Source organism: Melanotaenia boesemani, chromosome 23 (assembly GCF_017639745.1).
Source record: "Melanotaenia boesemani isolate fMelBoe1 chromosome 23, fMelBoe1.pri, whole genome shotgun sequence".
Classification (NCBI taxonomy): Eukaryota; Metazoa; Chordata; class Actinopteri; order Atheriniformes; family Melanotaeniidae; genus Melanotaenia; species Melanotaenia boesemani.
The window spans coordinates 16,543,822-16,688,000 of record NC_055704.1 but is presented as its reverse complement, the minus strand read 5'-3'; the positions used below and the strand labels follow the sequence as shown (position 1 = coordinate 16,688,000).

The following is a 144,179-nucleotide window of genomic DNA, read 5'->3' as shown; positions in this document are numbered from 1 at the left end:
GTCTCTCCACGTTTCGACTTCATAACAGAGAAATGGCGGATGTATGGGGCTTATCATGCCACGTATGCGTTAACTGCATTAAAAAATATTAACACAAATAATTACATAAATTAGTTACTGCCATTAGTGCGTTATTTTTGACAGCTCTAATTCTTATATAATCCATCTCCAGGCCCAGAATGTCTCTGAAGAAAAACAAAGAAGCAGCTCACTCAAGGGTTATGTTGCAGCAGTAAAAACAGTCCTACTTCCCTCTTATTTCAACTGAGTAAATATTTCTACATGGTAGAGTGACAGTTTATATAAGCAGGGTTTTGATAAGCTGTGAGAATGGTAGTGCATCCATCCTCCCACCCAACACTGTCACAAAATCTGGCACAGCTTCTTGATGACTATGATTAAAGGGCATGTGTTCGCCACAGGTATGTAACAACCACTTCAGGCTTAGGTTAGCTCCCTTCAGTTGACCAGGAATGTATGGGAGCTGCTCTGAGAGGGGAGAAAACTACCACAGTCCCTTAATTTCTGCCTCGCTTCCAAGCTTCTCGCCTAAACCACATACAGTAGGTAGACCATCAGCTTAGACATTTTACTCTCGCTGAGCCTGAAAGTATATGGGTGGACCGTGGGAATGAGTGGAAACAGAAAAGGGAAAATTAAAGTATCTGAAATATTTTAATTTTCAAAAACCAAGCATGCAAAAAAATAAATTTTGAGGTTTTGATGATTCTAGAAATGGATTATTTGAAAAAGAGATCTTTCTTTTATTCATTTATTTATTTTTTTGTGGGTGGTGCATCCTGGCTTTCCCCCTAGAATAGAATGCTTTAACAATTACTCAGTGTTTTTTTATTTAAGGCAATACTGCATAAGTTTCCTAACCTTAAAATTCTGTGCTTTTAACTTGTTTTGATATTGTTCATAATGCCATTAAGAATAATGTAGTCATAATACACTTGGGCTGTCATTACCTGCAGCATCCCAAAGCTGAGAAACCGAACTTCACAACCCAGTGCATCATATGACAGCTGCAGTTTGCTTTAAAGTAACATGTCACATACCAGCAACTGGATATCAACACACAGGTGTTGTGGAATTTTATTATCAAAGATCACACACTAAGTGAAAATCAAACAAAGTATTTTTATTAAGAGCTGATCAACAATGAGAGTCACACAGTCAAACAGGTTTGGCTGAGCAAATCCGCAGAGACATACATGGGCTTGGTTAATATAGACTCGCATGACGTGATGGCATCAAGGTCGTTGGTTGCAAATCTTCAGTACATTGTCTGCAAACCCTGCACAGCCTGGTACAATGTTTTCTAAAGACTGTTATCAGCATCTGTGCTGGGGAGGAGAGCTCACTAAATATTATCTGGGTACAACTCGCTCTCTTCCTCAGTGAAGCATAAGTCAAGGTTGTTAATAATGGCCTGCCATTTGCTATGTGCACCATGGTTGATTCAGCAAGGAAACCCTGCAGGATAGTAGCCTCGGGGGGCAGGGTTGATGAGCCCTGATGTACTATACATTGTCTGTCTGGGGGTGTTGTAGTAACAGTAAAAAAAAAGGAAAATATTTTTTTTGCACAAAAAGTAGAAGGAAACATTTTTCAAAAGCTTCGAGAATAAAGTTGTAATATTACGACAATAAAGTCATAATATTACGAAAATAAAGTATAAATAATAATTACAACTTTTTTCTTACAATATTACGAGAATAAAGTCCTAATTTTATCCGTTCCAGGCATTTTCCTCTCCAAAAAAGCAGTGATTTCCACCAAGTCCACCTGCTTTTTTCTGTGGAAAAGATCCATTTTCTTGAAATTTCTTTTCAGAGTCCTGATACTAATGATAATGTGGTGCTGATGTGCCAAAAGATTAAGTATCTCCTGGTTTGAAACCTGTGCTGAAGTAAAACTTCACAAAATGCTCCACCACCCTCATTTTAGTACCGTTTCCCTTCAAAAAGGACTGTTTAAAATTCTACTTTATTCTAGTAAACTTATAACTTTATTCTTCTGATATTATTACTTTATTCTTGAAAAAAATATTTTCTTAATGTGACCCTAATACTCTGTTGTAAAATAAGTCCATAAAACTTTTTTTTCTTCTATTTGAACTATTTTAAGTTATATTTGGTTTGATTTTAGCATTTTTCACTGTGTTTTCTGTGTGGCCTTTCTGGTCCCTTGATCCACAAAATGTATAGCTAGCCACAAAGAAGTTGCTGCCTATACAAAGAAGTCAAACAAAAAAGGTTCAAGTTTATTCGTGACACACCTTACTGATAGTGTAAGCAAATTGCAATGTTTTTATTTTCTTCTTCTTTCATCTTAGTAAGAAAATGTATATGACAGGCTTCATTAGAAGCTGTTTTACCAGCACATTAGCCAGCCTTTTATTCCCCCTGTGTGAATCACCAGCTTAATGTTGAGTACCTCCATGATGCTGAGGGCTGTGTTGTCTGGAGTATAAGTCCATGGTGGAATCTCCCAGAATAAAGCTGTCTCAGTGAAGGGTCAGAGAGATATTCAAAAACCTCTATGGATAAGCACCAATATAGATTAGATACCTCATCCAGAAGAGGGAAACCAGGGCACCTTCCTTGAACCAGGTCTGAAAGAGGAGCTCATTGGTGATCATCTACTGGTCAAGTGTTGGCACCTGGGGTTTGGCCAGGCCCAGTCCAAAAACGCCACAGGTTTCCACCTCTATTTGGGCTCACCATCTGCGTAGAAGAAAATAAAGGTTGGATCCAATGTGAAATGGGTGGTAGCCAAAGGCGGGGGCATTGGCAGCCTGATCCTAAGCTACATAGGCTGGCTGTAAGCTTTGTGTACCAATAAAATATATTAAAATCAACTGATAGTTGGAAAATCATTCAAGTACAGTGGTTCATAGAAAACTACTGTGGTTTTGTTTTCCCTGAGAAAACTGCACATTTCGAATAGTAAATTTCTTGGTTGAATCAAAACTCTTTTCCCCAACAGGCTATTCAACAGACTATTTCTTCCTCTGCTCTGTTCAAGGTGACTGTTTACCTGAGCATCAGAGCTCATGGTGTGACTCAGCACTGACTGTCAGCATCAGCCCTGCTTCCTCTTATGAAAAAAAAAAAGATCCATCATGTCCATCATGGAACATCTCTGGAACAGTGTGACCCCGATGCCAGTGCGTCACGGATAAAATCCCCAAGGAGCCGGATCAGTGACAAACACTGCTGCTTCCTTTGGCCTCTATTTCTCTCTGTCGTCACTGGGGTTCATTCACATTATGCCTCCTTTTTTTTTCTTTTCTTACTTCACTCGCAGCTAAAGTTGTTCCATGTTTACTTAAAAGTGATTAAAAAGAGAAAGCCGAGAAATGCTGTTTGTTCTGTAATCCTTATTGTGCTCAGCAAAATGCCTGAGGTAGTTTCAAATTCATGTCATTGACAGAAATATGAGTATGTTCTCACTCTTATGTTATCAATGCGATCAATTGTTCAGCTTTTTTCCTCAGAAGTTTCTCACTGATGCCAGAGGTGGTTTATGCAGGAGACTAACAAAAACTTAAGATCTCACATTACATTTGAACAGGAGTGAGCTAACAGGGTTTGGGGAATAAAATTTATAAACCATTTCTTTCTGAAATTATTTATTTATTTTTCTTTTTTTGGTCAGGTGCTTTTACCTCCACTTCTATTCTGTTTTCCAAACCTTGCTTCTGCACTGCTTTCTCTTTTGTGTCACATAGGCTCCTCTACTTCCACTTCCTTTACCTGCTTTTTCCCCTTCACTCCTCCCCTTTGTTTACCTGTAACCCTGTAGCCATGGCGATTGCTACTGTTGTCACAGTGATCATGTTACAACTAGGACAGTTAGTTCCGAGAAAGGGGAAACAAGGGATTCCTAATAAAAAGCTGCTATTGTTCCCAAAAGGCTCTCCGTGCCACTCCCATAACACATATGAGACCACACAGATACTCCAGGAAAAGGACACCAGATAAACACTTGCACATTAAGACACAAATACACACACACTCAAACAAATGCACAAACAACCTGGCACATATTGTTGACTGCATACATACCACACACTTACAGTACTGCAAATAAACAAGGCAAATGAAAATTAACCTTAAATTAACTATCATGCACTTTATTTTATTTTAGATGAATTTTAGTTTGTAAAGCAGCATGACCTATTGGAAATGTTTATATAAATAAACCTGACCTGACCTGACCTGGCCTGACCTGACCTGACCTGACCTGACCTGACCTGGCTGCTCATGCACCATAACTTTTACTATAAGACAAGGTTTTGATAATACAGTATGTTTCCAAAAAGTACCTTATGGCACCATCAGCTGTAAGCTGTGTCCTAATTCCAAACTACGTCACAATTTTCAACAGGTTTTAAAGAAGCAGTAGTGAGACGCCCCCTAACGACAGCTAATCCAGTCTTTATCTTGTATCTTACCTGTACTCTGATCTTTCCCCAGTCATTCCTATGTTGACTCTAGTTTTATCTCTTTCTTTGTCCGTTTCTCTTTCTTTTCCTTTCTTCCTTTGATGATGTCCTCTTGCGTTTCTTGCATTCAAACCAGCCAGAGCATTGATATCCAGTTGCTAGCATGTGAAACAGTACTTAAAAGGAAACTCAGCTGTAAAGTGTTGCAGTGTCCCAGGAGAGAGTGTGCAGTTTTTCAGTCTTGGGACGCTGATGGATGACAATAAAGCTAGGAATGTACTGTACATACTGTACATGTACTGCCATCAAAACTAGTCAGAAACAACTATTTTCAAAGTAAGAAAATAACGTAAATTCACTCTCAAAACCATTGCACCTACAGGCAGCGGGAGGAAAATACAGCTCTTATGAGCACTTCTATTTTAAAGCAAATGCCATTCTCCACTTTTACATTATATACATTTGTGAAAATATTTTTATTATAGTGTCTCTGAATGGACAAACAAATCTGTGTGTGAAGTGAGAATGCTTTGAGGTTTAAACTGCTTTGTTTGATAGGTACTAGAGCACCATTTGGGATAGGTAGCACCTTAAAAGGCATTTAGCAGAAGACAGTTCACATGTACACAATTTCAAAATAGATGCCTGGAGTGTATCACTGCACGTGAGGCCACTGGATCCACTAACAGATGGAAATGTGTTTGTGTCTGGAAGAATGTTTGTTAGTCACTGATGGCCACCGTCCATTCACGACTGTGCTTGGCCTTTTAAGTAAACTATGTCCATATTTTTACACTAGATGTCAGAAATTCTTACACACTTTACCTTAAACAAATCACAAAGTGCTCTTAGTGAGGAAGAATTGGGGGATGGGGGGGAATGACATTTCACATGCAGTTACTTTCTCACCCTCCAGAAATTGCATTTCCTTTAAACATTGTTGAAAGTAGTACTTTACATTTCCATGGAACGCTTTCAACCTTGGGGCAAAAGTTTGACACCCAAATGTGACAACTGTTTTTTTTTTTTTTTTTTTTCACTTTTGGGCTTGGTAACTTACACAAAACAAGGAAATAACAGAAACGTCCAGGTTTATTTTAGGTTATACCATTACTTGTTGAAAGTTCAAAAACAATCAAGGTCAGGGCTAAAATACATTATTTTTACAACACCACTCTCACCACAATGGACTAATTTTTGCTCTTTGCCTTGACATATTACCTTGAATACTGCCGTGAATATTCATAGTTTAGGATTAGAAAAAACACAACTCCTTGATTAAGATGAAAAAGCTCCATGGCTGGAACCAAAATACATACCTTGTACTATGCCACTGTCTGAGACGATCTTCCTGAATACAAAGTCATAATTTGTTTGCTCATGCAACATAATCAGCCTGAAAATACATTTGTTACATTATTATATGACTTGCAGTGGTTGGGTTACGGAAGTGGTCCTCAAACTTTTTCTACCCCCCTTGTCCTTACATACAGATTGAGGGGACTAGGTGTATATATATATATATATATATATATATATATATATTGTTGCAAATATTTTATAAGCATTTTGATTCATTTACTCATTTATTATTCATTTACTCATTTAAGCATTCTTATTCATTTATTCATTTACATTTTATCCTTAGATTTTAGTAACATGCATTAGGCTCTGCTTTTAATTAATAGAACTACAGCTTAATTGTTATCATTGCTTTGCAGGTTACAGACTCATATAGGGTTACTGAGTTCAATACTGAGAAAAGAGCTAAGAACTAGCGGCCTTGACAATGTTCTGGATGGCCAGTAGGGAGTAAATCGTAAATATTGTTGCATCTCTTTGCTTATCTATTCACTCCTAGCAGAACGGAATTTCCCAGTAACTCAGAAATCATTAAAAGTACAGCCTTTTGTGTAAAATGATGGGAACAGGTAAAAGGAGGTCAGCACAGAGAGGCAGACAGATAACAGGGCAGAGCATAGTATCTCTTTCCTTTCAGCTCTGACATACCCCAAAAGGAGGACCTGGAGGAATCAAATTCCCAGAAGAAGGAAGGACCACCTTGCAAAATACACATTCACATGAAGGCTCACCACATGCACGCACATAGCCACAATGCTTTGTATCACTATAAATGAGGAGGATAATTTAGTTAGGCGGGTCTTTTGGCTGAACCGAAGGGTCCCGACACTTTGTGTATTAGTTGATCAGAAGCTAAGCTAACAGGCCTCCTTCTCGAGAAGATATGTATTGTTTTCTTATTACTGGCTTAACAAAGAATTGTCAATTCTACTCAAACTCTGGTGTTTTTGCCTTCTTTTAAAAATGTGGATTTTTGAACACTCTTCCTTCTGATGATTGATTTACAGGTGGTGAACAAATCTTTTAAAGCCAACAAAGAATATTTTAAAAACTTCAATATATATATATATATATATATATATTTATATAAACTTACTATAATTGTATAACGTATAACTATGTAACTTATTATACTCACTTAACATCACAGACATGAGGAAGATGTAAACACATTTACTGTTAAAACAAGAGCAAGGTATCTGCTCTCTTTCATCCCAGTTAGTTTGTCTGCTACATCTTCCCAATCAAATTGAGCCCTGAGGTATTATTTATAAAAAGAAAAAAAAAAGAAATTAAACATTTCATTGATAGTTGTGAATTAGGACACAGCCTTGTGGAGATTTTTTTACAACATAATTTGTGCTACCCTTACCACTGGGTTCAGTATCAATTTACTGTACTATTAAGTGGAGTTATAATCCCATATATCTTTCCCAGACATTTTCCAACCACTTTTACACTCAAAATTTTATACACAGAAGAGCAAATGTAAATATTTGGTCTCTAAAAATAAAGAAAGCATGCTGCCACTTTTCATGACAGTGTATCACCTTGCTACCTGGAAAATTGCCCTGTTAATCCCTATTACTGTGAACAAAATGGTACTTTCTGTGTTTTTGTTTTTACTTAGACTCAATCACAATATGTTGAAATGATTTCTGTATAAAAATGTTGCTTTCATCTCCTACTGATAGTTAACAGCTCACTGGCATCAGGCATTCTTCCAAAGTCACTAAAGATAGCTGCTATTAAGCCACTTCGAAAGAAAATGACTTTATACGCTTCTATAATGAACGACTATAGACCGTCTCTAACCTCTATTTTATTTCCAAGATTATTGAGAAAGTTGTGTTTCACCACCTTAATGACCTTTTAAAAGAAACTGGAAATCTTGATAAATTTCAGTCCAACTGCCGACCTCACCACAGCACTGAAACAGCTCTGGTCAAAGTGTTAAATGACATTAGGTTAAATACTGATTCTGGTCAAGTATCAGTCCTGGTCCTGCTGGATCTCTGTGCTGCGTTTGATACTGTAGATCACAGAATCCTGTTGCACAGACTGGAAAACTGGGTTGGACTTTCTGGAGTGGTCCTTAACTGGTTCAAGTCCTATTTAGAAGGCCGGAGTTATTTTGTTATGATCGGCAGCTATGAATCAGTGGCCATGACTTGTGGAGTCCTTGGACCTCTTCTGTTCAACTTGTATATGCTCCCTCTGGGTCAAATATTACAGAACTTTAGAATTAATTATAAAAGTTATGCAGATGATACACAACTTTATGTCTCTGTCACCAGATGACTGTGTCTGGAGCAAATAAAAACCTGGATGAGGGAGAATTTTCTACAAATAAATGAACACAAAACTGAGATTATTCTGTTTGGTAGAAAGAGAAGAGGGTCAGCATTGGTAAACACCTGGAGACTCGGGCTCTTAAAATCACTGACCAAGTTTGTAACCTGGGAGTGTTGATAGACTCAGACCTGATTTCAGCAGCCACATCAAAGCTGTAACTAAGACAGCTTTTTACCAGCTCAGAAACGTCAACAGAATTAGAAGTTTAGTCTCCCAGAAAGACCAGGAGAAACTCATCCATGCATTCATCTCCAGTAGGCTGGATTACTGTAATGGTCTTTTAACAGGACTTCCTAAAAAAGAGCATTAAACATCTGCAGCTCATCCAGAACGCTGCTGCTAGAGTTTTACCAAGAAACCAAGAAATCTGAATACATCACATCAGTTTTGAAATCTTTATACTAGCTTCTAGTCAGTCACAGAATAGATTTTAAAACTCTTCTGATCGTTTACAAATCCCAGAATGGTTTAGGCCCAGAATACATCTGTGATATGTTCAGAGAATATAAACCTAGCAGAGCTCTTAGATCCAAAGACTCTGGTCAACTAGTCCAGACCAGAGTCCAGACTAAACATGGAGAAGAAGCATTTAGCTGTTATGCTGCAAACAAGTGGAACAAACTGCCAGTGGAGATTAAACTTTCACCATATGTAGACATTTTTAAATCCAGGTTAAAAACATTTCTTTTCTCATGCGCCTATGCATGAATGCTGCACAGTAGCTTTTTTTAACTTATCTTGCTTTTAATAATTTTAATGTAATTTGTGATTTTGTTGTTTACTACTTTTACTATTTGTTTTATGTAAAGCCCTTTGAATTGTCCTGTACATGAAATGTGCTATACAAATAAACTGCCTTGCCTTTTAAAAGCTTCAGGAGGCTCGTACAATATTCATTGTTTTATACAAACCTTCCTTCTACAGCAGAGGTTACAAAGTTAGCATGGGCCACATTTATGGGACATGCTTGGCATGTAAATAAACAGACATTATTCTTAAGTATATCATTATGACAAAGAGGAACAGGCAACCAAGCTAATGCCAATGCTGAGTGGTAGATTTTCAATCTCTAACTGCTCCTCTAGCTGCGCTGCAACTGAGCCCAAATTCCCACAGGCTTTTTCTGCATCGCAGCCTACCACAAGAAGCAGAGCTGGATGCTTTAGTTTTAGAGGAAACAAATGAGTGCTATGCAGTATACCCTTTAGCAGGGAGCCCAGATGCTGGCCAAACAGAAGTAGGTCACATCCACCATCACAACAGCAAAGTAGAAACATGGTTGAGCAGCTAGTCAACTGATTTTGGCCTACTTTTTGCCTCTTTCTGCAATCTTGCTGTTTTTCCTGAGGTATATGATTAACAGAAAGAGGTTACATGAACATGGCCCTTTTTTCCATTTCATACAATTTTTAAAAAAATTTTTAAATAGAAAAAATATGTTTAAAATCTTTCATTGAGAGACAGACCCATTTTGAGACCACAGCCTTATAATTTAATCATGAAATGTGTATTCATAAAATGGATGTTCTCCTGTTGAGTTTAGAGGTAAATCATACAGGGTGTCCAAGAATCAATGTAGCCCACTTGAATGCAAGGATGGCTCCTGATATTCTCTTTGGAGGTTGAGGGAGAGCACATAAACTGAAAATAACTCTGAAAACCACCTCGCACCATGTTTTCTGCCAAATATGAGAGGAAAACAAGACGGAGAGGACCAGAACAAACCAGAGTAACAGGAACAACTCTGAAAGACAACCAAAGAAAGATACAGACGTGGGTGTATCTATGTTCAGGTGGAAGGCAAAGGTCTCATGAGGCATTGTTATCCAACAAGCAATGGCACTGCCAAGACAGTAAACCTTTCAGACCTTTCTTTTAAGAGTTTTTTTGGTTAGTTAAAAGAATGGTGAGAAACTTGTTGCAGAGCAGTTTTATCTTTACAAGCTCTGTCCAGTGTACTGTAGTTACAACCTCCCTGCATCATCACCACTTGGTTGAGAGTAGTTTATCTACTGTGTTCATGGTAAATGCATCTAAAAATCTAAATCCCCAGTCTACTGTACCTAAATATCAACGTAGATGGGTAGCAGCATCATTTAATTCTTGTATGGGTTTATGTCACACAAATGGATCACCCACGAAGCGTACCAGCTTTAAAGGTTATTAGTAAAGCAAGGCAAGGCATGTTTAGTTGTATAGCACATTTCATGTACAAGACAATCCAATCCAACTTTCTTTATAAAGCACTTTAAAACAGCCACAGTGGATCAAAGTGCTGTACAGAAGACTAAACAAAGTGCTTTACTCACAACACTAAAAGCATTACAGATGGTGCATGCAGATAGTATCAGGCATTTCATCTGTTAAGGTGCTCCATTGTGCATAGTAAGTGAAGTTAATCTGTGTTGCCAGACATGAGATACAGGTGAAATTGATTTAATAATTTTATCTTTCAGTGATTTCACTGAAACACAGACATTGATAAACTCCAAATTGTTTAAAAATACCATTTATTTCTGTCTCACCTAAGTTGGAGTGGAAATATCTTTTATATCCCCCTAATTTCAACATCAAATTTTGATGTTCATCTGGCTCATAAGTGAGAAGTCAAACGTCTTTTTCTCTTGTTTTTCTTTGCTTTTAACAGACTCTCATTGGCAGTGATATAGTTCACTCATCATAAGAAATTGAACAGTCTATCAGTAGCCTACATAATGTTTTTACTATTAAATCATAGTTCTGATCTGTGTTCTTTATCTTTGTCAAAGCTCCATCAAATGCTATATGAACGGCTCTGCCATAACAAAAAGAAATTTATCAACTGGTTAAAAGCAGTGGAGCTTGTTTCTTTTGAATAAAATAGTCCACATAAGCAATGGTAGCCTCTAAAAACCTACAACATGAAAGAAAACACTGATGTAAAGCCCAAAGTTTATGGAGCTTACATGTGATGGAGGACTTAGAATCTAAACCTGCCAGCTGTCTGCGAGGTATAGTGGTGTCGTCTTTTAACAATGTGGGTCAGTTCCATACATGGCTCACGACAAGGTTGTGCCTAAATAAAGGGATAAATACCAACTGTTCACAGCCAAACTAAAATTATTTAAGGATAAAGTTGGCAGTCAGCTGTTTTTCTGTTTGTTTGTAGTCTGATCTGGAATCCCTCTTGGTGAATTAACTGTATAAATTGTCACAAGTTATTTGTGTACTTCAAGGATCACCAAGTATAAGGCAGACTATGAAAGTGTAAAGCAGGTTAATGTGAATAAGAGGTGGAAATTCATGGTGGAAAAATAAGCTTTTGTACCTGATTTATATGGTATTTTGACCAATGTATGTCAATCTGGGATGAAAGTGTAAAGCAGGTTAATGTGAATAAGAGGTGGAAATTCATGGTGGAAAAATAAGCTTTTGTACCTGATTTATATGGTATTTTGACCAATGCATGTCAATCTGGGGTTTTAGTCCTATGTTGCTTCCTTTTGTGTCAAATACAATCAACTTGCTGAGAGAAGCTAAAAACAAAAACGGAAAATAAATCAACATCTTTATGCAAAAGAAATCCATGATGCATCTCTCAGTTTGCATCCTTAGAGTGAACTAGTTAAGAACCTGCTGACTATGACCAGATTTTAGTTTTTTATTTGCTCTGTGGTTCAGAATGACATCATTCTCAGTCAACCGTTGATGACTTTGGTATGCAAAGAGCCACCTGTCAGACTGAGAGTCACGGAGCATGCCGATGACATCATGGAGAGGCAAATTTCGCGTGTGCATTTAACATGGGTGAGCGTGTGTGTGTCAACATTCCCTAAATCACATTTTCCTTCATTCCCCTGTCACCCTGAAGCATGTATATATACACACGCACTTTTCAGTAGCCACACTATATGCATGTAAAAGATTGCATGCTTTCATCCAAACTCTTCTCCCATTTGATATTCCACGTGAACTCTTGGAGGAGGGGGGGGGACCTTCAAAGCAGGAGGATGATAAAACTAGATATGACAGCATGGGTCATGCTGGTTACTGAAGTACAGAGGACAAATGTGGGGCATGGCTGAATAGCCAAATAATAATAGAAAACCCAATGGTCAGCACTTTACTGTAGAGAAGGAACTTTATGAAACACATACTTATATATTTAGTGTAAAGCCTACATATAACCAATCCATTAAATAAAAGGATTCCTACCCTCAAGGCTTTGGGGGTTGATTGGTGGGACAGAGTACAAATCCAGGTCACTACAGGCTTGAGGGAAAAGCCTATCTACTTTGCCCTACACACATGCATATTATATTTATGACATGGTGATTTGTAACCAGCTATGCTTTAATGTGTTGAATAATGTCTACCCAAGCATGAATTTAAGCCAGGGATATAGTATGGCCCAATATTTGTGATGAAAAGGAGAAGATTTAAAGTGCATAGTGAGAAAAAAAAGATACTGTGTTCTGATGGGTAATTTTTCATTGTGACCATGTCGTGGTATGAATTTAGGTGTGCATGCAGTTCACGTGACTTAATGGCAAAATGTTAGTGTAAGTTATCCTTAAACATGTTTCCTGCATAAACTAGAAATACTAAATGAGAAAACCCAAGATAAACATCAATAAAATGAGGGAATTAATACAAATTTAATGTCAAATTCAATATAGAATTGAAAAATAAAATAGTTTTTTATCAAATATATAATACTGAAAATATCCTAACACATATAATGTCAACAAGCATTCATTTTTGGATAGGAAACGTCAGCACACACCTACTTCTAGGACTTATAATAAGGTAATAAAATAATAACTTTTTATTTCTAGATTGTCTCAGTGTTTTTTGTCAGTTTCTCTGTTGTTTCAAAAATACAAAATTTTATTTGTACAAAGGACAAAGTCTTGGTTACCACATTAACAACAGACAACAATGTTTAAAAATGATGGCTTTGTTCTTCTTTGATATTGGACTTACAGTTATTTATCCAGAGTTATGGAGTTATCATCACATGAGTCTGTTTTCGTGAGGTTGTCTCTGCACATCATGTAATGTGGGAGAAAATGTGTGTGTATAGACGGGAAGAGGATTAGGTTTCCGTGTGTATGTATATGCTCAAATATAAGCATCCATATGTTTGCATGTTTGCCTGCCAGTTTGCGTGATATAAGGAGTCATGACTAGTCAGTGTTGCTCATGTTGACTAAAAATAGAGTTTTAGTTATCGGCTCAGTGAACCGCTCAGCTCTGCTTAATTATTCAAGACCTGGAAAAGGCTGATGACTGCCATTTTCTCTCTGCCTTCCGCTTGCTGAGCTCTGTTTCCAGTAGCGTGTATAAAGTGGTGGACTGATGTAAGCCCCTGCGTCACAGCTAAGAGCGTGTCACTGTGCCAGCCACTTGCAGCTGGATAACAATAATATTCTTGGCTTTTCCCCTAATCATGCTCCATGTGCATTTATGACTGCGAATAACATGCAACGTCAAAGGAGTGGTGTGTGGTTACATGCTCACAGGAACCCTCATAATTATTCACATTTGCATCTCAAATGCATAGAACTGACTCTCAAGCACAATTTAGTATCAGACTCTATTTATTTATTACTGAAAATTGAATTAAATTTTGGGTGGAATTGTCCTGTTTAATCTTAAATATGCTTGTTCAAGCCTAAATATAGTCTATCAGATAAAATATATGTTTATTGCCTTAATTTTCATGGAATCATGAGCTCTGTGAAAAGTTGTGAAAAGGGAGTGAAGGAGCAACACTTGCCAACTTATAAGAGCACAGAGCAGCAAATCTCACCAGCATGTTCACTCGCAGTAAACACTCTGGAAGATTTGCTACTGCTTTCACACATCGCTCAACCTCTCAGCATTTTCCAGTGAAAATATTTGTCCGCAAGAAGTCTAGAGCCAGTGCTGTGGATGTTAGCATTCTCATATGCCACCTATCCAAAAATTAACTAATGCGTGACTATTGTTTTCACTAGAAAGGGCACAATTTGCTAATCTATTAAAATAACACGCTAATTTCTTTTTACAGGGCAATTCTAAAATCATGAAGATAAAGTGTCGTCTCTGATGATGAATTACTTCACTTTTATCATGTCCGCAACAAATTCCATCTTTCTTCATTTTAGCACCACTCAAATATAATTTACTTTGTGCTGAATTTAAAGAAACTGAAGTAAGAGATAGAAAATAACGTCTAAGTGATCTTGTCTAAGTGTCCCTAGCGTTTCCTAAATGATGTTTTCCAGCGTGTACATGAAATGGCAAGCAGGAGTCACCTCTTTCTGTGGGTTGAATGTGCATCAGTCCAAATCAGCTTGACTAATATTAAGCAGACTTCACACAGCTAGCACAAAATCAAGAAACTGACTGAGACTAGAACAGGTGCATGTGAACTGGAGTGTTGATGACAATGCTGTCATGGGACTAAACTGGACAAATTTAAACATCAAACACTGAAAAATGTGGGTCATTTATAAGAAAACACTCTTGAAAAAATCTAAATGAAGGGAAGAATAGATTTGGACTCTTACGTAACTTAGGGGTCTCATTCGCCATACTGATGTCATGAACCAGCAGCAGCGAAAAAAGCCCTCTGGGCCTCCTCATATGGCATCTGGCCAAACAATGGCATTCAAACACTCGACAAAGACAACTTTAAGTCTTCCACTTGGACGTCCCTTCTATGACTACACCAGAGTACGTATCTCTCCAGTGTAGAAGCTGGAGAACAACAAAAAGACCAAATAACCAGATGTTAACTTCAGGTGTTCCAGAGGCTCCTAATGGCCAGATGTCAGCTTAGTGTGTAAGAGCCTTAAGGCTGTTTCCAAAAATTGTCATGCAAAGTTATAGTTTTACTAGCCTGCTATTTGTGTTTTTACACATAAACATATCAATCTGCTCAGTCATATTATTACATGTTTGCAACCATATAACATCATCAGTCAACCTGTCAGCCAAGTCTTTCAATCTAAAAGTTCACAAAGGTGAGAATGAGGCAGTTTTTCTCAACTTATTATTAGTTTCTCATCCTAGTTTGATCTTAAAAATGGACTAGAAGCCCTCAACTTGTACTAATTTAAAGGCTATAGATAATTCTTTTAAGACAGAATAGCCATTTTTTTCAAACCATTATTTTCTGATCAGATCAGCCCAGTAAAATGTTGTTTTCCCTGCACTCCTGGTTTGTCAGCGCACCCACAAAATTTACTTATATTTGTGCAAGTAGGAGTTTTTTATTTATTTATTTAAAATTTCTATACTTAATCCAAGAAATCAATTGAAATGAAAATGGAGTAAATTTATTAAGACCCAACAGATCCTCCCCAGGATTCACAGAACTTTTCAGGTTTGCTCCATCATTTTAACATAAACAAATACTTCAAGTGGATAGAAATGGATGGAAAACGTAATTTCTCTCATTACTGCAATTTACAAACCGTTGTGTCATGGTCTACGTGCTCAAATGCCACCACTTGCTTCAAATAAATGTTTATTTTTTCAGTGTTTTCACAAGTGAAAATATGTTTCTGATCACAATTTCCTGTTATCTGTTGCTTTCATCTGACTCACTGACTTAAAAGAATACAAAATTACACCAGCCTTTTGTTTTGAAAGCATAAAAAGGTACATACCAGCATCTGCACTGTAGACCAGTGTCATGGTTACATAAGGAAACAGAGTCACACACTCCACATAGTTACAAAAGAATACTGAAGGACTCTTGAATGACGGAGATTGATGTCAGCTGTCATGTCTTATTTAGATGCTTCTTCATCTGTAGCATCAAGGCTAAAAGTCTTTGTTTGGGGAAAAGGTTTTCTGTATTTGTCATGCCCACCTCAGCTTTAAGATCTTTTATCCCCTGCAGCTTCTTATAAATCTCCTTCTTTCTCAATAACTACGTACTTTCACTTTCTTGCACTGTTTTTCCATCTTACCTCAGAAACATCATCTTTCTCTTGTTTGCGTGGCATCACACGTGGTGTGACATGAGTTCTTTTAAACTGTTAATGTGCAGTAGTTGAATTTGGAAGTGCAGATAAATGTAGCCTATTTTTTTAAGAAAAGAAAAAGAAAAAAGAAAAATATTACAGAAAGACATTTATCTTAATTTCACATTCCAAGTCCTTTTTCCTGGATTGGACATATTTAATGCATTAGAAACAATGTTTTGTTTTGTTTTGTTTGTTTTACAGTGTTTTACAAATAAGAGCTTTCTCTTTGGATAGTTGTTGCTCAGACAGTCTCATCAGGGATTTGTGGTGTTAATGTTCATGTCATATACAAGCCTGATTCTATATAATGTAAATACAAATAATATGGAATAATTTGCAAACTTAGGAGACCAAGACACATTAAAAACATAAAATGGTGAAAGTGGAACATTTTACTATTTTATGAAAAGTATTGAATTTTGATTTGACAGTAGTTATACATCTCAAACAGGGACAGGGCCATGTTTATCCCTGTGTATCATCCCCTCTTTTTTAAACAGCCGTCTGTAAATATCTGAGAATTGAAACCAGTTGCTGGACTTTTGGGAGAATGTTGTTCCACGCTGGCTGCTATAAAGGCTTAGGTAAACTTGATCATATTGATTTGTTTGCTTGTCTTTGGTTTTTTTCTTCTCAAATTGTTGAAAGGTTTGGACTGCAGGCAGAGCAGTCTAGCACGCTGAGATCATTGTAATAGTCTTGGAGACGGTATGATTAAGAAGTCAGTTTAGTTCAGTTCTGCAACATTCAGCCTGTCCAAGTTTGCTTCACTCTGCACTTAGTCAAACTATCCAAATCTTTTGAATAACATATTCCTGTCCTTACTTGAAGTAGCATTGCATCAAGAAATTCTAAAGGAGAGACAAGCAAGACAAACAACAAACAAGAAAGCTCACTCATCTCTTGGTTAGTGCAAGGTGACTTATGTTTCTGCCACTAGTTGTAGTCCATTTCTTGCATTTGGTTCCCTTGTGAACTGAAACCTACATGTTTTTGGAGGACCAGAGTAAATTTTTTTATGCATTCAGTTGCACATTTGATTGAGAAGGGCTAGTGTAAATGCAACCTGAGTCTTTCAGTTTGAAGCTATGCTGTTGTAATAGATGTAGTGCGTAGCTTAAGTATTGTCTTGATGAAATATGTAAGTCATTCTCTAAGACTGTCTGGATAGGCACATGTGCTACTCTAAAACTTGTATAGTATAGTATAGTATAGTACAGTATAGTATAGTTGCTAATGCAAGCCTATATCATTGCAATAATATTTCACAATTTATGGTCACACTTTTTTGCAGATTGTTGAACCCCTATGTCTGAGATTCGACTACTCTAAAGTGCTCTTTTTATACCAAATCATGTCACTGACTTGTTGCCAATTAATCTGAGTTGCAAAGTGTTCTATTCAGTTACCAACTAATCACAGAATCCTTCATATATATGCTACAAATGCAACTGGTGCCATTACAAGTCAAAAGAGAAGCACAGTTCAGTCACAGAGTTCATTCAGGCCATTCATTAGCAGCGTCCATACAGCACATTTGCCCTCAGTCTCCCTCTCTCATACACACAAATGCATGAACCCCTCTGAACCTTCTGCCATATAAACAGGCAAGCATTTTAGGAATGCCCACGTGCATTTACAGACATGTTTTGTGCCAATGGTGGCATTTGTTTGGTTAATCGGTTTGGAGCAGGCAGCAGTCTTTTGTCATTAGCTGGGGCGCAGGGCGGGGCCTGATGGTTGAAAGAACCTATGAGCATCAGCAACATCCTGGTTCTTTCATCAGGTTATACAGGACAAATTCTTGTAACGTGGAAGCATTGTCATCTGAAATAATGCTAGTGAGAGCAAGGCATACAAGGAGGAGAGACCCCTCATTTTTCACCATTATAACATTTCTTTTCCATCCAGACTGCTGCAGACCATCTTAAGGGACATAAAAATTGGTCAATTTATTTAATATTTAGAAAGATAAGAAAAAAGATGTCATCTATTATCTATACTTGCTTTTCCCAATACAGGATTGCGGGGGAGGTCACTTGTATTTATTTCTTAGGTTTGATTTCAGTATAATTTTATCATAGTCACAAAAATCTGTGCTTAAAGCATCGTCCAGTGACTCTACTCTTTTTTTCTATCTCTCTTTATTATCTTAAGTCATCTTAACTGTGGATCTATTGTTACTGAGACCTGGCCAGGGACCTACTCAGCTTGGCTTAAAGGATGCAAGTTTTCTTTTCTTTATCATCTACTTTCATTTTTTTTTTTTTATCTTACTCTTAACAGACTGCTGTGGTCCAGGAAAAAGGTACTTGGTTAGAGCACTTGACAGCATTGAAGGCCATGTCAGTGCCATGCATCCCTTCACTAGGCTGCTTCTTGACTCACACTGCTCCCACTTCATGCCTCTATTTCAATAAGTGGTGCAGGAGCCAACATGCCCCCATTTTTAGTTTTCAAGTTCCAGGTACTCTTTTAGTAAAGAGGTTTCCCCTTTAGAATTCTGTTGCAAATGCAGGTTGCATCTAGTTGCCAATTTCTGCAGTCTTGTCCTAATGCTTTTTAATCACTCTTTCATGACTTCAGCAGACTCCTGAATGTCAGTTATTTTCCTTACTATCCTTATTTTTATTCCTCTGATCACATTTCTGTTTCTAGTATACCAGTTTTGCTGTATATGCTCAGTAATTTACTTCATTCCTATTGTGGTTTTCCATTATAGCAACCACCTTAAGTTCAAGTTGACAATTTTGTAACATATTTCGCAAACTTGTTTCTCTCTGTGGCACTGATGAAGGCCCGTTTATTCTCCCTTACATACGTAAACGAGGATGTCTGTTTCAAATGTTTTTATACTTTGCTGTCTTCATACTTACATTGACATGGTTGTTAAGTCAATTCCTCCACTAGTGAGCAGTGCCGGGTTCAGAATTCACTCCTGCGAGCCAACATCAGTATCAGACACCGTTTGGTGTTGGTAATGCATCGTTATAAAGTTGTTTCCTACTGCCCAACACACCCTAAACACTCCTAGTCTTTCTTCAAAAGCTTGCACAATTTCTAAAGTTGTTGTCCTGCCTTTGTTCTTCTTCTGCTTTTTTTCCATTTCTGATCCTCTTCTTTTCTGGTTTGTTTCTTATTTTGGTTGCATGTCAGCTATTCTGTTTAGTGCTTCCCCCATGATTTCCGGTGGTATTGCTCCTTCTTATGCGTCATGAAAATGGACCAAATTCTGGGCGTAATCAACACAGGAGATGGACAAAAGTATCAGTTTTTTGTGTTGAGTATAAATGGGCCTTTAGACAACAATTTACAAACCATATTCTTGTGTTCATTGTAACTCTCCTACATTCTCTGCAATAATTTGACTAATTTTAGTTTTACAAAAATAATTTTTAATTAGAAAAAAAAAAAAAACTACTACATCATCAGAATTTCCTTCAGGTGATTAATAAAGTATTTTTTCATTCATCTCATAGTAATCATTCGTTTGCAAACAACTGGTTTGAAACCTTGAGTTTAAGGGGGAATTTCAAAGCTTTTATGTTGGTGTAGCTGAGCCAAAACTCCCAACCAACTGATTAGATCTGAAGAAGCCTGTCAGCTGAGAGGTGAAACAGAAGTTTAGGTAAAGCAGAGGTGAAATAGAAGTCCAGTTACTATAGAGAAACACTATTTCAAAGCTTCAAATTTAAGATAATGTTTGGAACATGCTCCTGTCCACCCTTTAAACCTGTCTAAAATCAACATTGAGAGGGGGTTAATCCACCTATCACAACCCTAACTACAACCGGCTAACATTTAGTGACCTAGCACTCATTGAGACAAGTTAATGTTATTTTAAGGTAAATCTACAAGAACTCGAGATGTCTTTGATCAGTACCAAGCACCTATTGGTGGTATTGTGCTTTAAACCATTTTTGCATCAGCTTCACACTTGACAGTGATGTATTTGTCCATCACTTATGCAGTCTGTGATCTTGACCTGTGATTTCAGGGTGCTATGTTTGGAATATCTTCTTTTCCTCTGTTTTCTGCATACAATCTTCTGTTCTCTTAAGCTTATGGTTTGACCATCTCTGGCTCTGTCTTTTCAGGGCTAAAAGAAGAAAAGAGTTTAAGAGACTTCAGCTTCCAAGCATTCATCAGTTCACAATGCTCTATTCTTAAGGGGACCTCTTTGGTGGTCTATCAGCTTGATAGATATTGGCCATCAAGGAAGCCTTTCACAACCTGCAGCTATGTACCCTACTTCTCGTTAATGTGCAGTTTATTTTAATTTAATACACACTCATATGCAGCTCATTGATGCTGTCAACCTTGTTTGCTTTTTTCCCCATGTCTGTTCCAATGTTCCCAATCCTCAGCTGACTGATGGTGTGGTCCTTGCTCGGGCATGCATCCAATTGCAGCAGTCAGTTAATTTGCATATCGTATTGGTGGGGTAACTAAGAAAAATATTGCCATAAATGTAAAATAAAATGTACCGTTTCAAGAGGATTTGACTATTTTTGGGTTTCTGTTGGTCAACTTACACTAAAATCTTCTTTGTCGGAGCTTATTATGAACACAATAACAAGGTGATGTTTTCATTCCTGATCAGACACAGTATTGATGTCTTGCTTGTACTAGGCCATTGCCATCAGCTGTTCAGTTCAAGCTTCACTATCTTAGGCTCATTCACAGCTGTCTAGGGTATCAGCTGACTACTAATATCTGATCATAGTCTTGCAGGTGTACTGCTGATGCATTCAGCACTGTTTTCAACCGCAGCTCTGCTGCCACTCAAACCTCCACCTTTACAGCTTGCTTCATTGTAATAAGATGATTTTCTCCTCACTCACGGCTAACATGATTCAGTTAATTCAAAACAGAATACTGGACAAGTACAGCTGGGTTTACAGTTTGGCTCTCATCTCCCTCAGCCAACTGTAAATAAAAACCCAGGCATTTTTAACCTCCATGGCTCACCACTTTGAAGTCACATGAGAGTCAATGAGGTCAGATGTGAGTTGTTAAGGTCAGCTGGTGCTCATGTGAGATGCATCAGTCATCAGAGTGGCAAAATGTCTCCAAAGCCACACAATGATCAGAGAGTCTAACAGGATGCATTTAATTTAGTCCAGAGACCAAATGTATCCCCCATGATCTGCAGTCAGGGGTCTGACTCCTGCACCTAACTGTGAACAGTAAAGAATTAGACTCACAGGAGGAGAGCAAACAACATGGGGGAAGGGGATGACAACAAAACCTTGTATTTACCTCTTGAGCAATATTGCCAACACAACAAGGCTATTGTGTTGCTTTTTGTCTGATGTGGCTTAATGGGGGAATGAAAGGGGGGAGACAAAGAGGGAAAATCCACTTCAAACATCTTCTTAGAGTGTTATGTGTTTGACAACATTCACATTGTTCAACCTGTAGACACGTGTTTAAAGAGAGTTACATGGGACAGACAGAAACTAAGACAAATTTGGCATTTAAAACTTACCTATGTCTCCCCAGGTTGTTGTAGTGCTGTGAGTGGAAAATCATGTAAACCCCCCTCTTTGGTTCCCTTGCACCCAGACAGAGTGGCCTGTGTCCAGTGGAGGAGCAAGGAGACGCCAGTGGGCCACAGTGACTCTGTTGTTAATACGAACACATGAGGAGCGGGAATAGAGCCTGAGAAGAGGCATTGAAGGGGAAAAATCACAACGCAAATGTAAGAGAACTAGAGGATTTTTTTTATTTTTTTTTTCATGGCAGGGAAGATGTCAACAATATAGTGTGACAGCAGGACGAGTCAGGATTAAGAGACGTTTATGTGTACGTGGCAGAAGTTACATCTGTTCTCAGTTACCCAACCTCCAGCCTCCTTCCTTGCTACCTTGTAAATGGTAGCATTCTGCCATCCATGTGGAGCTGTGAGGGACAAGCTGGTGTTTGGCAGGACATACGATGAGATGAACCTGATTAACAGTCCAAACTTGTTCTCTTGAAACCTCTAGTTACATAACCCTCTCCTTCACTGGGGTGACAATCCATACCATTACAAATCCTGTTTGCTTCATTCATAGTGAATTCCAGTTCAGATTTGACCACTTTTGTGCAAGCAGAATTTTGTGCTTTTTATTGAGAGGAGTTCTCAAAATAAATACACTTCAATATGACATGCTAGTACCATTAGCATGTAGATGATTACCCTGATGATGGTTTTAGGTGATGGGTTTATGCAGTTTTAGCAATTATTTTTGCTGTAATACCCTTTTTGTTGCTTGATGTGGAAACACAAACTTTGCTGGAAAGAGGCTAGCAAATCGTATTGTTTGTTTATTGAATGTTGCCATGGCGCCACATCTGTGTGTCAACATAACTGGTTTCAGGGTGCAAACATCCTCTTCTCTGCTTTCCCTTTTTTTCTGCTTTGAAGTAATTTAAGAAAAAATTGAGTAAAAGTGACAATTGCTTGGCATTAAATGTCTCCAACATGGGATATCCATATATCATAAAATTTGAGCTGCATTCAGTGACTCTCACTGACAATCTGAACAACACAAATCAGATTTTTTTCAAATCAGACCCAGGCCACTTTCATATATAGTACTAAATTAAATATATATAAGGTTTTCTAATTCTCTTTAAAACTTCTATTTGATCATTTTGGGAGCGTTTAAGTAAAAGGAAAGTCACTGTTAGCAGTTCCAGTATGTTATATACCTCTAAATGTGCATCAGCAGTACATACGTTGGCATGTGCAGTGTTATAATAACTGACAAAAACCATTGCCAAAAGCATTAAAATAAGCTGATTAAGTCACACAAATTAGCCTTTAATATAAACCTCAGTGTTAATGAGCCTTTACAATGTCAATGATTTTCTTTTAGCCAGGCAAAGTATCTGTGTGTAAATGCTGACAAAAATCTTTTAAGTTTGCTTCATCATATAAGATTAAAGTTTGTAGTTTGAAACAAGATTTCGTTATGTAATTCCTACTCTGGTAGTAGTCCATCTGGGACTTCTGTATTGGCACATACAATCACATGTGAGAGAATGTCAGTGTGTGGGCGACAGCAAGATGGAAAGAGTCAAGTGAGGGAACTTGTGTGTTTGCATTTTATGGGAGTCTACGCTTGTGTCTGTTAGCCTTTTATACTTTAGTAATTTAAAGCTAATTTATTTAAGAATTTAAGTTTGTAATTTCCAGTTTTTCACCTCATGGTTTGAATGGTTGTGCAACAGTCACTCTTGCTGCCAACACTTTTTTATATGTGAGTGTATTTGTATGTCTGTGTGCGGGGGCTGCAGCAAGCTGGTGAGTGGGCAGTTCACTGCCTTCCATTCTCTTCAATCAGACACTTCCATGCTGTTTGCTACCGAAGCCATTCACAGCCATCGCTAAATAGCCCCAGAAACAGGATGTAGGCCAAGCTGGAGCTGCTATTGCTTGGCCACAGGAAACCTGACCAGGTTCCAGCATTATGTAAACCTGCCAGATCACGCTGTGTAGTCATTTGTCGCATGCTTAATTTACATTTTTACTGGAGGAATGAAACACCGGAAGCTCTTCTTTTCTTCTCTCAACTGGAGCAGTGACAGAAGCTTAGAAAGGAGGAAATACCTGAAAAAAACTGCAGATCAGAGGCAGGCTGAGTGTTATGTCACCAGTTCAGAACTGCCATTGGATTCTTACACCTTCCAGAGCAGGAAACAAAAGGAAGGAGACTGAGAATACAGGCTGTACAGAGAAATATGTTCAAAAGATGTGGAGAGAAGTAACCACATTGTAAAAAATTCCTTCCCCCTCAACTATTACCCCCACCCAAAATACACTTATTCATACACAAGCATTTATTCATGACTTTTTGCATCAAAAACTTTGATTCTGAATCAGAGTACTTTAGGGGTGTCTTTGTAAACAAAATCAATCTTAGCTTATTTAAGTCATGACCATCGCTCTGAAGGCTTATAAAAACTCATGATAACATAATAGAAAGTCTTGGTGTTGGTATATAACTAAACTAAGCAGACGTGTCTTTTATCAGCTTGTCATAAACTAAAAGCTCCTGAGGTGATAATACCATGCAGGCCACAACTTAGAACAGTAAAACAAAAGAGGCTGCCTGCAGGAAAACACTCTGCTGGATCATTCCTGTCTTCAGCTGTGTCCAGCTTTTCAGTTGCACGTGTGTCCAGATGTTTCTGGCCATTAACTCGGTGCGTGTGGGCCACAGCGGGAGAGCTGACAGATCACCTCTTGCACACAGGATGCCACCTAGTGATGAAAGCTTACAGGACATTGAGGCTGAAGAGGGTGACGATCCGATAACCTGGCTTTTAGCTGCATTTCTCGGCTATTAATGGAATACAGAAACCAATATGTCAATGCACTGCTATCACTTGCAGCAATGATTAAAAAGCAATCATTAATACTGCCACACATATGTGTGTGTGTATTTATATATGTTTTTTAAAAGAAGAGGAAGTAATAAAATGTATAAACTAAAAAGATATTCAAATAAATAGATAATTTATTCTTACAAAAAAACATGCAAATTGGGCTTATTATTTGTGTAAAGCTGTAGTTCTGATTATACTATTTCATACATTCTGGTTCTGTTGCTTTATTAAATTTAAAAACAGCCAGTTGTAGGAAGTTTTAGCACTGCAGCTTCAATAGGGAATGAGTGGCATGTCACTGGACCAACAGCTCTACATGGCAGATATATGTCCAAAAGTGCTGAGCTGACGGTCAAGGCTTAGCTGACCCAGCAGTACTTCTCTCTCTCCCCCATCAGTCTGTCTGACTGCAGACTCATCAGCACAGCCTTTAATACAAAATGCACTCTCTTTCCTGGAAACCTCGCTGTCTGAGCCCCACTCTCTAATAAGAGAGAAAGTGTTCAGTTGATATTATTTTCGCTAAACTTCCCACTCTAAGCTGGTGCAACATTAAAACCTGCCTTGATAACAATCGTAATCATGAAGAAAGGATTTTGTTTTTACTCTGAGATTGTTGGACTGATCGTGAATCACCCCTTGTGCTGACCGAAAGTAGACCTGTGAGTTGCATAACTGCCATCAGTAGGGTGGTCAGCATGGCTAAGCTGCAGAGCCCTCCTGTGATCGCTGCTCTCTCTTTTCTGAAGTTCCCATCCAGAAGAAAACAGAGCCATATGAACCGATAACAGGCAGGAAATGAGTTCCACACAGAATGATACAGAAGCCCAGGCCTGTTTCATATCCAGTCTATTATAACAGAAGGAAAATAGACTTGATGCCTGTTGTTGCTGCAGTAGGCTGATTTCTGCTTTCATGTGGCCATGTGGCTTTGAAGGTTCATAAGAGACTCATGTCCTCTCTTATTATGTTGCAAAGGAACACATCCACTAAACCACCCAATAAAACAAGGATCAGACAGAGTCACGTTTAGGAAACTGGAGAAAGATGTGAGAAAGTTTTGGTGCCCCAGCTGCAGAGGGCTATATTTTGTGTGTGTGCAGCTATGTTAAAGTTAGACCATTTAGCAGATTAAGCACATTTTAAACAACAAAACAAATACCACAAATAGGACTAAATACATGCAAGATTATGCACCCATCCATCAATTAAAGTTTTCTATTCTGTATCACAGCCTATGCGTAGGTTGACTGCTGCTTGTCAAGTTAGTGAGAGCTAATAACCCGAAGTGGACAAAATGTCAAAAACAATAAAGAAGCAGGGGTAAAAACACAGCTGCACAGACAGCAGCTGCAGTGAAAAGTCTTTTATTTCAGCACAATGTTTTGCCCATAATAAACTCTGTCAAAGCAAAACTAAAGGGCCAACAACAGCACACTGAGATCACCAAGAGTAGCCCACAGTCAGATTGGTCTACATATTTCTGAGACTGCCCCCAAATGGCAGCAACATGTAAACAAGATTTTCTGAAGCACCAATGCAGAGCAACTGCAGATGCATGTTTAAGCTCTTTCTCTAAATGGGACAGTTATTTTAAAAAATTACTTTGAGGCAACAAACTGCAGGTTTATGGAGGTCATGAACTAGACAATAGGGAAAAATTTTCCCCTAATTTGTAGTTAGACTTCTTTTTGTTAACCGTAGGAGCTGCCCCCTGCCTGTTGTTAGATAAAATTTGGTTCCTTCTGCATTGGTTTTGTTTCACAGTAAGTTAATGTTTTTTTTTTTATTTAGACAGTGGATAAGATCCTAAACTGCATCTTTTATAATGTTTTACCCTATGATTGTTGATATTTCCGTTTGACACACATTGTTTTTGAAACTAAAAACTCTATTTTCTGATGATCATTATACCTTTTTTGTTGTTGAGATATCTGGTGGCTGTACAAGATGTTAATAAATACTAATCAGTGCCATAGTTACACAGTAAACGGACTATAGTTGTTTTTTACACATGAGCTATAGTCTTAAAATTATCTAGATATTTTCTGTAACAGTGAATTGTCTGCAACTTTTGCTACAGCCCTCTAGTAAAATCTATGGGACATGAGATCAGCAGCAAATAAGCTTGAGCATTTGTTGCTGCTTCTGGTGAGAGATGCATTTGCATAATTTTCCTTTCTTTTGACCTGTTTACTGCTTTCCACTTGCTCCCTTTTACTGTGTATTTTCAGATACACATGGTTTACCAACAACAGTGTCACCCACTATTTTTGGCATACTGTAAAGAAAAAATAACCACCAATTTCCATAGCGCACTTTTTACATTTTGCCTTATCTGCATTCTATACACACACCTGCAAAAAAAAAAAAAAGACCAAACTAAATTGTCTGCACATTTCTATCATCATTTTGTCAGCTATGATTGCTGACACGTGTAGCATCCCTGTTTACTTATATGAACACATTGTGTACATGTGACATCACATCTTCAGGGTCATATACTGTTCCCACTGGAATCTGATGGTGGTAACATAGAAATTATAATGTGAAGAACCATGCAAAAAAAAAAAAAAAAAAAAAAAAGAAAAATGAATGGAGCGGCATGACCTGCAGTGTGAATGTAACCTTAGGCTACATTTTAATGGGGGGAGGGGGTAAGGGAACTGGATAATAGACAGGGGGGCACTGGCTCAAAAGATGTTGAGAATCACTGATCTAGACTGTGTTGTCTGTCTGTGTGTAATCTCTTTACTCTCTTACACACCGCCACCTTGTTCCTGTTTGCCTTGTTTACACCCTCCAGTGTCAACACCACCTGAGTGCCATGGCAACAACACACTGCTATGAGAAAAGAGGAACACTGCTCTCCGCCTCCATTGGGGTTTTACAGCTGGTTTTAGAGAAAAGGTTTGGAAAACACTTTGAAGTTGGGTCCAGCAGTGTGAGAGAAATATGCTTTGATGTGGAAAGCCAGCTTGTGTTTTATATTACTAAAGGTGTTAAAATAGCTTGCTAATAAAATATACTGCTAATTCATGGCAAAACGTTTTCGCAGAGACACTGTAAAATAAGTCATCCTTTCACCAACGCAATGACTGATGCAGCTATTTTTACATTTTGAGGGTTCAATTTCTAATTCATCTAAAACAGAAGAATGAATTTAAACTCATGAGGATAAGCATGTGTTTGACTTTTGGTCCAGTGTATATCCACATACTTTGAGTTTACTCATGCATTATCTTAGGCTCTGAAAATATCCAAAGGCAATTCACATGAGTGTTTCAAATCTACCTTCTGCAAACATTCAATATCTGAGCTTCAGTAGTTTATAAGTTACGTTGTCACTGGGTTGAGATGGCGATACAAAGAAGTGGCAACATGCAGTATCCTCATAGCTGTCATAGCTATTATATATATTTTTTGTATCCTTTAGGAGTCTTAATACTGTATATTCCAGATTAATGTGGATGTTGATGTGGGTTATTTTCAAAGAAAAATGTACAAAATATAAGGCAGCGAGCCAAAGATGACTGTGGCGTGGGCCTTTATTTGCATGTGACATGTCAGGTTGTTGATATTTCACAAAAACCTTATTAGAATTGAGTGAAACTGTATTAACATCAACCCACAACAGTGAAAGTGGAAAAAAAACAGAGCTAAAGAGCAAGATTTTGGTGAAAACCATATTAACTTTATATGATTTTTTCTTATTTTTTCTGCTAGAACAGTTCATAACCTGCTGTCCTTGCCCTGTCTAAAGGTGGCGCCCATATATGGTTGGTTGGATGGATGATTTTCGGGCTTGTGGGGGACTGCTTGCCTCTGGGTGGCTGGTACTTGGCAGGGCTGGCGGCTGTTGTCCTTGGCCCTTTAGAGCCTCTGCTTCATGGCCCCAGGGGGCTCTGGATACGACCTTCCTCTGCTGTCTTCTGGGTAGGTGTGTGGTGGTCCCTGTGGTGGGCTGGCTGGGATTTGTGCTCTGGGGTGGCTGCTGGTCGTCCAGGTCTTGGGGCTCCCCAGTCTGCCTCTAATCTTTGCATCACTGAACATTTTCATTCCTTATATTTTGCACTCACATTCACTAACTTCCATACTTTTACAATCACTTTGTTATCTAGCTACAGTGATTTTTGGCATTTTGTTGCTATTGTTGTGATTGTTGTTAATTAATGTATCGCTCAATCTGTCTTTTTGCAAGTGCTCCTGATGATTATCAGCTTTGTTTTCTTGCAGAACCCATAGGATGTTTTTTGTTGTGTTTCGTTACAGGTGCACCAGCTGGTCTAGTTATTATGCTTTGTTTGAACAGCTGTTACTGTTGCTTTCTATCTGTTGTATTTTTGTTTCCTTTTTCTTTGCTTCACTCCCCCCCTTTAATTTTCCCTTGTCAGATCCAGCACATGTAACTTGGCAATAGTTAAGATAAGGACAATATACAAGTATCAAAAGGAGCTTAAAATTCACAAAGCTTTATTTACCACGATCCCTTTGACAAAACATAACACTGCAGTCAGACCATCATTGTGCTTGATATGATGCTGGGCAGTTCAAAATAAATAAATAAATAATAATAGTAACAGAAAAAAGAACTTCAGTCCATAAAAGTTGTAAAATTTTTACTTTTATATGAACAAAATTGTAATTTGTTTGCTTGAGCTGGATTATTAAATGTGTGTATGAGGAGTAAGTGCTGCTGCTGCAGACCACTTCATATTAGATTAGCAAGTGAAAAGTACCCTGATTCATCTCCAAACCCCCAAATTTAAATTGTTCTTGGTGCAAGTTTGTTTCAGTTCTGAGTAGGCTTGGCATTTTATGTCTTCCAATTGTTGGAGACACCACAACAGGAAATCATTTGCCCCATTCACATGCATTAACACTCAGACGCTCATATTACCTTCATACAAACACAGATGACTATGTGTCTCTATTGTGTAATAGTTGCTAGCATAGTTGTACATGGTATGATAGAATTAAACAGTACTATATATTAAGTACTACTGATTACTATCATTCTATTAAACATTAATAAATTCTATTGCTCTATTTTGAAAGAGATGTCTTGTGATAATAGTGTATGTATATTGTGACTGATTGTGAAGGTCAGTACTTTGGATTTATAGCCTTTATTGTCTGCTCTGTGTGTGTCATATTAGTCAAGAAATGAGACATACACACAAACCAACCTTTGAAACTGATGTTTAGCTATTAGTTTCCAAGATCCAATCTTGGTTTTGCACCATGATTAATGTTTTGCAAAAACAATTTTACTTAACCACTAATAACTAAATGAGCTCTTACCACTCCCCAACACGATATACAAATATTCAACAGCAGAGGAAAATACAATCACAGTTTGATTGTATTTAGTATTTCTAAAATGCAATGTTTTCCACTTGCATTGGAATTTTTGTGGATTTTTTAGGGTTTATAGATATACATGTATGCATGACATGTAATTCATAGATAAAATCAACTATTACATCAAACAATAAGCAGATTGTTATTTTTTATTAACTTAACAAGATGTCCTTCTGTGATCTTTCCTCTTGTAGAAAGCTGCACTGTCCACTCAGATACTCCAGACTGAAAATGAAACACCAATTTACACATGCTTAAGACTTCTATTTTCACATAGATAAGCTTGCACTTTGCTTTCAGAACTTTTCTATAGGTGTTACACCTTACTGACCACAAAACCTACTGAAATTGGGTCACTCAGAAGAAAGTGGCTTTTTAAAAAGGGTCTTAAAGAGCCAGGAGTTACATTACTTGGTTCAGATGGTCGGTGCACTTATGCACAGCTTTTTTAAGATATATGAACACATCTATTGTAAATGTGTGTGTGTGTGTGTGTGTGTCTGAACTATTCAAGTTGACTTGAGTCCATAAGTATAAATACAGAGCTTAAAATATAACATAATAGATCTCTTTTAATTGAAATCCTCAGTGGCATTATACTGTTTCAGTATATTTAACATGAACATCATCTTATGTTGGATGTAGAAAGGAGGACTCTAGTATTTCTTAAAGAAGAAAAAGAAGAAAAAAATAAAACCCTGGGAGATCAAAGTCACCTTACTGTCTCCTTTCATTCCTGATGGCTGTAAGAGATCAGAGGCCAGACGATACAGTCACATACACGTGCAAGTCTAATCTCATCATACTGTTATGCAGGCACACATACACACCTGCCCGTGCAGACAGGCACATAAAGACATGCATGCTGGCTTTGAGATCAAACAGAGGTGGGCATCATCAGTCTGTCCTACAAGCTTCCAAAATCTCTGTGCAGCTGAGGGCATGCCAGCTACCACCATGCTATTCACTGTCTCTTACTTCAACTCCTACTTATCTTCCACCAGGTCCCCTGCAAAGAAATAAAAACTCTGAAAAACTACATAGCCAGAGAATTGCACAAAAGGATGCAGATAAAAAGTATACATTATCAAAATACACCGTGTCACATTTACTCCCATACATGGCACTTATAAAGAGACAGTACTTACATTTTATCAGATAAAAGATAGCTCTGTGTCATATAGGAAAAATATAACCAAAACGGACTCATTTTCTCCATTTTTTCATTCATATTGAACCAACAGGGCCATATAACATGCTGAATAATTTAAAATGTTTGGACTTGTTCTACCTTTTTATCGAACAAAACAGTCCCAGGTAGAATCATTTTTACACTTGAAAGCAAAACACCAGTGCGATTGAATGTTTTGCTAATTTATTATTTCTGTGCAGCTTCAGATTCTGTTAAAAATAAAAAAAAACTCAACACCTAAATAATTCAAATTAAATTATGTTTTCCTGTTTGTTTCAATCAAGAGTGAACACAATATACCCCAGATAAACATTCAAGTCAGAAAAACCTTCTGGATGTGTACACTATGCACTGATGCTTGATTTTTAGTTGTAAAAACCTCTTTATTTCTACACTGAATTTTTAAAAATAAATTCTATTTTAAAGCAATAGTACTACATACGTTTCAGGCCTCTGACTCGTTTCAGTGGCACACTGACATTTATTAGGCACATTCCTGGAGCAGGATACAAGACAAATGCTGAATTAGCAGTCGTTAGAGGATGCCACAGTGAGAAAATCTGCCTAAGTTCAGTAGTGGCACTTCAACAATGAACTGAACAAATCAGTATAATTATATAAAAGGTTTAAAAGACAAAATTTTATTTGATTGGAAAATCATGCTCAGCAACCATGAGAGAGCAGGATGGACCTTTATTAACACAGATAGTACCATTGAAACACGCAGTCTCATTTACATAAGAGACCTGTTTTGGACAGACAAAACACTATTTAGTTACATTTAAAGGTATATCCAGCAATGATCGGCTTGTCTAGCAGATCATTGTTGGCTAATTTTTTATAATGCATTGAGGAAAGTAAAGAAAGTTTGGCTAAGAAACCAAAAATATCACACAGCATACATGTTATTTACAGAAACCATGGAGAATACTCTTTTACTGCTGCTGTTCTCAGCTGTGAGAGCAGCTACAGGCAAATCCAGCTAAAGTAACTATAAATTAAACCTTGGCCCCCCAAAGGCTGGTGGAGTTAGAAAGTGTGTGGATAGAAGACATTAAATTATTAGTTAGAAATGAAGTTCAAACAGCATGGTGATGTTGCAACATGTGTGCACGATATGCATTTATTGTTAATGCTGACCTCATAGGCACATATTAATTTTTAAATTGAAGCTCTCAAAAACCAGTCAGTAAGATAATTGCTCAGATACACTGACCAGTTAAATATGAGTAAGTCATCCTGCCACAAATCTGGGTAAACCTTCATTCAAATATCAAAATGCAAAGTGCTGTTTGTCTGTTTGTAGCCTCAGATGAAAACTAAATGATAAAAGAAACCACCACTCTGATGAAATCCAGCATTTAGGATTATTTGTGTTTCAGGGGTCAGACAGGCTGCAACTCAATGTGTTATATATCTTTCGCACACAACACAGATTTCCAATTTCCCTTCCTTAACCAGAGACAGGCAGCCACAGCTATGGCCCCAGCTGTTCCACTGTCCTCCATTTAATGCTCTCACTTCCCGCCAAAGTCTGCATCTTATAAAGCATCGTTGACCACAAGGGCTGGTCTCAGTTCTCACACAGCCCTTTGGAAAAGTTTGATATCTGAGTTCCAGTTCAGTCGACCTTGCAGAGTTTCCAATTTGTCTGGCTTAATCGTTGGTGACTGAGTGTCCAGCTGGGTGAAAGGAAGGCAAACTCAACCACATCAAAAAGGGCAGCAGGTTTAAGGAGTGCCTTACATCAGAGGCAGTGCAAACCGCTGACAGATAACAAAAGCACATGGTGCCACATCTGGCTTCTAGTTTAGCGTGCAGTTTCCCCTCAGTGTACTGCAGCACTGTGATTATCTCTGTCCCATTGCCTTAGAATGAAACAATGAAGATTGTCAGCTAAGGATAGGTTTGAGAAAATAGCAGTTGTGAGATTTCAGCACTGATGAATGAGGAAGAGGAAGAGAATCAGAGCCACAACTCAGTGCCATCGGATAGAAAGAAGGATGACCTGGTTAGCTAAAAGGAAGAATGTCTCTGAATGGAGAAGATTGTGGTGCTATCAGCTCAGTGTCTGTGCATTTTCCTTCTCCACATGATGCTAGGCTGTCTTGGTAACCCTGCCCAGTGTCCTCATGGTCACCCCACTACAGCTGGACCATGTGCTTCACAGCTGAGGTTTACTGGCAGAAAAAAACCACCACAAAGTGAAGGGAGAAGAGAAGGGTGACCCTCAAACCACAGAGCATGAGTGCACATGCATGTGCAGGCACACAAACACATCTTAAAGCACGTTTTGTGGGGTCAGATCAGGGATTCACTTTCCTGAATGAAAAGGCAGGCCAGCTTTGGGAATAAACAATACTCTAAATTAAACACAAAGCAAGCCTGGATGTTGAGCTGGATGAGCATGGTGCCTCGTTAAGGCTATTTAGTTTAAAAGAATTTAATGCAAATCTGCATCATTGCTGCTTAGCTCTGCTAAAGTGAATAATTCAACACTACTGAAGCAAGCAGTGTGGTACAATCAATCAGTTTTAGCAGTTAGCGATAGTAAGCTCCATCAGGAACAGCTGTTTGCTGGCAACAATACTTGAGGAAGTTGAGCCCTCTGTGGAATGAACTATTCAGATAAAAAGTCAGACAAATCCCTTTTTAGTGACTATTTTGCTATATAATTTATCTGCTCCTTGTTCTCGAGGGACTTAAGTATGAAGATTCCTGCATGAATTAGCCAGCAGTTCAAGCTAGCACTTGAACACTTATAAAAAAAAACAAGATAATCTGATTTTGGAACACATGTGACATCTGTACTGAATCAAGCATGTGTGTGTGTATGTGTGAGTGCGTCTGTGTGAAATACTTTGGCGAGTGTTGCTATTAGTATGTATTTCCAATTTGTTTTGTTTTTAATGTGTATAAATGTTTTTAATCATGTGAAGCACTTTGTGTTGCCTGTGGCATGAAAGGTGCTTTATAAACAAAGTTTGATTTGATTTGATTTAAAATGCTTGTCTCAGAATCTTAAAAAAAAGGCCAAAACTTAAATAGACCTCTGACTAAACCCTGATAGAAAACACAGGCAGGGGAAACTTTAGCCAGTGCAATGTTAGCATGAATTTTTGAACATTTACAAGCAGCTTGATTTCCTACACACTATATTTGTGTGTAGGTAGGAAATATAAAAAGCCATGTGAATCAGAAAAAAAAAGAAAAAAAGCCACATTAATCTGTTGTGAGTGTCTTTCTTAACATCATCCCTAAACTTTTCTACTTGAGCTGTTACTGAGGTAGTGCAAGTGGAGAAAATCTTGTTTCCAGGGGATAAAGCATCATATCAAATATGCATTTCATAAAGGCTAAACTCACATAGACACGTGTAGAAGCCGCAATATTGGGTATACTGACTCATGCATTAGTCAGAATGCTGACTCACACTGATGCGCTATCTTGCTCAAGACCTCATGTTACCCTTCACCTACAGAAAAACAATTTCTACCATGAGCTTCTGAAAATATTAAGAGGTTCCCTCCTTGTCTTGTGTGCTTATGTTATTGATTTTATTGAGCTAAGAAAAACAATCTGTATCTTTTGTAGGAAAAAAATGTATTTTCACAGCCATGATTGTTTTTTTTAGGATGATTTACATAATATGTTACAAATGTGGGAAAGAGCCTTTGCTCATCCTTCCTGACAATCTGTTGCCCATAACAGTTAACATCCACAGCTAAAGAGTGAAGGGGGTGGGGGTGGAGGTCTGTGGTGTGACTGCGTCTCAGCTGCATCGCTACCAGCTCAGACAGGTCTCAACTGGCTGCTTCTTCCACCGTAAGCAGGCTTGGAGAGTCAAAACAAATGACATAATCCCACAGGAAGCTAGGAAGCCTCACTACAAGGTGAGACCTGGGTTAGATAAATATGCTTTCATCCACAATAAATTTGTAGATTAATACAGGTAGATGTTTTCTAATATGGAAGATACCAAGTGTCCTGGCATGAAATGAAATAATCTTACTAAACATAACAAAATGGATATAAAAAGTGGAGTGTAAATGATTAAAACCATACATGTCATCTACTGTAGTCCTTTCTGAATCAAGCACAGTCACAATTGCTCTCGTTTACAGAGAAGAGTGTGAAGTGTTCACAGTTCAAAAGGCTGCAGTGCCATCATGTTGTCATCTGTGGTCACTGCAGCTAAATAAAACCTTGTCATTTTAATTCAACTTGCCAATTTACTACAAAACTGAGGTGATTATCTTTGGAGCCAAAGAGAAACAATTAAAGTTCACCACAGAGCTTCAGTCTCCACACCTAAAAACCACCAACCAGGCCAGAAATTTGGGTGTGTTGATGGACTCTGACCTTAACTTTGAAAAACAAATTAAGGGAATTACAAAGTCAGCCTACTATCACCTTAAGAATATATCAAAGGTAAAAGGACCTGGAAAAACTAGTCCATGTTTTAATCTTTAGTTGGTTTGATTATTTTAACAGTGTTTTTACAGGTCAACCTAAAAATTAAAATAGGCATTTGTAACTTATTCAAAACGCTGCTGCTCGAGTCTTCACCAAAACCAAGAAAGTGGATCACATCAGTCCAGCTCTGAAGTCTTTACACTGGCTGCCTGTTCTTCAGAGAATAGACTTTAAAGTTCTGCTGCTGGTCTATAAAGCTCTGAATGGTTTAGGACCAAAATACATCAGTGACCTCTTCACCCAGTATGAACCTACCAGAACCCTCAGGTCATCTGGATCCGGTTTCTTATCAGTTCCCAGAGTCAAAACCAGACATGGAGAAGCTGCATTCAGCTTCTATGCTCCACATGTCTGGAACCAACTCCCAGAAAGCCTCAGATCAGCTTAACACTCAGTTTATTTAAATCCAGGTTAAAGACATACCTGTTCTCTGCTGTATTTCAATGGTTTTTATTTAGAAGTCAAAATCTACATCTGGTTCTTTTAAGCTGGAGTCATGTTTTAATGTTTAAAGTTTTTATTTCTTGCATTTTATCCGTTTTATTTTAGCATCTTCCCTGCTTTTATTTTTACGTTTCTTTTAATCTTTGTTTTTTAATGCACTTGTTTTTCTTTCTGTACCCTGCTGTAATGTTTTATGTTAAACACTTTGAATTGTCTTGTACATGAAGTGTGCTATACAAATAAATTTGCCTTGCCAATTTACTCCACCTTTGTGACAAACTTCAACTGAACATAATTAATTCACCTTTATTGAAACAACTTTTACTTTTAAAACAACACAACAAACAACATAAAACAAATGCTGCACTTTGAGAGCATAAAATGTCAAGTTTTCCGTTCTTAAATCCACTGCTGGAAAACAGTCTTGATGGATGTTGAGAGCAGCTGGTATCTTAAGTGCATGTGGTCGACAGTTCAATAATGAGGGCCTTCACTTTGCTCCCACTGGTTCCCTGTTTGGTCATCAAAGTTCGCCATGTGGACTAGAGTTTGTCAGGGATGCCTCCATCGCCTCTGCTGTTTTATGGAAGGATGTTAATATTAACACTGATACAATCATAGCAGCTGGTTCCAGGTGCTGAAGTCAAAGAGGGAAATAACTGGCTCTAGTTTAAGTGATGTTTCTCACCTTGCTTTTGTGTCTGGACGCACTCGCCATCTTGTTCCTCATGGCCACTGGAGCAGATACACGAATAACTGCCTTCATTGTTGACACACTCCTGGTGCTCCTTCGTGCACACCGGCTCTGACTGAGAACACTCATCAATATCTGGAAAATATAAAACCTTACTGATGACACTAGCAGACCTTAATATATTACATGTTTTGTGTGCATGTATATTGTGTAACTTTGTGCCACAGAGCTGTATTTGTCAAAAAAATGTTTTACTGCCTTATTATCATCACTGATGCTGTTGATCTGTCTTAAAAAACTATTTCAGGATTTAGTGACATCTAGTGGTCAAGAAACAGATTACAGCCCACTGAACATGCCTTGCTTTACACTCCTCTGACATGTGAATTGTACAAACTAAAGTTGCTGCTAAAATGTGGCCACTGCAGGCAAAGCATAGGAGTAATGAAGAGGCATCTGTAGTTCAGTCAATAGATTTTTCTGAATTATAAACAAAAGACATTTACTGAGAACCTCTAAACAGTACCTCTACAACTTTCTTAATCTATGCTTTTCCTCCAACAAATTACTAAGAAAGACTGGCGACCTGTACAAGATAGGCTTCACCACAAGGTGCAAACCCCTGGCAACCCTTAACAAAAAATACCTGGGTCCATGAGATGTGCTGTGGAACCAGTTTCTTTGGACTTACCAGCTGGTTTCCAGATAAATGACAAAAAAAAAAAAAAAAAAAAAAAAAAAAAAAAAAAAAAAAAACCTGCATCACCACATCTGTTAAACATGTGCTCCTGTTACAACACGATGCTACTGTTGCCAACCCGGTTGAGTAACCCGTCAAGGTCAACCCTTTACTGTATATCACCAGTGCTTCTTTTCCTCGTTCCTGTTATTCCATGGGTTATCAAAGTCAAACAACGTCTTATAAATATACACAAACACACTCATACAAAAAAAACAAACCCAAGCAACAGAAAAACTAAATAAGAATAAAATAAAATAATAGTCCAGAAGAACTGGACACCTAAAACAGGAAGTTATAAAGTGACTGGTGATTTGTTCATTTCATTGATAGATTTAGTGTGTTTGCCTTTGTGTGTATTGTAGTGAAAAAATAAACACTTAGTAACTGTTGAGTCATTTCATTTATATGCAAGGCATACTCTGAAGCAGTGAAGGTCAGTGTGACCACTTTTTTCTCTATTTACTCCCGCCAGACAGGAACTTTGTATCTTGCTTATCTTTCTTTCTGGCTCCAGTTGGTTTTCTCTGTCTTAATGCCCCATTGCTTGAACTTTGACAACATAAATAACCATCTGTTCCATTTTATTGTCATGACTTGTATTTGTCCAGCTAAACTTTGGGCGCTTTGTGTTAAAAAGGCTGCATTTTCCTTGCAATGAACAGTGAATTAGTTTCTCCCACCTGTGCAGGTCCCCTCTTCGTCTTGGTACCCACTGGCACAAGTCTGGCACATATCAGGACCGGCTTCTGTGCAGCCAGTGCATGATTTGTCACAAGCTGTGAGGTAAGAATCAATGGTAATCAAAGGTAAGAAATATCATCATGCATCTAAAAAAAATTGAATGAATATATTCCCTTCAACCATACGTTTTACATTAAAGTTGACTAATTAAAATGAGCAATATTAGCAAAAAGGTGACACCCATGAATGTATTCATACCCTTGCAGGAATAGGAGCCTTCAGAGTTAAGGCAATACTGATCCTCTTGGCATGGAGAAGGCTCTTTGGCACACTCGTTCACATCTGCAACATATCAGACTGTGGTGAGATCAATCTTTTACCACATCTGAAAGAAAGACAACATGTTTGAAATATGCCTTCACCACAGTGTTTATCTTTTCTTTAGAATTTAAAATGGAAATCGGCAGATTAGAAAGGCCACGATATCATAGTACATCTGAGTTCTTAATCAGAGTAAATGTTCTCAAATTAAAATCAAGCAAGATTGTGTTTGACATGGGTATGATTAACTGGTTGGTGCTTATAAAGCACCACACAATTCTTGAGCCACCCCACATATTTGTATTATTTCTCTTTATTTTTTAGCATTATTATTATTATAACAAGATTTAATGTTTATTAACATTACTTATTGTAATTTACCACTAGTCGCTGGGATTAATTAAGTAGTTTTAATATCATTTCAACACATTTTGCTTCCAAGAAGCCAGACTTTCTTGTTATCTTTTAAAGTGGTCTTGAGAAGCGGTTCTCCAAGCTAAAGGAATGTTTTTATTAGTTTGTTAAGCTACATAACACTGACCTACATCTCATTCAAGACAAAAAAAAGCCATTCAACGGAAAGGATGAACCAGTGTTACGTTTATACTTAACAGACAACTTAGCACAGAACTAATAAACTAATTTAAAATAATGTACCAATTTTGTACCAGCAGCCTGTTGCTAAGACATAATTGTTTCACATTTCTTTAACTGTATTTACAGAAAATAGCAAAGATAAACACTGTTTGATGGGTGTAAAACAGCAAGACGATTCCAAAGGAGCTATTAACCCAAATACTCTCAGCATGGTGTTTGTCCTTAAAGAAATTAAGGGGACTGGAAAAGTGGAGGACAGAAGAAGTGTCAAGCCTACAATATACCAGGAGATATATTCCTTGAGGGCCGCTGTCCTGCAGATTTTCCAATGTTTCCTGTTTCAACACACCTGATTCAAATGAAATAGATCCAACAGCCTATTACGTTTTGCAGAATGACTCATCAATTTGAGTCAGGTGGTTTTGTAGCAGGGACACATCAAAAACCTGCAGGACTGTGGCCCCCTTAGGACCAGAGCTGAGCACCCCTGATGTATCCCATCTGTCTGTAAGAATAGGGGGGAAAAATAAATACCAGAGAACTGACACAATCTTTATGTTCAATTCACCCATCTACTATTCACTGAAGCCTCTTCAGAAGTGTTCTCCATGGAGAGGTGGCTGTCTAGAAGCCATAATCAAGGAAAATAAATGGGGAGAAAAGGCTGAGGTATGCCAACTGATACAAGAACTGGACTGAAAATTAGTGACAACAGGTTTTATGGAGTGATGAATTCTCCACAGTCTAGTTTGTTCCATTATTATTAAACAGTAAACAAAAACATCTACTATTTTGTATAATGTACCAATTAATCTATGATCTAAATAGTGCATACTATTTTTGTAGGCATTATTATGTCATTATCATCATTTTAGATAGATGCATTCGATTTAAAATGTTTGTGTAAAGTATTTTGTTTGGCCAATAAGAACATTTATCTTATTCTTGTTCCTCCTACCAACACAAGCTTCTTGGTCATCCTCCTCCCAGCCCTCCTTGCACTCATCACAGTCCTGGTTGGTTGCTCCGGTGCAGGTCTTGCAAGAAGAGTGGCATTCTGTTGTAGAAATCAAAGTCCAAACTCAGACTCGCAACAGGTTCACCTACTCCTCTCTCACCTTGGTAGTTTATAAAGATAAATTAAAGATATATCAGCAGCTGCTTCTGCAGAAGGTACAGCAGTGAGTTTTACCTGTGCACAAAGAGAAGGTGTCGTTCCTCACTTCATTGAAATAACCGTTGATGCAGTCTAAACAAAACTCCCCTTGATAACCATGGTTGCAGCTGCACTTCCCGTTCCCTCCGCGGGTTCCATCGCCATCACACATTCCATTTCCATGGCACGGTCTCTCCGAGCCCCCCACACAAGCTTTAAAGAGTAAAGTTGAGATTAAGTGAATCTGCTCTCATTAGTTTTTGAACTCTTCTTCTTACGCTAAAATAAATAAACTATGTGTCCAAATTTCTGGGCCTGTATAGTCATGCAAAGTACATACTTTAACTACTGTCCTCTGAAATAAGACGCTTTCCTTACCATTGCAATCAGGTCCAAATGTTCCCTTTGGACAGCACACTTTGATGGTGTCAACACAGAACCATTTGTGCAGATCAGGATGCTTTGTTTTCCTGGATTACAACAGGAAGAGACAAGGTTTACCATAGATCAGGGCTACTCAATTCGGTCCTACGAGGGCCGCAATCCAGCAGGTTTTCCATGTATCCCTGCACCAACACACCTGAGTCAAATTAATGAGTCACTGTGTAGAACCTGATTGGCTGTTAGAGCCACCTAATTTGACTCAGGTGTGTTGGTGCAGGGATACATGGAAAACCTGCTGGATTGCGGCCCTCGTAGGACCGAATTGAGTAGCCCTGCCATAGATGATTAAATGAAGCAAACATATTTCATAATATTAAACATCAAGGTGTAAAATCATTTGGGTTTCTTTGATTTTGTACACAAGCTTCATTACATCCAAGTCATAGATGATAAAAGCTGCATGAGATTCATGTCTGACTTTTCACCTTAACAGAGTCTCATCTGGTGCATTTTTAACTCGAGAATTTAGGTTGTTGAGCTCGTCGAATCCTTAAAAAAAATTAATCAAACAATGCATCTGTATCTGACCATGACATTCAAATTTGGACAGACACCCACCTCTTAAACCACCAGGTTTCAAAATGGTCCTCATGCTCCTCTAGCATGTGGTTGCATTCAAAGCTGCTGCTGTCACACAGACCTTCCACAATCTCCATTAGGCGGATCTCACTGTAAAACAATTAGAAACAGACATTAACTGTCAACTAGGCACAGGAAAGGGAAGCTGGTGGGCCAAACACATAAACAAGCACAAAAAACTGGTGATTAAGACTGAAGACAAGACTTTATTTGAAATATTGATATGATCCGGTGTAAAACAGCTATGTGGCAGGTTGACCTGTAGTTTAAACTTGACAGTTTGAAGTCTCTCACCTGGTCTCATACTTGGACAGTTTCCTCTCCTCCCAGGCTGTGTTGCCTCCTCCAAAGTTCTGCTTTGCTGTTCTTTCAAAGCCCTTGTAAACATAAGGAAAGAAAACACTGCATTTAGCGACACAAGTAATGAGATGCTAGAAGAACATCAGTTTTGACGAGACGTTAATTCACAGTTTAACCACTAAGGTGGAAAACAGAACAGGGATAGTGAAAAGCTCTCTAACCTTTTGGAAGTTATCAGTAATTTGCTGGCATGTGTTACATGCGCTTTTAAAATCCTTCTTGGCGTCGTTGACTTGAAAAAGTAAAACAACAATGACACAAGAAAATAGCCGCACAAGACGCAGCACTGGACCGATGGACAGCATCTCTGCAAAACTAATTCACTCACAATTTCATGTCAGGACGCACGCTTCGACCACATGCAAGCTTCCTTTGAATTAAAATTAAATGTAACGGTCGGACTCATCTAAATTAAGTGTTTTAAACATTAAATCAAAGATAGCGCTATTTATGCAAAGCGCCGCAAAGTACTATTTACATGCCGGTTATAGAGAGAGGAAAAAAAAGGTTTCAGTTCTAGTTTTCCGCGTCAGCCTCTTGTTGGATTGTGGCTTATAACAATTTGTTGAGGTGCCTGTCAATCAGCTTTTAAACCAATGCCAAGCCGCCACGCGCGGGACATACGCTTCATTCCCCACGTGGAAAATTCAAGAAACCAAATAATTATGCAAAATTGTTCTTTTTTATTTCAGAACAAATATTTATTCATGTTTATAAACAAATTTCCATGATTTTAAAAGGAATAAAGATTGTGATTTAACAAATCACATGAAACACGCGAAACATAAAGCGTAGTGTACTTCCTGTGTTGACCGGAAGTGAAAAAGAAAGCGTTCATCTGTCATGGCTGAAAAGAGGAATGTTTGGGAGCTGCCACTTTTTATTCTATTAATTTCAGTGTCAGGGTTGCATTTATTAATATGTCCATTTACTAAAGTTGAAGAAAGTTTCAATTTACAAGCGGCGCACGACATTCTGTATCACAGACTTGATTTTGAGAAGGTAAGCAGGTGTAAATGTGCAGCTTATACGTAAAGCAATACGAACCTTTAATATTAACACCAACCTTATTGTCTTGCATTGAGTTTTGCCATTTGTATTTTTATACCACTAAATATAAAATGTAATATTGCAATATTAAGTGTAAGTAACTGTGTAAACAGGATATTATTACATTTTCAAGGATTATTTGAATACAGTTTTTAGACATGACAAAAACTTTTTAGATTTTATTTAAAGGCGTACATATTCAATATTAGGTAGTGAAAATGTGCCATTGTATTTCAGTTTTAGTATCTCCTTTCAAGTCACTAGTTTTCTTCATACTAACTTGCCTATTTTCTAAATGATATATTTCTAATCTTGGAGTTTTCATTGCGTTTTGTTAACTCTAGAAATCCAAGATTAACATTTTGAACTAATAGTAATCTTGTATAACAAACTCACCACCTGTGAAGAATATATTACACTTAGTACTCTTGTAGTTTATGCCAGCAGTGTTTTTTAAAGTATAATTGAATAAACTTAAACACTAAATATGCAAATATGTTTTTTTACATCTGTTTTAAGATGTTCAGGTGAAGCTTATATTTGTACATCTCATGAGTTTGCATCTGTGGTCTTTGTTTTTTACAATAAATATTTTCAGTACTTTTTGACGTTCAAACCTGTTAAAAGCTTCTCCTGTCTTTCAGTATGACCATCATGAATTCCCTGGTGTGGTGCCTCGTACCTTCCTTGGGCCCCTCTTCCTCTCCACGCTCTGCTCCCCTGTTGTTTTTCTGTTGTCTCTGTTTGATGCACCAAAATTCTACAATCAGCTTATAGGTAAACAAACTTGGACATACCACTGATATGTTAAATCGGTTTTGCTTCAGTGGATGTTTACTGTGTTGTGTGTGTTGTGCAGTCAGAGCTTCCCTGGGTTTATGTGTCATTGGTGCACTATGGCACATGCAGCGAGAGGTGAGAAGACAGTTTGGCTCCACAGTTGCAGGTCTATTCTGTCTAACTAGTGCTTCCCAATTTCACCTGATGTTCTACAGCACAAGAACGCTCCCTAATGTGTTTGCCCTGCCAGTAGGTAGGCAACTCTGTATTAAGTTTTTACGTTTACTACCTTTTTCCTTAATTATTGGACATGATGATGGTAAAATTCTGTTCCCAGTTCTCCTGGCATTCACATCCTGGATGGCTCAGAAGCACGGCCGCTTCATTAGCCTCTCTGCGTTGGTTATCATTGTGTTCCGGTCGGAGCTCTGCATCTTCCTGGGTCTTATGCTATTGATGTCGCTGCTGAGCAGGAGGCTGGGAGTGCTACAGCTGCTTTACTACGCTGCTCTGGCTGGAATATTTTCCCTGGGTTAGTAGTGAATTTACAGTACAAACTTTAAGTAATACGTCAGTGATAATAAAGCAGAAAGATCTGTTGACATTTGGGCCTAAAGATGACTTCGGTTTTCTTTATGTGCTGCAGCTCTGACAGTAGCTGTTGACACCTTTTTTTGGAGGAAACTTCTGTGGCCTGAGGGGCAGGTGTTGTGGTACAACACTGTCCTTAATAAAAGTTCCAACTGGGGAATATCCTTTTAAAAAGAACAACACACTTTCTTATGTTTAACTTTCTGTAATAAACTTTAGAAATAAAAGTTTTTTTTTGTTTGTTTGTTTCCATCTACTCCTAAGTTTTCTTTGACTCCTCTCTCCATTAAACTTCTCCTTTTTTATGGTATTTTTACTCTGCGGTACCTCGTGCCCTGGGCTGCACGCTCCTCTTCATCCCATTTGGCCTCCTTGACAAGCGAATGAGACTTCTGCTGCTTCCCACTGTTGGCTTCATTTTTTTGTATTCACTCTTGCCCCACAAGGAGCTGCGTTTCATCATATACACTTTCCCAGTGCTCAGTTTGGTGGCTGCGCGTGGCTGCTCTTTCATGTAAGCCGAATCGTCAAATCAGTGTATTAGGAGCCAAAAAAAAAACAAACTAAATTTATTGTTTTATTAACAAATATGGAATTTAGAACAGAAAATGGGCATGAAAAGATATGAGCTAGAAATTGACCTTAAATTACTTTTTTTTCCCCCCACGATGCAACAATGGATTTCTGTTTATCATTTAATATTTTTTCCTTCCCTGTGTGCTTCAGTTTGTGTAACTACCAGAAATCTTGGATGTATAAACTTGGCTCTGCAGTTGTGATTGGCCAGCTGTTGGTCAACGCGATGTACTCAAGCTTTTGTCTGCATGTGTCTCACAACAACTACCCTGGAGGCAAAGGAATGCAGGAACTACACAGGCTGGTGCCAGCCACAGCAGGTGAGGATAATTTCCAGCTTGTTTGTATCTGCAGAGATTCCAACAGGATTAGTCTATGAGAACTTATAGCACCTTTAAATGTAAAAAGTATGGAATTTAAGTTTTAAATGTAAAGTATACTGTGCTGAGATATGCCAAGATTTCTGCTGCTAGATCTTTGGGAATTACCGTTTTGTCCAAAAACCTTAATCTGTTTCACTGCTGTCATTGTTTTCCTCAGAGGTTTTTGTCCATATTGACACCTTTGCTGCTGAGACAGGAGTGTCACGCTTTTTAGAGCAAAACCAAAACTGGAGGTTGGTGTTTTTCCATATTTTCATTTTATTCCCCAAATTTTTTTTTATGTTTTTTGACTTTCTGTTTCAACCAACAGATATGACAAACGAGAGGATTTAAGTCCCACAAGTCCTGAAATGAAAATGTACTCGCACCTTCTGATGGAGGCTAACGTCACCAAGATGCAGCAGCTCCAGGATACTCATCGGCCTCTGGCCTTCATAGAAGGTTACAGCAACATGGCCTTCAGCATGGCTCATTTTCCTCCTGTTACGGTGCGTTTAGAGAGGAAAGCTGTGCTGATGGAGAGAAAAATTGACTGACTTCTTTAAAGGAAACTGAACTGGAATGGGATGAGTTTGGGTAATTGTTTGAAAGGGGACCAAAAAAAAAAGAGAAAAGTTTGGACTGCTGTTAATACAGGACATACGTGCATAACTAAAAGAATGGGTACAAAATTTTCTCAAGGTATCACATTTTCTTAATGCTGTTGAAATGTTTTACATCATAATTTGATTTGTATTTTTGCATATTATTGAATAAAGCTAAAGGGGAACAAGAGGAAAAGCAAACCTTGTCAAACTATCTGCAGGGAAACATTTCAAGGCTGCATACAGCTAAAAACAAAAAACACATTTTTTTAAGGAAAACCTTTATTTACAAATGACCACAAAATTAGCATGTTTCCAGTTTCAATTCTAAAACATATCAAATTAGTTTGAGAAGTCATTTAATATAAAAATGTACAGTACATAATTTTAATCAATAATAAACCCATAATTTTAATCCCCTGGACATAAACTTAAAATTGTGCTTAAGAGACAAAATGTATAATCCAAACACCCCATCATTCTGAAAATACAGCAATACTATACAAGGTCTTAAAAACATTTTGTCAAGTTAAAAAAAAAAAAAAATCTAGTTCTAACTGACAGTACCTTGTACCACAAACACACAATGAAAATTAAATAACATTAACTTAAAACATCTTTCAGTCACAGCATCTATTTTTGGGCCATGTTTTCATTCAGGAAAAACTCCGCTTCTATAATCCATTCATCAACAACACCAACAAACAACAATAAAAGAAACAAAAAAGCATCCTGACAAGATCTGAATGATTCCAATATTTACAGCATTTTGACCTGAAGTAGTTTTTGGATAAGGCACAAGGAGAGAGTAGACAGAAAACAAAAGGACATCGGTTTATAAGCAGACATATAATCACCAACCCCTACAGCTAGAAAAACCCTCCCTCCCTCCCTGATACACTTCTTACTGAGACTTTTCATCACAACAGCTCCAAAGTGTTTTAACAGTAGTATACATAACAATAAAACCTCAATCTGGCCTTTGCATTGAGAATCAGTGTATAAATTGATTTTTTTACATTATGCTCACCAAAGCACCTCCCATTTCACAGCTATGCAACTTGGTCCTTGTTAGAGGGGGGGTTTCAAGTTAATGCTCAGTGATGATCAGTACTGAAAATAAATCAAAGGGAGGTTGACTTTAAGGAAGAGCAGGCCCTCAATGTTGTCCAACATAGGCCTGGGCTGATTTAGAGCACAGTTGACGCTCGCCGTGCTGAACAGTGTTTCTGCTGGGACAATGCTGGGAGGGCAGCCCACATAACGGGCAGCTACTTTGGCAAGATCCGGCCACAGGAACTTTTTCAGATTCCAATAGTCAAGGGGGTCACAGCTTTGATCCAGTATGTCTTCCTCAAGGTACTCGAGCACTGCCATCTCTGAAGACTTTGTCTTCTCCTCAAGTTTTGCATTTTGCCTGACCTCAGTCATCAAGGACCAGAGGTTGTCCTTGTTTGAAGGGGAGGTACTGGATGAATCAGGAGCCTCGCTGCAGCCGTTTGACAGCAGAGGCTTATCTGCATCTGAGGTAGAAGAGTCCAGCTCTTGGATCAGATCCTGTTTACATCGCTCAGCTTCTTCCTCTGTGAACAGTGATGTTTTGTATCTTGGGTCCAGCATGGTTGCCCAGGTGTATCGAGGGTCATGGAGAGTTGCAGACATTTTGCTCACCATGGCTTCCTTAAGAGATTTAAGCATATTATCTATGCCCACAGTCTCGTCAAACAGCATGTCTATTTTCCTGGTGAGGATGTGAATGAGTGGTATCACTTGTCCCAGAGTGGCAGTGTGGTTGCTCATCTCCCTGCAGGCGACTTCAAAAGGTTTCAGTGCATTGCAGACCGACAACATCACCTCCCACTGGTCGCAGCTGATAATTTCCCTGAAATTGCACTCGATCGACATCTCGTCGATGGCTTGCTTTTGCTCCACCAGCCGCTCCAGCATGAAAAAGGAGGTTCTCCATTTGGACGGAACATCCTGGATCAGCTGGTTCTCTGGCAGCTGGTGAGTCCTCTGGAGCTCGGCCAGCTTCTCTTTCGCCTGTGCCGAGCGGTGCACACGTTCGCAGATCTTGCGTGCAATGCTCAGAAGGTTCTGAACCATTCTCTGGCTTTTTATGGCTTCACTAACTATGAGGTCTATAGTGTGTCCAAAACACTGCATGGTGACATGGCCATGCTCCTCCAAGGTATGTTTGATGGTGTTGTTGTCTGTTACAGTGAACCCCCTTTTTAGCCCTGATGAGGTGATCCAAGAATCCCACAGATACTCAAGCTGTTTTGGGATGTCATGCATATCTTGATCACAGTCTATTTGTGAGACACTTAGGAGAGCAGAACAGTGAAAGTCTTGACCTAGTGGTCTGACACGTGATTCGTATGTTGCCCAGTGGGCAGTAAGGGTCAGGTATTCCCTCGTCTGGCTACTAACCCAAATACTTGTTGTGAAGTGGACAACACCACCTTCAGCCTCTTTTAAATGGGTCAGCACAACATCCTTAACCCTTTCATACATATCTGGTATGGCAGTGCTGGTAAAATAAGAAGATGGTGGTAGAGAGTACTGAGGCTGGAGGAACTCAAGCAGTCTGTTCAGTCCAGCATTCTCCACCAAAGCTGATGGCTGAAGATCCAGTGCGAGCATTTCTGCAATAAGTTTGGTTATTTTTTTGGCAACCGGGTGGTCTTCATCAAACCTTTCACAGTTTTGCTCCGTTTCATAAACAGAAGTGTCCACAGCTTCTTGTTTAATGTGAATTTCAGCAGACGGCACATCACCTGAGACAGTATTGTTACTTTCAAGAACATGTCCGTGAAACCTCTGCATGTGCCTGAAGAGGCAGCTTGTGCCGAGGTTCGTAGTCTTTTTGCCTCTGCTAATTGTGCGGTTACAGTGCAAACAAACCACCTTTGTAGGGTCAGTAGGCGAAATGGAGAAATGGTTCCACAGTTTTGACGTCTTTTTGCTAAAAACAGGCGGGGTTTGTGTTTTTTTCTCAGTGACAGGGCTCTCAGTTTCTTTGGCTGAAACTGTATTCACTGGGGCGACGTTGGCGTAGGGATGAGGGGATGATTCCTTTTCTTCTGTGCTTTTTTGGTTTTTGAGAACGTCCGGGTGGCGTCTCATAAGATGCCTCATCAGGCAGCTTGTACCAAAGTCGCCCCGCTTCCCCCGACTAATGACACATGGACAGTAACGGCACAGTGCTTTTAACTGATCAACTGGTGACACTATGAAATGGTGCCACACTTCAGATTTCACCCGTTTCATGATCTTCTTGTTTTGCTGGAAAACCGAATGATCCTGATTGAGGCTGGGGCCTTCGGCAAAGTCGCACGGTGAGGAAGTCAGGGGTGTATCCTCCCCTTGATCTTTGAGGGAGACATTGAGAGAGGACTCCTGCCCTGAGAAATGCATCATTTCCTCACATTCCTCCTTAATATCCATGTTTTCCTCAATGCTTTGGGGTAATTCATCTGATATGGTTTCTGGGGAGGATGGCATAAGGGGCGACTCTTTTTTCATTTCTAAAGCATCTTGTAGTTGTGTGCGGGACAGCAGCGAGGGTGGGTTTGTATAGGGTGGAGGAATTTGATTGCCCTGTCCATTTTCTTCAATTACAACTTCTTTGTGGGCCCTCCACATGTGACGAATAAGACAGCTCGTCCCTAGATCTTTCCCATTTTTACCCCTACTGAATTCATTCATGCAGTGGATACATACAGCTTTGGAATTATCAATAGGCGACAGGTAGAAATGCTTCCATACAGCTGACCTGCGACGGGAACTAGAGCTTTTGGGGGTTCCTGGAGGGCGCTCGGATGCACTGTCTGACACATCTTCGATGTGGTTTTCGCTGAAATGTGAGGATGAGGGGGTGTTGCAAGCGGTGTCTGCAATGACGTACGGTTCGAGTTTTGGCTCGGCTTTGGATAACACTTCTTTGGATGACGGGTCTGAATTTTCAGCTGAGGAGGTGGACGGCGAAGTGTTCTTTGAGGCAGAAGAAAGAATGCTATTTATTAAGTCTCCATTTTTTGGTGAGCTTGGGGAGGGAACTATCAAAGATGAGGCAAAAGAACTAGGCAGACTACTTGAAGATATGTCCCCTCCATCATGTAAAAGCACAGTGGGGTGAGCCCTTCGTACATGCCTCATTAAACAACTTGTACTGAGGTCTTTTTCGTTCTTCCCCCGACTGAACTCTTTCATGCAGTATAAACAGATTGCTTTGGTATTGTCTCGTGGCGATATGCAGAAGTGATTCCATGCAGGAGATTTTTTCCTTGGGTTGGTGTGACTTCTCATAGATGACAAAAGACTCTGAGTGACAGCGTCCATGGCAACATCATAAAGGGTGCTTGTGTATCCGCTAAATAAATTACTATAATCATCACCATCTCTAGTTACAAAAGGACCGATTGAGCTACCAAATGCTAGCCTTTCATCATCTTGTGTTTCATCTTCCATCCCATTTGCATCCTCAATTTCCTCTTGAACATGTTCACTTGATTCATTGCTATTTTCATAATTCTCAGTCTCTGCATTTCCTTCAATTTCTGTATTAGGAGAAGGTGGATCAGTGTTACATGCTGCATCTAACTCCAACTGACATTCATCCTGAGAAGATAAATCAAAAGATGGGAAAGAAGGGAAAGGAGGGAGGCAGTTATTATCCAGTGTTGAGGAGCAAGCAGGTGACTTTGCATCTACAATATCATGAGGGTTAATGCTGTAGGATTTGAAGACATAGCCATCCTGCCCCTCAATTGTCAGGCAGGTCCCTTTTGCCTCTCTTTTTTTGCTTTCTATGGAGCCATCAGGTTCACAAACCACATCCTCGCACAAGTGAGAAAGCTCTTCCTCCCCATCCATGGCAGCAGCTCAAGGGTTTTTTATGAAATAGTCAGGTCTGTGTGTTAGATGTTATCACTTTTTTTCAGGCGTAGTCATCGATACAGCAGCTCTCAAGCAGGTGTTGTGATATGCGCGTTGCAGTTTGGGACACAGAGTGCCTGCTTGCCCCTCCCCATTTATAGCTTGAAGTATTTCCACTTCTCTGCACACAACCTACAGACATGGAGAAATAATAACAATTCAGTTCCAACAGATAAGAGCCCACAAACAGGTGACATGTCCAGTGAGAAAACGTCAAACCTGGTAGATTTTACTTTCATTTTTATTATCTAAAACCAGCTTGCTCTATTATGAAGAAATATTTAAATCATTTTATAGGTGCAGAAAAATTGTTTTATTTAAATCTTTTTTTGCTGAAATACATAAATTTGAGTTTAAGGTGACGAGCACAACTTCAAGATAGTGTTTGTTTCCCTTCCAGTATGCCAAAATATTCACTTCCATGAATGCTTTTAGGATTTGTGTTGAGGGATTGCATCACAGCTTTTATGTACTAATCAGTTGGAAAATGGTAGTCTGTCAGAACCAAGCTGTTTTCAAAGACCTTCTCTTCAATCTGGTCAGCTGTCTGGATTGTAACAACTAATGCACCATCATCTGCAACCTTTTCCTGCTAACTGGAACAGTCACTCTTTCTACACAAATATTTGCAAGAGGCAATATTGAGCAATTCTGGATTAAAAACTTTTCCATGTAAGTTCGGTAAAAAAACGAAAGAACAAAATGCCAAACTTTAGAAAGCTACTGGTTGGATTCATTCATTCATTCAGTCAGGTGTGGAAAAATAAATAAATAAATAAAAAAAAGTGATATCTAATGGGTCAACATAATACAATTTAAATCATCTAGCAAACCAAATATTTACACCCATTTGGCTCTGTATAGTCCATAACATACAGACACCAAACTAAATCTGTGATACTCTGCATTAATGAATTTCAAAACATATAAATCTCTTTATTAAAGTAAGAAAAGTTTGTGTTGGGATGTAATCACTGAAATCAAATCAATATACTATCATCAAAAAATAGGCTGCAGCAGTGCTAATCTACAGAGTATTAAAATAAATTAAAACAACTAAATGAGAAAAATTATATATATACAGATAATGTTTGAAAATGCAGCTAGCATGTTGTGTGTTGGATTTTTGTTGTAGCTAATTTGCACACCTTGAGTGTGGTTAGGCTTTTAAGGTATAAAACTAAGGGGAAAAAAACAAGAACAAGCAACTTCAAAGCATAAAAATGGGACAGGGAAAGAAAAAAATACAGGCATAAGCACACCAAACAACCACAACAAACAGTAACACATTTACTGGCAGAAAGAATAGAGAAAACCACAGTTAGGAAAACACTTGACTGGTTTGAAATCTCCACCGACTGCTCTTCCTGAGAATTCCTCTCTTACATTTTTAAATCAAATCACTGGCCTGATCTTCGACACATGCATAAGAATACATACACATTTGTCTAGTGTATAAAACGTGCTACTTTATTGTACTTTGGATCAGTAGTTTTAAAGTATATATGTGTTATGTATCTTAACTGATCAAGGTAACAATTCATGCTGTAAAATCCAACATGTGACTGTCTCTGGAGTTTATGGCCCACCGTTTTAATAACCAAAACAGCACTTAATTAAACAATCATTACATTAGCCTTACTTAAAATTACATTAAAACTAACTGGAAATTTTGCTTATTACATTTCTGAGTGCCCTGACTGTAAATAAACTAATTTTAAGTCAGAAAAAATGCAATTTAAAAAAGAACAGTGCCTTATAAACAGGCTGTTTAGTCTTTGTAGGTTATCTTCATTTTTATGTCAACAAATATTGTGTTACAATGGGTTTGGGCTTTCAAGAGGGGGTCTGTTAGAATAATATCTTAACATTAACATCATATGTGTCACTTGTGTACATGCGACACGCATCAGGGTTGAGGATCCATGAGGACACATTTGAAGTACGCAAGTGTGACGCCAATGAAACTAGTTGAAGTAGTCCGGCAACACGGCAATCAATACACGAAAACAATAAAGAGTAGTTAGTCATTATAACTCATTCATTTTTATCAGTCGTAAACGTGGCCTGTATAAACAACTGGATAACAGATTAGTAATAAGTGACCTTATTTGCTAAATTAAAATGGAAGTTTCTCATGTGAGCACTGACACAGTTTTCCGGGTTTGGCTTACGTGCAATTCAGGAAGATGCGAGAGGACAGCTGAAAAAAAGCCACCCCTGACTAGCCTTCATCTTCTGTTAACGCACCCGTTTTAATTTCTGTATCTACATGCCGGCTTTTCCATTAACCACGGCGAAAGAAAGCTGTCACGGTACTGAAACATGTGCGTCCCATACCCCACCACGCACTCCATATTTTATTAAAATACCGCTGACACTGAAGCTACATGATCAGTAAACATGTCGGTGGCTATCCTAGTTGCTAACTGGGTTAGCCCTAAAAGCTAATAAACACACAAAAATCAACACGCAGGTACAAGGCTTCAGTCACGTGGATTTGTAGCAAAAATACCACCAGCGACGATACCTCTAAAACAGCTCCGAATATATTACAGTGGTATAAGAAATGTCTTAGGTAAATTTCGGACCACACCACGATTGCTAGCTGGTTAGCTGCCAGCTAGGCCACACACAGGACATACAAGCTAACCTGGCGAGGCAGAACCCAACCGTGGCAACACACGAACCACACGGGATCCGAATCTGAGAAACGCTCGCCACGACGCCCTGCCCACATTAAGCCCTTTTCAGATATTTATATGAGCTCGACATACTTACTGTTAAATAAGCCGAAGGGATCACAAGGTTTTGGCTCCTAAACGGTTAAATATGACACATTTGATTGATCCGGAGGGGGGTTCACTTTGTTGCTTTTGTCTCCTGGTTTGCTAGCAGTTCGCGTTCGGCCGAAGAAGCAGCTCCACACAGCGTCGGACGGAAGGAACATGTTTTATGACGTCACCGGACTCAGGGTCTAATGGCGAGCCAAGTAATGAATTTAGCTATTAAGTTACATAACAGCATACTTGATAATTTTCAAGTATTGACATCGGTTATGCAAGATTGATTTAAATAACATTATCAGAGTACAATGTTTAACTAATTAAAATGAATAGTTTATTTATATTGTAATACCTACATTGACAACATGATATTGACAATATTGCGTTGCGTTCATGGAATGGTATCATAAAAATGAAAAAAAAAAAAAAAAAAAAAAAAAAAAGCATGTTACAGAATGCGGGTGTTAAAATTTGTGACCATAAATAATATTGGTCCATTATGGGTCGCGGGTTAGTTGGAGCCATTCCCATATATTATTATTATTATTATAACAACAATAATAATTTTTACAAACAGAATTACAAGATCTGTAGTTCTGTTGGTAGAACATATTATTATTATTTTTCTTTCTTTCTTTCTTTCTTTCTTTCTTTCTTTCTTTCTTTCTTTCTTTCTTGCCAGCTAAATAAATAAATAAAATAATAAAAAATAAATAAAATAAAATAAAAAGTGCAAAAAAAAGTATTACAAAGAGGTAGAATATCACAAAATGTAATGGGTAACAGAAGTTGGTTTTTTCACTAAAGTCACGTTCCTGTCACACACGCAAAATAAATAAATAAATAAAATCTCGGTAGAGTCCACGAAGTCAAATCCTGTCTCAGCGTATCCCACACTGGGCAACAGTTCTAACCTACGCTTTGTTTGGAGCTTTGTCTATCTGCGTCTAGCTAGCTAGAACCGACAATAGGAAATGCATTGATTGTGTGACAGATGGGGTCTTTTGTGTGAAATCTACGACTCACTAACATGACCTCCAGCGTCACACGCAGAGTAGTGCGTACGGGTGGGAGTTGTCTGCTGGTTAAACGCATTGTTGTGTTGGGGGATGATCCATCCGTACTCCTGCCTGCTGCTGTTTCTGCGATTTGCCTCTGCTCGACTGTGGCTAGCGACTAACTAGCCTTTGTGAATGGCCCACAAAGCAAACAATTGGCCTCTCTGTGGAATTAACATCGAAACTTAACAGGCACCAAACAAGTCTATGTCCATTTTGTAACAAGTGATAAGACCCAAGTACCGCTCGTTGGATAACACTGTGCACGGAATCATAACCCTTTAGTAGGCCGTATCGCTTTGTAAGATTTCTGGCTAGCTACAGTGTCCTTCCACTAGCCAAACTGTTCGTGCAGCCGAGGTATGTGCTGTGACTTTTTTGGCCTTTCTATGTTTTGTGTTGTGTCTACGAGAAGTCATGCATTGCAGAATAGATGTTTACTGTTGGCCGCATATTGGGTACGAAACAACTAACATTGTTTAAAAAGAGCTCATGTTTTGATTAACGCCATTTGCTCCGAATATGGGGTGGTTAGCCTCTCTTGCTAGCTAGCTGGTTAGCAAATGTTATTGTTAGCACCATGGTCACTTTGAATGTGATATAGAAGCTTCTCTCCACCAAATGGACAAGTGTTAACTCCTGCGCAGTCATACTCTGAATGCCCAGCGTGACCGCCTCCCACCGCATTTAAATGCTTCAGGTCACTGACAAAACGGACAGACCAGTGCGTTACACTTTACTAACTAGTTAGTGTTTCTAGGTATTGGATTGTATCTTCCTTTTGCTACTTCAATCAACCAGGACGTCAAAGTCGTTAAAGTGCTGTATAATGCATGGAAACTATTTTGTATTTTTGTGTTTTGGATCAGAGGACATTGCTTTAAATGTGCAGGACTCATCATTTGGAAAATAGTAACTTAGCAACCAGTTATAATTGACGGTAAAATTTAGAAATATGGTATTTGCTATCTCACTGGCAGGTTACACTATACATATATATTCTTGTGCTGTGTAGGAGCTTTTATCCCTTCTTTTAGACATAAACTCAGTCAGATTAATTTATGTATGCGGCTTTGCTTTTTAAAAATAAACATGCATTATGCCCAGAGTGCTATTACTCTATTACACTTTAATTTTTTTCACAACTTCAAATAGGCTTAGATTGCAGAATGCAGCAGCATCCTCTGCCCTTGGTCTAACTTAATAATTTTTCTTCTTGCTGTCTGCCTCCACAGCAACACGGAGCATCAAGATGAAGAAGAAAGTTCGGCAGCACAGGACAGTGGTGCCGCAGAGGTCGCCTTCACCTATCAAGCCTTCCCCCAACAAGCAGATCTTGACCTATGCTCAGGCGCAGCGCATGGTGGAGTTTGAGCTTGACGGTCACATCCATCGGCTCAGCATATATGACAGGCTGGACGTGATCTCAGATGATGACCCCATGGTTCAGGTGATGATGGAGAACGCCAGCAATAAAGAGAACGCTGACAAACCACAGCAGCAGGTCCTCCTGAGGTCGGTGAGACTAAAAAACAACCAGGAGAAGAGAAATGCTGCTCTGGGCATCACTGGCCATGGAGAGGGCGGTGGGCTTCATGCCAGTGGACATGCTGGCCCAAAGATTCCAGAGCCAAAATTCCGAACTGTGGAATACAACCTTCCAGCAGTTCCCAAGCGCTCAGCAGCCTATTATAAATACACAGAGAAGACAGAGGAGGAGCTTGATGAAGAAACAGAGTATGACATGGATGAGGAAGATTATGCCTGGCTGGATTTGGTGAATGAAAAACGTCGAGGTGAAGGAGTCAGTCCCGTGTCACATAACGTCTTCGAGTTTCTCATTGATCGCTTTGAGAAGGAATCGCACCTAGAGAGTCTGGATCAAGCGAGTGAGAGGCACGTCCCCACTGATGAAGAATCTGTTTGCTGCATCTGCATGGAAGGGGAGTGTCACAACAGCAACGCAATCCTGTTTTGTGATATGTGTAATGTGGCTGTGCATCAAGAATGTTACGGTGTGCCCTATATTCCAGAGCGCCAGTGGCATTGCAGACACTGCCTCCAGTCATCAACCCAGCCAGCAGACTGCATCCTTTGTCCCAACAAGGGAGGAGCTGTGAAAAAGACAGACGATGACCGCTGGGGCCACGTAGTGTGCGCTCTCTGGGTCCCCGAGGTTGGCTTCTCCAACACCACCTTTATTGAGCCTATCGACGGAGTCTGCCACATACCTCCAGCCCGCTGGAAGCTCACATGCTACATCTGCAAGGAGAAAGGGGTTGGGGCGTGTATCCAGTGCCATAAAGCTAACTGCTACACTGCCTTCCATGTCAGCTGTGCTCAGAAGGCTGGCCTCTTCATGAAGATGGAGCCAATCAAAGATGTAACAGAAACAGGGGAGCCCACCTTCTCTGTTAAAAAGACAGCTTACTGTGGCGCTCACACACCTAATGGGTGTGTTAGGAGGCCTCTGTGTATCTATGATGATGCCAAACCCAGAAATGGACTTTGTAGGAGAGTGGATAAAGGGCTGCCTAAAGGAAAGCAGAAAAAGAAGAGTAAGGGCAAAAAGCAGGAGCCTGAAGATGAAAGTGATGAAGCTGCACCTCCTGTTACTGTTCCTTCTTTTCCTGCTCACAGGTACACTTACTAGTTGTATTATACATTGGGATGAGGTATTCAGTGAAACTTAAATTTGTACTTTTCGCATGATTGTACTGTGCTGAATGCATTGATTGAATTAGAATTTAGGGATATTAATGTTTTCCTTTATCTAGCAGTTGCTCTTCTCTTTTAAAAACGTCTTCTCCTGTCTTTTGTAGGTTACAAAGCATCCTAAACCAGGTGTCAATACAGAAGAAGAAAGCCTTTGTGGAGCTGGTACTAAATTACTGGATGCTGAAAAGGCAATTCAGGAATGGGCTGCCCTTGATCAGACGCCTTCAGACAAGCCTGCAAGCACAGAAGAACTCCCAGCCGGTGTGTTCATCTGTCAGTCAACCACTTTCTATACCTTAATATTAACTTTAAGCAAAGCAGTAAATGTATGATAGATTTCTGAACTGTCATTCATTCTCACAAGTTTAAGCCAAACACAAATTCTTTTATTAAGTATGTTTCTCGCTTGTGCTAATACTTGTGCTTTCTGACAAAGCTGCAAGTTTAAACTTAGATTTACTGCTAAATATCTGAGTTGCGTAATGTACAGGAAAAAAATGAATCTCCTCAGAAACAAGTTTCTGCTTGGGATTTTGATATTTTTCCACTCCATTCATTTCTTGTATTTAAATTTCTCCCCCAGAGGCAGAATGAGGAGGAAAGCAGAGCCTTAAAAGAACAGCTGAAGGAGTGGCACCGCCTCCGACATGACCTGGAGAGAGCCCGACTGCTGCTGGAGCTTATTCGCAAGAGAGAGAAGCTAAAGAGGGAAGAGGTAGGAGAGGGAGACTCTGTGCATGAGTGGACAGAGTCATGATTTGTTGTTATTTCAGCAGCAGCAAGAGGAATTCTGCTACCAGATTGAAAACATTTGTTTTCCTCTTGGCTTTGTTGTAGATTAAACTACAGGAGACCCTTATGGAGATGCAGTTGACACCGTTTAGTATTTTGCTCATAGCTCTCCTGGACCAGATCCAGGCAAAAGACCAGGCCAGGATCTTCACCCAGCCTGTGGATGTCAATGAGGTGATCTGCAGCAGACACATGAACACTTTTTTTTTTGTCTTTGCCCATGAACACTTTTCTTTTCTTTTCTTTTCTTTTCGAGATTATGATGCAAAATCTTGTTCCTGTTGCTATGTTGATGTATTTAAAATTTAGACTTATTTCTTTATAGCTGAAAACTACTTGTTTGCAAGTTAAGTGTAGAAAATGTGTTGAGACATGAAAAAAATTGCACATATGCCATTGTAACATGAGGTCAGCTGTTTTCAGATATTTACCAAGACAAGAAAATAACTGCTGACAAGGTCATTTTTATGTTAATAAATCCCTTTTGCTGTTGTGTTATTGCAGAATTGAAAAACAATACAGCAACCTGTTTCACCCATTTATTTTTTTCTGCCTCAAGGATAGAAATTGCAAATTGTCTTAAATTACAATGTGTTTCCCCAAACAGTTTATTTTTATTCTAATATATTTTTGTGTTATACTAAGGAAAATTGTGCAAAGGTGTCTGTGGACACCATTAAATGTCCATTATCAGCACTAAATCTGTGATATCACCCTTCTTCATCTCTAATATCCCTGACATTCTAAAAAAAAATGAAAAACTACCATTTTATAATGGAGAACTATCACATCTTCATTGCACTTAAATCTAATAAGAGTGCAGCCACTCAGGTTATAAATCACTGGCACCCACCCTGTGTAGAAAGAGTTATGTAACAGTTCCTTTTAAGTGGAATTTGTCATATGAGAGCAGGGTCTACCGGCAGATGGTGAAAGAGAAAGTGGTAAAGATGTTACCCCTCACTAAGCCCGGCTAGCTCAGTCGGTAGAGCATGAGACTCTTAATCTCAGGGTCGTGGGTTCGAGCCCCACGTTGGGCGCATCCTTTATGTTTATTTAGTTTTATTCAGTAGTCTTCAGCTGTATGAGACTTAAGTTTCAAGCTTGGAATGATATGATATACAGTCTGACAGCAATGTGCTATATAAAGTGGTGTTTGTGTCATTTTTCCTGGGGTTGGTTTAAGTATTTGGGAAGTGATATTATTATATCTGATGCCTCCTGTAGGTGCCAGATTACCTCGACCACATTAAACACCCAATGGACTTCTCCACCATGCGGCAGCGTATCGATGCACAGGCCTATAGCAACATTGACCAGTTTGAGGCCGACTTCAACCTCATTATTGACAACTGCATGAAATACAACTCGAAGGACACTTATTTTTACCGGGCTGCCATTCGACTCAGAGACCAAGGCGGAGTCTTGCTCAGAAAGGCCCGGCGAGATGTGGAGAAGATCGGCTTTGACACAGAGAGCGGCATGCATTTGGCAGAAGCTCCTGAAACCAAAGCAGTGCCGTCATTTTCTTGGGGAGACGGTAAGAAATGAAGCAAAAATACATGCCTGATAAATCAAATGTGTTTATTTATTTGGCCTTTACTGATTCATTAACTGTTTTATTTCTTTCTTTAGTCGACCGTCTGCTTGTTCCAACCAATCGGGAGCATCTATCTCTGGACAAGCAGCTGCAGCAGCTCCTGGAGAAGTTCGATCTGACATGTGGCATGAAGTCCAGTCCCTCCCGCAGCAAACGCCTCAAACTGCTCAAAAAGACCATAAACGATGTGCGGAATGAAATAAGCCTTAAGAAAGTTCTGCCCTCTCACCACCATCTTTCTTCTCCCCCGTCAACTTCAGCTTCATCAGCTCCCTGCCTTACAGAGCGAGGTAAAACAGCAGAGGAGAGGCTGAAACCCAATGGCCACTTCCCAGATGATGAGGGTATGTACACACCTGTTAAGAAGTACATCTTTGGATTGAAGTTAGCAGCACTTTTACACCTGGACCTTGTTTTGCTCCTTTGGGAAAATCGTTGGAAACAGGTTTGTTTTGAGTGACATTGGAAGCAACTGCAGCATAGTCCAAAAGGAAAAGGGAAAGCTCCTGTTTTTGACACCAACAGGCTCAATTGTTATTCTGTTTGACAACATTATGGGTGAGATGGATGAGTGTTTGTTCCAAAAACAAAATTTTTTTTATTGTCACAGAGTTGTCTCTCGTAACCTTGCTAGATCACCATGGCAACTTTGGCTGGACAAAAATCCTGCCCTGAAGCACTTAATCGGCATACTGTAGCTTTATATTATCTATTTATTTATTTAATTGATTTATGTATTTTTATTTAAATAGTCTGTAAAAAGAAATCTGTCATAATAATCTTTCCAAAAAAAAAACAAAAAAAAAACAACAATATTTTAGTGTCTGGTAGAAATTTTTAATCCATGATAACTTATGTTTGAGCATTGTCATGGTATGTATTTTCTCCAATTCATGTTTAAGGTTGTGGCGAGGTAGCCAGCATAAAGAAAGCTGCATTGAATTTTCTTTGTAGTCACCACTAATAAAGCAGAACTTTAGATAAAGAAAACAAACTAAGGCTAAAAATTCAGAATTGTAGCAATAAATATTGAGACATAACAGACATAGTGGAAGTAATTTTATTAATCAGTTTTTCTTATGGACTTTGCACAAATATATACAAAAGTATGAATGTACTGCGGAGAAAACAAGCACTGTTATTACTTACGGTTGCTCCTTGCGCCATACTATTATATCAGAGTTCAGGTGGTCCAGGTTTAGAAATACTTTAGTTTTCTTTAATGCACACAGTCACTGTGGTTGTAAGAGCTCCATGTCCTCAGTTACAGGTTATTTACTAACCTTATTACAGCCTCACAAAGCAGAAGTGACATAGTGGTTCCCCTTTTCCATTGTGTTCAAAGCATGTTATTTTAGTCAATACCATAAAATGTCTCTCACATACCAAAGAAATGGAGAATACAATTATAAAAAGGTCTAATTAACTTTTCCCAAAATGCACGTATACAAGTACGCTCTCTTAAAACATCTTCATCATCCGTCTTTAACAACCACTTAGTTTGATTTTACATGAATCGTTCATCATGATCATTTATCTTTTTTCAGGGTTAGGGTTCAGGGTTTTTAATGTTCGTTGTTTCATTGATAGCATTTGTCCTTAATTTTATACAGCACATTAAACAGATTTGCTAAATATCATTGATCAGTTTTCAATTAAAAAAAAAAAAAAGATAAAGTTTCTGTTTTGACCAGTTCATGGGAAGGGAGAAAGTGGTACAAGACAGTTTGCAAATAATGAAAGGTTTCATTGCTGGCCAGGAAAAGTGTTGCAGACTGTTTAAAAAAACTGTATAAATGGGATTATAATACAGCATATCCATCTTTATCAATATGCTAGAACAGATTGTTTAAATTTAACCTGGAGTTATTCAAATGGCTTGTTGATGCACAAAAACTTTCTCAAAAATCTGAACTGGAGAAAAACTCTGGAGATGACAGTGTCGACCACACTGAAGCATGTAGTGATGTGGCTAATTATTTAGCCAACATTCCCTAATCTACTGTTAGTTTGTGGCTTGACTTGTATAATTCTAAAGAAGAATATTATCCTGTTCGGCTCTGTCTTTAGGAAAGAGAGAAGACGCCATGAGACAGAACACATAACATGGTTTTTGTAATTTCATGACAGTTCATGAAAACAAAAAAAACTTGCTAATTTATAATGAGTGCCTGGGATTCCCTGGAGGTTTAAATGATCACAGTCTAAATTTAACTTGTCTTGCTTTTACTGAGCTGAGCGTCTAGATGTTGGCTTTGCTGCAGAAAGAACTTCCCATATCTATCCTGTCCTGTTTCTCTTTAACAAAACATGAATCTTCCACATTAACAAGCACAGTCAGAATTTTTGCAAATGGATGATGCTGAAAAGATTACATGATTTATTTATAAATAAGTGTTTCTTTTAGGGTTGTTATTTTATTTTTTTATCTCCACCTCCACAGGAGACAAGTCTCTTCCTCCTAAACTGGAGCCGTCAGACTCCATACCTCCCCTCAACCACTCAGACACAGATCCCGAGCCCCCCACCCTCAAACCAGTCGACGCTGCCCCAGACTGTGAAGACAAGTCTCCCAGCAAGCGAATCAAGTTTGACAGGGAAATGCCAGACCTCCTCTCCTCTACCCCACGCCTCAATGGCCACTCCCACGACAGCCTCCAGAGCGTTTTGTTGGAGGGAGACGTGAGCGTGGTGGCCACGTCCACCGTCGCAGAGCCCATGGGCACAGTCAGCCGTCGGACGGCCGTTCTCTTCCGCAAGTCGAAGACCGCCAGCCCACAGAAGCCCCCCAGGAGCGGAGACAAGGAGACAGATGGAGCTGACAGAAAAGAGGGTGAAGAGGAAGAAGATGAAGACGGCGCTCAGCTGGGCTCCAAATCCTTCCTGTCAGTGGTCATACCTCGGCTGGAGACGCTGCTTCACAGCAAGAAGAGGAAGCACAGTGACGGCAGAGATGAGGATGAGGAGGGAGGAGGAGAGCATGAAGAGGAGGGAGAGTCTCCTGTGAAAAGGCTTGACACGGGTAAGAGGGGTACACAGAAAAATTTAACTTTGAAATGAGCTGCAGATCCCCCATATGCTGCTCTGTCTGAAGCTTGAAATGCAAACACTGCAGTTAATTCTTTGGCTGCCTCAAAGGCTTTACAAACTAAACAGAGCACAGTCACGTCTTCATCCTTGTTCGTCTGTGTTCAGAAATCAGAATAGAGATTGACACAAGTTAGACCTACATTTCATCCTTAGTTTATTTGACATCAGTGGCTCCAGCTCAAATTGTAGCTTTTAGACGTAGCTCCTTATATTTTCGTTACTGGCTGTACATTTGTGCTCTGGCTTCTCTCAGGTCTGTCAAGAGGTTTTCTGGAGGTAGAAGAGGAGAAGGAACTACAAAAAACCGAGAGAACCAGTAGATCTGTGGAACCAAGAAGACGCTGTGCCTCTGAGTCCTCCATTTCTTCATGTTGCAGTCTGCCAGGAAGCACCAGGTCATTTAAGATATATAGGGTTTTTGTCACCTATATAGCTAAGTATGAAAAAAACAAAACAAAACATAAATATAAAGCTACGTCTCCAGGCTCAACGGGGTCAGTTCCAGCTGGTCTGTTAGTCCTCTTTAGTCTTTCTCTGGCGCTTTGTCCATGGCAAGACATCATGCTTTGGACATGGCACCAGATAGTTTGACACTGAAGTTGTGATGTGTGTGTTTTGCTTTCAGCACCATTCTTAGTCTTCCAAAATGTGGGAAGGGAAAACCCGCTTTGGTGAGGAGAAACACTGTAGATGATAAAAGTGAACTCATCGCCTGCATCGAAACGGGGAACTTTGCAAAAGCTGCACGTATCGCTGCAGGTAACATGAAAATAATAAAACTCACCAGTTGGATTTTATGAAATGATGACAATTACATTTGCAAAGTACAACTGCTTGAAGTCTGTTTTTATCAGCATTACTAAAAGCTACTAGTATTATTAACAGTAATAGTAAGTAACCGGCTTTGTACACTCCCAGATGTTTGCAGGTTTTGTAGATTTGTAAATATTTAACATTCAGTCAGCTATAAAATAAAAAAGGATACATTTCATCGAACTTGCAAACATCTGATATTCATACTTGCATAAAAAAGCAGGGTTGGAAATTAGCAGCAGCTACAAGCCAAGTCCTGGTGAGTCTTTGTACTCTGCCTGGCATGGACCCAATCAGCATCTGGAAACCTGATCCTGGTCTAAAACCAAAATTTGGCTGCTTAAATGCTGACAGTATTTTTGTAAGCTAATTTCCCACCCTGATTTGCTGTGTGATCTTGCACTTACAGCACGGCTTTTGAAACATGTTTCCGTGTGCATAATCACACATTACTTGTTTGTTGTTCCTGCTCCCATAGAGGTTGGCAACAGCAATATTTGGATGCCTGCTAGTGCTGCAACAGTTACATTGGAACCCCTAAAGCTAGTTTGGGCCAAATGTAGTGGATACCCTTCCTACCCTGCCTTGGTGAGTGTGTACAGCAGAGACAGCATGACAAACTTTTTACTAGTTTTGATGCCACTTTTTGAGTTTGGGGACACTTTAAACTCAATCAGAACAGTCGTGTTCCAGAGGTTGAAGCAATAGTCTGGTTACAGGTGTGCCTTTAACTGGCAAGTGAACAGGATTGCCAGAGTGTACAGTTTTATCCTCTAGGTGGCAGCCTTTCACTGTAAACCAGCCGTTTTATCTTTACATGAAAGGACAAAAGAGGAAATAAATCTTCTAACCACAAGCTGGTAGTAGGTATGCGTTTGTGTGTATTGACAATATAGACCTGTTTAAAATATGTATGCATGATTGCCGTGCAAGCACTCGCATGTAACTGCCATGTTTTCCTTCTCTACTGTGAGTAGATAATCGACCCTCACATGCCGCGTGTTGGCTGCCAGCACAATGGGGTATCCATCCCCATGCCCCCCATGGACGTGCTCCGCATCGGAGAACAGATGCAGTACAAGGCCGAAGAGAAACTCTACCTCGTCCTCTTCTTCGACAACAAGCGCAGCTGGTGAGTGCCGCTGCCTGCCGGAGTGATTTAAGCTGACACGCTGCTGCAAGGGTAAACCCGTCAACCCCTCCGTCAGCTGATCATTATTCTCTCGTGGCTGCGTAACATCAATTGTCAAGAGACAACAAATGGCTCTCGCCTCGAGACACTGGATATTTTCCCCTGCGCTCCCATCAAAATGATGTGAAAGGATGTCAGACAGGTTATTTATATATAGATATATCAATGAAAAACTAATACATAATCTGGGTTGGTAAAAAATTAAGCTATGAAACAGTTCAGTAGCTCAAAATGAGATTATCTGCTAATTTTCTCTCTTTTGAATGAATGAATGAATTTCATTATTTGACAAGGACATGCACAGTAATACATTGACCTCAAAGGGAAACATGTTTGGTGCCAGGCTTCAGCAAACCTGCTGTCCCTGGACAGGTAGTTGTTAAAACATGCACTAAAATTTAAAACAAAAGAGTTACCTAACGCACCATCGTATAGACAGGACTGGTTTAAGTCCAGTGTTTATGGTGGGCTGGTAGACGTAACAGAAAATTAGCTTTGGTAAAATAATACTCCAGACTGTTACTGGTTTTCAGACTGACATTTTCTAAAATTTTCTTACTTAATCATTTGGGAAAAGCATAAACAGTAGTTCCCAACTTATTTTCCTCGAAGTCCCCGTTAATGCAGCTACCAAAAAGCTGTGACACATTTTCTTATATAGTTGGTTTCGATGACCCTCATTTATTCACTTTGGGACCTGGTTTAAAAAAAATGTCTGTTTTAAGGCTCCCAAAATGCCAGTTCCATGTGAACGAAATGTCCAAATGATTAAAGGCCTAAGCCGATACACCTCAGTTCATCTCTGTGTGGACATGGCCTTAATTTTAACACACACTCACAGGTGATGTACAGTCACAGCCTTCTGGACCAGGTAATCAATCCATAAACGAGTTAAAGCATGTCTTTGAGTGTGTGCTGTTAAGAAACAGTAGTCTCGGTGTGCAATCTGGGTCTAAGATTCCTCCGACAGGGTGGGTAGAGGAGGCTATGCACCCAATAAAAAATGACATACAGCAGTGGTATTTTCTATTTTACTTTCCTTGTAACTGAACATAATTCTTGAAATGCGTCTTGATTGCAGTGAAAGATTCATTTTTCCTCAAACAGTTGAGCAATGTCATTTTAAAGTGCTTGTTAAAAATTAAAGGATAAAATGCTTATTGAAAAGAAACAAAGTTAAGCTCAAAATCTAGATGGTTTCGATGGCACTCGGAGGAAGACATTCAACCCTAGCTGCTATTCCGATGATGTGATTCTCATGTTTCACTCCTTCAGGCAGTGGCTTCCTAGATCCAAGATGGTTCCTCTGGGGATAGACAAGACCATTGACAAGATAAAAATGATGGAAGGACGCACATCCAGCATCCGCAAAGCTGTTCAAGTTGCCTTCAGCCGCGCCATGAACCACCTGAGCATAGTGCAGGACGAGGCAGTCAGCGACCTCAGTGATGTGGACTGACGACAGCCGCAACCGTCACAGATTTGCACCTCTCCTGAACCAAATAGCTCCTTACCCCCCCTTCCCTAACCCGCCTCTGCCCCCGGTTGTTTCTGCAGGAGACTTAAAACGTTTACTGGGCACCTGCTACAACAGGAATGAATGTGTCTGTATTTCCTTCCCCACCTCCAGGCTCGCAACTGTGCCGAAAGAGTCCTCTTTTATTTAGTCTCTGCTACCCGAACTCCAACCTCCATGTCTGCCATTTTTCATTTCAAGGCAAAAGTGTGAATGACTGATTTACTTTGTTTTGGTAACCTTTATTAAACCTGTCACGGGTGTGAAGACAGCGACTAATAAATTTAGATTGAGAAGTATTCTAAATCAAATCCATTATTTCAAATTAACTCGACCTCAACTGATTTTAATCAAAAAATGACATTCACATACTCAAGTTAACTCCATTTACAAATCTTTTATATTGTATTTAAACTGTATATAATCTCTATAGTTACCTGACACTAACTTATTTTGTAGTTTGGACATGAGTACTGTACAGGGTTGTTTTTTTTCTTCTTCTTCTTCTTCTTTTTTAGTATTTATACTTCTTGACAGCAATGTAAGATGTTGTTTTACCACTCCTTTGTGATCAAGAAGAATTTGGGACACACACACACACACACAAAAAAAAAAATCCAAAATCCTTAGTATTAAGGAGATTAGGGCTTAAATTTCATGTTTCTGAAATGTATGAAAGTATTCCTTTTTTATTTAAGTTATTGAAGTTTCAAGTGTAAGCTTCTATTTGGCATTAATCATTTGTATTAAGAATAGTTTTAGTATATTTTGTTTATATATATATATATATATATATATATATATATATATATTTATATGATTTGAATACATGGTATACAGTATGTACGTCTAATGTTGTAGACACAGGACGTTTTGTTCTCAAGAAACCAAAAATATTTGCTGCCCAGACGTCTTTGCTGATTGATTTTTCTGTGTGATGTGAGAAATTGTTGCCAAAAAAAGAAAATAAGTGAAGTGTATTTTTATGTGATACATTTGACTGTTACTTGGTTTTCCTGTAGTAGTGCGGGGATGTGCCTGCGTTAACTTATTGTAAAGTATTTGCATTACTTTATGTTCAAGGTGCAAATTGATTGTGGTCAAGTGGCACACTTTATGGTGGATACTTGCCTTCTTCTAAAGTAACCTTTTTTTCTAACTTTTGTAGTTGTAGACTTTAAAGTATTTCATTTTTTTTTTTAATAATAGCCTTTTTTTTTTCTGGGTAGCATTGGGCAGTTTTGTAAACTTCATTTTGTACTTAAGTGTTTTCTTTGTGTTTTTTATGAGGTCAAAAATAAATGCTGGGACTTTTTGTAGCAAAGCAAAAAATAAAACTATAAACTCTGCTTGGCACATATTCTTCTTAAGCTCAGTGTGGCTCAGGCACAATCTACATTTAAAAAAACACCTTTGTGTGATTATTCAGAATTTTTAATTGGGCTGCAATTTAAAATTCTTGGTTATGAGTAAACATACAAGTTTGGATTTAATGAGCTGTGTCAGTGACATCATTAGTCTAACCCTGCAGCTCCAAATATATTTTTCCCTTTTTGTCTCATCATGACATGTCATTTTAATGACAAACTGTAAAATCTAATAACGGTGTTTTGGTGAGCAGAGGTGGGTCTAAAAAATGTTTGCTGGTGGGGCCAGGCAGAGGCACAGACTGGAAAAGTGGTGACTCATGAATGAGATTTTTTTTGTTTTAATTTTAAAGGTTCATCAATGTTTCTTCAGTATCCTTGTCTGTTTTATCTTTGCACTGTTGTCAGATGGGTTTATGACTTTTACATCCTTTTCATAAAATGAAGAATTTCTCACATCAGTGGCAGTTGGTGAGATGTTTCTGTTAAATGCTGCATTATAATCAAGAACATGGTAGTCTTGATGTAGAAGAAGTACAGTATATGCTGCATTCACTTGACCTGGGAATCTGAAAAGAATAAGAAAAGAACAAGTACTGTTTTAAGTAAAGAATGTGTTATCGTAGGTGACTGAATGCAACATTAAACAGCATGCTTTTGGACCTTTAAAAAAAAAAAAAAGATGGAGAGCCTAAAACTATATAACTATACATAGCTGTGGTTTAAAATATTCATATGTCCCTGGGAGGTCTGTCTTGGGTCATTTGTTAGTTACTTCTTGTCTTTTAGAGTTGACATAAGTCTCAAGTCTCTTTATAGCTTTGAGTATTTAAAGTTATTTTTAAACTATTTGCTTCCAGACCTCTCACCTCTTCTCCATGGATATGACTGATATGATATGAATTTAATAGCTTAGACTGAGGCTCAGTTCTAGTGGGGTTAATGCCCAGTAAATCCATCTAATAATTATTCCTAAACGTGAACCATAACATAGATGGAACTATCAGATGGCCTCTAAAATATAAATAAGTATGTTTTTTACATAAATGTATTAATCTTTTAGGTAATTTCTACAATCCCTTTGAAGTCAAATATTGATTAGTTATTCAGGTTCAGCCTTTAAACTTATTCAAAGTAATATAGACGGACAGTAACAGAAAAAATAAGATGTCTCAAACCTCGACTGTTAAGGTATAAAAACTGGCTAAGAAAGTTCATTCGGTGCAAATGAAAGCAAACAACGTCTGAAACATAAGTGATAACTACAGTTGTAATGTTTTAAAATAAATATTTTTTAAAAAAGTTGAGTAAATTTAATATTTACTTTCACATGTAATAAAATACTCAAATAAAGTAAGAATATTAAAAAAAGTACGCAGGATTTCTTGTGCTTTCGCAGACACACAGGAATAAGCGGCCATTTTGTTTCTGTCCACGAGGAGGCGCTGTGGCTCCGTGTAAAACTTCCGTCCACTTTTGCCAAGCCACCAACAAACCCAACCCACCTGTGAGTGTCGACCTGCATTCCTCAGGCCAAGCCAATTCTCCTCTCAGGTATCAGCATTCAGTGTAAAAACCGCCGTTTTTTATCACCCCGTTAAAAAGGCAAATGCGACGATAAGAGAGAAAGAGTGACTGTCAATTAATGCTAAATCAGCTGGAAGACATGGTCATTGGTTCGGTGCCTTTCCTGAACCAAAAGTCTGCGCATGTCAGTCACTGACCATCTCTATCCTCACATTAATTTTCCTTTATTCACAGAGTTGGCAGACAATTGCTTTCTCAAGTGTTTTATTTGTTTACATGCTAATCTTCAGGTGAAATTAGCTAACAGAGAGAGAGAGAGAGAGAGAGAGAGAGAGTGAGAGTGTGTAGGGTGAAGTTAAACCTTTAGTTAGCTCCCTGGCTTTATTGATAAGTGCATCTTAACAGGCCAAAGCGGGGCTCATTTCAGATGAAAAATTGGCAGATATCCGTTGAAATATGCATTTTACTTAAGCCAATACAGTTGTTGTTATTTCAAGCTTCTGCCATTCAGTGAGGGAAAGCAGTTTTATGGGGATTAAATGAGCCAGTAATGGCCCTGTGATATAGAAAGCCACCTTCAAGCCACTTTGAAAGACATCTCCCATCTTCATAAACAATTGGAGTTAATGTAGTCACACATACACACAGCATAGTCTGACTCCATCCGTCTCTCTGCTTCGTCTGTCTGTCTGTCTTCAACAGATACTAATTGTGTGGGGAGGTAAACACAGCAGTCAAGTGGAGAGGACGGCGAGTCAAGCGTGAATATCAATCTCCCCACATCAGTGTCATCAGATGACTTTGACAGAGTTGAAGCGGGCTTGTTAGAGTGGTGGAGCAGGGTAGTAACATCCAGGTGGATGGCTCTGATGTTAAGGAAGCCTGCAGAGCAGTTAAGAGGTGAGAGTGTGTGTTTGTGTGTGCATGACAGGGCTCTGGATGTATAATCCAACTCCCCTACACAGAGGTGTCACCAGGGTTCAGGTAGGAAATGTCACGTTCCCACACAGATACTCGACTGCATTAGGCATGGGCAACCGCTCAGGTTCATAGCTGGAAATGTGTGTGCATATTCCATATTTATGTGTCTGATTATTGCCAAACTTGTGGCATGAAAGGTTCTTTCCTGTCAGGAGGTGACAGAAACTGCCTGTTGCATGCAGGAGGTGTGACTTTGGCATGTAATTCCAAATGATCTCAGTAGTCAAGTTAAAGAAATTTACACAACTAATCCACAGAAAAGAGAGTATTTGGTTGTAAAGGAGTAGTTTAAATGAAAATATACACAAAAAAATCCTTCTGCTTTTATTTATTTATTCACATTGAACATGCTTTTTATATTTTAGAAACACATGGGGATCTGAGAAATACACTCCAGAAACAACTTACTAAAATGTTAATTATGTAAAACAGCTTTTTTCTATTGTTCAAAAATACATTTTTTTCCTCTTTCTAACATCATTACAGTCTGAAAAACAATCCTGTTTTGTTGTTTATATTTAAACACTTTCCTAGAAAGGTGTGGGTAATTTCTTTTGAATGATCTCTTTGTTGCTATGAAGCCACAACTTATGTTCAAAAACATTTTCAGTGGAAGTCAAATGAGTTTAAGTTTGATGCATTGGTTTAGGCAAGAACAAACTGTGATGTTAACACAGCACTGTAATTGTTTATATCATTGCTTAAAGCATGCTGGACCTCCTGTAGTCCCTCATCCTACTGTAGGTCTTACTGCTGAGAAAATGACACAGCTTCACCACAGGAACATCCCTAGAAGAAGTTGTGCACCAAGTATATAATATAACTCATACACAAATGTATCTACACAGTTTTGGTTTTTAATTGATGCTGCAGATTTCTGTAAAGAGGTTTTCTTACACACTCCTCCCTTGCTTTTAAGGCATGCTATTTGTGCAATATGTGACTGGTCACAAAAAGCAGGAGGTGCACAACGGGCTGAAATGACACCTAAGCGCCCTTCATGCCAAGTATTATATCAATTTTAGTGCCTCATCACTGCACCCATAAACTTGGCTTTAGGCTTGTTTGGTGTATCTGAGAGAAAAATAATGCTGTGGTGAGATGAGCTTAAAAAATAAGCCAGAATGTCCACACATGATAGCAATGGTAGATGCATAATCCTTTCTCTGGCTAAGAATTGAGTAGGCACATAATTATCCAAGTCCATCAAAATAAGAGAAGGCTTCATCCAAGCAGATATAGAGGGATCACAACACAGGGCAGAAAGATCAGAAACACGTACCACAATGAAAGTAATCATCTGATACATACAACACAATATGTGAAACATACTGTAATATAAATACTTTACAAACAATATTATGCATTAGCCAATTTAGTAATTTAAGAGTTGTGTTTATCTCTGTAGAGATAAAACTGAAGGCAGAAAAATCCACAAACAAGAAGAGCTGGGACCTTCCAGACAATAACAGTGGAGGAGACTTTGTTGATTGACATGGTGCCTACAAAGAAATCTCAACAGTAGAAGTAGCATAATATTAATTAGGGAGTTCAGTTACTTTTAAACCCTTGAAAAAAAGAGTTCTACATGTTCTATATGCTGTAATTCCTTAAGCTTTCAATTTAAAAGCGAATACCTCAGAATGAAAGCTCAGAGCCGTTAATGCTTATATTCATTATACAACTGTAACTTGAATATGTTTTTGTAAATGGCTGACTTTAAGCATATAACAAGCTGTCATTGTCCAAACTTTATAAGGAATTTATTTCAGCTCGTTCCAGGTCTTTATATGCTGTTCAGACACAAGTTTTAGTTCTCACGTCTAGGGCCATTACCTTTTAATTCTCTTTTTTTTTTACATTTTCATCAAGAATTTTAGAGAAAAAAGGGCTTGCAACATAAACAAACAGTTAAAAATAGCCTTGTGACTGAAAGTTCAGAGGTGTGTGAGGTGACTCGTAAGGGAAACAAACTGAACCGATCCTCCTGCATTAAACATCTTGCAAACCGTCCACTTTCCATTTTGGAACACTCTCAAAAATATTATCCTGCACCACTCCCAGCTCCCTTCTCTTGTTTTAGTTCCCCCACCCTCCTCTTCCTCCTATCTTTTTCTTTCTCTCTCTCTCTTGTGGCGGCTCCCTGATAGGCCCAATCTCCAGTGGCTATGCTGAAAACACTGGGCTAGAATAGCACGGGCCCAAGGTAGATAAATATTTATGGGGTGCGTTTACTTCCAAACACAGAGGAGAAGTAGAAATAGTATGTTTCCAAGGTGAGCAAAACAAACGACTTCAAAGGAATTTAAATGCAGTTCATGTAAATTTTCTTCTACAGTCACATGTTTCCTGCAGAGATTATCCTTATACTGTTAATGAAGGATTCACGCCTGATGCCAGATGACCTGATTATTGTCTGTTTACAGAAACAGGAGCCCAGAGATGAGGAGTAAATGCAAATGCACACAAATATGTATAGCATGTTCCTAGTCATCATGAAGTCATGACTTTTGGGCAGCAATCAAAACAGCAGCTGCATTATTCATTGATCAGAGTGGACTTTGATCAGAAACTGCTCTGCTAATTGATGACATGAAAGATTTATTATTTTTATTTTTTTTGCTTAACATGGATGAAGCTAGTGGAGGAAAAAAAAATCTGGGATGCCATTTATTTACTCTTAATATGCTGGATTAAACCGAGGCTGCAGCTTAACTTTTGGTATCTAATAACTGCTGTTAAATCGGGGTTTGATATCTCTCTGGATCGTTTTCCGCAGCTCAACTGGCAGTCGGCTGCTCGTCACATGTTGCCCCCGTCAAACCCAGTCAGGCGAGCGTCTAATTATCCGCTAATGTCATGATTCAGCTGGCTCCGGAAATGTGATGATGATGGTGTGTGTCAGGGGCTGGCTGGTTGGTTGTGGGGGATCAGCAGGGCTCAGAGCAAGGTCCTTTGATGTGAAAGATAATTACTTGTGTAGTTAAGATAATTAGCACAAGTCCAGAATAAAAGTAAATAGGCTAACTGTCGCTTCCACTGCAGCCTGAATGAACTCAAGCTGCGAGTCAAACAGCATGTGATTTTCCTGTCTGCGGAAAGGGGAATTAGATTTTAGGATGTGCATTTTTTGGCAAATGTGGTGTATAATGTGCAGTGGTCCTTGAATGTGTGTGAGCCCATAAGTGGACCTGAAAATATGTTCACACTGGACCTTGTTTTTATGAAAGAGGATGCAGTTCTGTCCCACAAATCTTTGCTAGCAGATCTTTCAAAGCGTTAAATGTTTTGTTTTGAATCAGTTATGATATGGGTGGAAAAAATGTGAGCGAGCCTGTGACTCAAAGATCTTGAACTTTTGAGAGTTTTTCTTGATGGATTGTGGGTAATGTAGGAGGCAAGTTTTGAAAAGACAGCATTTCTGGCTCTAGCTTATGGAGTTGGTCTTACTGTTTACCCATGTGTAACATTTATACTGTAATATAATCTTATCAGAAATAAATTCTGAGCTGATATCAATGTTTAAAATAATAATTTGGCTGGTTATTAATGGCGGATGCCAGTATGTTTTATCAGTGGATAAAAAGCACCTACATATTATAAGTCTTGTGTAATATTTTGGTCACTCTATTTCTGTGTGGTGTAATGATACTTGAAATTCATTTCCACGCAGCCTGAAGGTGGGAATACACAACTATATGCGTTCAACAAAAATAAATGGACTTGAGTTGCTGATCATGCCCTACTGTTACATTTTATATCTTGTTTATGCATATGGAGTTCTGTATGGTACCTGACAGGATGATGGGAATTTTTCTATGTGTCTGAACAGGTTTAAGAGGGTTTATCCCTGCTATCTTGGAAAAGAGACTCCCTGCTGCTCTCATCACCATTCTGTCTCGTTCCAAGGACACTCTTGTGATTGACGGGGCTTAATGTGTATCTTGCCAGAATTGAATTTGATCCTGGGGGCTCTGCCACAGGGCCCGTATGTTAGATTTACACTTTTTTCTCCCCTCTACTTCTATCTTCCCCTCCCTTTTTCTCTGTTGAACAAACAGAAACAGAATTACCTCCCCTGGAGCAGCTTCAGCGGGCTTGCTCGCTGCATTGTGGCGAGATCATGCATGGATCTGTGTCACTGAGTGATTGTGCTACTTCTTTTTTTTTCTGGGATAGTGGTAAAGGAGGATTTGTGCGTTTGAGACTTTTTTTTTTTTTTTTTTTAAAGAACAGGTGTGACTGTGAGCTTTATTTTAATAATGCATGTTATGTGTTTCAATACAGGTGTGTCATTTAAGGGTATGTGCTTCTGTGTCCAAGTCTGCATTTCTGTTTGTGCCTGAAGATGGGAGGGGGTAATTTTCAATACAGCTGCTGCTGCAGAGCTGTAATTTCCCTTGCAGGATTTGGCTGAATAATCGCACTACACCCCACTAGTGCCTAATGCTTCAAAGAACTGACGAGATAAAATGCAACAATCATTTGTGGCGGGATTGTCAGGAATACCACTCCCCACTCTCTCTGTTAGTTGCATACTAATTGTTGCATAATAGGCTAAACATTTCCTACCCTTTATACATCAAGTCCTAATCGTCCTCATGATGGCAACAAGACATCTGAAATAAAATGACATTAGCTGTTAGCATCTCCACTAAGATCTGCAGCTCTGAAGACAGATGCAAAGTGCCTTTTGTCACTGTGATGCCATGCAGATCTACAGTTTTAGCATCAGTTAGCTGTTCTCTATCATGAAACTGTGGGCATACCAGCGTTGTCTCATTCTCCCTGGCTTTTAGATAGCTCATTCTTGTCTCCTGCAGATCTGTGGCAGTAACAGTCTTATCAAAAGGAAAAAGCCTGCCATCCAGGTTTATCCATTTGGCTGAAGACTGACATTACTGCAATAGTGTTCCCCTCCTTTTATCTTTATCTGTTTGTGAGGCTGAGGAAGCGCAAGCAGTCCAAGACAGATTACTATTTCAGCTGAGAGGGGAAACAATGGCTTTCTATCTCTGCTTCATGTGGAGGCACAGCTCAAGTGCCATCCTTTATCCATTCATACACTCTGTGATCTGCTGTTTTTAATCTTGTGTTTGTACGTTGTCTGCTATTTGTTAACAACCTGTTTCTTAAACAAATGTTTCAATTAGATGTAACAAAATTCACTTAAATTAAACAATGCAATAACAGAGGTTATTGTTTTTGGAGCCAAAGACATGCAAGTTAGGTTAAATGGCAGTAAATTCTCCATAGGAGTGAGTGTGAGTAGTTGTTTGTCTCTCTGAGTTTGCCCTGCAATAGACTGATGACCTGTCCAGGGTGTATCTTACTATATTATGATGCTTTGTGTGAACACAGACAGGACAGGCCTATAGCCTTGCACTTTGTGGTGACCTGATGGATTCAAGTGAGGCTACTTCACTGAGTTTGTTGAATAACGTTTGAATTAAAAAAGAACCTTTTATCTTCATGAACAAAACTGTCATTATTAAAAAGCAATGCATTTCATAGGCACTGCTTGTCCTCTGGATATGTGAAGCCTCATTATTTTTAAAGTCAACTAACCATTTTATATCTTTGATTGGCTGAAATGCTTTTGAAAGGCACAAGTCCTTTTACAAACTTCTCCAAGGCTCGGTCCGATAATCATAGTTTCGCTCAAAAGAAAATTGCAGCATAGAAAAATTTTTAACTTCTTCATAAAATCCGGTGTAGTAAAAATTTAGCTCATAGAACTTTTGAACTTGGTTTGACTATAGGAATTCGGCGTAATAGGCATCTGGTTCAAAGCTTACCTTTATCGAGTCAGATCCGCCTTACAGCTGTGATGCTATTGTTTTTGAGGAGCAGATGCAAAAATTGACTCTTCTTTGGCTCAAGCTTTACTTCTCCACTTAAGCAAATAGAGAAGGGGGGGCAGTCTGACAGGTTGGCAAGGGAAAAGCAATGTGTGTGTGTGTGTTTTTAAATTCAGACAACTTCAAAAATGTGTTTTTAGCTTACCAGTTCATAGTGAAAAGTGATGAACCTCAACACTTTGGGATAAGTTCCAATAAAACAAAAAAAGAAAAAAGCAATAAATAAAAATACAAGTCCCATAATAAATGTTTAAGGTAGCAATCATATGACATGAGCATTGTCTGCATTCAGCAGTCTCATGTCAGAAGGAATAAAAGAAATACCAGTTAGTTCTCTTATGGGATGTTATAACGTCGGCCCAAAAGCTTTATACAGAGTTCTATCGAGACTCTCATCTGGTCGGCCACATCTTGAATATCACTGGATCTGGCACTGTTCTTTTTTTTTACATATTTATCTTACAAGACGGCAACAATAAAGTCGGTGCTTTTTATTTTCCCACAGATTAATGTACTAAGTCAAAAGGATACTCTTTATCCCTTACCATCTCCTTTGGTACCCATTTCTCACAACCTTTCCCTTTGCAGATATAGCTCCTGTTACTCTTGCATGGGCCTATTAATGCCTCCAGACATTTCCCTGCTTCACCTCACTCCTTAAATATGAGTATTTGGCCATATTTTTGTGCTCCTACTTGTTCACACTTAGACTGTTAAATAATTTATGCTCAATATAAGAACTTTCTCGTTCTCTTTCTTTCCTGTGTCTCTTTTCTATCCCTTCCCCTCACTCTCACCACCTCCTTCGAGGCTATTGATCGTAGAACAGAGGGGAGGGACTGGAGCTGACCCTCCACCAGATTACAAGTATGTAGAGTATAATTACCTGGTGTGATCTCTCTTTGCATCCCTACTCTTTCCCATTTGTTTAAGTAAAACTTACAACTGAGCCAATAAGGCAAAAAAGCTCAGCTAAATTAAACATGTCAGTTTTTTTAATGGAGTTTGCTTACTTTAGTGTGTTTACCTATTAATGTCAACTATAATTTCATCTACATACCGGTCCAGTGTGTGTGTGTGTCCATGTCTGTATGCTTGTTCTATAATAGACAAAGATATTAGGCTTTTGTCAACAAACTGGTTGTAATATGCTGTGCTTGGACAGATGATAAGCTTCACTTATGATATCTATTGTTCTTTGACATTTTTTAAAAAAATAATGGAAGACGTGTGGAAATTAGTTCAGGAAAGGTCTTTAGTGGAAATATTGATTAATTGAGAAGAAAAAGGTAGCTGTTTTGCATGTTGTAGCTCATTAAGTGGAATTTCTTGCATAAAAATAATTAAGATTGATTAAACTACAGCAACCACACACACACGCACACACACAAAAAAACTCTTGCTTCAGGGTATCTTAAGAATTCCTTTGCTTTTGTGTGGTTGTATGAATGTGTTTGCCTGTTTTTAAGTTGGCACAGAGGGGGCTGTTGTTGGATTTTATCTTGATGTCCAGTTGCTCAGCCCAAAAGAAAAGCTGTCACGCTGAATATCTAAGAAATCTGTGATCACAGCCTGCAATTTCCATTTGATTTACAAAAGCACTGATATGATCAATGTCTTTATTTTCAGATATCTGGTGCCCCTGAGGATTTCTGTTTGATTTCTGAAACGTTTGCACTAGAAAATGAAGTTTTTATGAAGCCATGAAGCACATAATTGCAATTTGTCTGCCCTGATATGTCTTACATGCATTAAAAACAGAATCTCCTGATTCGGTAATGGTGATTCACAGCCTCTTTATTTTCCAGAGGGGATGTGGAGAAACTGGAATTACCCAAAAGATGAATCCACATTTGTGCTGAGGAAGAAGTTAAGTTTATAAGTAAGATTTCAAAGTGCAAATAGGTGCTGTACTGCACTTTGATATGCTTACAATATCCACTTATCCCCCAAAATGCATAAAGTTTAAGCAAAAAAAGTGGATGTTATTTAGATAGCTTTACTGTGAGAATTAAAGGAAGACATTCACAGTGTGCAGAAGGTTGGGGACTTGTATAGATTTTAGCTCTCGGATAACATTAACCAAGATCTCCATCTTAATGAGCTTGTTAGAGCAAAGGTTTGTTTACAGTTATTAGCTAGTAAAGGTCAGATGAGGCAAATTTCAAAGTTCACAAATACTGACTCTTCAACCCTTGTCCTTGCAGTCAGCAACAGCAGCGAACACCTCCAAGCAGCTTCTTTGCACTTTGAAATTCAAATTTTTTGTTGGCCAACAGAAGAAGGCTTTTTAGAAGATAGCAAAGGCTTTTCAGGTAGCTGCCTCCCTTTTTTTCATCATCTAAAAATGACTGATAACTAGAACGATGATGTTCAAGATGAGGTTTTAATGACCAGGGAAGCTTAATTTCATTTATAGAAAGGCAAATCAAAACCGTGTTTGACTTCATAACAATCTAAGGAGGAGCTGGCAGACTCTCTGTTCTGATGTTCTACATATGTTTGCAGTAACTCCTACACATATATGATTTTTATGGTTGAGTTATCAGAGGAAATCCCTGTATTTGCATCATTGCAAATAAAAATCTTACTAAAGTTAGATGCATTTTTTTAAACAAGACTTTCGAACTGTTTAAGGTAACATTACAAACTGTGATCGATCACATTGGGTTAATGTTGCAGCCAGTGGCACAGGGAACCCTGACTCCTTTAAAAGAGGATAAAGATCCTAAACGTGTGTGAAACCCATAAGAAGGTTTTGCCATGGGCAATACAATTGAAAATCTGTATGCAACACGGCACAAGGGTCTCACAGAACTTGACGTCCTTTTAAAGGAAGAATGGATGAGAAGTTCTTAAGAAGTAATAAACTCTTAACTTGCACAAAGATTTGAACACTTATCAGAAGAAAAGCAAAGATGGGGGAAAATTCATCTTGTTGTTGGTCATCTTTTACTTGCTTAGTGGCTGAGACTTCTAAATTGTCAGTAATGCAACTGCCCGTAATGCTCAGTCAAAAATAGTTCAAATTTGAGTTTTGTGGTGAGAAAAATATGTGCTCAGGACATCTGCCTTGTGGATAATTTATTCAAATCAAAACATGAAAACAAAGACCTTTTTTCTTTGCATACCTTAACTATTTAATTCTCAATGCCTGCATGTATTTTTAAGTAAGTAAAGGAAAAGTAAAATTGCAATGCTTTATTTTTTTTTTTCCTCTTTAAATGAGAATTTTTCCTACTGTCCTTACTCCTGATTTATTATTATAAAATTACCTGCACAATTAACACTTTTTATTTAACTGTGTTGAACAGTTTTTAATTAAAAATCTACTTGTAACATCATATCTGAAACATAACAGCTGGAGTCACTAAAAGACCACAGCTGTAGTGTCAGCAGGTGTTAATAGTAGATGTCAAGAGAGTCTCTCGTTTTGAAAATCTCAGCTTGACATAAAGTGGCTTCTGGTGGCTCCAGACAGATCTGCTTTGTTGTAAGATGCAGTGAGGGGGGGAAGCATCGATCAAGCAGCTGAAAAGGCAAAATCTGAGCACTTTTAGGGAAAAAAAGCAGCAATACAGAACCTATTATTTTCCGGTATATGATGTTTTTTGGTTTTCTTGACTGTTAACAGAGTTGTTTTAAACCGTTGGCACTTGGCTTTGACATCCAGTCCAGAAAACACTCCTTTGTAATGCACTTAAAAGAAGTCACATTTTGTCACGTTGTGAAACATGAAAAAGCCGTGAAATGCATCACAGCCAGAGACGGCTTTATTGTTCAGTTTGTAATTTTGTAACTGGTTAAAAAAAGAATCCATTTAGCAGGTCCTTTTATAGCGGTCTCAGAAACTGAAATGTTTTCCCTTCTCCCTTATCGCTGCTTCTCACAAACAGCATGAAATTTAGCGCAGCAGTTAGCACAGTGTAACACCACACAAGTCACCAGTGATTAAATATATGAAGAAATACAATGAGAGCTTTGTTGTATTACGATTAGATTCTGTTATTGAGCTGTATCATCCAATTTCAGCAAATTGTCTCAGTTGTCTGAGCCTGAAAAATTTTGTTTTTCTCTTCTGTGTTGTACTTGTGCATAAAGAGATGAGGGAAAACTCTTTCACATGGATCTTATTAGTCCTTTTTCATACTTTTTTGTGGGACGATCAGCAGGCTGTACCAATCTGTTCTTTTTCTTCCATATTTATATATATATATATATATATATATACATAAACTTCTCTAGATTGCATCTTGAATTGCTTATTCTTCAGTTTATTAATGCTTATTCACGGATTGTTAATTAATAAATGACACTTAGTATTCCCAACCCTAACAAAAGTGCATTGTTTTCCCTGCTGATTTTAATCTTGCTGCGTTACTATTTCGGTTTAAGTCCTGTTTGCCCCACTTATCCTTGCTTTTGCTTCCAGTCCAATTGAGGGTAGGGTGGGTGAAGGCAAGTACGTTGTATTTGCTGCCAATGGGTCCATCCATCTGCTGTTTGACAACCCCTGGCTCTCTCCCAAACCTTTAGTGCTGTCATTACAGCACCAGCCACCAAAGTGGTGCCACATGTACACGTCCTCAAGATGCCAGGGGGAACAAAGTGCAGGCATGTACGGGTATGTGCATGTGTCTCTGTGTGGTGAGGGTACAAGCCCAACTGTAATAGCGTGATGAATCACCCACTCGCTGCAAATTAATGAACAACACATGGGAGCAAGTACGAATACACAGCCAGACTGAAACACTTGCCGCAGATTACTTTATCTAAGGCGTAAATCAATTAAAGCTTTGATTAATATCTAAAGTTACAGAGCTTGTCTTGCAAAAGAAAAAGAAAAGATGGGGATGTGCAAGAAAATAGTTTGAAGGTAGGCATAAAAGGAGGGAAAAAAATCTTTCTATTTTGTTTGTTTAACAAACAAGTTTAATCGACAAGCTGGAGTTGATAAAAAATGAATAAAACTGTCAGGGCTGCCCCAAAGGATTCAGTATTGAGCCCTGTTTTTTTTTTTTTTAAGTTTTTAGAAAATGAAAGAAAAGCCAGTAAAATGTATGAATATAAATTCATTTCTCGTTTTTTAACATCTTTAGTGGGATATAGCACTGCTCTGCTGTAAAATGGAAAGGGACAGGTAAAACGGGGGGCAGGGGGGGCAGCAACGGGATAAAGTGAAAAAGCTTAGTTAGGTGGGCAAATCACCACCTGTGATCTGCAGTAAACCTAAACCCTTTCATTCCCCATCCTCTCCTCCATCCCTCATCCCTTTGTTTTTTAACGTCCTCCGAGGATATTGCCGCCATATTCTTTCAGTGGTAAAATGTCCCGAGGCACAAGGCTATTTCAGATACTTTACCGGCAGGCCTGTAGTGATAGAAAAGGTGTAATTTGTTTTGACTTTGCCTCTCACACAAACCAATCTCCCAGTGTTATTTAAGTCGCCGCTCTTGTCTCGCTCTCAGCAGCATGTGATGGCAAACAACAAATCTCAGGTTGCCATGGATCTCTGCTATTTATAGGCTGTTTGAGTGTCTTTGCGTGATTTTGTTTCTCATACACCTGTGTGTGTTTTTTTTGTTTTTTTTTTGTCAGAATTTGATGTGTTCAGATAGCTTTTCTTCACTCTTGTTTTCTCCAATATGCACCTCAAAAACTATTGCATCTGGGATGTAGTTGCATTGTTGCGAAAAAGAAAAAAAAAGAGAGAGGGCTGGTATGAGCCAAGGATACAGACAAGAAGAAAGAGAGTCTATGTTTAGAGACAATAAGCCTTAGAAAGAAAAAAAATATCTCCAGATATAGAGAGCTTCTTTATTCCAGACAAGTGGGGATTCAGGCTCTTCCTGTTGATCAATTCCCTCCAGTGACTTCTAAACTGCGCTCTTCAGCCAAGATGCAGGGAAAGAGACGATGGCTAAAAGAAACTGTAGGGAAAGCAGCATTGAGAGATGTTGTATTTAAATACCCCCTCCCCCGAAGTTTGAATGACTGGTTAGAAACAGCAAAGTGCCATCATGTGAATAAAGTCCACTCTGGAGGGGTGACTTTTTTTGTCTTCTTTTGATATAATGGAACTATAAGTTATTCTTTCCATGCAAGTTAGCGCTGATGAGGGCAGGGGGGTGTTTTTCTATTTAAAGTTTGAGTGAATAGTCTGTGATAGAGCAGATATCAGAGAAAGCATGCAACTTTTAAAAACTCTTACTCCAGTCATAAAGTTTGGTTCATATTCAGCATTTTTCTCATTTACCGTACGCCTTTATCACTAACTACTTCCAAGGTTCAGGCTATTAAATTCTGGATATAAAAATTTAACATTTTCTTTGAGAAACCCCAGTGCCCAAAATAATTTCAACTATTTAATGTCCTTTTTTGAGCAACCATGATGCCCCCAAAAAGATTTTCATGTTTAGATCATGTCCTAATTTAGAGTTAAGTTTTGTGTTGTTTGGACATTTCATCCACATGGTGTTTTGGGAGCCCAAAATTCCGTCTTTATGTAAAACTTTGTAAAAATCAGTTCCATTTCTGTGTGGATGTTGCTTTAGACATGTTTGTCCTTTTATTTTAATGAGCTGGCTGCAGGTAACATTAGCTAAAGCAGCATCAACTTGTTAAACTCACCATTAATGAATTGTTTACCCATACAGCGACTCTAGCTAAGGTTATGTCGCTAATTCACTTGTCTGGTAACATAACATTGTTATCCATGGTCAATCCGTCCTGCTAAAATAACAATATGTTGAAATGTTTATACGGTCATGAACTTGGTGGGTGCAAAGCTAAATTGATATAAAAAATAATAATGTTTTCTTTACTACATTATTTTATTGCAAAATATGAAATACACTGTTGCATTGTATTTAATATTTGTTGCCTTGTTTTTAGATTATTTTATTTTTCTTTAAATTTCTTTTGGTATTCTGCAGTGCAGATTAGATTAGATTAGATCTGAAAGCTTCTTGGTTATTATAAATATATGAACTATTACGACTACACCTGTCTGTGATCCTGTTTGCAAGTTTATTTTAATTTTAATGCAGATGTCTTCATATATCTGTTTACCTTTAATCCGTTCCGCTGTTGTTTTTTGACGTGTTCAAGCTGTTAACTTTAGAAGTAGCCTCAGCTGTACAAGCACCCCCACTTTGAAAATCACAGGAATATTTTCAGATTTGTGGCTGCTGCTGCTGTTGCTGCCTTGTCTCAACATGCATTTTGGGAAATGAGGTGCCGCAGTGAAAAAGGGAGGTGGTGCTGTACATGAAACCCATCACATATCCGGGGCTCTAATTACTTCCATGCTCCTCCCTTGTGTCTTGGGTAGATTCTCGGGAGCCAGAAGTGGAAGATCAGCACTTTCCATCCCTCCTACCAACTCTATGTTCTTTTTCTCCTTTGTCACAGCAGGGCTTGTGTTATTAACCTTCTGTCTGCTCATGCAAATAGGACGCTATGGTCCTTTTTTCTTTTCCTCCTGCTGGAAGCTCATTTTAGACAGTCAGGCTCCCCTTTGAAATTTTCCATTTGTTGTTTCCTCTTATAGACATCCTGCAGCATTCAGATCCAGAAATCCAGAGCAGGAGGGGTTGCAAATGGTTACATGCAGGAGAGAAGAGACAGACTGACTACACAGTGCAAGTCAGTTAATGCCACGTTTCACTCTATAAAGGGAAAATGTGGAGAGAAATGCAAACTTCAGAGTTAGAGAGGACAGGTTGATAGAAGGAGCGAAACTTCATGATGAAAATCATTTTATCAGTATGTGTGCATTTGTGACTTAAAGGGGTCAGAAGCACTTAGATTTGATGGGTCGAACTTTTCACTTCCACGTTTAGTTCCCGTTCCTCCTCTAGTGCTGCTCTCTGCCTCATCGTTGGAGCTGCTAAGCACCTCTCAAGGTAGTTATTTTACCTCTCATCAGCACTCCGTACTGACTGGGCGGCGAAGGTGGACAAAAAATCACGCAGGAACAACAGCAATCGTTAGTTGGGACTCTCGCAATCTCCCGGCTGATAAATGGACAACTCCCCCTCCATCACTAGCGCTGCTGCCAGCCCAAATTCCACCTCTGTGATGACCAATGATGAGGGCTTGTGGTTGTGTACATAAAAGCTGTTTTCATTTTCTGCCATATAAGAGCACATAAAAATGACAGCTGCACTTTAAAGAGTTGCTGTGTATCTTTTTACAGTGGACACAATGAGATACATAGCAGTTAAAGGCCTCTAATCTGGCAATTATGGGAATGCAAATGCTGCATAAGTAGGGTGTAAATGAGTCTGCTGCTCCTCTGACCAAATGTCATTGCCTTTTCAGGCTGTCTGTCAGCAGACGTACTTCACTTTTCCTGTGAATTATTTAAAAATGTAATCTGTGTGCAGTTATTGCAATGCAGCCTCTGTGACAGCTCCTGTATTGCCCTTCTCCTTATAATGTGTTTGTAATGCTCATACAGTACAGTTAAATGGCCATAGGGATGGTTTAGCATGCTTCAGCAAATTTACAAAGGATCGTTTTCTAATTATATTGCTGATTATGTTGCAGAATATTTTCCATATACCTGTTTAGGTATCTGTTGTTTCATTTGTATCATCTACATCTAATAAACAGTAGAAATAAAAAGAAATAAAAAAAAATCAAGCACAGATTTAACCTTGAGGTGTCATCCATGCATGTCTACAAGGTACATTATTATTGACATATAGATTAGCTTTTCCAATCAGTTTGCTCTTCTTTAGGTTTACTGAAAAAAAAAGCTATAGTAACAGGTTTAAATGTACCAGGAGGAAGCAGCTGAGGGACATTGTTTACACACCAGCTTGGGTTTTCATGTTTGTGGAAACGGTGGCAATAACACATATCTGAGTTGTTTCATTGTATTTAACACATAGTCTTACTTATCAAATTATACACTTCTTTAAGTCATTTATTAAAAAAATTGACCATTCCAATAGAAAACTTCTTAATTGAGTCACCATAGCCCATGAAATGTGATGTCCTGTCAGTGAAAGGCGCAACACTGCCACAGTGACACAGGCTGAAGGGCTAGATGACCACTAAGTGACCACCCAAGGCAGTCTCAAGAGACCCAAAAGAAAAGGGGGGCTTTTTTACAATACAGATTTAACTGACATCAGACATTATGTGATGTTACTATTACACATTCACACTTTGTAGTATTGCATTGTTGCTGGTATCGCTTGCAGCTGCAGTTACTGGATTCCTAATTTAGCTAATATTTTTAGTGGGAGGAGGCTGATGATTCAGTATCAATTTGTGCAGCATTGAAGGAAAATTGAAGTTGGACACTTGACAGTAACTCAGTAAAAAATAGTGTGTTTGTGAGTAATTTAATTAAAGCTTAATTTATAGTTTGTCTTTACTTCTAAGGTAAACTTGATGTCAAGCAGCTCTTTACTGGTCCACTTTAGCACAGATGTGTGATCTGTTTCTGTTTTGTGGACAGCCTGTAGCTATCTAAATGAGAAAAGTAGAATCACATCAATTTTCCTCTATTTCGGAGCAGGGGTGAGTGATTCTATAATTATGCTTATATTGTTATAGGTTTCGTTTTCTTTCTTATTTAATTTTTGGACAAAACTACTTTAGGGCATTTTCCTGGGCATAAAGAAGGCAGAGTGTAATTGGACCTGACCACTGTGACAACTTTTTTGCCCTCTTTGCTATAGCATTGTTGCTATGGTTTTAACCATATCTAGTATTTTAAAATGCATGCCAGTGAATCCTGTAGCGTAGCTCTCCTAATGATATTAGCTAATATGTATTGCTTGTTGCTGTTTTTTCCCCTATTTAATGCTGGTGCATATTTTCTAAGGCATGCTGGTTATGATAATCAAACGAGGAAGATTGCAAACCGGCATGTGCAGAAGCAAGTAGGCATGTGTGCTACACACGTCTACAGACATTGTGAATTATTGTTAGCCTCATGGGGCTGAGTACAACTGTGAATCCACACAACTGGACTAGCAGAGACTGAACTTTTTTTTCACTAAATAAAATAGAATATAGTAGGATGCATAATCTTGTATACTTAAGATAATTATTTTTTTTTTTATTTAAACAGCCGATGTGTTGTCAGCTGATGGGTTGTCATGGGAACATACACTCTTGAATGTCACAGCATGTTGATTATTGTGAATGTGGCTCCTGGAGAAAAAGATGGGCAAGGAGAAAGTTAACCACTCAATGGAGTTTGTAAGGTACTTCATGGTTACTTTTATTTATTTATTTATTTTTATTTTATTTTCACCCTTCAATGCAATCAATATCCTATTTGTGGGTTTTAGGACCTCTGTGTTCCCCAGGCTTTGGACTCCTCAGTTCCACATTGCATCAATAAATAACACACAGCTTCTGTGTCCAATTTCTCTCAAGCTTGGGAAACCGTAACGGAGGATTTCACAATTTCATGTGGTCAGATGGCATTGATGCCCACATGATCTAGTTTCAAATTTAAAGGAAACAAACCTTTCTTACATTAGTTGCAGTAGTTGCTGTTGCATTTAGAAAGCAACGAATTATTTTAGAGCACTCACAAATCAGGCAAAAGAAGAGCCTGTGAAATTTGCAAACGCATTATTGGTATGAAATGATAACACTACACCAGTTTTTACTTCTGCAGTGCGCTGTAGCTGTTTTCTTGACAACTCACATTTTCAGTTTAGAAAATGTACAAAGTCAAGTAAGTGTGTTGTTACAGCTTTATACTTATGGCAGTGAATAGTTCTGCTTTTATATCCTCTCTGCACATGCTGGGGCACACCCATCAGACGTAAATGATATCCCTCTCAGTAACTCATAAAAGCACATCTATGCAGGTGGTATCTGGCGATGACGGTGAACCAGAGCTGCAGAGCTGTCATGCAGTAAAGGTGAGATTGGTTTGCTCAGCGGTAGACTGAGTAGGTCACAAATAAATGGTCAAATAAGTGTGTGTGATTGGTGGTTGATAGAGATCATACTGCAGAATGGGCTAATGGACTGCAGCCAGCTTGGGGTTCCTGCTTCTGTTTTCATTGCTCAGTGTAGGTATGCATGAGTTGCTATATTTAAGCACAAATCCAGCATTATCTTTGCTGCTTTTATGCATCGGCATTCATCTGCCAGCAGGGCAGACCACTCCTAAAACTGTCAAAATAATTGCCTTATATATATATACAAATATATATATATTTTATGTAGCCATCTGACCTGACACAGACTAACATGTCATAATTTCCCTCTTGGCTGTCTCTGTTTATTTCATCTGCTACAGTCCACATGTATTAAATTTCATTTGGATCAGATGGTGTGTATCTATTTCCTCTGTGGCCAGCGAGAACAACCAGCCTCCCTCCTCGACGCCAAACAACACTCCCACCCCCCTACTTGTGATTACCAAAAAGATGCAGCGTTGAGCTCGACCTATTATTTCCAACTTCTTCTGGAGAAAGTTAATCTAATGAGCATTATCGGCAGCTAATGGGAATTATAATTAGTCAGATGCAGCAGATTATCTGTGCATAATTAGCTGTGTCTGTCAGCTCCAATTAGCATGACAGGAATTAGGAGACTTTGGAGTTGAGCAAGCGAGGGGGCGATGAGAGAGAGGTGAGGGAAAAGAGAGGCTGAGTGGGGTGCGAGGGAGATGAGAAAAGAGGGAGGGGAAAGTGTGGGTGGTTGGAAGAGGCAGGTTTTTGGCTCTGAGCTCAGCCGTGTGCTGAGGAGAAGAGAGGCAAGTAGTCTGGGCACAAATGATTGTTGGCTACCACAAAGGACCGGTGATGATAGATTTCAATCAGAAGAGACTGTAGAGAAGGTATGAACAGCTATGGACATGTGGCGTTGTGGCCCGGTAGTAGACTCATTTAAAGCCTTCATATCCAGCATGTATTGATTAGCTTCCATAGTGTTTAGAAAATTGCTCAAGAATACTTTTAAAAAGTGCTGATCATGGTCAAAGGTTGATTGAGTAAAAATGGCCCACAGTGAGCAATATGATATTCAGCATAAAATTAGCTTATCTTCTTATCGAGTTGACCTGATTAAATTACAACCTGCTGATAAGTTTTTTTTTTAAATTACATAGTCTGCAAAAAAAGGGAAAGGGTTTAAAGGATGGACTGAGTTTTTTCCCACACCAGTTCTAGATGGATTGATGGGGAAACTTGTATTTGAAGCTGGATGCATCATCACACGAGCACACTAGTAGACTGATCCGCATACATGTTTTCACTGATTGGGATCCTTATCTAATTCAGCACAATAACTCCAGCTTTTCTCACAAACAAATGCTGCAGACTGGTCAGACTTTAATCTGCAGTTGGTCATTTACAAAAATATTGTAAAGCAGATTTTTCAGAGATGAAAATGAAAGCGCCCTGATGTGATGTCTGGATAGAGGAAACAGAAGGTAGGACCTAGTGCAAAAAAAATTTAATGTAAATTTGGCTTTTTTCTTATTATTATGCTGCACATCATGATGCTAGAACAAGCCTCTGTTCAGCACACACACTCAGTCACTATGAAGTGTCCATTAAACTATCTGCTCTGTTCACACATGGCCTTGTTCTGAGACCAATACAAAGGCTCCAACTAGATTAAGGGGATTTTGATTTACAGGTATAGAAAATGTGATATTAAATTCATAAAGCAGCATTTCTCAGTGCCACAACCATATTTCAAAATGACTATGTCTGGATTCATCAAGCACAAATTGTGAAAGAGTAATAATAATAAGGCATTATTTTTATATTACATCTAATTATCACCATATAACTTCATTATTTTTAAATTGTGACTTTGGAGATAAATTAATCTCAATACATTGCATAAACTTATACAAACTACACAATGGCAAACATGCTGTAATCAAATTTAAAGGTGGTTAAAATTGCCATTTTTTACACCAACTGGTTTCACTCATAATGATGTATGAAGATAAAAATCTGTACTTTAAAACTGAATTTACTTTTTGGCTACAGTAAGTGCAGCTGTGCATCTTTCAGGGAATACTTAGCAACATAAAGACCAGTGTTGGCTCTGTTTCTGTACTCATTAGCTCAGTTTTTCCCAGTTATGTGTAACCAAATTACACACAGTTATCTGAACCATTGTTTATATTGAAATATTGACTGAAGCACTTTTACTTCATTTTCCTCCCGACTGGAAAATGTTAATTCATAGGTACACATTCCATGTCTAACAACAACAACAGCAATGAAACAAGCTTATTACATCCTTGTGATATTGCATTCATTGCACACTAAAAGAACACAAATTTGTCTGGCGTTCTTGAAGCTAAACAAACCACTTTGCAATGTTTTTAATCAGCCTTGTATCACCAAACCAGCTCCACATGAGGCCCTGTGGGACCTGCCTCATTGAGCATACACAGAAAGATACACAGGCTGCTAAATAGCTTTTGATTGAGAAAATACTGTGTTACATTTGCATAGATTATCTCCATCTATTTGACCAGGCTGTATGTCAGTAAATCACAGTCTGTAAATAGCTGTAGTCAACAGTGAGAAGCGGGCGAAAGCCCGCAAAGTACCCAGCCTCTCCCAAAGTATGCTAAACAACAAAAACACAGTGGTGCACACAAACACAGTTAAGCTAACCTTCCTTACCTGTAAACAAACAGGTCTGTGTGCATCCTCACACAGGCGTGTTTGTGATGTAAAGCACACACCGGGGCACAGGGGAGGAGTGGGGGCAATAGATTTTGACAAGATGGAGTTAATGTTGTGAAGCCTTAAGCTGCTCTTTGCTTGAGATTATTCATCACACTCAGGTTGTTTTTACTAACGGGTCAAAAACCCGGAGATGTGTGTTCCCTCACAGATGAACATGTGCACACCACAGTCAGTCAAGAATATTTGAAGCCACGTAAGCACACACACACACGTTTCTCCAATCATCGCTCAAGGCCAGCCCCCCACTGACTCATGCTTTGTCGCTGTGCTTATTGTCGTCTTCATCTAGCTGTCGCTGTGCGGCTTCTTTGACAGGCGCGCTGAAACTGACAGCATGAGTTGTACCCCAGCACAAACATGCCTGGCAACATCAATTCCCACGTGATGACTGGGAAACACCTGGGAATGCCAGAGACTGTTATTTTTTTTTTAAATATATATATATATATATAAGTATATATATATATATATTGAGGCTGAACTGCATGGCAGCACACAGCTGGTGAGTTGCAACGAGTTCAACCCCTTTTGTTTGGTGTTTGTACAGATTATCACCAAATCTATTTCCATGTATAAACTCATTTTTCTTTTCAGGTAATATGGACGTGTATCTGTTCTGGTCAGTGTACTTGATAATGACGAATTGGGATAATTGTTTATATCCTTATCAATATATAACAATTTTCAGATGCGCTATAATCATCTGTGACATAGATTTAAAGCTTAGTTCATTTTCCCTGGATTTACAGTTTTTTTTTACCTTGAATTAGGAATGTCTGAAAATTGACACATCATAAGCATAAATTCTGCCAGCCTTTTTAACACATTTTTGTGATGAGTCTCCAGATACTGTACAGGGGGTTAGGGATTTACATTGCCAGTCACAATGTTTGGGCATTTTGATAGGGAGACGAGAGTGCTCGCTTCAAATCGATTCACGCCTGGAAGGGTGGACACGGTTCAAGCTGCACTGAGCCTCCCAGAGTTGAGTGTGTGTCTTCTGGGCAAAATCTGTGGATTAAGGGAGGCCTGAACTTGAAACAGGAAAGGACAGAGCAGTCAATAACACGCTGATTAATGATAATGGCATGCAAGCCAGGGGGATAATCTTTCTAAGCTCTTTTTATCTAAGGACCGATTGACTGAAAACTTGCAAGATGGAAAGAAAATGCAGCAATCCCCAATTATTCCAGGTGCTTCCAAACAGGGTAAATGTTTGTTTATGTCTTCAGTTTTTACAAGAGTGATTAGAAATATATCCGCTGTCAAAGTTGGCAAATAGTCAGCTTTAACGTGACTTGGATTACTTGTGTCTACTTAATAATTTTTAAAAAATATAAAATACATCTCAAAGCAAAACAAATTTGTGCATAATCTCTTCTTACAGCCACTTTTTCTTGGAATTGTTTGAATGTGAATGAATGCATTCACGTTCCTCCACTTTGAATTCCAATCTAGTTGAATATTTCCCAGCACCAATTGTCCACATTATCCCACAAATGCATAATCAATCTGTGTCCATCAGAGCAATTTTCTGTCACCTTGCTACAAAATACCATCATGAAAGCTTCACTTATCATAATAACAAATCTCTTCCTCCTGTTTTAGCTCTCATTATGAAATGTTTATTGACAGGGCTGAAATGGAAATGATGGTTTATCCTGGTCTCCTCTCATCAGTCGGGCCCATTTGAGACTCCGAGGCTCTGCTCAGAAATTCGAGAGGCGTTGATCCTCCTCATAAGGCCTCATCCACTTGCCTATGGATTTTGCCACAACTTCCTGCTTAATTTATGCAGTCTCATGGATGCAATTATTCCTTATGTCCACAGTTGCAAAGAACCGCAGGGAATGCTGACGAACTCAACGCGGAGTGGATGCTGGTTTGATTTGTGTTAATCTGAGGATCTTGTCCTCCCTGGTGGGAGAGGCCTGCAGATCGTTGTGAACTTGATTCCTGTGGGGCCTCCTTGTCTTTTATCCTACCTTTTTTTTTTCATTTTCTCCCCCTTTTATGTTCCATTTCTGATCTTGCTGAGTACCAGTTGGATGCTTTCATCTTTGCACTTGTCTTTGCCTGTCTACCCCCCCTCTCATCCCTCTGTCCTTCTCAATCTGGCATTCAAGAACTGGCTCTCCTGGCCCCTCGCTTCCCGTTCGATTGGCCCAATAGTTTATTCACTTCACCCAGACACAAAAGACATCAAGCTGACTGATCAGCGGGCAGAAGCCAGGCCATGGTTGATCAATGAGGCCTTGGGCAGGGAGGATGGATGGAAAAGGGAGCGTGGGGAGGGAAGGTGTGGGAGGGAGAGCTGGACAGGTAGGCTGACAGACGCACAATCAGCAGGCCAATCGATGGCAACTTTTGCTGAGCTCAGATAAGAAGGTGCAGCTTGTTCAGGGCCCACAACCAGATCCTCACTGACAGGAGCTTTTGTTTCCCATGCTCATGAGCTTAATGGTTCTCACAGTGACACCATCAAAAGGGGGGGAAAAAAAGAAGAAACACAAGGTACAATACATGAAACATCTGATTCATTTATTTCTTTCACCACTTACCCTGTACTCTATGGAACAGGTGAAACCATCTGGTAACACTGTAGTAAATGCCCTCCTCTATAATAAAATTGTGCCTATGAGAAAACATCAAGGGGAACCATTGATTGGACTCTATTCATGCCTTTGTATATCTGTCCATCACACTGAAAGTGCAGACACTATTGATTTGATATTGGAAAACAATGAAAGAACCTGAGTGTTTGACGTTGTCTTATTTTAATCTTTCACATGCAAATCCACTTCTTAGATGAATTTATCAAGTACTTCTGCCTGGTAATAAAACTGTTTGATTGATACAGCATCTAAACTAGGAATGAGTATCAATACTTGTTGCTACTGAATTGCTTTTGTATTGAATTTAAACTTGATAGTGTTTTGAGACTCAGTCTAGGTAAAGTTATTCAACTGAATAATTTGGTCTATCCAGCCTGTTGGAGTGTGTGCATAGAGAAATGTGTTAAATCAAAGAGAGACATTTATAGAGCCACTGTCCCCCTAATTGTGATCCTCATGGCATGATGGGGGCCATTAGCACAACCCCACTATCCTTTTTAATCAGTGGAGCTTTAACCTTCCCTCTCTTTCTTGGCTCGTCACTCATGGGCTCAGATTCACAATCTCACATGCATACATATTCTAGCAGCTGAAGAAGTGATTGTTTTAGACTGCTGAGACATTTTTAATCACTGGAAACTAGTCCTTAATGCACGTTTTCTGTTATATTCTCTTATTCTTTCTATGCTTGAACATAGCTCAGTTTTTATAGAAAACCAATCCTCATCCTATGATCAGATCAAGCTTTGGCAATTCCAGATAAAATATTTCATACCTCTAATATGTGACTTTTAAATGCATGACATTCTCTGCATTCATTGACCTCTGGAAATGATAGCTAGTTTTGCCAGCTTCCGGAGTGAAGACAAAGGGAGCCAAATTCTTTCTCTACCATTCCAGGATGCCCGGATGGTTTCCCAAGCAAGCTTGATGGTCCACTTTTACTGTGCGGTGAAATATCAACACAACCAGGACAGAGAGTGGCCTCATGCCCACTCCGTGAGAGGCACAGTGCTTCAAGAGGCTTGCTAGCTGATCGATAGTAAGCTAATTGGAAAATAGTGTCAGGAAATGTGTTAATGTGCCTGTTCGCTCTGGTCTTACTCTGCCAGCGCTCCCTGCCCACTCTCCCCATCCTTTCCTACTCTCAGAAGACAGGGCCATTCTACTTTGGACTTCATAATAAGCCCTGAGCTAGTGGTCGACTCAAATGAACATCGCAGCTGCTTTAACCAAGGTGCACAAAGACTCATGAGTTCATCTGCATGTTTACTAGTTCATCTGTTTCTACGTACATAGATAAGATGATGAAACAGTAGTTAAGCACATCTGCACCTACCGTTTGATGCATCAAGCTGCTTCTACTACAGAAGTAAAGCACAAAACCAAGAAAAGGGATAGAGAATGAGTAAATAAATTTAGAAATACAAGAAAAGAAGGGGGCATTTGGATTAATTTGAACTCTTTTTAGAGTTAATGACATACAGAAAGGTAAACATTTAACAGTGTAACACACTGGGTTACTTTAAGCTACATAAACAGGATTGTGCTTTAGACATGTATATATCGCAACAGAAGGAAGCTGAATGTTACAGAAGCCAGTAGTTTGCTTGAAATTCTGTATGAATATGAATATGACCTAAACATTCATCAGGTTATAAAGCCCTTTAAGTAGATACAGAAAACCCAATTAATACAGTGCTGCAAGAAATAAGTGGTATACTTAGTCATGTACTGAGTAAAGTGAAGATTGCATATCTATAAATGGTAATAATACACAAAACTCTAGGATTAGCTGTTAGTAAATAAAGCTGTGTTGACAAACAGGTGTAAGTGAGCAAATTGTTTTTATGACAGACGAGATCTATCATTGCCTGATCTTCACAACTCTGTGTGGTCCAATATGGACCAATTTAGACTCTTTACTTCAGCACATCAAGCATGATTTGCAATTAGATCGGGATTTGCATCAGAGTTCACCTGTGTGCAAAAACGTTGTGTAAATTGGCTTTTCTTACATAAACACATCTGTTCATAATTAGAAACCTTCTGAAATGGGCTCAGAATGATCCAAACTGCTGCTTTTCTAAATGTTGGACTGGCTGTGGAATTTGGAGGGGAGGTTTGAATGTAGGAGAATTTGAGCAGAAGGATGAAATAAATGGACTTGGAGAAATTCAAAAGAATGACTGTAAGTGGTGTGGAAGAGAGTGGAGAAAATAGAGGGTCTCTTGCTCCATCTCAGACTCAGGGGATCTCTGTGTGTCACTGGAATGTGCTGTGCTGCCAGATTTGAGTGACGGTGATGGGCATGGTGGGCCTGGGATCCAGCATTTTCCACTCATCCCAATTTCCCCAGCTGGGCCTTTCTAGCCCTGTGACAAGAGGAAGAAATGTCTTGTCAGCTCAAGTGCAATACTTGTACTTACTCATTCATTTACTCACTCATCCACTTCTCATCTGACCTTTTTGCCTCAGTTCTTCTTGTCTTTTGCTTCTTTTTAATTCATCCTTACTCTCTGTTTATTCTCTGAGTCAGAATTTTTCCTTTACCCCCTCCTCTTTGTCTTTCTGCTTACCTACTCACTCTTTTAACTGATTTTTTTTATCCTGTTCTGTACTCCTTTCTCTCATCTAGCTTGTTTTCTTCAGTCCTTGGCTTGCCTTCTCTGAATGGGGTTGGCACAAAAATGGAGCAGGTGGTCAACACCTGCCTGGTTTCCCAGATTGTGAACCAGCTCTTTGATAAGCCACCATTTGTCGGCATCAAAGACGGTGTTTTAGGACATGCTTCAGAGAAGCAAAGGATGCCCCACAGAGCAGTACTGTCACCTTTCCTTTTCAATGTCTATACTTTGGATTTCAGCATCAACTCAGGGTCGCGACAGCTCTTGTTGCTTTGAGGTGGCGCCTTTTTGTGGAATTTGTATGTAGAAGCAAAGAGTGGGGCTGGCAAAGGGTTCCTCTGCTAACGTGAGGGGATAAAAGGCACTTTTCATTGAGGAAGAAATGCTGCAAGAGCCTGACAAAATATCTATAACAATCTAGAGTGGTTATAAAAGCAGAGTTGGTAAGTAAGGAGCAGCCCATTGACCTTGGCTTACAACACCAGGTTGTGTTTTGTCATCTGACCTTTTCAGGAAATTTGTTCATGCTTAAAAGATGGACTGAGAGCTTGGCATTGTAAGCCATGGCAGCACAAAACACTTGGCGTTAGCAGTATATAAGCACAGCAGTAGCAACTCCAGTCTGCGCATCTAGAAATGAGGCGTTCATGCACAGGTCAGATTTATTTTAAGAAGTTTCAGTCATTCTGCTCATTACCTTCCTTCTTGCAACAGACTGATCTGAGTGTTCTTGAATTTATAGGCAAGGCAGTTTATTTGTATAGCACATTTCATGTACAGGACAATTCAAAGTGCTTTACATAAAACAAAGACATTACATATGTATATATATATATATATATATATATATATATATATATATACAAACTGTAAACAATATAAACTGTAAACATTAACAGTACCTGTTAAGGTTTTTGATACTGTCTATATCTTTTTTATTTATTTGGAAAATGCAAACCTTTAACACCAAAACTGTCTCATTTTTCATCATCATCAGGCTTGTTATAGATGATGCACCCAAGTGTTGTCATAGAGATGAGGAAAAGAATGAATTAAGGATAATTTATAGATCTACGAAGCACCACTAAGGCTTTGACCTGGGTACTCTTAGAATCCTCTTACACTCGTATCGGTATCTCATAAAGTCAATCTATCAGAGGGTGGGAAAGTGCCAGTGCAGCTGATTTCTGGATAAGTGCTGATTACACTTGTTTTCACACGGTAGGCATAACAGAAAATGAATGAGCAGCAGAGTTCCAGCACATTGACCATATGCCTGAATCACTTATGTTCTACTATAGGGTTTGTTTACAGTGCTGGAAAAGTTTTAGGACATGCATTTGTGAAATATGGCATTAAGAATCACTCCTAAGTCTTTAAGTGCTATTTTAGTACAGTCACAGCCAAAATACTGAACAAACCCTAAAATATGAACACTAAAAAAATTTTATTTTAAGATATTGAGATTGTGTAAAATTTTAAGGGTGTCCAAACATTTTTTTCACCGCTATACATATTCACTATATGTTACATGTTACTTACTGCTTAAGAATGGCAGAGATCTTTGTGGAAAGGCTGATTATGTGAGAGAATACCTGAACAGTACATGACAGCATCATTCTGTTGATGCCGTGGTTTTATTTGGTCCCAACTGCTCCACCAGTACCCTTTGTGCTGATCTCTCTGCTCTGACTCCATACTTGAAGTCTGTTGTCACCAATTTAGCTGTAAAAATAGAAAATAGATGCTGCCCTTCGGTTTAGTATCCATATTAATTGGGTGGTAAATCCCCCCCCCCCCCTTTTTTTTTTTTTTAAATCACAGACGTCTTTTTAAGGTTAAACCCTTCCTATGTGTGACTTTAAATCTGTAATCTATGCTTTTATAACCTCATGGTTGGATTACTGTAGCTTTCTTTTAATAGGAATTAGCCGGCCACTCTGTTGTACCTGTTATTGCAAAATGTGGTAATGCGATCTGGATATTGCGATCAAATTTTTTCTTTGGTGGCCCCGAAGCTCTGGTACGAGCTTCCTGTGCACGTAAGACGAGCTCCCTCAGTTGATGTTTTTAAATCTCATTTAAAAACAAACTTTTATTCTTTGGCTTTTAATCCAGTGTGAGGTTGACATTGCTTTTTACCATCTATTCAAACTGTATTGTATCCGCTCTGTTTTTAGTGTTTATATGAGTTGTGGGGTGTTATGTGTTTTATTCCTGTCCTGTGTTTTATATATTGTGCAGCACTTTGGTCGACCATGTGTTGTTTTATAAAGTGCTACATAAATGAAAATGGTGCGGTATGCTAAAGGAAAAGGCTTAGCATGTTCAGTTTTCCCACTTTAGCTGAACAATTTGAGTCTATTGAGAGTGGCATTGTAAAATCAAGTCATCTTAAGCCACTCAAAAGAGTCAAATTCAGTGTTGGCTTTATTTTAAAATTTGAGACCTAAGCTAACACTGATCCAGGTATCAGGACTGTGTTCATAGAAGTAGGAGTGTTTTTCTCATCAGGCTCTTTGGTAACAGTTCCTCCACTTGCTAACTAGCTGGTTCCAATTGCGTGAACATATAAGAGGGCAGAGATTGTAGGAGTGAATCACATGACATTTCTACAGTACCCTAACAGGAAAAGAAAAGGTCACCAGCTCTGCTATCTGCTTCACTGGAAAGTGCAGATTTTAAACTCTCCTTGTTTTTGTTTTACTTTGGTAGACTATATAAAACCAGAGATACTATCATTTGAATTTGATGAGACAAAAATATTTGTGTAAAAAGTGTAAGTGTGAAAGTGGGATAGACAGGTGTTGCATTTCTTCTGATATATTCCTCATTTTTTGTAATTTCACAAAACAGAATAAAGAGGCGTTTGTTGGGGCATTACTATTATAAATAGCAATTTTTTTTTTCAGATTTGACTATCTGTGTATATTTTTGGGCCCAGTATGTTTATAAAATAGGTTAAATGGAAAAAAAAAATATCCAGTTATATTCAGTTACAGAGTTAAAGATGTACAGTGGTAAATTATTTATGTTGAATATAAAGGGAAAATCAAAACTAATCAAAAAAGCAAAATAGTTTCACTCCCTAGCTTGTCAGGATTTTGGTGAGATGTTATCTATGTGTATAACAACATTTAGATGTCAGTTCTGGTGATTAAACCACTTTCACAATGAAAGCTGCCACCACTCAACAAAACATAAACTACTCGTGTCTGAAGTGGGCCTGATGGAAAAAGGTAGATCTTTTCTACTATATTTTAATGCCAGGCATAAAGGAGAGAGTCTGATATCTTCTCAGGTGGTACTTGGTGTAAAAAATTTAATTAGTATTGAGAACGACTGTTGTAAAGTTAACCAGTGTGCCCAGGTGTAGAAGTGTTCTATTTCAATTCAACATGTCTGATGTGAAAAAGGTCTGCAAGTATTGTGTCCCTCATTAAGATAAGCTAATGTTGTATTTGTGAAATTACAGAAAAAAAAAGGAAATCAGTATGCAAAGCTTTTCCAAGAACATAATCATTGTTTGGAAGAATTTTTCGACACTGAAAGGTATATTAATGCATAAAGATAAGGCCGTTTCTGGAATTTGAGTCTGTCTTACACTACAGTAAAAGCAAAACTCCAATTGCTATCTGGTCAACCAACCGTGGAAACAGAGGTACTATATTTATTATATGGATATTTAGTGTCATCTGACAGCAGCCCCTTGGTATTTTTTCTTCAGAAGAGGGTTTACAGGTGGATGCAGTGGAAATGTCTAAATATATTAGAAGAATTGTGTTTATTTCAAATCCATTTAAACTTAATTTTTTAGAAAAGTGACAGCACTAAAACCCAAAGTCATGTTTTTTTGCAAGTCCAAGTTACATTTCAAGTCACTTTTAGCTGTAATGAGTAATCGGCCACGTGACCCCTGTCATCTGGTCTGCTTAGAAAACTGCATTGTAGTAGTAACAGCACTGATCTTTAGGTTAAACTAGTGTTCTGTCCCTCTCCTCTGGCCAGTTTCTTTGCTTTACTGAATTTGAAACAACCAGTAGATGAACATGAAAATTTATATAGATTAGTAAATATTCCCGTAACACATAACTTAACCAAGAGTGTTTAATGTGTACCAAAATCCATCTGAACCCACACAGAACTTTTCTAAGCTATTGGTGCAGTTTATAGCATGTTTTTCTTTCTGGATATGGAGAAGGGGCAAAGTTGGTGATCACCAACTTTGGACCTCTTGGGCCACTGTCCTGCAGGTTTTAAGGGGTTCCCTGCTGTGGTGATTCCTGAGCAAGAGTATCAGAAAATTCTTAATAGTCCAAACAACAACAACAAAAAAGCTTGACATGACGGGATAAATACAGAAAATATGAATGTTAATTTTATTTAGATCCAGTAGGTCTAAATATTGCTGACATTAATAAAGCAGCAACAACAGTAACCTGTTTTTCTAATCAACAGACCCAGTAAAACCACGTTGGTTCCAATAGGCCTAATTATTATCTTTTATTAGCATCAGTTTAAGGTTATCTGGGGTGTGTAAGGACAGCCGGCAGTTTATATAAACATCTCACTGTGTTCAGTGAATGTTACATTCTTCCTTTGAACACATGAAGTGAATTTCAGTTTGATGGAGTTAAAATTATTTTATTACAAAGCCAGTAACAAGCTCACATTACTGCCGTGGCACTGAGCTCATTGCTAGCTAACATTAAGATTTCATAATATAGTGCCTAACCTGTCCAGGTGCATTTTAAAGTGCTGGTGGATGATGTTGGATGTGGCACAGATGTTGCAGCTTGCAGCTCCTTTATTTGTCCCTTGGATGAAGTTTTTAATATCCAAAAGTTAGAATGAAAGTTGCTGCAGCAACAGGGGCGCTCACTGGTTCTGGCATAGTTTTTGATTGCGCCTGCAGACGTGTTTTTGTGTGATGTTACGTTGCAATGGTTCTTAAAGAAGTAAGTGTGTACTTTCCACACAACAGTAAACTTCTATTTGCCCACTTCCAAAGCATACCACTTAAGAAATTTCTTGACGATCTTCCATCAGAGATAACTGCATTAAGCCCCTTCCTTTTTACCTTTTTAATCACAGTGGAGCCCTTATCAAGCAGTGGCCACCTTCAAGAAGTCTTCTCTTTTCTTCTTTGACTATCTCAGCTTCAACAACACCATTTATTTAGCTGTAAAGACAGGCCAATCTTGTGTGTGTGTGTGTGTGTGTGTGTGTGTGTGTGTGTGTGTGTGTGTGTGTGTGTGTGTGTGTGTGTTCGTTTCTTTCCTCAAAAGCTACTTGGGTTACCTGTATCTCCAGCTTCATCAGGCTCCTGATGAAACCCATACTGGCCCTTCTGCTGATAAGGTAAGCCAGGCAACAAGATATATCCATCATTCACCTACTTAACACACACACACCCTAACTTCTGAGTGTGTGGGAGGGTTTGGGAAATAGCATAACAAGATTAGGATTAGAAATGTGAATGAAATCACACCTTCTGTTGCCACACAACTAATCAAATAGCCTCAAACAAAAGAGCTTCTCATTAATTGCCACTTATTCTTGCTTGATGGCTTCACAGAATAGCACTCTAGTAATTCTATTATCCCCCACATACACACACACGCATGCACGCGCACGCGCACACACACACACACACTTTCAATCCATGCACATGCACAAGAACGCCCCCCCCCAAAAAAAAAATAAAAATAAAACACACACACAAACACACACACAGATATTCACAATACCTCATAAATTGTGTTGTGGGACTGCTGCCAAAGTGGTGTCTGGGTTCAGCTGGGTAGTTAATCATCTCCTATAGCATGTAATTCGTGTAAACACTATTTGTTTGAGTACCAATCGAGCACGGGTCCCCCTAGGCTCTAGTTAGCGTTGATGTGGCACTGTACCTGGGAGTAGTAGTTCATGTGCAAAGGGCCAAAGGTCGCAAGGTACTCATAATTGACTCTATGTGCCAAATAGGAGCAGAGGCATGCAAAATAGCATGTTGCTGTTGAATTGGTTGCCATGACAGCATTCCTTTAAGGGTTGGAGCATGAATCTGAACAGAAACGATTAATTACGCTCAGGAGAAGAGGTTTGATGCATGTGTGGGCAGGTGACTCTAGCAAAGTGCTCATTTTTATGTTGCATCGGTCCATCTGTGATTACAAACTGTAAAGAGCAGACCTTATTACCACCGGCAACATCTCAGCATCGCTACGATGAACCTGCCGAGACCTTTCGAGTGATGTAATTTCTCTCCTATCTCTTGGTTGGTTTCCGTGGTCACTGTGTACACAAGGTCATTTAGTGTCTGATCAATAACATGTATTGAGCCTACACTCTCCACGCCACCCCCTGTTTCTGAAATGGCCGTTAAATCGATGGGAACAAATGAAATTAAGCTCCTGGGTGGCTCGGAGGAGCAAATGATCTTCCTGTGATTAATAACAGACTGTAAATGCATCTGTGCTGGGCATATCACATCAGAGAGCATTTCCTCGCCTCGACTTGTTTCCTCAGGGTAACACTAAGAGAATAAAGCTGCAGTAGCTGTTTGACAGAAAACCAAAACGAGAACAAATGGTTTTGTTTGTGCAGATGTAAGTATGTTACTTTTAGAGACTGGGAAATTGAATTTTACAGGCACCTTTTGTCATCAAAGAAGGTGCCTTTCACTCACCTTAAACATGTCAGTGTCATATTTATTGAACCTGTTTTCCCATGTGATTTTATGTTGTTTGATACCAAACTGATTGAAGCAAAGAGTACCAGGAAACAACTGTACGGGCAGCTATGAGAGTAAAATCTATTGTTGTACATTGTTTTAAGTAACAAGTAACAAGACTATCATTCATGTTGTTCCAGGATCAGTTTTTCAGTCTCACATCAAACCATACTCGGGAATGCCTCGAGGAAAATTGTCACTGATGTAACTTGCCAATTGTGACATATGAACCATTACTCTCTGTATAATGTCTTGCATTTTCTTGCTTCAAGCCTATTTTTCTGCATTTTTCAAATTCAAGTTCATTGATTTTTGTGCTGTGTTATTGTTGTGGAGAACTTTCTGACTCTCGCTGCCATTGTGTGGTTTATTTTGTGGAAGCAGGTGTTGTGGAGAAATCGTCTGTGATGGCATTTTGTAGTTTATTGTCCTTGATAACATGCTATAGTTTTGTGAAGCCATCGTCTGGTTGACAACTTTTCCTCTCTTCTCGGTGGCGTACTGTTGTTTCCCCTTTGGTGTCCTTGGCGTCTTCATAGCTGCTTCTGTGATATGAAGACTTCATCATATGAAGATCTTCTTCTCTGGATCATATTATTTTGTAGTAAATTGCTTTAAGCTTATGATGTAACAAAAATACTTTCAAGTAAGAAGAGCTCATGTATAAAGAGTGATGGTTTATTACAAAAAGTGACATCTTAAACAGAAATGCATCTCTGTGAGGTCTCTGAAGCCAATCGAAGAAAACCCCCAGACCAAATGTGTAAGACGCTCTTATATAGCTTTCAAACAAAGAACATTCCTCAGTCCTGAATCGGCCAATCATAAATCAGACACGAGTTTACATATAGGATGTTCGTGTGTTCTTCTCCGAATTTCATGTTATATCCTGTGTTGGGAACTTCTCTAAGTTGCAGAGTACAGTCCTTTAAGACAGACCCTTATCAGGAAACAATCTACTGTCAGTGTGTCTTACAAAATGCTATGTTTAGAAGTTTAAGAAGTTATATATAAGTTCTGCTCTCTGTATCAAGGAGCATATATAAAGAATATACAAAAAGTACACAATACACAACCTGTGTATACGCTTTTAGTACACTATAGTGGCCCCCTAAATTTCTGCAGTTGTGCAGCTGCAATTATGTAGATGCAATGACAGGGCTGAATAGTAGCAGTTCTCTGACTAAAAGACATATTAAATGGGTTTTAATGTCTGTAGGTGGGGATATGGATTTCACAACCTGGGAAAGAAACACTCTTAGTGTTTGAGTTTTTATGTTCCTGTACTATTTCCCAGGGAAGCAGTACTAGTAATCCATTGGCTGGATGGGATCTCCTGCAATGCATCTGGCCTTCCTTTGGGCCTGGGCATCCCACAATCCCCTAGGCTGTTTTATCCACTTGGGTCAAATCCTTTGTGTCCTTTGTTGGGCTGCTGCGGTTAGATGGACATCCAGTCAGAATTAAAATGCATAATGTAAAACACCTCAGCTTATCCGAGCAGCCTTGATTGGAAAGAATTTTCAATCCGATCAAGAAGGGGGATTTAAACTTTTTCAAGATTGGATCAGTAGGAACACTCATTCCGGTCGTTTCTGTGGTGTATCTTGTATATGTGCATATTTGAACCATGCTTGAACCACGAGGGGGTCATGTGATGTAATAAGTTTCAGGGAAGACTTGAAAAATGGCAGCAGCATAACAGAAATGTGCTGTGTGATACATGGACACTGAAAAAGGATTATGGAGCATCTCCATCATAGAAAGGGTTAGGGTTAGGGTTCTTCTAAATTATATGGATGGCTCAGGTCAAAAGTGTCATGATGGTATTAAATCTTTGCATCATGTAAACATACAACTGATCATTTTATGTAGTGTCCGTGTAAACATGCCAGCTGGAATTTCTGAGTCATACAACCTTGTGGTGAACATGTTCAGGACCAGAGAAGTTGACGTACAGTCCCTATTCTCACCACCTGAGACCTGTTGGTGGGAAAGTTCTGCTAAAATCTAGCTTCATATTATTTATATTGTTACAGTATAAACTGAGTATAAATAATGAATTAAAATATATAATTTCCTCTTGGGAGCTTGAGGACTTGATTTCAGTTCAGTCAAAACAAATTTAATTCATGAAATAAAATAAAAAAAAAAACCTTATTCATTCCAGAGGAAAATTCTACTTACTCATGCATTCATACAGTTAATATGTTCAGAATAATTTCAGCCACCTTGTCCTGCCAGCAGGGGGATCATTTTGTGTAATTTTCATGATATGAAATACAGTAGACTTTTGGTTTAAAACAAGTTTGGTGCTCCAGAAAAATAGCAGCACAGTAGACATTTCATATTATATGTGACATTAATTTTAAAACAATTTACAAAGTCTGTGTTCTTGGTACCAGATGAGCTGAGTTATATAGGAATAAGAAACATCAAATTGTGGAAAGATGGATCTACTCTTTGGTTTTGAACATCTCTTGAGATTTGTACACAGCAAAAAACTAATGAAATATTACAAGCCTTGCTTTAGTAAGTAGTTCTGTTGCTGTGGATAATACTTTTAGCATTCACACTAGTTATCCCTTCCCACAACTTTCTTGGATCCAGCATTTGCTATGTCCTCAGCAGTTGGCTTGCAGTGATATTACAGTATTACTGATATTGAGGCGGATTTTGTGCTTACCTTGTGAGCTCCCTGCTGATGCTGGGAAAGGCACAAGCTCATCCGACTATGTTTGGATTTTTGGAAATTCCCCTTGCATGAGATTTGTGGTTGTGAACTTGTGAACAACAGAAAGCTTCCTCTTCTGAACCCTTAATGTTGTGCTGACTAAACCTTAATGAAATCTTTAAAGTTGGGATGTTAGTTGCCTTGGTTTCAAAATGTAATTGAACAACAAGTAAAATCCAACTTTGATGTAGAGAAAATCAGAAAATGCAGCTGTCTGCTCTTTTTTTACCCCTTTTTTAACCAGTGCCATCATCATTAAATCTAAATGTGATTTTCATGGACTGTATTTACAAGCAAACTGCTTGCCAAGCGAAACAGCAGGGTCTGGGGCTTTGATCCCATGAGGGTGCAGGACTACAGCAGCACCATGGTCAAACCTGACCCCATGTGTAGTTTGATTTGCTTTCTCTCTCATGGCTCACTGTTGCGTCTCTCTTTTGCTGCAGCCACACAGATGGGTTGCACTCTTTTATTCATAAGAGCTACACTTACTTTGATCTGGCTTTGCATGTGCAGCATATGTCAGACTGAGATGGATGGAGAGTGCAGGGAGGTGGATGTGGAGTGGGAGTTTGTCCACCTGGCCTTGCATCCTTACTTGCCCCAGTGCTGTTTTTCTATATTCCTCATTTCGCCCTGTGTGCTTTCTATTATACATGAGTGTCATAACCATCACAGTCAAACAGCTGGCCACAGACACTGAGGAAACATGGAGGTGTGTTTGATATTTGAAAATGTAAGGCATAGCTCTGACATTGACTTTCTTTTGGGGGGGTCATTGGTAACGTGCCAGCTGTGTGCTGTGGGAATTGAAGAATGTTGATCACAGCCATGCTAACGTGTACTCTTCTTAGTTACAGTTGCCATGGTCAGTGAGCTTTCCAATATAGCTTTGACGCAGTTTGTGGTGGGAGATTAAAAGCTCATAATTTATGGAAATTCCCAAGTCTGTCATTTCAGACATATGATAGCCAAAAGCGATAACTGCATTTCTAATCAGGGACTTTAAATTTTTACACACTAAAATGACAACCTAGACAGAATAAAAATTGGTTGGAATCTTTCTCTGGGTAATCTTTTAAATGTGGAGTTTACCTATGGATAGGCCAAACTCATTTTTATTGTGTTAATTGACTAAGATGTTTCTTTAAGAGTAACAAAAAACAGCAAAATATTGCTATGATTTTATCATTTTATTTGCTCAACATTAACATTATTTAAAAATAGATCTTTTTAATAGGAAAATACCTTTCAGAATTATATTTGTTTTTCCTGTAATAACAGAAGCAAGTGGGAAAGCTTTTATTCATGCCAGTGTTTCTTGTAGGTTTGCAGCTTTGAGGAAGAAGAGGACAAGAGAGACAATATCTAGAAGAATAATGCATCCCTCTCCTTACTGACACTTGATGGTAAAACTGTGTTTCCTACATCCAAAGTAATCTAGTGAAAGGTGGTAATACGATGCAGTGAATAATCCATATGTGAAAATGACACATCATGCTTCCTGAACCACTCTTTCCCGATCTGAGCTTGATGAATCCTGACATTGTCATCTTGGAATATCCCTGTGCTATCAGGGAAGAATGAGCACCTGCTCTTCTTGTGTGCTGCTGCTACGACTGTTTTTAAATTGATGATGATGATGGGATAATCTGCTCATTCAGTATATTCAGGTAGTCAGCTGACCTCATTCTTTGGGCACATCATGATGCTGAACCTAGCAACCCCAGATCGTAGTACTGCCCCCACAGGCTTGTACAGTAGGCACTAGGCATCTATCTGGACTGCGAATCTGGAAATCTGGACTCATCAGACCACATGACCTCCTTCCACTGATCCAGAGTCCAATCTTTATGCTCCCTAGCAAATTGAAGCCTTTTTCTGCTATTAGACCGTGACTACAGGATGCATCGTCTGACATGGTTGTTTAAGAATTGAGAAGCTACTCACTGCATCAGTTGGGGTTAAATAAGTTGTTGCCACCTGAAACATAATCACCCATGCAGTAATTATCCAAATGGAAGCTCGTGCCTCATAGCTTAGTTCAATCCAGGTGATGACTGGAATGTGTTTTAAACACCATTTGATAGCTACTCTCAGCTGTAAAGTCGTGTCGTGTTTTCAAATGTCATTACGGACTAAATTTCCATAAATAACTGAAACGCTTTCCAAAAACAAACAAACAAACAAAACAAACAAAAATCAAGCTCAACTTTTGAAATGTCCCAATGAAGTGAATGAAGAGCCATACTCAGTGGAGTCTCTCTAAATATCCTTAAAGTGCAGATTTTAGAGAATGTGACGTTAATGAAACCTTGAAAAAATACTGCTTTGACATGACACGTGCGCTTTCCGTCTGCTGGTGGGCTTCCAGACAAGTCATGTTGTTTTTTTTTTTAATTGTATTGTCATGATCCTTACTATGCTACAGCTTGTATAGTCTGAGATGACATTTTTGTTTTGCAGTTCCTCTGATTATAGCTACATCCGACAATGAAAAGCAGGTGAATCTGCCATAAGAAAAAGGAAGCGTTGCATGAGTGTGTGTCAGTAGTGTGAGACGTGAGACTTGAGACCCCTGAATTCGAAAATGGAGATCAGGTTTTGGCTAATGTGAATAACCTGTTTGCTTTTTCCCTGCCATGGGGGAAAAAAATCTAACACTTAAAGACTGATGTTTTTTTTCCCCCTTTTCTTTTTCTTTTTTTTTTTTTGTTTTTTTAATTATTAGGGTTTGAAGGAAAGATCAAATGATTCCAAAAGAGCAGGCATAAAGAAAGCAGGATTATAAAGAATGAAAACCCATAATTTAGTTGGTTTTGTTTAAATATCTTAGATTAATAATAAACCTCCAGCAGGGGAAGATTAAGTTTTTATGCCCTGAAAGTGCAGGATGTAAGATGTTATGCTTTAGTTTGAAGACAGTAATTAATGGTTGGAATCATTTACAATACATTCTGTGTGTTTGCATACCGCTGCATTGGTTAGGGCTGAAGAGAGAGAGAAAAAAAAAAAACCCACAGTATTCTTTGCTCCAGGCTCAAGCCCATTTATTAAGGTGTGTTTATCATTTATATCGACCTAGGTTAAATGTCCTGAGAATTATATTTAAGGCTGCAAGTCCCAGTTGGCAATTAAGTACAATTCATTACAGCAGACACACAGACCTACAGGGGAAAAGGTAAGAGCTGAGGCAAAACACTAGCAAGCAAAGGAGAGAAACAGAGGAAGGAGGAGGGGAGGAAGTGTTAGGTGAATTTTATTTATTTATTTTTTAATGGGATATTTGTAGGAGGAAACAAGTGTGTGAAAAGTGGCAGATTGTGTGGAAGAGGTGTATATCATGGGGAGATACAGAGAATACAGAAGATTCTTTGTTGAAAACAGTTGGGCCAGAAAGAGAAGTGAGACTGTATTTACAGCAATGCACAGCTTGGTTCCACCTCCACCTGATGGTGTAGTCTGAGATTGTTGGCATGCTCAGAAAATTTCACACCTTTCATTTGATGCATTTTTTATGTAGATTCTATGCTGCTTTTTAACCCCAAAGAGTGGAACCCTGATGCTAACACTCTTCTGAAGCTGCAGTTCCCAGCTGGCAAGGATGGACTTTTCAAAAAGTGTTTTTGCTTACATATGAAATGCAGGGATGCACCGATCCACTTCTGGTTTCAAATCAGAACTGAGAGTCAAAAGAGAAAAAACACTGAGACTATGTAATGAGTGTCGAGAAATAAATTAGATTAAAATCTTTTTAAATCAAGATAAACTTTTCAGTTAATTTAAGCAAAAATCCAGTACTTACCAACTTTGCCAGCTCTGCATCCATCTTGAAATTAACTTGGTCTATCAGACTTTTAAAAAATTCTCCAGTATTGATCCTCCTTTTATTCTGTTTTTGTTGGTTTGCTTTTTTAGCAGGATGCTGAGGCTTTTTTTTAGGTTTTTGTGAAACTATTTCTGGTCTGCTTCTTTTACTAGCTTCCACACCTGCACGCTGCTGCTATTTTGCCGACATAAAATACCAAATGCTGCCATGTTATTGTTAGGCAACCATGTTAAGTCGCATATGATTGGTTAATGAACCAGGAAGTAGGAAAGAGCTACACAGTGCACCAAAGCTATTCTGTCGCATGACTCTTCCTTTGAAAGGAGAAAAACTTGACAAAAACATTGTTAATGTAGAAACAGATTGTTCATAGGAAAGCTCTCTTTTATCCCTCGCAACAAATTAAACATTTTAAACTATTTTTACAGAAAAAAAAAAAATCCTAATTATTTAGCCTTTAACATTTACAGCTATTCATCTATGTCTTTGCTCTATTGTAGCAATCTGTGACATAGCGTGGATTTAAACTGCAGCTGGGTCTCTCAACCACACGTTTTCCGAGACCAAGCTGAGTTTCTGATCAGTTATTAATGTGTTTAAATGAGAGCAAAGGCAAGGAAAGGCATATTTATTTGTATAGCACATTTCATGTACAAGACGATTCAAAGCGCTTTACATAAAACATTACAGCAGAGTGCAGAAAGCAATACAAGTGCATTAAAAAACAAAGATAAGAAGAAATGCAATTATTGAAATAAAAACAGGGGGAAGATGCTAAAATAAAATTGATAAAATGCAAGAAATAAAGTTCCAGTGTGGGGAAAGACAATATTGAAACATTATTCCAGCTTAAAAGAACCAGATGTTGATTTTGACTTCTAAAGAAAAACTACTGAAGTGCAGCAGAGAACAGGTGGGTTTTTAACCTGGATTTAAATAAACCGAGTGTTTGTTCCAGACATGTGGAGCATAGAAGATGAATGCAGCTTCTCCATGTCTGGTTTTGACTCTGGAAACTGATAAGAAACTGGATCCAGATGACCTGAGGGTTCTGGCAGGTTCATACTGGGTCAAGAGGTCTCTGATGTATTTTGGTCCTAAACCATTCAGAGCTTTATAGACCAGCAGCAGAATTTTAAAGTCTGTTCTCTAAAGAACAGGCAGCCAGTGTAAAGACCTCAGAGCTGGACTGTTGTGGTCCACTTTCTTGGTCTTAGTGAGGACTCGAGCAGCAGAGTTCTGAATAAGTTGCAAATGTCTAATTGATTTTTTTTAGGTAGACCTGTAAAAACACTGTTACAATAATCAAGCCGACTAAAGATGAAAGCGTGGACTAGTTTTTCCAAGTCTTGCTGAGACATCTGATCTTTTACCCTTGATATATTCTTGAGGTGATAGTAGGCTGACTTTGTGATTCCCTTAATGTGTTTTTAAAGTTAAAGGCTATGTCCACATGGCACCGAAGCCGGCTCAGGTGTGAAAATGGTGTGAAAACATAGGTGAAAACTAGAGAAAAATCCCCACGACACCGCTGTAGTACATACTACAAGGCTGTGGGGGGCGCTAAAGAATAACACTCCAAAGCTAGAGCAAAACTAGAGCAGATAAAGGCTCACTGCGTGTTGCAGGAAGTTCACATCGGAAGCAGAGAAGAGAATATAGCACTTTGGTACCTGGCTTCAGACATGGTCGGTTTCAAGGAGGCTAATCCCTAGCTTTGTGTGGATGAAAGGGTGGTTTGCTAAATTACTTTTGTGTTTTTACTGCAATCCGGTGTCGTGGGGACAGCCCCAAAGTCAGACTCCATCAATACACCCAGATTTCTGGCCTGGTTGGTGGTTTTTAGGTGTAGAGACTGAAGCTCTGTGGTGACCGTTAATCATTTCTCTTTGGCTCCAAAGACAATCACTTCAAAGCTGCATTCATCTCACACCATTGGTAGATAAACTCGACATGACAATAGTCCACATTAGCGCACATCACCTTTTTTTTTTTCTTTTTTTGCAGCGCAAAAAGTGCCAGCCGGAGATCCGGCACAGTGCCAGAAATGAAACATCTATTTCAAAAGCTGCTGAATAAAACAATAGCTTTACTATCTTGGTAAAAAACAACAACAACAAAAAACAAACAAACAAACAAAAAAACAGATAAACCCAACTTGTTGAGCTTTTTCACAGACACACCACTCGGTGTCAGTGACCTGCTCAAGCAGATTAATCAAGTTTTTTGGAACATTTACTGCACAGGTTTTGCATGTAGCCGTTAAATGTGTTGGCTGCGGTAGTGTAAAAAAGTTCCACATGGGTGATCTGTTCGCTCACTCCACTTTGAAAACTTATGCACGACACTATGAAATGTATTTTTTGAGATTCTATATTTGGTGTTTTTGCTGTAAACTTCGCCAGATTGACTGAGCATATCCAGTGTAATTTGTCATGCATTCTGAGTGAAGCATTGTGCATGTTATTAACATACTTCCTGTCATCTGAGGGTGCAATTTGCATTTAAGTGTTTGGACATCTATTCAAAATGTAGCATTGATGTCGTATCAAATGTGCTTGTAGTTGTTGTTCCAAATTATCTCTGTTGAGCTTTATTTCTTTGATTTTTAGTTGAACCCACATTGTGAGAACTTTCTATTGAGTTAACACAGATGTTGTCAATACAACAAATATCAACTCTGTTTCAGGATCTGTAACACCCCTGATTAGGAAAAATGGCATAATATAGAAAATAGTTGGTACATAGATAAGTAAATGAAAACATGTGTGGCATTTACCTTAATTTGTATGTCTTTGCAGACAGAATGAAACTCATCCCAAAAATGCTGAGACAGCTTTTTCCACTTTGTAATCATTCTTATAATATGTCAAAGACTTTATGACATTTAGGGGACCAAGCATTGAAGTGTTCAGTTATTGTTTTATTGCAGTTGTCATATACCCTAAGGTGTTCAACAATACAAAGTTGCCCTGTTTTTTGTTTCAAAACTCTCCACATAGTCTCTCTAATGGAGATAGGTCAGGAGTGCATGGACATTCCTCAAAATGATGCCTTTTTGATGAAGACAGGCATACCTTGTTCTAAAACCTTGATGCTGTCATGTTATTCCTGTGGCTTTCTTGGTCAATGTTAGATTAGTATTTATATTAATATTAAATTAATATTAACCATAATTGTTGTGCTAGCTGCCTCCAAAATCAAGGCAGGGTTATCAGGTGATGCTCTGGTGGCTGATTGTGACAGGCTGAAGGGTTCTGTTATTATATACAAAAATACATATTATATACAGAAAATGGTAGGATTTGACTGTCTGTACTGATTTCAGGTTCTGGGATCATAAGTTATTTAAATGTTAAAGGTGCCTAATGTTACTAAATGGCAGCAGAGGTTGTAGGTTATGTTTAGGCAAAAGTCCATCATGGATATATCAAGAAATGTGAGACTGTGGATAGCTCAAGACTGTTAATAAAGATAAGGAGAAGTACAGTTCTGTGCAAAAGTCTGAAGTCTTAAAGAAGTCTTAAGCAAAACCTCTTCAGGCTTTCTGAAGGTCTTTGGCCATTTAAAGATGCATCTGGACCTTCAGTTGATCCATCTACTGTTGGCCAAAAGCTCATTAGAAATGGTCTCCATTGCATGGGGACTATCCAGAAACCATTGTATAGCAAATAGAACAAAAGGCACCAACATCTAAAAGAAGAACTCAAGAAGACTGGAGAACTATTAATAAAGACTCCTCAATGGTCATATGAAATGCTAACTTTTAAGCTACGTGGAAGCAAAGTTTTTGCTATATATGCTCCCATTAAATGTACATATTTCAATAAACTATTCTGCTGTTTCACCATTTTCCTGGTAATTTGTAAAGGGAAAAAAAGAGAAAAACAGATTGGGGATGGTTAAAACCTTCTTTGTAGAAGTGTTAATTATTTCTCTGTCCTGTTGCATGGTTTTATAGTATTTAGATGTTTCAGAAGGCCTGATGAGGTATTGCAGTTTTTCTGTCTAAATACAGGGTTTTATTGGTGGGTTTTTATTTCTTTTTATTTTATTTAGTTGCCTAATAATTGTGCTTAAACTTTTCCTTTGTTAAACATCAGGGTATGAAGTCCCACAATAGTTATGGTTGAGTGAAAGCATTCTGTTTTCCTAACAACCTAATTAATCCTGGAGAACACTGTTTGGCTAATAATTGTACATGTAGGGTATTTCTAAATCCTCTCCAACACTGAATGTATAGTGAACTGCTCTATGGGTAAGAAGCACTATTCATTTCACTCAGGATGAGATCAATATAATCGAGTTCCCTTTGGAAACTACTGCATTTCATTGTGTCTGGTGGCTTTTATTGCACTAGATCCACACAAAAGTAAACAAAACATTAAACAGAGAAAAATCCTAGTTCAATACAAGTCGTGTTCATCTGGTAATTTCACAAACTTTTTCTCAGTTATTTGAATGCTCTATTGATCTCATTGTAAATAGGCTGCTGTGTAATAAAAAGCTTTTCTTTGTGTTGATTTTTTTTCTTTCAGATGTCTTCTTTTTAAAAAACTTACTCTGTGAGCTCCCCCGTTTGGGGGAGTATAACATTAAAATGCACCCATTGCTGTATGCATTACTGTTACACCAAATCATATCTAACCATACAGTGAACAAATACTGAATTATTTATAGATGCTTGATTTTAAATACCCATCAAATCTGCTGTAACATCCATTCAATCTCCCCTTCCCTCCTTCTCATTTGTCCCCTTCCTTCTGGCTTTTTCTTGATTATTTATCCATTTATCTCATAACGTGTACATTGGCTAAGAGGTTATATATATATATATATTACACACTGATTTTTTATTTTGTTATTATTTTTATGGAAGGCATATTTTCCCTATAATTCAAAAGTGTATGCCAGCACTCACTTGGGCTTTTTTATATGGTGACTGAAGAGCTGCTCCTTTTGGAGACCTATTATTTTTAATCTGAATAGCTTTTTGAATTATCTCATTTTCCACCATCACGGTTAACACTACATGCCCTCTTGACAAAATGCCACACAAAGCACAAGTGTTTGTGCTGCATTTCCCTGCTTTTTGTAACATGGCAATTCTGTAAGAGGGTTTTTGATCTCAAAGTGTACCGCTGATATTTTAAGTGAATTCTGCTTTTTAGTTATCATTTAACTAAAAAGGGGTATACCTTTTTCAGCAGTGTTGGAACATCTGAATAGGATGTGATAAAAAAAAATCAGGCTATTTTAAACTACAATTTTCCACCTCATGGGGGAAGTAGGTGGAAAGCAAATAGTTATAGAGATGTAATGATTGGGGTCTTTTTGACTGCTCAGATTCTGGGTAAAAGAATGACAGCAAGCCAAATAATTTCTGTAGATTTTCTTTTAAAATGAAAAAAAGATGATGTCTTTATACTGCTTCAGGTTACAGAACCTTTCCATACTGACAGAAAACTTGTAATGTTCTTTAAGCCAGTAAAAATCATTCGCCAGTTAAACCCAGTTTATCCAGTTTAAGCATGAAAATGACCAGAATCTGTGCATTTGTCTCAAGGCTGGCTGCATTTGTTTGTCCAGCAAGGAAGACGTGTTGTTAAGTTAGATTTTAGCTTCTTATTCTGCCATACTGCAAATAAATGTATTGTTTGATTTTTAAAATGATATTTACATGGATTTTGCATTGATTCCTTATGTAGACATCAATCTGTGGCAGTGCTGGATTCTAATTAGTGGACTTATGTAGCCGCTCGTACTACCCATTTTATTGCTACTACATAGGGTAAGCTAATGACCTGAATTGACCTTGGTCCTCTCTAACATTGGTGTATCTTGTGGTTCTGATGATGATGCGAGTGTGTTTCTTAACTAAGATGTAGGTGATTCTTCTGTTGCAGTAGTACAGTCAACAGGGCTTACTAACAGGCTGGGCAATTCATAGTGTAGGTATACATTGAATTTATAAGAGGACCGATTCAAGTTAAATTTTTTTTTTTAGCTGCGAACAATGCAGTCTTACTTAACTGTGATGAAAACCACCTATACTGTTGATAACATTTGTATTTTATTTTATTTGTTTGAAAAATGGGATTTTGTGGGTAAAAAATGGCTCACAACACCCCCTACAGGATAAAACCAGATTTTATTTTTCATGATTTAGAGCCGTTCTGGTGCTTCTCTAAGTCACAAGAAAATTTTCAAAACCTAACACCCCCCTCCCTCCAAATGCAGATAGGCAGGTCCTCACTTTGAAGGCATAGAAAACTGCACCCACCAATGCAAATGAATGGTGAAATGGTGTTGATTTGTTAGCTTCAGATTTCTATTTTTTAGAATTTCTGATGAAATATTCCTGCAATGGGATGGATTTGTGCTTTTGAGGGGTGTAAAAGTAACACCGGACTTTATTCTTTACCTGCTGACCCTTAGAAAACAGCTCAAATCGTAGCAGCAGCAACTTACAGCGGCACTTCCTGCAGCTGCCACAACCTGCTGCAAATCTCCACATCTTTCGAGAGTCTGCTGGAGTTGCTGACAGGCCAGCATAACGGCTCAGACTGATACGGTTCAGGAACATCTTGTTCTTGTGTTGCTGAGGAGATTCGCGAGAGGAAAAGTCTTCCACCTCAAATATCACTCAGTGGTGTAGGTGCTTTGTGAATCTTGCTTTCCATCTATCTAGTGGCCGCTGAGCTGCTGTCTGTCAATCATTTCTGCCTGTGTATCCTTACCCACCCACTCTCCGCTGATCACCCCAAACCTCCCACCTAAGCGGCAACCTCCGCATGCAAAATGTGAAGCCTATGGGGAAGTGCAAAAAATTGCAGTTCACCCCTCATCCACTAGGGGCTGGCTCCAAAACAGAGCAAAACCCCATAGACTCCCATGTTAAAAAGACCAACTTCACAGCAGAAATAAACATGTTTAAAGCCTGGTACAAAATCACATTTTAGGATTAATAGGTCAAGTTTACCTTCATGACAACTGTGAGGGGGGTGAATATTTTTCTAACTCATCCATTTGGATGGTATTTAATCTTGAAATTCTGCATAATTAGGGACGTATATGCTCCCACCTCAACCCTTGCAGTTTCAGGCATTTTTCAAATTTGGCAGTAAGTGGAGTTACGCAAAAAGAAGGGTGTGTAGTTACACTTTAAATATTTGGTCCATAGTGAAGCAACCATTTTGAAACAAAAAAAAAGCCTTATGCTGATGCTGACACTTAAAATTGGATCCAGCTGATATCAGCTGTGAACTAATTTAACAGAACAAAAATAATGTTTGATTAGCAAAGTCAGTCTTTTTGTAATTAAATGATAGACTGAAGCCAGCCTTAGTTAATCAAAGAATTCAGATCTGGCCATTTGGCAAACTTCTACATCCAATCAAAGAGAAATTGTGGTGGAATGCTCAGTAACTAACCTGTACTTTACATAAGCTCACTTTTGAGAAAAGGCTACTAGAGCTCAACCAGACTGATCCTGTTTCATTTTGTTCAACATACATCACCTTTGTAAAACACAAGAGAAACATCTCCAGTAGATAAAAACCTAACAGACTAAAATACTGTCAGTAAAAATGTAATTGTGACTTACCACACTTTGTGAGGATGAGTCGTGCTGAGTTTAATCCAGCTGCAGACAATGTGTCCACAGGCAGAGAAGAAGGAGGGACACATGCACCTGTGGTTGCTGCATCGGTTGCTTCCTTGCTAAGTCTCAACACATTGCTGAAATCATCCAAGCTGCTGGAAGTGGCTGATTCTTGCAGTGTGACACCTGACATGTTCATTTCTTCTTGCCATTTCTGAACCATTTTCTGATGTCCATTGTCCAAAGAAGTCAGTCTACTACTACTTCATTGGAGCTAGCCAATGACTTGCTCGAAATATAGCAATATTTGGTTATTCTCTATACACACATGGATTAAGTATACAAAAACACATACACATAACTTGGAAATATGATGACAGGTAAGTTTTTTTTAGCATTGATAAAGCACACACAGAAAGTGATTTTCGTTATGATAAATAGTACCACTATAAAGCAATTGTTTAATAATTATAAATGAATGTACATACTTTTAAATATAATTTAACATTAAAAGGCTACTTCCTCGATTGGAGGGCCGGATCTGTGAAAGGGCGGGCTTTGCCTACTGGTGCCCACCCATAGCGCCGGGCTTGCATTTTAGTGACACTGACTCACTACAGATGCTGTTGTTTCAGCTGAATAATTAATTTGTTGTGTTTTATGAACAGCCCATGTGGTGGTCACTTAATTTGCTTGCTCTTTGGGATTGCTTAAAATAATTTTTTGACCCTTAGTTTTTTACTTTGGTCACAATCCACAGCAAAAAAAAATGTCAGGAAAAATGAAGGGATGCAAAGGAGCAGAGGACATTGATTAACAGAGAAGACTGCAAACTGCAGCATCCCCCAGGTCTCTGAGTCACCGGTAGCTACAGTTAACGAAAGTTGGGGAAAATAAGGAAAAAAAAAAAGCATAAGTACATGTACATTTCTTCATTTCTGTATTTAGTACTTTTTGAAATATGTACCTTCCTTTTCCACGCTCCATTTCTTGAGCCCTTGAACCTGCTTAAGTGAGTAAAAAATGCTGTAGCTGCATGTCTGTATTTGTGATGGTGCTCAAGCAGGAACTGTCAAATCATTAATACTTTATACCTGCCATGTACACAGTAGCAAACAGCAGATGTAGTAGTAAAAACATGGCTATCTGGTGTGTTTTTCCAGCTTATTAAATGGAAGTAATGATGTCTGCAGTTGTCAGAAATGTCTTGTTTCTGTTTGCATCTTCACTAAGTGAGGACAGCTATGATTACTCAGTGCTGTTGATTCTGCTCTTCTGTGTTCAGCTTTCCCGTCTCCACTTGCCTGCTCCTGCAGCTGCCACACGTCACTTCAGGGATCTGATGAACTGTACCCACCTCAGATTAACCTTCAGCCCTGTCTTTCTTTTTCCTGCAATCCCAAACCATCTCCGGGGGTGAGTGATGTACTCACACTCTTGGCACTTGGGAACTAATGTGTACACACCAACCCTCACAGCCATACATACACATACACAAACGTGCACGGATGCACTTGCACACAGGGACGTGAAGCTGCCTCATTGACAGGGTTATAGAGAAGTTTAAAATCCTCCTGTCCTCCACTGTCAGACAGCCCTTGCTAAGTCAGGCAGAGCTCCTGGAACAGTAGGGGAGGAGCTTTGAGGATATTTGAGAGCAAACGTCAATTCTTTCTAACATTATTTGAAACTTATCCTGGAAGCTGTTAAAAAAACATAAATTACATTTATTTGACTCTGAAAGGAAATCCTATGTGAAAGCCACCTTTATACTGTCTACATGTTTGTGTAATCATTTAATATCTTCATCATAATACACATCTTTAGCATGACGTTCAAGGAAAAATGTGTTGGCGGTAGTGTCTTGTTTTAAGGAAATTTGGACTTTAAGGTATGCACATAGAGTCATAATTAGGAAGGCTTAATTTTAACATGATATTTTTAGATTTAACTGCCTCACAGCGGTCCTTGTGTTTTTGTTTAGGACATACAGTTTGGGGTTACATGGCATTCTGTGATGAATCAGATTGGTTAGTCAGCTGAGGACATTTGCAGTAAAATCTGCCTTCTTTGCAAATAAGTGCAGTCACTCCCATATATTTAAAAAAAGACAGAAGCTACAATGGATTTATAATGCTTATGGATTACATACCTTTACTCTTTCACTATCTCATAAATATAGAGGAAGAGTACAGGTATTTGATTCATAAACAATCCATACCTTTTTCACTTCATTTAGAATATGTACCGGACTGAGCAAAAGGAAAACAGGAAACTAGATGCAATTTTTTTTTATTAAAATACGCTTAATGGAAATATGGTATATGAGGCATAACAGCCAATATATATGATGACCACATTTATTGTTTGACACAACCTGAATCCTCTTAGACAAGCTAAGTTGTATTTTTTTAGCTTTAGAAACAGTACTCCAATCTTCTTGAAGGACATCCCAATGCTTTTTAATTGTTTGTGCCTTTTGTTCTGTCAAGATGCTTGCTTCAATCATGTTGTTTGGACTCCATCAGACCGGTTGCCACTGATTTTCAGTGCAGTTCATGAGTCATTTGGCATACCTTAGCCTTTTCTCCCTGTTTCTCTTCCTTAAGATATAACTTACTGACATCCACCCCTTCATGGAAACTGTTTATGAGACTTCAGGGAACCATAGCTGAACAACTTAAGGTCCAGATGCATCTCTCAGGTCCTGTGTCGGGTCTGTTCATCTGCTGAGTTTTTTTTTTTTTTTTGCGCCTTGTATTTTCTTTTCTCTCTTTATGTCCACTTTGCTCACATTTTTCAATGATATATTATACACCATACAGAGGGATGCCAAGTTTTTGGTAGATAGCTCTTTGCAAAAGACCTTGTTTGGGTAACAACAATATAATTTTAGTCTTGTCAAACTTTATCTTTGGTCTTTTTTGTTATTGCAAGTAACAGAAGGGAACAAAATATGTAGTTGTGAGGCTGCGAAAAACAAAGTGCCTAAAATACAATCTAAACCTTCAGAAAGCCTGGAGAACTATTGCTCAAGACCACTATAAAAATGATAGAGAAAGTATAGCTCCTTGCACGCTGAATATACAGATATGGGTGGCTCATGATATTAGCACAATACTGCACCAGTTCTGTGTACATTTTGACAAATAGATACCACTCTCATGGATCTGCCATTCATGTTTAATGAGTTGGTGTGTTCAGTGTTTTTAGAAGCTCTTTATGTACAGCAGATGTAAAGAAGCAGATAAAACATCCAGATTAGCTTAATGACTGAGTAAACTGCTGTCCAGTAATAACAAAATCTAATTACCACATTATATCTATCATATTTAATCTGTGTAAAACCTGAAATGTAAAATTTACAACTAGCCGTGTTGCAGGGCATTTGAAGCAAACACAGAATGTCTTTGTGAATGTGCCTGGCACAGTTGGCTGGCTGCTGCCCGATGTTTAATATTTAACAGACACAGGAAAGTGATCGAATCTGAACTACAGAGACTGTTATACCTTTAAACTTTAATGTAAGAGTAAAACTTTATGAAACAACCCCCTCTGTAAAACTCAGTGATCTCTCTTCCAGTGATTGACCCAATTTTTTTAAAGCTAATTAATTATCATTATGACTGACGGGTAGTACTTAAACTGCACTCATTACAAGTCATTGTAAAAAATCATGCAATTACTAAGCAACAACTGGATGCCAGTAAATCTCTTCACCGAAAGTATTTCAAGCCTAACAGTTAAGCTGTGGTGAAAGGTAATTTTGAAGCTGTCAAAATTAATTTTCTGTTTGTTCTCTTTATTTTTTCAGTGTTTCACCTTCAATGTTTTTGTCTAAAATCACTTAGTTTGTAGCAGTGCAATAACGCTAAGCAAAAACTTTAGCTAAACACATGATGGTATGGATGCTTTTCATGCAGGAAGAGGAAAAAACAAACACATAAACACTTCATGATAGGTGAATAACCTTCACACAACAAAGGTTATTCACGACTGTCAAAACTTCAAAGCTATGTGCTGAGTTTTTGCTGTCACACATGAAGCAGGTGTTTCCTGGAGTCCATGTGAATTTCCATTGTTTGTCAAACCTGCTGTTTTGCTTTGTAGAGGATACTCGCAGCAGATGCTAAAAATAACTTTCAAGGACACTTGGCATGTGCCAAACCAAGCAGCTATCCATAAAGACACAACGAGGAATGAAATTAACTCTATAACTCTACTACGCTATGAAATGTGGAGACATGCTGTGGTTTGACCCTGGTCTGTCCATTCATATGTATCCTGCAATAATTTGATGGCAGTGGTTAGATTTCAATAAAATTTGCATGCGAGAACAAGGTGATGGCTGTCAATGCTTCAGGGTAAAATTTTACAAATAGCTGTGACTCAAAGAAGTGGAACAGCACAGCAATCACATGATGTGATCCTGGACATCATGTGCAATGGGTTTGATGGTGTTGAACAACTATGCTGGGCTAGGACTGCATCTTTTTTTGCAGATAATGCGGTCTTCTTGGCTTAATGAAACAGAGACCTCCAGTGTAATTGGGGCAGTTTTTAGTTGAATGTGAGATGGTTGAGATCTCATACCATACATCCCGGTTGGAAAAGGGTGGATTTCCCTCGGTGATTGACAGCAAGTTTTGCCTCTCGGATATGTTCGCACGTAGAGGCAGAATAGAGCAGGTGAATGACTGGTGGATTGAGGCAGCATCTGCACTGATGTGAAGGAGAACAGAAAGTTAAAAATGTCAATTTTATCAGTTGATCAACTTTCAAACCCTTACCTCTGGTCATTAGCTGTTGGTAGTGACCAAAACAGTGAGATCTGAAAGGTGGCTGGCTTCACCCTCAGGCACAAGAGCTGGAGGAACATATAATGGGATTGCTGCCTTTCTCCACATCAAAAGGAGCCATTTGAGGTGGTTGGGGCATCTGACCAGGATGCCTTTTATTCATGTTTTTATTTAACCTTTATTTAACCAATGAAACTGACTCATTTAAATTAAAAAATATTTTTTAAAGGTATGAAGGATATTTTTTTTATTATTCTTTTATTTAAAAATTTCACTTTTCAGAACATGTTTAGACTAAACTAGTTTAGAGAAGTGCTTGTGTCATGAGCATATCAGTTTAATCCCATCATATGTCAATCTTCATTTTACTGAGTAGCTCAGGTTTGACTTTTGTATGCCAGAGTACTTCCAAGACCTGATTAAGAGACCAAACCATCTTTCTAATAACCCTGTTGTATGCCAATCTTCATTATAATTATAATCATAAAATAATCTTCAGTACTTGTTTTGTTTATTGGCTTACATTCTTAAATTTTAATGCACCATGGTGTGAGAGAACCAACATTTGTTTGTCCTGTACATGCTGTAAAATTGACAATAAAGCTGACTTTGACTTTGATTATACTGAACAGATCAGTTTTAACCATTGTATCCCAATAACCCCACTATTCCTGCAAGGCCAACATGCAGATATAAAAGACACACACTTCAGAGACTCTTCAGAAGTGCTGGTAACTCTGTGTGACTCTCTCCTGGTCAACAAATTTTAATAAACCTGAATTACTCAAAAACCTTTAACATCTGGATCTCTGTCAGACGTTATTTTTTTCCACCACACAAGACTGTCGTAGCCAAGAAAGCAGCAGCACAATAAACAGAAATTACAGCTCTTGAAGACGCACTATAAAATTCACATAACGTTGTAAGCAAAACACATAAAACACTATAAAAGCTAAGAAGTACCAAACATCTAAAACACGTTAAACAAAGAATCTACACTCTGAATAAACCTTTGACCATACATTTGAAACGTCTTTAAAGGCAAAATAAGTCGCATTGACACCTAGTGTTTTAAATCAGAACTGCAGTCGAAAAAAAACCCCCAAAAAAACAAAACACGGAGAGCATTCTTCCTCCCTCCCCCCCTCTCCCTTTAAGGAAATTTGCGCAGGTTGCCAGTTTGTGAGTGGATGGTTCTTTCATATACAGTCTACGAAGGACGGAGAACATAGCACCAGCAAACATCATGATGACGAGCGAAGATGATTCACACACACAGTAAGTTGCTATGCTTTGCAATGCTAGCGCTAATTTCACGCGCTAATTTACAAATGCCACGCAGCGGCTATTATTCCTTAGTTTCACTTAATAAATTAATTTGAAAGTAATTTCATAAGTTTATAAGGACAAACACAGTATTCACTTGGTCCAAACATCATTACATTTGTTGTTGTAAACTAATAGGCCACCAATTTACTCCTCTAATACATCCATACAGTCACACAAATTCATTTAATGAGTGCCGAGAAATAAATTAGACTAAAATCTTTGTAAATCAAGATGAACTTTTGGTTAATTTAAGCAAAATTCCAGTGTTTACTTGTCCAGGAGAAACTTTGCCAGCTCAGACTTCTCTACCTTGCAAAAGATTCTCCAATATTGAGCCTCGTTTTATTCCTTTTTTGGTCATTTGCTTTTTCTTAGCAGGATGCCGAGGCTTTTTATGTTTTTCTGAAGCTATTTCTGGTCCGCTTCTTTTACTAGCTTCCATATCTGCACGCTGCTGCTCTTTTGCCGACATAAAATACTAAATGCTTCCTTGTTGTTGTTAGGCAACCGAGGGGAGTCGCTTATGATTGGATAAGGAACCAAGAAATAGGAAAGAGCAACACAGTGCACCGAAGTTATTCCGGCACGGAACTCTTAATTTGAATCAGAAAAACTTGACAAGGACATTGTTGATGTAGCAGATAAATTGTTTATAGGGAAGCTTCCTTTTATCCCTTGCAATAAATGAGAAAATTTAAAAATTTTTTACAGAAAAAATTCTAATTATTTAGCCTTTAAAATCATTTTACGAAACCAGTTCCTTCGGTCCAAGGACCTTTTTCCAGGTTGTTCCAGTCAGCAGGAGCAGCATATTTACTGCTTAGGGACAGCTAACAGTGAGAGATCTTGTGAGTGGAGATTATACCTACTTAAGTTATTGCATGAAAAACTGAACATGAAAACTGACCCCTGTGGTACACACTTAAAAAGTGTAAGTGAATTAGTGGTTTGACCCTTAGTTTGTACACACTGATTTCTAAAAGAGGGGCACCACACATGAGCTTGTTCTGTTGTAAAGAAGAGTCGGATGCCTTTCATTATTCACTCTATTCTGATGTTTACTGCACCGATATCACACAAAGTTATAAGCTAATGGGATATTTTTATGAATCCTAAATAAGTGCTTTTTATGTGGATCACTGCACCGAGTTTGGTTTCCTCACTTCTGAGTGAGAGATGACGAAGCTAATTTTTCTCAACTTGCCTTGCGAGCTGTGTTGACCAGCTCACAGGAAGGAGCTTTGACTTCTCGTCAGTGTCCAAGTATGTGCTAAAAGCCTCCCTGCAGTGCAACGTGTCCTGGGCTCATTTCACACCCTTTCATTGTGAAGGAGCCCAGCTACGAGCGTGTGTGTTCAGTTTTCATTTGCGTGAGACTGTGTGTGTGTGTGTATACTCACAAACATCCCTATGTCTGCGTTCGCTGCTCTCCAGCTTAACAGACAAATTTGCACATATGTGCAAATTTGTCTGTTAAAGCTTGTCATCCTGCCACGGTGGTCAACAGTAAAGGCAGCTACGCCTCTCCACTTAGCAGAGAACATTTTCCACACGCTGCCCCTCTTTCCACACTTAGTGGGAAAATGTTTTGCTAATTCACTTTAGAACAAAAAAAACAGCTTTCAGTCATGTAGCACAGCTGGAAAATATACCGTCTCATATATTTGTTTCTAGTCATTCTGCTCGTTATTATGTTTTGAAAAAACCCTCAAAATCTGTGTAAAAGTTTGCTTTATATCTTAATTACAATTTGGAAAGTGATGCAATTTCTTTAACTTAATATTTTTAAATTTAAGTTAATATAGGTTTCTTTGTTAGCTGCATTAGATAAGTAGAACAAAAACTTGATAGGCAAATGCCTGCAGAGGTCAAACCGACATTGCTTAAGAGCTCATTGAGCTGTCAAGGTCTTTAAAGTAACGTGTGCACATTAAATGAGCATGCATCCTTTTTTACCACCTGTCCATTCATTACATAACAGCAGAACTGGCTATTATAATTTACATTTTATGCATTTCTGTGGGATGCATGTACATCTTATCTGTGAAATGAAGTTAGGTGTCAGAGATTTTTTTCTGCTGGCCCAGGGGAAAATACTATCTACTTTGATCATATTGGGTTGTCTGCCCCACGTAAAAGATGACTTTACAGGTGTAGCAGACCATCAGAATTACTGAACATGGGTTTTATTCCCATGTTTCTAGACATACCCAATTTTATTAGAATTAAATGCTATCTCTGTTAGCAGATTTACACCAGATCCTGAATAGAAAGCATGCCTTAAAACTACGATTACAGATTCTGTGTGTATGGAAGTGTTTACATTTTATCTCTGTACATGCTAATAGTTTGTATTTGTCTTAGTCTAGAAATTTACCTTTTGTTTTTTTTGCAATATAACAAAACAAAGGGCAATAAGACTTCAGGGAGATCCAAGGCCAACACATACACAAAAGAAAAAGTTAAACTAATGTGGTAGGAAACTACATTTGAACTCTGTATCTGTGTTCGCAAGGAACAAAAATGTGTTTGATGACCTTGTGTGGAGGGCGGAAGAAACATTCAAAACATTGTGCTCTGTGTAGTTTTCTCTGTGCAGCTATGCTTACGTGTACGACAATCTCCCAAAGACGTTTTTAATTTACTAAAAAAAAAAAAACAGTGATATTTGTCAGATAATGCTGTAGTTATAAAGTCAGGATTGTATGAGAGCAAATCTGCTTGTCAGTTGCAATTTCTAACACGTTGAGCGTCAGAAAAGAAAAGAATAAATGAACTAGAGCAACTTTATTGGCAGCACTGTAATAATATACACTTAAACTTTACTGTTTTGTATTTGTGGAGCATTAAGGTTCATTTGAGTCTTGTTGAGCCAATGCAGGAGTTGTTTGACTGCCAATTGCATTTTTTGTGAGAGCTTTAATTTGGTACTGCTTTGAGAAGACTGTTTAAAAACATGATTTTGGTCTAACACAATAGATCCTTTTATTTTAGTGTTGGTCTTGTAAGCATGCTCAGAAATCACCAAAAGGCCCAGATGTGCAGCTCTACAGAGCTTCTTTTTAGGTTGCTGCTGAGTTGGCTGGAAGGGGCCTGGGTACAACCAATAAGTCAAACCACAGGACTTACAAGCAGGAGAGGAAGAGGAAGACTTAAAATAGGACAACTTGAATGCATTCTTATGAGGTAGTTAATAGTAGTCAACCTAGTGATCTTTAATGGCCAAATTGTAGCCTATTCTCATTCCTAGAGGATCAGATACTGCCATTTGTCAAAGTCAACAACATACACAAAAGATGTCCTTAGATGTTGGTGTCTTGATGCATTCTGTCCGCCAGGAGACGGTGCCCTAATTAGTGATAAGGTCTGCGTTAAGCAGGAAGCCATGAAAGTTTCATTTTGAACATCAAGTTTTATGTTGTGAGACCAAGGCCGGCTTTACGCAGGGGCAAGAGGGGGCAGTGCCCCCTCAAACAAACATTCTGCCCCCTCAATCAAATGCGCCGAAATGGGCAAATCTCTCCAAACGCTCTCTCCCCTCTGTACTGAACTCTGTGTGTCGGAGCTTCACGGGATCCATTGTACTGTCTTCAACAAGTCCTTCCCACCACCACAGAAAACAACCAATCAGTGTTTAGTATGCAAATGAGTTGACATACAGCCTGATCTTGCGGTGTCATATTTCTCCCCCTCGTAGAGAGAGCGGCTGCTGAGCTCCAGCGGTAAAACTTATAGAGTAAAGCTCTGTTAAATGTGTTGTAGCGATACTGAATAAATACTTATAATAACAGACGTATTTATTGCATCTATTCTGTCAACTGGGGTTTGTTTCTGTTCTATTTAAACGTGTCTACGCCTGTTAGTAGGAGCAGTGATCAATCACGCACGGGCCATAGATGTGACTGCCTCCTCGGTACTAGACTGAGGGAAAACGAGCTGCGCATATGAGACCCCTCAAGCTCCGCCCAGCCTTTAGTTCAGCATGCTAGTTTGAAGAAAAAAATAACAGAAAGTTTCACTCTACATTCCCGCTGCTTTCAGCAGTTCAGCTCAGAGCTTCATGTATGCCTCAGCTTAAACAGACGACAATGTGCATTTCCGATCTTGGAGAGTTGTAGTTAGAAAAAAAAAAAACTCCGGCCACAAAACCCACTTTGGAAAGTTTCATTCAGTCCTCCTGCATGATGCATCCATTTTTTAGAGCTTTTAAAAAAGGTAGTGCTGATTCTTTAATCATTATGGTCTATATACAGACAGAAACAAACACACAGATAGTTGAGTTTATTGTTATTAGTTTCAAATTTATTCAAAATGCTTAGACATCTAATGGCTGTCCAATAGGGCAATTGTTATTTTGTTGGTTGTTAAAGCTTTGATAATGGATCATTCTTTTCTTTTTTCTTACTTCATTTTGTTATTGATATTTTCTGTTCCCCCCCTGAGGGATTGCCACCTTATTGTGGTCAGGGGGTTTGCGTGCCTCAGTGACTCTAAGAGCTATACCAGCAGGAGCTTTGGTTTCAGGTGGGACACCCAAGCTGGACAGGTCTTAGAGTAGAGGCCTGACAAAGTGCAATCCATTTCTTTGAAGTTGGACTCCACTAACAGCACAGTTCCGTTAAAGAAACACTTAAAAAACAACAACAAGAAAATGCTGAAGTATGTACTCATAGTGCCCCCTTCAAATTTATGCCTGCCCCCTCATGTATGCATTCCTAGAACCGGCCCTGTGTGAGACTATGGTTTGACTCTCTTGTGTTTCCATCTCAAGGTGTAATTGTTTTTTTCCTGTGATTTTGTTGTTCTATAAGTTAAACTACCCAATGTGCTTTAGTCAGATTAGTCAGTGAAAGTAAGGCCGGGGTTAATGGTGCTTGGGCCAAGAGAAACCTTGGTGTTAAAGAAGTAAGCTTATGATCTTTGACTGTTTTAAGGTAACTTGGCACATCTTTTTGAGTCATTTGTAAATAAGACAGGAGAGGACGTATTTCAAGATGTCTGTTGAAGGTATACTATCTCATCTTGTCCATGTTCTTCTTTATGCACTGAAACCATCTGGCTTTAACCAAAACTGTTCCTATAGCTTTTACCTGAGCTGTCTTCTGCTGATTGGGTTAATCTTCTTAGCATCTTCCTTTTCATCTCATTAAATTTGAGATGCAGCATTCCTGTTTTTTTTTTGTTTTTTTTTTCTGTGTGTGTGTATGCGTGTTCCTTGCACTTAACTGTGTGAAAGTAATGCAGTGTGAAATTACATGCTTCATCATTGACTGAATCCCACATTCTTTTTTTTTTCCTCACCTTCATTATTGCAATCTGCATAAAACTACTAATACTTTTTTTTACTCCTGGATGACAGATTGTCTGTTGTGTCTTTTCTTTTAGTTGTTTTTCCCTATCTTTTGGAAAGTATATGGTCAGTCTCCGATCAGCAGCTTGTGACAGAAATGCTATCAGTCACTTTCATTTTCTTCTTTTTGCATTCCTACCATTTGCTTGCCTTATTATGAGATACTGGTATGATTGGTGACCTTGAATATCTTCTTCATGGCTCCATTAGCTGGGTTGGAGGGGATTTTTTAATCTTGATTTCCATATGTATGTTCTAAAAAATCTCATCTTTGTCTTCCAGCTTTCATTTCACTGCTCTACTTGCATATATTGGAGTCACTGGTCTCTCTCTGGGGTGATGGTTAAGGAAGCAAAATGTGTTTGCACTGTTAAGCTTCTTCTCTTTATCACCTAAAATCAGTGAAATTGAAACATGCTTGTCAAACATCTTATCCTCACATGCCCTGTTTACCTTGGCTCACTATACTAGTGAATTTTAAGGTGTGTTTTTAATATGTTTAATGTACTTGAAGAGGCCTGAGTTTCCTGAGAAGACCATTTATGCTTCAATTCAAAGGAAATGAGAGATAATTGTTGGTTCATATGTTTTCTTTTTTTACATTATGTAGTATATTCGTTTTGTGTCAAGCGAGTATATCACTGCCATGCCAGATGTTTTACTTATTTTCACTTTAGTTACTGATAACCAGTAATAGGAGTAAAGGTCTTAAAATAAACAGCGTTACTTTTTTCAGTAATGGGTAATCTAACTAATTACTCTTTTAATTATTACAATGCTGTTACTCTTACTGAAGATAAAACGTTACTGACAGCATGTTACTGTTGTAATATTAGATTAGTTTTTCTTTTGGGTGAACACAAATTTCACATTTGTTCAAACTATATTGTGCTGCAGCTACAGTGGCGAGGAAGCGGAGTGATACGACACGAGTGTTACGGCCCCTGCCGTTTCTGATACGCCGCTGGACCTGTCACTCCTGGAGACTGGAGGTGCGCCCGTTTGACTGCTCGGGATTGGCTGTCAGGACCTGCCCCAAGCTACGAGGATGACGTGTCTCCCCTTCTGTGCCATGGATTGGCTGCTGCTTCAGAGCGCCGGCAGCTGTTCTGCATCAGCTTAGAATAGAGTGTAATTGTGTGTGTTTAAAGGCAGGGAATTACCATTCCTCAGGAGCGATGTCACTAGGGCATCGTTCATAGTGTACAAGCTTGTTAGTTGAGTTAGCTGGGAATTTGGTGTGAGAGCTCGTAAGAGCTTTGCTGTAGTGTTGTGTGAGTCTTAACTCTGAACGTCCAACAGAGCGGTTGGTTATTGTTTTCTTTTGACAAGGTTTAACCAGTTTGATTTTCGTGGAGTTCTTTTGTTTGATGATTGTTTGGTAAAGTAATAGGGACATCTCCATAGGAGAAGTCCCCTCTTTTTGTTGGTAGTTGTTTTTTTGAGAATTGGATCGTTTTGGTTTTGTCATTATAGTTAAGTTTCCTTTCCATATTTTCGTTTTACAGTTAATATCGTTAAAGGCTCCATTTACTTTTGTTTGTTGTTCCCTGAAAAAGGACATCTTATGTTAAAGAGCCATTATTGTAAATAAATTCTTAAAAATTGTACCAGTAGTTATTGGTTTTGTTGTGTTGCGGTTTCTTCCAACCCCTGGACTCAAAGGAGCCGTAACATAATGGGGGCTCGTCCGGGAGTTTTTTTTGAATATTTAGGGGCTTTATACTTTGTTTTGTGTCTGCAATTGCAGTTGATTGGTTTGTCTGCACCTGTGAGCTGTACCGGATTCAGTAAGGTAGCTCCGCGATGGCTAAATTCAGATTAGAGGAGTTCCAGCTGAACCCTACGCTGGTTCAGATAGATCAGTGTCGCAAAGACGACTTGGCCGTGTTGGCTGATTTTTATGAGATACCTTTACCAAGGTATGTAAAGAAAAAAGAGATGAGAGAATTGGTACTGGCTGGTCTGGTGGACAGAAAGGTGCTTGGTATGGCAGAGAATGCTACTGTCGAGGCTGAAATGGCTCTTGATGTGGCGGGTCCTTCAGGAGCGAGGCCGCCTGACGAAACTGAGCAGGATGATCTGCTCGGGCCAGGTGGAGTAGGGGAAGCTGCACAGGCGGGTGACAGACCGGTCACTCCTGTCACGCTGCCTCGGTTTGAGCCAGGATTCACCGGGGACAGTCTTAGCTCCTCCCCTTTATCCGCTCGCCTGAAGCTCCGGCAATTCAGACTGCGTCTGGAAGCCGAGGAGAAGGCCCGAGAACGCCAAATAAGGCTTGAGATCAGGAGAATGGAGATTGAAGCCGATACCGCAGTACGCATTCGCCAGCTGGAGCTGGATGCCGAGACCAAAGCTCAGGTAAGACCAGTCTCAGGTGATCCGTCTGGGTCCCTGAGTTTCTCTCCTTCTTCAAAACCATTAGAAATGTCTAAATTCATTCCGTTTATACCAGAATTTAGAGAGTCAGAAGTTGATTGTTACTTTTCAGCTTTTGAGCGTGTAGCAACTGCGCTACAGTGGCCGCGGGAATGCTGGCCTATCTTAATCCAGTGCAGACTGACAGGCAAAGCGCAAGAGGTGGTCTCTTCGCTCCCTCTGTTGGACACTCAGAACTATAGCACTGTAAAAGCAGCTGTATTGAAGGCATATGAGCTTGTACCAGAAGCATATCGCCAAAAATTTAGAGCACACAGAAAAGATGTTACACGAACTCATGTGGAATTTGCGCGTGAAAAAAGCATGTTATTTGATAAGTGGTGTTCCTCCTGTGGAGTGGTCACATTCGAAGCACTTAGGGAACTTGTGTTATTAGAAGAATTTAAGAGGCAGCTTCCAGAAAGGTTGGTGGTTCACCTTAACGAACAACGAGTTGCAGATGTGTCTTCTGCTGCCACTTTTGCAGACGAGTATGCTTTAACGCATAAGATGGCTTTTCAGCCTATAACGAAACCAGAGACAATTAGATCAGATGGAAGAAAAACGTATCAGGTATCGAAAACTAAATCACCTGAGGAAAGAGCATGTTTCTATTGTCATCAGACAGGACACTTGATTAGGGTCTGTCCAAAATTGGCTGCTAAAGGCAATCCCTCCACTTCCTCATCAGCGGGAAAAGGAGTAGGGTTTATTAAAGGAACCGGTGACATGAAACGGTTGGAGCGCACACTGGATCCTTGCTTCAAACCTTTTACCATGCCCGGATTTATTTCTCTGACGGATATTTCCGCAGAAGAACAGCAGATATTAGTACTGCGTGACACCGGGGCGTCCCAGACCCTGGTTCTCGCAAATGTGTTACCCTTTTCTGAGGACAGCTATGCTGGGTATAGTGTAATACTCCACGGAGTTGGAAAAGGATATGCACCGTGTCCGGTCCATTATGTTAATTTGAAAACCAAATTGATCTCAGGTCGATTTCCTGTTGCTGTGTGTGATGAGTTGCCCATTGACCATGTGTCTCTGCTTTTAGGGAATGACGTAGCTGGTGGGAAGGTAACTCCTGCTTTGGAGGTACTGGACCAACCCGATCCTGTACCGATAACGCCGGCTTGTGTGGTAACACGAGCTCAGGCTCAAAAAGAAAAGGAAATGGCAAAATTTGAGGATGTTGAGCTTAGTAATAGTTGTTTGTTTCCCTCATTTGCAGATGGAGAACAACCGAGGGACACTGAAAGGGACACAGAGCACTCTGACGTAAAAGCTCAGAGGGCTCTGCCCACCCCTGCTGAGTCATCCCTCTCCATCACCCGTGGGATGTTGATTGAGGCGCAGGAGAAGGATCCTTCGCTGCGCACTTGCTTCGGAAAGGTGGTGAGTCAGAACAATAATAACGACGGTCAAGTAGTCTTTTACTTGGTTGGTGGATTGCTGATGCGGCGATGGTGTCCGATCGTTCTGGGGGAAGCTGAGTGGAACACGGAGACCCAAATCGTAGTACCAGCTCCTTACAGACAGCAAATCTTAAGGTTAGGCCATGATGACCACTGGTCTGGACATATGGGAGTTAACAAGACCTACCAACGCGTATTAAAGCACTTCTTCTGGCCAGGATTAAAAGCGGATGTGGTTGCTTATATCCGCAGCTGTCATGTGTGTCAGCTTATGGGGAAACCCAACCAGGCGATACCGAAAGCGCCACTCCATCCAATACCTGTCATGGCCGAACCTTTCGAACGTCTAATACTAGACTGTGTAGGACCTTTACCGAGAACAAAATCGGGTAATGTATTTCTGTTGACTTTAATGTGCCCAACGACCCGATATCCGGAGGCAATTCCGCTGCGCCGGATCACGGCTCGTTCAATTGCGCGTGCTTTATTAAAGTTTTTCTCCACGTTTGGTCTCCCGAAGGAGGTCCAAACCGACCAGGGAAGTAACTTTATGTCCCGCATATTTAAGAAGACGCTTGCGGAACTACAGATCAAGCATATTACGTCTAGTGCCTACCATCCGGAAAGTCAGGGGGCACTAGAGAGATGGCATCAGACGTTAAAGTCGATGCTACGAAAATATTGCCATCAGGAAACAAAAGATTGGGATGAAGGACTACCCTTCATATTGTTTGCATCTCGCGAAGTGCAGCAGGATTCGTTGGGGTTTAGCCCATCCGAACTAGTCTTCGGTCATAAACTTCGGGGACCGCTAAAAGTAGTAAAAGAGAGCTTAATGGATTGCACGGCTCCGGCTAACAGAAATGTGTTAGATTATGTAACTTCGTTTCGGGAACGCTTACATCGCTCCCGTGAATTCGCAGCAAAGGCGTTGCAAAATGCACAAACAGAGATGAAACGCCGTTATGATCAAAAGACGACCGTACGTGAGTTTAAACCTGGAGATGAAGTTCTAGTACTGCTCCCTGTGCATGGTGCAGCACTAGATGCCAAGTTTTCGGGACCATACAAAGTAAAACATCGACTGAGTGAAACCGATTACGTTATTCATACACCTGATCGGAAGCGCAAAACTCGTGTATGTCATGTTAACATGCTTAAAGCTTATGTAACCCGCGAGAGTTTGAGAACTCAGAAAGGAACAGCCGAGACTGACATTCCGGAAGCTGAAACCCCATTCGTGGCACTTACTTTGGTGAAACCATTAGAACCGGAAGACGTAATGTTGGACCGCGTGGAGTCGCGCTTAACTCCGCGGCTGTCAAACTCAGAAGCATTGGCAGTGTTACCGTCTACTTTAGATTATTTGGCTGATTCTCAGAGGAATGAACTTATGTCATTAGTAGATAATTTTCGTGGTATATTTAACGATGTTCCTTCGCAAACGCACATCATCCAACACGACATAAATGTAGGAGATTCCCGTCCGATTAAGCAGCATCCGTATAGATGTAACCCTGGCAAGCGAGAGCAGATGCGCCAGGAGACGAATTATTTGTTGCAGCACGGATTCGCTAACCGCAGTTCCAGCCCTTGGAGCTCACCGTGTATAGTTGAGTCAAAACCGGATGGTTCCCCAAGGTTCATAACTGATTATAGAAAGGTAAATGCCATCACCATTAATGATGCATATCCTCTACCACGAGTAGATGATTGTGTTGACACGATTGGGACCGCTAAATTTGTCAGCAAGTTAGATTTGCTCAAAGGATATTGGCAAGTCCCTCTCACTCCCCGTGCGTCATTAATTTCCGCCTTCGTCACCCCCGACACCTTTCTGCAATATACTGTCATGGCATTTGGCATGTGTAATGCCCCTGCCACCTTCCAGCGACTGGTTAACACTTTATTTTCGGATCTTCCCTTTTGCTCTGCATATTTGGATGACGTGGTCATCTTTACTGAGACCTGGGAAGAACATTTAAAAGCTCTACAGACCATATTCTCCCGTTTAGCAAACGCAAACCTCACTTTGAATCTTGCTAAGTGCGAGTTCGGCCGTGCCACTGTCACCTATTTGGGTAGACAGGTTGGGCAAGGGGTTGTGCGTCCAGTCGAAGAAAAGTTGAGAGCGATAAAACAGTTTCCCATTCCAGAAGATAGAAAGGCGTTGCGCCGTTTTCTGGGAATGGCAGGATACTATAGGAATTTCTGCAAGAACTACTCTTCTGTTGTCGGACCTCTGACGTCTTTAACTAGTCCTAAGCAACCTTACATCTGGACCCCAGATTGTCAACACGCGTTTGAGAGCGTCAAAGCTCTTCTTAAAAGTGCACCTGTGTTAGCCGCCCCGAACCTAGGTAAATCATTTAAGCTGGATATAGACGCCAGTAATGGAGGAGCAGGCGCCGTACTCCTCCAGGCTGGTGAAGACGGGATTGATCACCCTGTCTGTTACTTCTCCCGCAAGTTCGGCCGCCATCAGTTGCATTACTCCACCATTGAGAAGGAGACCTTGTCGTTGATGCTGGCTCTTCAGCACTTCCATGCGTACGTGGGATCCTCTCCTGTGCCCATTCAAGTGTTTACGGATCACAACCCGTTAACCTTCCTCCACCGCATGTACAACCATAATCAGAGATTAATGCGGTGGGCTCTCATACTACAGGAATTTGACCTCGAGATTAGGCACAAGAAGGGCGTGGACAATCTATTTGCAGATGCCTTATCCCGTGTTTAGACATGCTGTGTGACTGTCTGTGTATTTGTGTTGTGATTAACATTTGTTTTGAAGTGACATGTCTCCGGAAGGCCTCCCCATGATGATTAGGAGAGTCTGTAACCAGACTTTTAAGGGTGGGGGTGTTACGGCCCCTGCCGTTTCTGATACGCCGCTGGACCTGTCACTCCTGGAGACTGGAGGTGCGCCCGTTTGACTGCTCGGGATTGGCTGTCAGGACCTGCCCCAAGCTACGAGGATGACGTGTCTCCCCTTCTGTGCCATGGATTGGTTGCTGCTTCAGAGCGCCGGCAGCTGTTCTGCATCAGCTTAGAATAGAGTGTAATTGTGTGTGTTTAAAGGCAGGGAATTACCATTCCTCAGGAGCGATGTCACTAGGGCATCGTTCATAGTGTACAAGCTTGTTAGTTGAGTTAGCTGGGAATTTGGTGTGAGAGCTCGTAAGAGCTTTGCTGTAGTGTTGTGTGAGTCTTAACTCTGAACGTCCAACAGAGCGGTTGGTTATTGTTTTCTTTTGACAAGGTTTAACCAGTTTGATTTTCGTGGAGTTCTTTTGTTTGATGATTGTTTGGTAAAGTAATAGGGACATCTCCATAGGAGAAGTCCCCTCTTTTTGTTGGTAGTTGTTTTTTTGAGAATTGGATCGTTTTGGTTTTGTCATTATAGTTAAGTTTCCTTTCCATATTTTCGTTTTACAGTTAATATCGTTAAAGGCTCCATTTACTTTTGTTTGTTGTTCCCTGAAAAAGGACATCTTATGTTAAAGAGCCATTATTGTAAATAAATTCTTAAAAATTGTACCAGTAGTTATTGGTTTTGTTGTGTTGCGGTTTCTTCCAACCCCTGGACTCAAAGGAGCCGTAACAACGAGTTACCTTGTTGTGTTATGTCTGGGTGCAAGCTAATTGGGTCAGCATCATTTGTGGAGTTTTCAGTCATTTAAAACCAGGCGATCAAACCTGATGACTCGCTCAGATCTGACGGCTTGATCGGTGAGAACGGCCCTTTTAACCACAAACAAATTAATATATTGATTTTCCGATGAACTTAGCAAATGCTCCAATATATTTATAAAATGTTCCAACATGATAAATAATGTTGATGTCTTGTCTTTATTTGTTCAGTAGATAACTTTGCATTAATATGACTCCTCAAACAACTTCTGCTGATTTTATTTTTCTTTCAGCTGCTTTAAGCAGCAAAGTTCTGTTCCAATCATGCTAATTGTCCTATGTTAACAAAGAGACCTCCAATGAACACGTTGCAGTTTGCAGACTACAACCTGAAAAAAATGTGCACAAAATTATGGCTTTTTTATTAACTTTTTATTATTTTTATGACCAATTTCGCCTTAAAAGATGCATGCCTCTTTTGTTTTGGTAAAACATCTTTCTACCGACAAAGGCTTTGCTCTCCACAAACTCCTCCTCACCGCTCTTCATCACTTTTCCCCGGGTCATCGGCCAGTTGACAGTAAAGGAGCGGACCCTGTCACACACACAAACGACCAGGAGACGCAGCAGCAGGGAGTCCAGAGAAAACAGGAAGATTTTTAATCTGGAACCACTTTTTCCTGACAGAGATAAAAGACAAGAACCTTTGGAAAAATGTTCATCAAATCCAGACAGTTTTTTTTTAATCATGGTCGCTGTAAGTGGTTAGAATCGCGAAAAGCACCTCTGCTGAGGAGGAGACAGAAACACGACTTCCATCACATTAGTGTCGATGATTCTCCTTTTAGTAATTTATTTCATTAGGTTTCCCTTTCAATCATTAGTCAGATCTTTTATCACGAATAAATGAACATACAGGTGAATTTAAAATTCTGTTAGAGGGTACATATTCAAACTTTAAAAAAAAATGTAACAGAGTAGTTACTTTTCAGAGTAATTAATTATTTTTATAATGCTGTAACTCCATTAGTAATGTTGTTCCTTTTTGCAAGAAGTTACTAGTAACTATAATTAATTACTTTTTTAAAGTAACGTGCCCAACAATGCTGATATCCTACCTTACTTAAAAAGTGGCTTTGCTTCCTTTTGTAAATTTAAATGACTGCAATACAGGATTAAAGAGTTCCTGTTGAATCAAATAACTTATTACTGTCTTTCCAGGCACTTTTCTGGTTTCCATTAAGTATATTTACTGTTCTTTCTGCATTAAAATAAGATAAGCATGCCCAAAGAAAATGCAAAATACCCTTTTTATACATAGAATTTGTCAGCAGGTGATAATACTTATGTTTATATGTCAGGAACATAAGTTTGGTAGTTCGTCATCTGTCCTGTTTCCTGGCCTTTTGTGTGCTCGTCACTTGTTCATCTGATTATTTTGGTTTAGAAACATTCAAAACATTCAAACATTAAAATGATGTGAATTTCCCAACCGTGTTGTAATGAAGCCTGTGGTGTTATACTTACTTAATGCATATACAGTACATCATTACAACCTGAGAAAGGAACAATCTTTACTTTAGTTTGTCCTCCATAACATGGTCACAGCGCTTAAATATAGCATGAAAACATAATGATCTGATAGCTCTGCTTCTGTAATATTATCCTGTATTTCTCCCATATTAACACACATCAGGAGATGATGCCCTGTGATATTTGAGTTTGAGACACTAACTGTTAATAATTTATGCTCATTAGAAATGGTACAATGGTGGAACATTGAAAGAGCCAATCTTTATTCATTCAAATAGAGGTCATCCACACTTGCTGTCTTTTTTCTGTAATTATAAATTGCACCTCTGTCTCTCTTTCTCTCTCCCAATCACTCTAAACCCACCCACCATCTCTCAGCATTTGAGAAAATCGACTGAATTTAAATGGGATAAATCATAAATCTGATTAGGTGAATATTCTCTGTGATCTGCAGGGCAATATGGAAGAAGGGTGATGAATTGAAAATGATGAGGAGACTTCTTTCATTTAAATTTTTTTTCCTTCTGTCCATCTTTCCATCCACCTCCAGTAAGGGGTTTAGTTGAATAATTTACCAGCAGGGCAATAACTTGAGGTATTTCATTAGATGGAAAAGCTCTCTGGTGTCAATGGAGATGTCTCCTAATTGAGAAGCCTTTGATGAATCTTGATCAGAACTGTGACAATTTCAACTCTCAAGACATTTTATAGTAACATGGACAGGTTCTAATGCTTCTATGCAAGTGGTTAATAACTTACTATTGACTATGATTCACAGTGGACTGAAGCACCCTCTCTTAACCAAAAGATGTTGGTTTTAGATGGAAATATGTCATAGCTGAGTGACAAGAAGTACTCGTGTTTATAAGTATCTACACCCTGGCTGGAAGTATGTGTTTTTTTTATTTTTTATTCTGTTTAGTTTTAGTGGTACAGAAATAAGTCTGACACAGCTTTTGTTTTATTTTGACCTTTGCAAAGTAGGAGTAGGAGTTCATCTCCCGCTGGCCAGTAGACACAACACGAAGAGCTGGTTGTGGAAAGTTTGGAGTGCAAGGCAACTTAGACTTGGATACACTATTGTTACTCAAATAATATATATATCAGGGTTTATCTGAGTGTGAGACTAATGGAAAAGAAAAACATAAGGTTATGGCATGAAATTCTGTGTCCATGGCTCAAAGTAATCTAATAGAATAAATGAAAAATGTACAATTAATTAAAGGCTTTCACCAAATGACAAATAGGTCTTGAAGTTGCAGTGCAGAATTAGTTCAGTTTTGTTGTTTTACTCCTGATGATTTTTAAACACTTTTTATAAAAGTATGTTTAAGACTGAGTGAAAAACCTAATTCAATTGACACTTTAAGTAATTTCTAAGGTTGCTGAAATAATTTAATAACTGGTTAAAGCTCATCTAAATGTACAGGGATAACTTGTTAAAACATTCTTCTGACAATTATATTTTCTGTAATGTCGCTTATTAATATAAATATATTGCTACACAGCATGGATTCTGCTTATTTTTTTATATTATGATCATGCTGACTTTAGCCAAGCACACTTGATAACTCAGACTCAATAAACCCACAGTGAGTTGTGTTTTATCATGCTAGAGACACTCCTAAAGGGAAACCATTGATCTGTGAAACCACATTGCTGGACCTCTGCTCTGCTCTGTGAATAGTGCAGAATAATGGGAAAAATAAAGGAATTTTTCTGTTTTAAAGTTTGAAATAGAGCTGTTAGATTGGTAACAATAAGACAAGTTAAGCCAAAGGACCAGTTGTACGTGTTGGGATGTTGTACCACTAAATAATGTGCACCCAGGTGTTATGTTCCCATTGATGCTTGTGCAGTCATTTGGAGTGGACTGAACGCTGATTAAACACTTCCCTGTTGCTTTCAAAACCCAGATGTTAACAAGACAACAACCAGTGTGAGGAAGGACTGAGTCTGTGGACTTGTCTCCAGTGCCTTTTCTCATTTTAGTGGATAGGAAGACCATTCAGCTTTGGAAAAACCTCTTTACTGATGTGACCTGTTTAGTAAGTTAGGGTATATGGCACTGTCAAATATGTGTCATTTGCAATAGTGGTTGTCTGTCTTAGCAAAAGGAAATTCAGAACTGGGAAAATGTGCAACACATAACTACTATACAAGTGGGACATGACTCTTCCCTTTTGTGTTCTAATGTCCTTAGTTTATGACATATTGCTGTCAAGTTGCTTTCTTTTTGCAAAGAGAAAAGGCCAGCAAGTTTACTGACAGTGAGAGAATATGGTGGCAGTTATCCCAGGAATTTCATTTGGCATACAGAGGATTGTGACGTGTCATCATTCAGTTAACATTTAGTGCTGTGGACAAGGGATGTCACGATTACTTAATTTCACAATTAATTGTGGTATTACAAGCCAAGATTATTTAATTGTAAAGGTTTCTCAATACTGTCACTTTACATAAAATATCATGTCTGAACCGTAACTGCAAATCAGCACAACTTCATTTCATTTTCATTTTTTATTTATTTAACAGGGACAGCACATATTAAGAAACAAAGATAAAAATCTGTGTAAATATGTGATTATTTATTTGACAATCGTACCAAGTAAATATGTAATTGAGACATCACTACTGTGGACCAGTGTAGCCAAAATACATTTTGATGCAAGACTGGGCTGGTAGACATGACATAAATGCTGCATAGTAAAATCTGTATTTAAGGAAAATATCTAAAAGAAAGCTTTAAAAACTTATCACAATTTATATATATATATATATATATATATATATATATATATATATATATATATATATATATATATATATATATAAATTCTGTTTTGCTGTACCTCATAAATTGTGCTGTTTTCAGTCCAAAGGGGGATAAATAGTACCAACCTGAAGAGCTCAAAGGTGTGGCGTGTCACAAAAGTCAAAGGCCAATGACAGAAATATGTAATATATCATTAAAGTATGTGTTACTTTAGCTATCTAATCACTTTACTAGAATAACACGTTTTTACTCTTAGAATGAACTATTTACATCTATTTGCCATCAGTCCGCACAACCAGAGATTGACCTTCCAGTTAATGGACGAGCTGCTCTATCTCCTGAACTCCTCAAAAGTAAAGTAAAGTAAGTCTGACTGAAGACTGCCATTTCTATGCCCTACATAATTCTTCTACATTTTACCTGTAAGACATGTAAAGATGCATGTTGCTCACACAAAGAAGTACAATGGGCATATTAGCTTGAACAAATACAGATTTGGACTTAAACCCTACGCAGGGGAATATACCTTATGCTTTTAGAGCACCTGAGGATGCTATTCTTGGTGGAAGTTGCCCTGCAAAGTAATATCTGCTTTAATATCTGTCCTGGTAAACTTGAGTTTTACTTTCAGCTAGTAAATTGAACTGTAAAAAAAAAAAAACTAAGCTTTCTTTAGTGATTTCTCTGCGTCCATTTATTTCTACATGTTTATCCAACACGTTTACAAGCAAGCAGGATATCAATTAACAAACCCCCCTGCAGATCCACAGAGCCTCTATAACTCTGCCACGGATACGGTATCACTCTGTCCGGCGCATTTGAGCCAGAAACCCCTCCATTTCTCTATCACTCACTCTCGCTATCCCTCCATCATGAGCTGAGCGGGGCATCGCAATGCTATCAGGCCCCAGGCAATCAGAGATACAGTCATATGTCATAAATAGGTGTCAGCTCATATTACAGTGGGGGGGTTGAAGGCAAGTGAAAACTCACTTATCAGAAAGGACATAGCTCTGACACATGCTCCCTTAACCTCCTCGTTTCGCTGCTCAACCGATGGTGGGTATCACTTTTTTCCCCCCCCTCACAGGCCAGCGATATTTGACCAATAACACAAATGTAATACCTTGCTTCTTCTCTCTGCCACAATCCCAGTTGGTTTAATGGACCTGTAAGCTGCCAGTTTAGTTTATTCAATGCTTTTTAAACTGTGGGAGGTAAGCCTGCAGGTATGAGAAGGACACACAGGGTTTCATCTCCACTTTCCTTTACCATTATCAAGTTACTCGTTGGAAATTGCTGTGATTTATTGCTTGTTGTTAGTTTTGGCCCAGTTTAGCAAAGTTGGTATGAGAAAAGTTTTCATATATCTTATCATCTTTTTCTATTTATTGCACTGCTTGTCGCCTCAAGGTGTTTTGTGTTTACAGTGTTTCTAAACAAAGTTTTAGGGTCATACTTGCTCAAATAATTGTAAAATTGTAGCAAATGTTTTTCCTAACAGGATATTTATGCTACTTTTAAAAAGTTTACTTGTAATTTTATTCATATTACATGGCTATTAAGATTTAACTATTCCTCACAAACTGTACTTGCATAGTTTACATACTTAACTGGGGACAAAGCCCGTAATTTGTCTCAGATGTTTTTGTAAAAGGGACACAGTGTGCTTCAGTAATTGACATGTTTTATACTTTGTTACAGCAAAATGAATTGATATTCACTCAAGTGGCAAATCAATGAACTATACAGCAAAATCAATTATCTGACAAAGGGTGAAATCTATTTTCAGTCATTTGTGCTGCACATACACATTATATATTCTCCAAAAGTTTACATCACTTAAAAAAGAAGAAGAAGACAAAAAAAAAAAAAAAAAACATTTACATAATACATCTATGGTGCATTGACTTTGCAGTCCAGTTTACATATCAGTGCAGCGATAACTGTGTTTAGTAGAGTAAAAAAAAAAAAAAATGTTTACATTATTATGTCAAAGAGGACTTTTTGATTCCAAGATTAGGTTTTTACTGACCTGAAAATGTTACCCATGTAAATAATGAACATCCAAACCTCAAAGTTAAGTTTTTTCAAATTTTTTTTAAGTAGCCAAGTTGCAGAACTGAAGCCTTTTTCTTCTTTTTAAAACAAATCAACAGGTATTTGACAAATATTAAAAAATGTACAAAACATACGGTGATTAGTTGTAAATGACACAGCTGTGGTGATTTGTGCAAGTATGATGTGCTAAAAAGATCTAGAATCAAATCATAAGCTGTTATGTATCGCCCACTTTAAGAGCAAAATAAATGAGTTAAAGTATGAACTTATGATGACGTAGTGACTAACATGGCAGGGTTTTATGTTGCACCTTTCTCAAAAAATAAATAAATAAATCGTGGTACTTGTTTTTCATGTTAATTTGGAGCTTTATCCTTCTTATACTTCAAAAATGAAAAATATGGTGATTCGGTTCAATCTGCACAGCAGCAACACTGACAGTTAACTAACCTAAACTGCTGAGTTTTTTTTTTAATCCTTTTAATTTAGTTATTTTATGTTATCTTATATATTGTATTATGTATTAACATGATTTTTTAGGGCTGTATTTCTCTTATGTTTTATTAATTCAAAGATCATAGAATTGCCTTTGTGTAAGAGCAGAACTGTATAAATGTAAAAAAAAAAAGAAAAAACCTGGCTCACCTTGCCTCTATTTGTCTCTCATATTGTTTTGGAGGAATTTTGGTCCATTATTCTTTACAACGTTGACAGTTTCTGTATATTTAATGTTATAATTGACCTTTTTTGTTCTTATTTCCATTTATTTTATTTTAATGTGCATTTTTGTATAGTTTACATTTTCATTAAATGTTTTCCTTTTTCTCTTTATATTAATTTAGAAAAGTCTAACATAATGTTTTATATTTTAGTTTACAGAGGGGTTTATAAATAACTCAGTGACTTCAAGGTGTCCAGTTCCTGCAAAATGAGCCCAAATCATCATCATCACTCTTTCTTTGCTGGACATTTAATATGGAACTGCTGTACATCAGACCAAACTTCTTCACCTTCGTCTCATTGCCCGACGGTCGTTCACAAGTCCAGATACAACTTTAAAAACCTAAGCCATTCTGCTATGTTGTTTTTAGAGGGGAGGGGTTTTCTCCTGATACTGTTTCCAAACAAGCAATGCATGTTCAGTCTTTTTTTTTCTAATTATACTGTCATGAACTTTCCTATTTAACATGCTAACAGCTGTAGAATCTGAGATGTTGCTTTTGGGGTGTTTGCTTACCCTCTACAATCATGGTCTGACCTTGTGGCAACCATCCCAAATGATCGATTTAATTAAATGCATTCAGTCAGCAGCACCTAGCTGGTATTTACCCTATTAATTCTTTTGGAAGCACTTTACAGTGGGTGTACTTTCTTTTTCCAATTTTATAATGAAGACAGAGAGAGAAAAATAAGTTACTTTTTTATTATTATTTTGTGCAGAAAGCCAAACAACAAAATTGGAAGTGCTGTAACTAAGGTAAATAAAAAAGCACACACATAAAAAGCACATGAAAATAGATAACATGTTGTGCAGATATAAAGCTTTAATTAAAACAATTGAGAAGTTAAAAACAGAGATTAGCCGCAAATACAGAAAAGTTAATTCAATTCAATTCAATTCAATTTCTTTATTGTCCCCAAAGGGAAATTGATTTCGCAGCCAAAACACACACATAGGACAGACATCACATCAAAACATCAGCAAACAAAATCAGAACCGAAGGCATATGTCAAAAAGAGAGATTCTCACAATTCAAAACATTAAATGAGCTTAAAAAACATTAAATGAGCTTAAAATAAGTTAAATAGAGTCACAGCTAAAAACAAAATAAAACAACTCTGTCACCTTAGGCCATTGCTGTTAAGTAATTGAACAGCAATAGGGACAAATGACACTTTAAGTCTCTTTGTCCTCCCCAAAGTGGCCTTGAAGCGACGGCCAGAAGGTAATAAAATGAACTCATTCTGGAGAGGGCAGTCTAATATAGAACGAGCTTTCCTCAACACATTTTTATTAAAAATGGCCAAAAGACCCTCCTGCTGGGATCCAGAAACTTTGCCAGCAGCTTTGACTAAGCGACCTAAGCGGTTTTTATCTGCCAAACTTAGGCTCCCGAACCAAGCAATAATACAAAAGGATAAAACCGATTCAATTACACTTTTGTAAAAAAGAGACAACATTTTAGTGCAAACGTTAAAAGACCTCATCTTTCTTAAAAAGAATAACCTCTTATGAGCCTTTTTTGAGGTTAAGTCAATGTGAGACTTAAAACATAATTTGTTGTCGAAGACCACACCCAAGTATTTATAACTGTCTACCTCCTCGATGGTAGCTGCTTTAATAAAAGTAGACGGGGGGGTTTGACGGAGACTTCCTAAAATCAATTACCATATCTTTGGTTTTGGACACATTTATATGGAGGGAGGAGTTTTCACACCAGCTCACAAAATCATCCACGATCTGCCCATGTGCTGTCTCACCTTCCTCAAGAAGGCTAACGATGGCCGAGTCGTCAGCAAACTTTAGAATATATCTGTTATTAACATTACTGCGACTCTCGTCAGTGTACAGAATGTATAGAAGAGGAGAAAGACAACAACCCTGTGGAGAACCTGTGGAAGATGGGAGCACATTAGAAAACGTGCCATTCACCTTCACACATTGGGACCTATTAATAAGAAAATCTAAAATCCAGCCAGTCAAATTAGGATGAATCTTAAAATCAGTAAGCCTTTCAACCAATAAATAGGGTTGCAAAGTGTTAAATGCGGATGAAAAATCCACAAACAAAACTCTGGCGTGAGTTTTGGTGCCTTCCAGGTGTTTTGACAACAAATGTAAAAGGGTAACCACAGCATCCCCCATGCCTCTACCCGCCCTGTATGCAAACTGGAATGGATCAAGGTACTTTTCTACCTGGGATAAAACTTCTTTCTTAATAATTTTTTCAAAAGACTTCATAACAAGAGAGGTCAACGCTACAGGTCTAAAGTCATTTAAAACAACAGGGGAGCTGCACTTAAGCACAGGAACAATTACAGAATGTTTCCAGATCTTGGGAACCTTTTGCAGCTTTAAAGATTGCATGAAGATATAATGAAAAATCACACTTAGCTGATCTGCACATAATTTTAACACCTTCCCACAGATATGATCATTTCCAGGGCTCTTGGCCTTAGTATGCCTCAGCTGGTTAGCCACCTCTT

At 38.8% G+C, this 144,179-nt stretch overlaps 4 protein-coding genes, 1 long non-coding RNA gene and 1 other non-coding gene across 8 annotated transcripts; 4 read left to right on the top strand and 2 right to left on the bottom strand.

Moving 5' to 3' along the window:
* Positions 1-36,321: 36,321 nt before the first annotated feature.
* On the bottom strand, positions 36,322-42,128 carry creld2 (cysteine-rich with EGF-like domains 2). 2 transcript variants are annotated; one of them, XM_041977980.1, is made up of 10 exons: positions 41,767-42,128; positions 41,540-41,622; positions 41,225-41,335; positions 40,601-40,692; positions 40,259-40,435; positions 40,025-40,123; positions 38,407-38,490; positions 38,148-38,243; positions 36,720-36,860; positions 36,322-36,607 (listed from the first exon to the last, which is right to left on the bottom strand). In XM_041977980.1, exons 1-10 carry the CDS (start codon positions 41,908-41,910, stop codon positions 36,555-36,557), a joined length of 1,080 nt encoding a protein of 359 aa, XP_041833914.1. In that variant the 5' UTR covers positions 41,911-42,128; the 3' UTR covers positions 36,322-36,554. The 2 variants fall into 2 exon arrangements, with proteins under 2 accessions (XP_041833914.1, XP_041833915.1); XM_041977981.1 differs by having other exon boundaries at positions 36,322-36,604.
* Positions 42,129-42,424: 296 nt separating this feature from the next.
* alg12 (ALG12 alpha-1,6-mannosyltransferase) lies at positions 42,425-45,770 on the top strand. The gene is made up of 9 exons (XM_041977314.1): positions 42,425-42,607; positions 43,300-43,432; positions 43,515-43,688; positions 43,773-43,967; positions 44,082-44,185; positions 44,317-44,540; positions 44,753-44,922; positions 45,143-45,218; positions 45,296-45,770. The coding sequence occupies exons 1-9, from the start codon at positions 42,449-42,451 to the stop codon at positions 45,519-45,521; spliced, it is 1,461 nt and encodes a 486-aa protein (XP_041833248.1). The 5' UTR covers positions 42,425-42,448; the 3' UTR covers positions 45,522-45,770.
* A 478-nt stretch (positions 45,771-46,248) lies between these two features.
* zbed4 (zinc finger, BED-type containing 4) lies at positions 46,249-53,456 on the bottom strand. Its single transcript, XM_041977312.1, has 2 exons — positions 53,292-53,456; positions 46,249-50,642 (listed from the first exon to the last, which is right to left on the bottom strand). Exon 2 carries the CDS (start codon positions 50,445-50,447, stop codon positions 46,677-46,679), a length of 3,771 nt encoding a protein of 1,256 aa, XP_041833246.1. The 5' UTR covers positions 50,448-50,642; positions 53,292-53,456; the 3' UTR covers positions 46,249-46,676.
* Positions 53,457-54,196: 740 nt separating this feature from the next.
* brd1a (bromodomain containing 1a) lies at positions 54,197-67,424 on the top strand. 2 transcript variants are annotated; one of them, XM_041977158.1, is made up of 13 exons: positions 54,197-54,714; positions 55,590-56,994; positions 57,177-57,345; positions 57,656-57,787; positions 57,910-58,038; positions 59,092-59,404; positions 59,500-59,808; positions 61,908-62,486; positions 62,808-62,949; positions 63,180-63,313; positions 63,846-63,955; positions 64,345-64,499; positions 65,835-67,424. In XM_041977158.1, the coding sequence occupies exons 2-13, from the start codon at positions 55,607-55,609 to the stop codon at positions 66,016-66,018; spliced, it is 3,744 nt and encodes a 1,247-aa protein (XP_041833092.1). In that variant the 5' UTR covers positions 54,197-54,714; positions 55,590-55,606; the 3' UTR covers positions 66,019-67,424. The 2 variants fall into 2 exon arrangements, with proteins under 2 accessions (XP_041833092.1, XP_041833093.1); XM_041977159.1 differs by having other exon boundaries at positions 54,198-54,714; positions 57,177-57,333.
* Positions 58,832-58,904, top strand: trnak-cuu. Its single transcript has one exon. It is a non-coding gene; the product is annotated as a tRNA-Lys (tRNA).
* Positions 67,425-68,910: 1,486 nt separating the features above from the next.
* LOC121634489 lies at positions 68,911-118,356 on the top strand. Its single transcript, XR_006009241.1, has 4 exons — positions 68,911-68,996; positions 69,672-69,869; positions 116,944-117,074; positions 118,268-118,356. It is a non-coding gene; the product is annotated as an uncharacterized LOC121634489 (long non-coding RNA).
* Positions 118,357-144,179: the final 25,823 nt, after the last annotated feature.

Coding starts and splice junctions, on each gene's coding strand:
- creld2 (XM_041977980.1), bottom strand. CDS start 41,910: ATGCTGTCCATCGGTCCAGTGCTGCGTCTTGTGCGGCTATTTTCTTGT. Junction 41,623..41,766: donor TTACTGATAACTTCCAAAAG/GTTAGAGAGCTT, acceptor TATGTTTACAAG/GGCTTTGAAAGAACAGCAAA. Junction 40,693..41,224: donor GAAACCTGGTGGTTTAAGAG/GTGGGTGTCTGT, acceptor GTTGTAATCCAG/GAAAACAAAGCATCCTGATC.
- alg12 (XM_041977314.1), top strand. CDS start 42,449: ATGGCTGAAAAGAGGAATGTTTGGGAGCTGCCACTTTTTATTCTATTA. Junction 42,608..43,299: donor ACAGACTTGATTTTGAGAAG/GTAAGCAGGTGT, acceptor CCTGTCTTTCAG/TATGACCATCATGAATTCCC. Junction 43,968..44,081: donor GGCTGGAATATTTTCCCTGG/GTTAGTAGTGAA, acceptor TATGTGCTGCAG/CTCTGACAGTAGCTGTTGAC.
- zbed4 (XM_041977312.1), bottom strand. CDS start 50,447: ATGGATGGGGAGGAAGAGCTTTCTCACTTGTGCGAGGATGTGGTTTGT.
- brd1a (XM_041977158.1), top strand. CDS start 55,607: ATGAAGAAGAAAGTTCGGCAGCACAGGACAGTGGTGCCGCAGAGGTCG. Junction 56,995..57,176: donor CCTTCTTTTCCTGCTCACAG/GTACACTTACTA, acceptor TGTCTTTTGTAG/GTTACAAAGCATCCTAAACC. Junction 63,314..63,845: donor AGCTGCACGTATCGCTGCAG/GTAACATGAAAA, acceptor CTGCTCCCATAG/AGGTTGGCAACAGCAATATT.